Source organism: Hyla sarda, chromosome 2 (assembly GCF_029499605.1).
Source record: "Hyla sarda isolate aHylSar1 chromosome 2, aHylSar1.hap1, whole genome shotgun sequence".
Taxonomy (NCBI): domain Eukaryota; kingdom Metazoa; phylum Chordata; class Amphibia; order Anura; family Hylidae; genus Hyla; species Hyla sarda.
In genome coordinates, this window is record NC_079190.1 from 107,041,669 (window position 1) to 107,185,847 (window position 144,179).

General features: G+C 42.8%; 2 long non-coding RNA genes across 2 annotated transcripts; both read right to left on the reverse strand.

Moving 5' to 3' along the window:
- Positions 1–70,373: 70,373 nt before the first annotated feature.
- Positions 70,374–81,070, reverse strand: LOC130357683 (uncharacterized). Its single transcript, XR_008889222.1, has 3 exons — positions 80,942–81,070; positions 71,606–71,827; positions 70,374–70,540 (listed from the first exon to the last, which is right to left on the reverse strand). It is a non-coding gene; the product is annotated as an uncharacterized LOC130357683 (long non-coding RNA).
- A 10-nt stretch (positions 81,071–81,080) lies between these two features.
- On the reverse strand, positions 81,081–113,518 carry LOC130357682 (uncharacterized). The gene is made up of 3 exons (XR_008889221.1): positions 113,460–113,518; positions 112,270–112,358; positions 81,081–81,275 (listed from the first exon to the last, which is right to left on the reverse strand). It is a non-coding gene; the product is annotated as an uncharacterized LOC130357682 (long non-coding RNA).
- Positions 113,519–144,179: the final 30,661 nt, after the last annotated feature.

The window sequence follows — 144,179 nt, forward strand, 5'->3', positions numbered from 1 at the left end:
TCAAAAATGTAAAATATATATGAACCCATCAGGACCCATGCCCAACCCAATTTTCTTAAAGAGAGAGGGGAAGAACAGAAAAAAATCTGACCAAATATATTAGTAAATAAATTAAATTAGTTTATTTGTTTTTTCAATATAGATATAGGTTAAAGCATTTGGAGTTATCCATAATTTACTAATAGCCAATCTGGTCACAAAAAAAGGCTTTAACAATGACTACCCTGATATTATATGGACCTGGCAATGATTCCCCTAAATAAATATGGATGGAGTTTGCATACCACTTTACCTCATCTGTATGTCATTGAATGTAATTTCAAACTTCTCAGTTATAGTTGGCCAATATGACATTATGTATCCTATTAATGGGACTAATCTGTGTGCCAATCCACTGGCAAAGTTACAGTACATTTTTAGTTTTTACTGCATGGCATTTCTAAGTAAGTGGATCTGATGCCATGATCTTACATCATTGCTACAGACATTACAAAGAATCAGCACATCCAATGTTTTCTGTGATAAAACTTATATTGTCCCAAAGACCCCTTTTACATTTGGGAATAAAGGTGTAATTTTGCACCAGTGACAAATCCACTGCAAAATATGCATGTCATAAACTGGACATAAGCCATTGGTTGAACACTTATTTGGTGAATTATTTCCCCTTATACACATATACGCTTGGCTATGTATGCATGTGCAGTCACCCAGGATGAGTGTTACAGAGGATACAGCCAATGGGATGGCTATGCGCTGTCGTGTCACAGTTAGTCACAGATAAGCTTGGTGAACACAACAGCTTCCATTGCAACTCTGTAATGCCCTACCCCCTGAATCTTAGCAGAAAATTTTATGCCAATTTGTTGTTCTACTTGCTCAGTCATTTTGAATGTGACGGCCACTCTCCGTACCTGCTAGGTTGCATCAATGTTGCACACAGCATTTTCGTAATATTAACAGTGACTGGATACTTTAGGGACTGACTTCACATACTCTTAGGCCATGTCCACATGCCCGGACTTCCACCGGAGATTCCGTAGCAACAGAGTGCAATTGAAACATCTGACATGGAAATTTCCGTGTCCGCAGAAAGAATGAACCTGTCCATGCTTTCTGCGGAATCCACACGGAATGCATTGGCGTCCATGAGATGGCGCATTCCCGTGTTGTCTTAGCGCTGGCATATTAAGCCGGTGCCTGCAGTTTGCAGAATGTCTGCAGAGAGATTTTCCATGCGTATATTCTGTACGTGTGAACATAAAATACTGCATCATGCTCCTACTCTAGGACTTATTCAAATAGTGCAGTAAAATAACAGTAATTGCAGTAGTTTTTGCTAAATTATTGGCAAAAATGCATCTTGGTCAAACAAAGTAAATAAGGCCAAGTTCACATTTTGAGGGTGATGCATTCTTGATGAACTGAGCTGACAGCTGTCAGTTTGGGTCATCAGACCTGTGGTTAAGCCAGGACTTGCGGCCACAATACAGACACAAACAAGTGGCCACAATGTAGCCATGTAAAACTGCCCTAAATTGGGTTTGCATAATGTAAGAACACTGAGTGGTTGAGTGGTTCACTTCTGTTCCTAGTTAACTCCCCCTGAATTTATTGGATCTGACTGCACCATCTACATCCTTCTGCATGGACCAGTTACTGTGTCCTTCAGTTATGATTCAAGTTTCTATGTAATTACACAAATTATGACCAGAACACAGATGACATGAAATACAATGAATCAATGTATAACATTTAATTTCCTAAATGCATTTTAGGAAATGTTCCGTAAAAAAATAAATGCTATACTATGTGGTCATATCTTTCCCTTAAAGGGAATGTAAAACCTTATTTTTACATAGTAAATATCTGTACAAAAAAAATTACATTTGTTTCTAATCTGTTCTTTTGTTTTCTGATTGTATGTTTATTTTATTTTTATTTTCTTGTATAAAAATGGAAACTTTATCAAATTTATCCCAACCTACTTCTTGATATTTTTCAATCATCATTATTCATTTGACATATACTTAAAGTGTACCTTTCATGAGATGAGATAAAAAATATCACCAGCTTACTCTTTAACTGGCACTGATCCAGTCCATGTGCTTAAAACCAGTTTTTTTTATCATTCATATTGGCTCCTAATTCCCTTGTTTATGTAGCTTACACTGCATGCTGTTTACTGAGGAAGAAGGGGAGTTCCCTTGGTTGCCCTCTCTTCTCATGTTGGAACTTCACTCCTCAGAGCTCACAACTGGCTGCTCTGTGCACTGTGGCTTTGTGACATGCTCCTGGCTCACACAGCAGGATAATTGACCAGCCAAGAGCCTGCACAGAACCCTGCTTGTCCTGTCCACACTTCCTGTATTTTGTTTTGGCACTGACAAACACATGCTATAGCTGCAGGGACAAGGCAGTGTTCTGGGCAGTGGAGGGACACCTTGAGGTAAGAAGTATAGAGAATTTTTCACCCAAAAATATAAACATTTTTAACCAAGTTTTAGTAAAAATATACATATAATATTATTATCTACATTATATAAAAAGTTTTATTGTAATTTAAGCACAGATTTTTCGCAATGGAATAGTACATAGGATAATTACTAAGGAAATAAATTGTTTTCGCACCAGTTTTTACAGTTGTGAGACCTATAGTTAACGTGTGTCTTGCTAAACAATGTCTAGTTAACTAAATTTACCACAGCGATCAAGGTGTAAAAAAAAGGTAGCCCCCAGAGCTAAATTTCAAGTGTTATAGCAAAGAATTTGTCCATGCAAACATTTTGTTTTTCATTTTTTTTAAATGTGCAAAAATTTTTATAATTCTATTTCACATTTTCATTATAGGGTATTGAGGGCAGAATAATGGGAAATTATATATATATATATATATATATATATATATATATATATATATATATATTTATTTAGACATAAGATGTGAAAAAAGTAAAAAAATTGTCTGAAAAGTTTCCGAATTCATTGTACAATAAATAAGTCATACTCATGACCCAAACTGACTGCAGCATAAATCCCTAACTGACCTATGTTTACTCAAGAGTCATGAGATATAGTTGTATAATTACAATATCATATCCTAATGTAAAACAATACATAACATTCGTCTGCAAACAGGTAAATCTAATCAAGAGTTAAATTGAATGTCCCCAAATGGGCAATAAAAAAAAAAAAAGTAAACAAAAAGCTAAACATTTTAATGAAGTTATGAAAACATAAAAATTACAATAAACATTTATTCTAAAATTATAAGTACATTTTATTGAATAAACATCACAGAACAGCGAATGAGTCTGGTTTCCCCATAATCATGACAACCTGTATAATAAAGTAAACACACTGGAACATTTTTATAAAGCCACAATGCCAAAAAAAAAAACAAAAAAAAAATAACACAATTTTCTGCACACCATATTCATGCTAGACATCTTATCCCCTAGTCAAAGGATAGGGGAGAAGATGTCTGATTGTGGGAATCCTGCCGCTGGGAACTCCCACTATCTCCAGCACGCCACCCCGGCATTCTGAACTTTTTGATCCGAACGCTTGGTTCGAGGTCATGGTTGTGATGTCATGCCATGCCTCCTTGTGATATCATGTTGCGCCCCCTCCATTGATGTCTATGATAGGGGTCATGGTGGCCGTCCAATGATTTATTGGGACTGGTCTCCCCAACGATTTATTGGGACTGGTATAAGGAGTAAAAAAATACAAGCTAAATTTTGATTTTTTTTTTAATGCATTGTAAAATGAAGAGGCCTTTGGGGTTTAAACACTAGGGGACACGTAAAGTTCATGTATGTTGATGTGCCTGGTACTTAGTGCACAGCAATGCACATGTACATCGCAAAGGGTTTACAGCAGGTTTACATGTACCAGAGCTGTGCTGGGGACCTACTGCTAATGGTGGACATCAGCAATCAATGCTGGTCACGTCATCTAAAGGTTTACCATCAGGTGTCGGAGGGCGCGGAATACTATTCAAAGCCCTGCAGTGGGATCACGGGGGTCCGATTAAAATGAGAAGGAGGTCACCTACCCTGTGAACAAAGCAGGCTGCCAGCTCTGAGTGTTCTCCTTTGTGAACAAAGCAGACTGGCAGCTCATAGTGTTTAGGACTCCAGCATGAGTCTGAAATGCTTGCTGCCAGGACTGGTAGGGAGACCCCTAGTGGTCATTTCTTCAAAGTGGAACATTAAATAGAAAGAAGCATATTTTTTAATAACATGCAATTGTAAAGTTATTCTGCATACATTAATCTATAATATATCAAAAAGTTTTTTTGATGAGAGGTACCCTTTAAATAACAGTGCAGGGGCTGAAAGGGTAGGGGACGTGCGTGCCTCGCACAGACACATCTCCTATGTCATATGACCCCACCTGTGAAGAGAAGTTCCCGCTTGCCTCCCTCTGCCTTCCTGAATTGTTGACACCGGCCCTGGTAATAGTTTTAATTTAGTTTTTTTTCCCTGTTTTTATATCCCAAATGGATGCAAAGGAACAGAGCTCTGCAACAGATTCACTCCAAACCACCAAAGGTAACAGCTCACCCCTTTCTGTAGCTGCATGCTTGTGCACGGAGCCTGCCGGTATCATAGCCTGTCAACCGTGGGATATAGCAAAAGGAGAAGTCCAGCACTGCAGAATGCAATCCAAATGCCTTAACTTTATTTAGATGTGTTTATACAGGATACAAACGGGAGATTAAAACTCTTCTGACGCATTTCGCACTGTCAGCGTTTAGTGATAGAATAATAAATACAGGCAAAAAGTTTCCTAAAAATACTCCAGAAGCCACATCCTACTTCCTATGACGTGACATTTCAAACCAATTATCACCCTCTGAGTAGGTGATCTCTCCAGCTGTTAACTCCTGCACAGCTGAACAAACTGCCACATAAACATGTTACCTCCTTCATGACTGTAGATATGCTTCACTGGCAGCTTGAGTCGAGCAGCAGAATTACAGTTGGCTTATAATAGTACCACATATCAAATAATTCTATTGCATGTAGTTACATTACCATTGCATAAAATAGAAAAAAACAGACCAAACTATTATACTCCAAAAACCACATAGTCTGAACTGAACCCAATTCTTTTAGTATGTGGTAATGAGATCCAATCTGCAATTCAAGCCCGATGTTTTGTACCCAGAATAAACATCCAGTATGTCTTATGATTATATAAATGTTTTCTGAGGTCTCCCCCTCTTTCATTGACATTTACTTTTTCAATACCACATATCCTCAAGAATCTGGTGTCGCCCTCATGCACATCCCTAAAATTCTGTGACAGGGTGGAGATATTAACATAATTGTTCTTGGCATATGACACATGCTTTCTAGTTCTAACTTTTAGGGCATTACTCGTACAGCCCACGTATTGTACACGGCAGGAAATGCACGATGCCAGCTACACTATTGATGACGTGTTACAGTTAAAATAGTTCTTAACACTGTACACCTTATTAGTAGCAAATGATTCAAAGGAATCCCCTACCGCAATATAGGTACTGTGCATGTCCACATCTCCAATTCCCTTTGTATGTCAACCATGTTGGATAAGATTTACCCGTCCTATTACAGACAAACAAGCTCGGAGAGATCGCTGAGCCCAGCGATGGCCCTTTCCTTGACACCATGTTCACACCTTCAAACCCCACAAACCCACTTTTGTAACTACGTACAGTGCACAGTTTAATGCCATTAATAGGATTATTGATAGGTATATTCCTGTTTTGAAAGGATCCCGAGCTGAAAAAAGATTGTGAACATGGTGTCAAGGAAAGGGCCATCACTGGGCTCAGCGATATCTCCGAGCTTGTATGTCAGTAATAGGACGGGTAAATCTTGTCCAACATGGTTGACATACAAAGGGAATTGGAGATGTGGAATGTCACGTCATAGGAAGTAGGATGTGGCTTCCAGAGTATTTTAAAATTTGTGTTTGCATTTATTATTCTATGACTAAGCGCTGACGCGAAACGCGTCAGTAGAGTTTTTATCTCCTGTTTGTATCCTGTATGAACACATCTAAATAAAGTTAAGGCATTTGTATTGCATGCTGCAGTGCTGGACTTTTCCTTTTGCTAAACTTCTACAACAGTTGCAGTGCTTTGTCCCTTTACATACTGGGGGTTGTAGTGCTTTGTCACTTTGCATATTTGAGTCTGTAGTACAGACTTCAATATGCAAAGGGACAAAGCACTACAACCCCCAGTATGAAAAGGGACAAATCACTACAACCCCCCAGTATGTAATGTGACAATGCGTTACAAGCTCACAACCTCCAGCACGGAAAATGAGAAGGCACTACAGACTCTGTAGTGCCTTCTTGCCTTGTGTGCTGGAGGTTATGAGCTTGTAATGCATTGTCACATTACATACTGGGGGTTTACTAACTTTTTTTTAAGAAAGTAAATGCACCCTTTTTTCTTACATGAGCCCCTGCCCTCCAAAATGTCTGTGCACATCCCTGAGATATATATATATATATATATATATATATATATATATATATACTAGCTGAGTACCCGGCGTTGTCCGGTTTTCCTTCCTAATCCTTGTTGGGGAGGAAAATCAACAAAGGAGGAAGCTTTTGACTTCATATCCAGTCCTCATATATTGTTGTCATATCCCAACCCCATATCCCGACCTCCTCTCCCGACCTCCTATACCGTCCTCCTATCCCATCCTCCTATCCCGAACTCCTATCCCAACCTCCTATCCCGACCTCCTATCCCGTCCTCCTATCCTGTCCTTTTATCCCGAACCTCCTATTCCGTCCTCTTATACCGACCCCCTATCCCGACCTCCTATCCCGACCTCCTATCCCGTCCTCCTTTCTCGTCCTCCTTTCTTGTCCACCTTTCCCGTCCTCCTATCTCGACCTCCTATCTCGACCTCCTATCTCGACCTCCTATCCCGATCTCCTATCCTGTCCTCCTATCCCGCCCTCCTATCCTGACCTCCTATCCCGACCTCCTATCCCATCCTCCTTTCCCGTCCTCCTATCTCGACCTCCTATTCCATCCTCCTATCTCGACCTCCTATCTTGACCTCCTATCCCGTCCTCCTATCTCAACCTTCTATACAGACCTCCTATCCCGACTTCATATCCCGTCCTCCTATCCTGACCTCCTCTCTCGACCTCCTATCCAGACCTCATATCCCGACCCGTAATATGTGTACCAGGTATTGAAATATCTCCAGCCGTACAGAAGTTATGTGGGAATATATATTTCACATTGATTTGCATGGGAGTTTAAACAAAAACCCTGACCCTCACAAATGGGGGTAGTTAAGGGTTAAATTAACTATCCTATATTTTAAGTGGACATATAAGTAACATGTGACCAAATATTATCGAAATATCTCCAGCTCTTTTGAAATTATGCAGTAACATATATTTCCCATTGACTTGTATGGGACTTTAAACATAAACCCCGCCCCTGGCAAATGGGGTTGAGTAAGGGTTAAATCACCTATCCTATGTGTGTTGTTGACATATAAGTAACATGTGTGCCAAGTTTCACGTTAATATCTTTAGCCGTTTGGACGTTTTTGTGGAACATACATACATACATACAAACAAACACACACACACACGTTGAGTTTTATATATAGACTAGCTGAGTACCCGGCGTTGCCAGGTTTTTCCTTCCAAATCCTTTTTGGGGAGGAAAATAAACAAAGGAGGAAGCTTTTGGCTTCATATGCAGTCCTCTATATTGTTGTCACATCCCAACCCCACATCCCATCCTCCTATCTCGACCTCATGTCCTGACCTCCTATACCGTCCTCCTATCCCGACCTCCTATCCCGTCCTCCTATCTCGACCTCCTATCCCGTCCTCCTATCCCGACCTCCTTTCCCGTCCTCCTATCCCGACCTCCTTTCCCATCCTCATATCTCGACCTCTTATCTCAACCTCCTATCCCGACCTCCTATCCAGACTTTCTATCCCGTCCTCCTATCCCGACCTCCTTTCCCGTCCTCTTATCTCGACCTCCTATCTTGACCTCGTATCCCACCTTCCTATCTTGACCTCCTATCCCAACCTCCTATCCAGTCCTCCTATCTCGTCCTCCTATCCCGACCTCATATCTCGTCCTCATATCCCGTCCTCCTATCCCGACCTCCTATCCCGTCCGCCTATCCCGTCCTCCTATCTCGACCTCCTATCCCAACCTCCTATCCCGTCCTCCTATCCCAACCTCCTATCCCGACCTCCTATTCTGACCTCCTATCCCGTCCTCCTATCCTGACCTCCTATCCCGTCCTCCTATCTCGACCTCCTTTCTCGACCGACCTCCTATCTCGACCTCCTATCCCTACATCCTATCCCGTCCTCCTATCCTTATCTCGACCTCCTATCTTGACCTCCTATCCGAACCTCCTATCCCGACCTCCTATCTCGACCTCCTATCCAGACCTCCTCTCCCGAACTCCAATCCCGACCTCCTATCCCGTCCTCCTATCCAATCCATCTATCCCAACCTCCTATCTCGACCTCCTATCCTGACCTCCTATCCCATCCTCATATCCCCTGCTCCTATCTCAACCTCCTATTTCGACCTCCTATTCCAATCTCCTATCCCAATCTCCTATCCCATCCTCCTATCCAGTCCATCTATCCCATCCTCATATCTCAACCTCCTATCCCGACCTCCTATCCTGACCTCCAATCACGACCTCCTATCCCGACCTCCTATCCCGACCTCCTATCCTGACCTACTATCCCGACCTACTATCCCGACCTCCTATCCCAACCTCCTATCCCAACCTCCTATCCCGATCTCCTATGCCGACCTCCTATCCCGACCTCCTATCCCATCCTCCTATCCCGACCTCCTATCTTGACCTCCTATCCCGACCTCCTATCCCGACCTCCTATCCTGACCTACTATCCCGACCTACTATCCCGACCTCCTATCCCAACCTCCTATCCCGACCTCCTATCCCGACCTCCTATCCCATCCTCCTATCCCGACCCGTAATATGTGTACCAGGTAGTGAAATATCTCCAGCTGTACAGAAGTTATGTGGGAACATACATTTCCCATTGATTTGCATGGGACTTTAAACAAAAGCCCTGACCCTAACACATGGGGATAGTTAAGGGTTAAATTAACTATCCTATATTTTAAGTAGATATATAAGTAACATGTGACCAAGTATTATGGAAATATCTCCAGCCGTTTGGAAGTTATGCAGTAACATATATTTCCCATTGACTTGTATGGGACTTTAAACATAAACCCCGCCCCTGGCAAATGGGGGTGAGTAAGGGTTAAATCACCTATGTTTGTTGTTGACATATAAGTAACATGTGGGCCAAGTTTCATGTTAATTTCTTTAGCCGTTTGGACGTGATGCTGGAACATACACACGTACATACACACATACTTACACACACACACGTTGAGTTTTGTATATATATATATATATATATATATATATATATGTATATATATATATATATATATATATATATATATATTACACCAGTGTTTCCTGGGGTGCCTCCAGCTGTTGCAAAACTGCAAATGGACATACTGGGAGTTGTAGTTTTGCAACAGCTGGAGGCACCCTGGGAAACACTAATGTGTATGTATCAGTGTTCCCCAACCAGGGTGCCTCTGGCTGTTGCAAAACTACAACTGCCAGCATGCCCAATTGCAGTTTTGCAACAGCTGGAGGCACCCTGATGAAATGATGATATATACACACACACACACCAGTGTTTCCCAGGGTGCCTTCAGCTGTTATAAAACTGCAATTGGGCATGCTGAAGACAACCTTGTTGGGGAATGCTGATATATTTGTGGTGTCCCGGTACCGTATTTCACACTATACCTTTGTAGAGGTCCCCATAGGCAGTGTTATTCAGTTACAGTATGTGTTATTGCAGTGTTAGTCAAGGAATGGCGGTATTGTTGTGTTCTGGTATGGCGCTGTTATTCAGTGACCATAGGGGGGTATTATTGTTCTGGAATGGCTTTGTTATTCAGTCACTGTATGGCGGTATAGTTCGTTTTTGGTATGGCAGTATTATTCAGTCATGGTATGGTGGTATGTTTCTGTTTTGGTATGGCATTTTTATTCAGTCACGGTATGGCGGTATTGTTCTGGTATGGCGTTGTTGTTTAGTCACGGTATGGTGGTATTGTTTGGTTTTAGTATGGCAGTGTTATTCAGTCACGGTATAGTGGTATGTTTCTGTTCTGGTATGGCAGTGTTATTTAGTCACATTATGGTGGTATTGTTCTTTTCTGGTATGGCATTGTCATTCAGACACGGAATGGCGATATTGTTGTGTTCCGGTATGGCGTTGTTATTCAGTCATTGTATGGTGGTATTGTTCTGGCACCATGGGGGCTTCCTAAATGCAACATAACCCCCAAAAACAAAACAGCAAAATCCCCCCTCCAAAATCCCATAGTTGCTCTTTCCCTCTTGAGCCATGTTGTGAGCCTGCAGAGCACTTTACGTCAACATATGAGGTACTGCCACACTCGAGACTGGTTACAAGTTTTGGGGGTCTTTTACTCCTTATACCACTTGTAAAACTGAAAAAAATGGGGCTACATGAACATGTTAGTGTTAATTTAGATTTTGATTTTTCTCCTCCACTTTGCTGCTGTTCCTGTAAAACACCTAAAGGGTTAACACACTTTCTGAATGTCATTTTGGATACTTTGAGGGATGCAGTTTCTATAAAGGGGTCATTTATGGGGGATTTCTCACAGAAATGCCCCTCAAATCCACTTCAAACTTAACCGGTCCCTGAAAAATTCAGATTTCCAATTTTTCGTGAAAATTTTGAAAATTACTGCTATACTTTGAAGCCCTCTAATGTCTTCAAAAAGTAAAAACATGTCAACTATATGATGTGAACATAAAGGAGACATATTGTATATGTGAATCAATATATAATTTATTTGGTATGTCCATTTTCCTTACAAGCAGAGAGTCTCAAAGTTAGAAAAATACAAGTGGAGTGGAAGTACCTTTGGTCTTCCCTTAGGGCATTTGGTCTGGGAGAGACTTTTATCAGCGGGATCCAACTCTTATACCAGGACCCAAGAGCGTGTATCTCATTGGACAGCTCACGTTCGGAGTGGTTTGAAATGCCTCCCCTTTACTCTTCGCTCTGTATTTAAAGCCGCTGGCTACTCTGATTAGAGGATTGGAGGGGATTAGGGGGTTCACCCATGGAGACAGTGAGACTTGAATTTTGTTATACGCGGACAATCTCCTCATGTTTGTACAGGATCCGGTAAAAATCACCCCAATGATTATTCAGTCCTTTTCGGTATATGGTTACCACTCCGGGCTAGAGATAAACTGTAGCAAATCCTATATCCTTCCCCTATGGAACCAGTTGGTTGAGGAGGACACTCCGTTTAAAATGATAGGTGATGAAAAGGGGTTGGATTATCTAGGATTAACTATCACAGCCGACCCAATTAAGTATTTAGAATTTTACCTTAAGCCCCTGATGAGGAGATTGGAAAAAAAAAATAGGAATATGGACGAGGATTAATTTATCGATGGCGGATCGTATGTCACTTATAAAAATGATTGTATTTCCCCAGGTTCTGTTCTATCTTAATGCCTCTCCAGTGTGGATTCCTCTATCATGGTTTGATAGACTACAAGGAGGGATTGCTCTGCCAAACTTTAACCCCTTAACGGGAATGGACGTAAATGTACGTCATGGTGACGTGGTACTTAACGCATCATGACGTACATTTACGCACCGCCATGATCGCAAGCACCGCTCCAGTCATGCCCAGCAGGTTCCGGCTGCTATCAGCACCCAGGGACCCACCGGTAATGGTGGACATCCACGATCATGCGGATGTCCACCATTAACCCCTCAGATGCCATGATCAATACAGATCACGGCATCTGCGGCAGTGCGGTACTTTGAATGGATGATCGGATCGCCCGCAGCACTTCTGCGGGGATCTGATCATCCAGCATGGCGGCCGGAGGTCCCCTTACCTGGCTCTGGCCGTCTCCCGGAGTCTTCTGCTCTGAGATCGAGCAGACCAGAGCAGATGATCACCGATAATACTGATCAGTGCTATGTCCTATACATAGCACTGAACAGTATTAGCAATCAACTAATTGCTATGAATAGTCCCCTATGGGGACATAAAAAGTGTAAAAAAAAAAAAGTAAAAAAATGTAGAATAAAAAAGTTTAAAAAAGTGAAAAATCCCCTCCCCCAATAAAAAAGTAAAACGTCCGTTTTTCCCATTTTACCCCCCAAAAAGCATAAAAAAAATAATAATACACATATTTGGTATTGCCAAAAGTCTGAACTATTAAAATATATTGTTAATTATCCTGTACGGTGAACGGCGTAAACGTAAAAAAAAAAAGTCCAAAATTGCTACTTCCAGCCACAACTCTTCACCATTAAACCTGCAAAACAAATCTATTAGGCTCCACACTTAACCAGCATCAGCCTCCAGATTCCCCTTTTAAAAGTGAAGAGGAATACAGGGACATATAGGTGTAAAGGGCTAACAGAATGGTGTACATGGGAGACAGGTGTGTGTATAGGAGTGTACATGGGTGGCAGAGGGGTGTAGAGGAGTGAACATGGGTGTCAGAGGGGTGTACATGCGTGTACATGGGTTGCAGAGGGGAGTAGAGGAGTGTACATGGGTGGCAGAGGGGTGTAGAGGAGTGTACATGGGTAACAGAAGGGTGTACATGGGTGACAGAGGGGTGTAGAGGAGTGACAGATGGGTGTAGAAGAGTGTACATGGGTGGCAGAGGGGTGTAGAGGAGTGTACAGGAGTGGCAGAGGGTTGTACATGGGTGGCAGAGGGTTGTAGAGGAGTGTACATGGGTGGCAAAGGAGTGTAAAGGGGTGTACATGGGTGACAGGGGTGTACATGGGTGACAGAGGGGTGTCAAGGGGTGAACATAGGTGACAGAGGGGTGTAAAGGGGTGGCAGTGGGGTGTACATAGGTGACAGAGGGTGTAAAGGGGTGGCAGAGGGGTGTAAAGGGTGGCAGAGCGTGTACATGGGTGGCAGAAGGGTTTAGAGGAGTGTACATGGGTGGCAGAGGGGTGTAAAGGGTTTTACATGGGTGACAGAGGGGTGTAAAGGGGTGGCAGAGGGGTGTACATGGGTGATAGAGGGGTGTCCATGGGTGGCAGAGGAGTGTAAAGGAGTGTACGTGGGTGACAGGGGTGTACATGGGTGACAGAGGGGTGTAAAGGGGTGTACATGGGTGACAGAGGGGTGCAAAGGGGTGGCAGAGGGGTGTAAAGGGGTGGCAGAGGGTGTACATGGGTGGCAGAGGCATGTAGAGGAGTGACAGATGGGTGTAGAAGAGTGTACAGGGGTGGCAGAGGGGTGTACATGGGTGGCAGAGGGGTGTAAAGTGGTGTATAAGGGTGACAGAGGGGTGTAAAGGGGTGTACATGGGTGGCAGAGGGGTGTAAAGGGGTGAACATGGGTGACAGAGGGGTGTACATGGGTGAAAGAGGGGTGTAAAGTGGTGTATAAGGGTGACAGAGGGGTGTAAAGGGGTGTACATGGGTGCAGAGGGGTGTAAAGGGGTGAACATGGGTGACAGAGGGGTGTACATGGGTGAAAGAGGGGTGTAAAGGGGTGTACATGGGTGGAAGAGGGGTGTAAAGGGGTGTACATGGGTGACAGGGGTGTACATGGGTGACAGAGGGGCATAAAGGGGTGTACATGGGTGACAGAGGGGTGTAAAGGGGTGGCAGAGGGGTGTACATGGGTGACAGAGGGGTGTAAAGGGGTGACAGAGCGGGTACATGGGTGGCAGAAGGGTTTAGAGGAGTATACATGGGTGGCAGAGGGGTGTAAAGGGTTGTACATGGGTGACAGGGGTGTACATGGGTGACAGAGGGGCATAAAGGGGTGTACATGGGTGACAGAGGGGTGTAAAGGGGTGGCAGAGGGGTGTACATGGGTGACAGAGGGGTGTCCATGGGTGGCAGAGGAGTGTAAAGGGGTGTACATGGGTGACAGGGGTGTACATGGGTGACAGAGGGGTGTAAAGGGGTGTACATGGGTGACAGAGGGGTGCAAAGGGGTGGCAGAGGGGTGTAAAGGGGTGGAAGAGGGTGTACATGGGTGGCAGAGGGTGTAGAGGAGTGACAGATGGGTGTAGAAGAGTGTACATGGGTGGCAGAGGGGTGTAAAGAGGTGTACATGGGTAACAGAGGGATGTACATGGGTGAAAGAGGGGTGTAAAGGGGTGTACATGGGTGGCAGAGGGGTGTACATGGGTGGCAGAGGGGTATAAAGGGGTGTACATGGGTGGCAGAGGGGTGTAAAGGGGTGGCAGAGGCGTGTAGAGGAGTTACAGATGGGTGTAGAAGGGTGGCAGAGGGGTGTAAAGGGGTGGTAGGGGGGTGTACATGGGTAACAGGGGTGGACAGGAGGGACAAGGTGGTAACATGGGTGACAAAGGGACAGAGGGAAGAACATGGGTGACAAGGATGTGGTCAGAGGGGTGGACAATGGGGGGTGAACATGGGAGACACAGGGATGGACAGGGATGACAGAGGGGTGGATAGGGGGATGGCCAAGGTGGACATGGATGACAGGAGGGTGGACAGGGGGTCAGAGGGGTGAAGAAGGGTGACAAGCTGTTAAAAGAGGGGTTGACAGGAGTAACAGAGAGGGACAGACAAAGGGGTGACAAAGGGACAGAGGGGTGAATGGGGGGGTGGGCATAGGTGACCGAGGTGTAGACTGGGGCGTGGTCAGAGGGGTGGAAAGGAGGGGTGAACATTGGTGACAGACGGGTGGACATGGATGACAGAAGGGTGGACACGGGAGATATGGGAGTAAACAGGGATGACAGGAGGGTGGACAAGGATGACAAGGGGCTAAAAGAGGGGGAACAAAGGGACAGAGGGGTGAATAGGGGGTGGACATGGGTGACAGGGTAGACTGGGGGAGGTAGACTGGGGTGTGGACAGGGGGGGTGAACATGGGGGACAGGGATGGACAGGGGTATGGACAAGGTGGACATGGATAACAGGAGGATGGACATGGGTGAGGGGAGGTGGGATGGACATGGTACAGTACCTTAAAGGAGTAGTCCGGCGCGCACTTTTTTCATTTTATCCCGTCCGGGCTGCAAAATAAAAGAAAACACACTTTCTCTTACCTGCCAACAAGCCCCCGGAGCTCCGGTACACTCCGGTACAGGTGTTCAGTCCCCGGGCTGTATTCTTCTTACTTCCTGTTAGCCCGGCACGTCACATGGAGCTTCAGCCTATCACCAGCAGAGGCGGGACATCGCTGCGGCCAGTGATAGGCTGAAGCTCCGTGTGACGTGCTAGGCTAAAAGGAAGTAAGAAGAATACAGCCCGGGGACCGAACATCTGTACCGGAGCTCCGGGGGCTTGTTGGCAGGTAAGAGAAAGTGTGTGCCGTACTACACCTTTAAGCAAGCCATTTTTCTTCCCCGTTCTTCCCCTCTCCGGCAGGGCAGTGACTCAGGGCTCCAGTGGGGCACTCATTCACTGCGCCGCAGGGGGATGCTGGGACACGGGTCACTACACCGGCCAGCTTCCGCATTCTTCCCCTCTCTGGCAGGGAACTCACTGTGCCGCAAGGGGGAGGGGGATGCTGGAGGTTGCACGGACGGACGCACGCACAGCGCTCCCAAACTTCCCCTCTCCCTGCGGAGCTGGGGAGGGAAAATTTAAAAAAAAATATATATATATATTTTTACAGCAAAATCCCAAGGCACCCCGATTGGGAATCACTGGAATAAGGTCTTATTTCTGGCTAGGCTGCTTGTCCTGCGGGTATGGATGTCTGAGGTCTGCCCTAGCATTCAGGAATGGGTAACTTGGTCTTAAAAATTTAAAAATATGAATCCCTGCGTTCTCGCTCATCTTCCAGAAGGTTGAAAGAATTTGATAGTCTCCCCCATATAAGCCCTGTGTGGAGCTAGCTTCTTTCTTTCCGTACAAGTCTGTGCTGAGGTCCAGTGCAGTTGTGCCTAGTGTGTGTGTCCAGAGTGTTGGAGGCTTCAAAGTCAAGTCCTGCAGCCACCATCAATTCAAGTAACAGTTTTATGAGTCAAATCAAGTCAGTCCCTGTCATCTGTCAAGTCAGCGTGGTCTTCATTCAATTGTCCAGTCCTACTACAAGTCCCAGCAAACCATTAAGGTCTCTGCATCACTGGTCACCTCCTTGGTATAGACTTTGCCAACTGTTTACCCTCAGTAAAGCTACCGTTGTCCGTGACTTGGCGTTGGAGTCTTTATTGCCCCCGTGCCTAGTCCAGGATCCAGTGGTATACCTTCGGGTGGTTTTAGACTAAAACACGCCTTGACATCACGAATACAAGGGGTTAATGCCATCTGCCCCTAGGGTAGCAACATCTGCCCTCATCACACCCCACTACCACAAGAATATGTCACGAAAAACAATCTCGGAATCAGAATGAAAAGTAAAAGCATCCCGTAGTTATTAATGCATAACTTGACAGTGGTCAGATTTTCAAAAAAGGGCTTGGTCCTTAAGGTTAAAATGGGCTGAGTCCTTAACCCCTTAAGGACTCAGCATTTTTCCATTTTTGCATTTTCATTTTTTCCTCATCACCTTCTAAAAATCATAACGCTTTCAATTTTGCACATAAAATTCTATATGATGGCTTATTTTTTGCGACACCAATTCTACTTTTTCAGTGACATTAGTCATTTTACCCAAAAATCCACGGCAAAACGTAAATTTTGGGGGCTTCCGTTTCTACACAGTACATTTTTCGGTAAAAATAACACCTTATCTTTATTCTGTAGGTTCATACGGTTACATTTTTTTCACTTTTTTTTTTTTGCCGTGCTATAGCTCCCATAGGATCCTACAGCACTGCACACACTGATCTCTTATACTGATCCCTGCAAAGCCATAGCTTTGCATGGATCAGCGAGATAGGGGCTCGATTGCTCAAGCCTGTAGCTCAGGTTTGGAGCAATCAAACCCGATCGGACGCCGCGGAGACCTCCGCTTGCCTCCTAGCTGATCGGAACATCGCGATTTTATCGCGATGTCCCGATCAGCCCGGCTGAGCTGCCGGGAAGAGTTTACTTTCACTTTCAGACGCGGCGGTCAACTTTGATCGCCGCATCTGAAGGGTTAATAGCACGCGGCACAACGATAGGTGCTGCGCGCTGTTAGCCCAGGGTCCCGGCTATGAATAGCAGCCAGGAACGACCGGGTGTGATGCGTTTTAAGCACCGGGACCGGGCTCAGGGCGTACAGGTACGCCCTGAGTCCTTAAGAGGTTAAGGGGTTGAAAAAGTTAGAATTTTATTGTAAACATGTATATCATTTTAATCGTATATACCCGTAGAATAAAGATGCAGTGTCAGTGTTACCATAAAGTGCGCTGTTGCTATACATTTTATGGTGAATTGAAAGCTCTCATTACAAAGTACTATTGGTTGCCCTCATATGGGTCTGTGGATAGAAAAAATATTTTAGATATGTCTCTTAAAAGGTGAAAAGGAAAAAATTAAAACACAGAAATGAAAATTGATGTCCTCAAGGCCAAAACGGGCTGTGTCCTTATGAGGTTAAACTAGGCTAACAATATGGCCCCCATGCTGATCCCCTGATTGACGAAGCTGATGCACTAGTTTGAACACTGCAGCCATCTTTGAGGCATTGCTCAATACATTTAGTTCCAGTTATATCTATATTGGAGTTTATCCCATCAAACTTAATAAGATCAGCAGCCATACTACGACCAGACACTACTGCCTGTACAGAGCTGTGTCTGGTGAGAAGAAAAGAAGCCTTAGAGCTCACATGACCACAGCAGCCCCTTCAATCAGCTAATCAGCAGGTGTTCCCGGAAACAGACCCCCCAACAGTCTAGTTCCATGCCTCCACCATTAGGAGGAGCAATGTATACAGACTTAGGACATTTTCACACCAACACTTTCTTTGCAAGTCTAATGACTTGAATGGACAGCATCACAGATCACTATGTGTAAGTGACCTTATACACCTCTGCTGAATGTACCCAGTAAGCAACTATAATGAAATTGACACACACACTATAAAAAAAAAGCTTGGAGTTCTCCACTGTCAAATGTTTAACTGCTTAAGGACTCAAAACCCATTATAACAAAATTGTGGGTCCATACGGTTACAAGGATACCCAATTGATGTAGGTTTTATTTATTTTACTACTGTAAAAAAAAATGATAACTACATGCACCAAAATTTGTATATTTAAAATTGTCATCTTCTGACCCCTATAACTTTTTTATTTTTCCGCGTACTGGGCTATATGAGGGTTCCTTTTATGTGCAGTGGTCTGTAGTTTTTATTTTTTGTTTTGATGGTACTTTTTGATCGCTTTTTATTAATATTTTTATGGTATATGAAGTGACCAAAAAAAATCAAAATTTTGGACTTTGGTATTTTTTTTAACGTGTACACCTACGACAGTGCCGCTTAGCTAACCTTATATTTTAATAGTTCAGACATTTACGCACCCGGCGGGCTATACCATGCAATCTTTTGATTGCATACACTAATCAATGCTATGCCATAGCATAGCATTCATCAATGTTGTTGGTGCTCTGCTTCTCCAACCTGCTGAGCAGGCTTGGAACAGTACATCGCCGATCAGATGACTAGGAGGCAGGTGAGGACCCTCCTGTCATCCATTAAGCTGATCGGGACATCGCAATTCTGTTGCGATAGTCCCGATGAGCTCCGCTGAGCTGCCGGGATAGTTTTACTTTCACTTTAGATGGCACAATCAATTTTTATCGCAGTGTCTAAAGGGTTAATGCCAGGCATTGGCCCGATTGGCAGTTCCCAGCATTAACCCTGGGTCCTGGCTGCTGATAGCATTCGGGACCCACGGGGTTTAAAGCATTTTGCGGTTGTGAGAACGGTTTAAATCCTGTTAACAGGACTCAGGACGTACAGGTACGCCCTAAGTCCTTAAGTACCAGGACGTCAGGGCATACTTGTACGCCCTGCCTCCTTAAGGGGTTAAATGGAGAAAATGTTTTGTTAACAGTAAGCTCTTCCCCTTAAAGGAGCACTTCATTGGAAAACTATTTTTTATTAATTAAATCAATTGGTGCCAAAAAGTTAAACAGATTTGTACTTATCAGCTGCTGTATACTACAGAGGAAGTAAGAAACCAAAAGTAAGAAAGTAAGAAACCAAAATAAGGCAAGAAGTGGCACTCCAGCAATCCAGGATACAAAGTGATATTTATTCCCCCATCCATAAGGTGCAATGTTTCAACTCTCTAAATGGGGTCTTTTTCAAGCATACAATAAAGTGTTCACCAACATCATATATAAAGGGTCTTCAATTACAGAGATAAACCCATTTGTGGGTGCTTACAGTGACATCACACATCATAACAATGGGTGAAAAGTGATTATAATCAGAGATCAACACATGATCATATATAAATAGTGATAATAATGATATTAGTGTCATAACACATAGTGTAAAATACAATATGAGGAACGACCCGCACATAAAAATTATCTAGTGAAAATAAACATGATTAGATATCAATGGGAGTTACCTCCTGTACATGACAGCACACATTCACCACCCAGCATGATTCCTCTGCGGCTTGTAAACAATACTTGCGCGCAAGCACGGAAGTGCACGTATCACATGATGCGTCATGTGGTACGGTCATGTTACCTGGGAGCCGATAATAGCCGGGCTTATACAGTAATGTTCTATGACTGCATCGCAGTCCTATTAACTATGGGCAGCCCATAATGGCCAGACTTGCACAGTAGTGTTCTGTGACTGCAGATCTCATAAACTTCAGTAGCGAGGCATAGTTAACATTACTGCGCAAGCCCGGCTATTATCGGATCCCAGGTAACATGACCGTACCACGTCAAAAATCATGTGATACGTGTAGTGATGAGCAGCAGGGCCATATTCGAATTTAAGATATTCTGCGAATATATGGATGAATATTTGTCCTATGATCGCGAAATTCGCATATTCACTATGTTCGTTTTTCTTTTCCATGCAAAAATTCGTAATGAATTTAGCATGGTGCGCACACGCAATTATATATTTCACCTAAAAGAAGGGAGGGATCAGTGTCCAGTCTGGAAGTGCCGAAATTCACATACATTTGCATAAAAATTTGCATAAAAAACGAATATATGTCATTACCAATATATATCACTATATTCTAAATATCCACAAAATCGCACGTCGATATTCACGGTAAAAATTAGCATTTTGAATATTTGCGCACAACATTAGATACGCGCACTTCCATCTTTGTGCACCGGTATTGTTTACAAGCTGCAGAGGAATCATGCTGGCCGGTGAATGTGTGCTGTCATGTACAGGAGGTAACTCCCATTGATTATCTAATTATGTTTATTTTCACTAGATAATTTTTATATGCGGGTCGTTCCTCATATTGTATTTTACACTATGTGTTATGACACTAATATCATTATTATCACTATTTATATATGATCATGTGTTGATCTCTGATTATAATCACTTTTCACCCATTGTTATGATATGTGATGTCACTGTAAGCACCCACAAATGGGTTTGTCTCGGTAATTGAAGACCCTTTATATATGATGTTTGTGAACACTTTATTGTATGCTTGAAAAATTGCTTGTATGCTTGACCCCATTGTGAGGGTTGAAACATTGCACCTTATGGATGGGGGAATAAATATCACTTTGTATCCTGGATTGCTGGAGTGCTGCTTCTTGCCTTATTTTTGGTTTCTTTTGATCTGGATCACTTGTTCAAGGCTTGGGCTGGCTGAGCACCTGCTTTTTTCCTATATGACTGAAAGCCATTTACACTGTGCCACTCTAACCTGTATTTCTTTGAACTACAGACTACAGTTCTTTTCAGTCTGACCACAGTGCTCTCTGCTGCCACCTCTGTCCATGTCAGGAACTTTCCAGAGTAGGAGCAAATTCCATAGCAAACCTCTCGTACTCTGGACAGTTCCTGACACGGACCGAGGTGTCAGCAGAGAGCACTGTGGTCAGACTACAAAGAACTATACTACTTCCTCTGGAGAATACAGCAGCTGATAAGTACTGGAAGGATTAAGATTATGAAGTAGAAGCAATTTACAAATCTGTTTACTTTATAGCACCAGTTGATTAGAAAAAAAATGTTTTCCACTGGAGCACCCCTTTAAAAACAGATGAGAATGTACTACAAATTTGGCAAAAAAACATTGTTCCCTCTTTTAACCTCACAGTCCCTTTCATACGTGACCTACAGCATTTAGTGTAATAGCTATAAGTATACCTTCCCCTGCAGCGTGTCACGGTCTGCTGCCCTGTCTATGAGTCAAAGACTATATAGGAGTTAAATGAGTCAGTACATAGTAGTAAATGAACAAGAGGTCAAAGAAGGAACATTTGGGAGCTGAGGGAAGGGGTGTGCGTATTAGAGGTTGAACTCGCTCCCCACCCTATGACTGTGTCTGGAAACTATTGCTAACTATGAAGCTTTAAAACAGAACATGACTCCCCTGGAGAGAAAGCAGAACATCACACAGGATATGTTTAGGGTTTTAACCCTTCCCACATTGACCTTGAATATGTGCAAAAAGTGACATGAAGGATCAATACTTAAAGGGGTATTCCAAGATTTTTTTTATTTATTTGACTATGCTACAGGGGCTGTAAAATTAGTGTATAATATAGTGTCTGTACCTGTATGTGACAGTTTTCTCACAATTCTTCTGTGATTTTCACCCCAATATTTATTTTTAGCAGCACACAAAATGACTGTTGTCCCAGATTTTTCCCAGGTTGCAATGCGTCCAAGACCTGACATCACTAGTCAGCTGATGACAGGGAGCCTGTCTGGTTCAGTGTGTAGAGCGATTGCTTGGTGGCAGAGAGATCAATCTGCAACTAATGCAACAGCTGTAGGCACCCTGATTGAAAACCACAGGTCTTTTGAATGGATGCAGCTCATTTATGTTTCAATGGGTGGGGTGGCTGATGTGTGGGAGGGAGGAAAATGGAATTATGGGATTTGTAGTAAAAAAAAGAAAACTGAAAGAGGAAATACCAGTTCACAAAAAGCTAGCCACAGTATTATGGTAGCCATTTAGCTCCAAGACAAGCACATAAGCGTGTCCATTACTGTCTGCCAGGTACACACTAAAATCACCTCATGGTGGATAACCCCTTTAATAAGCATGCTGTGCTGTTCCTAAATGTTACAAGAAACAACATTGCCTATGCTGGAAAACAGAAAGTTAGACTGGAATTACTGTACATTGTCAACAGTTATTTCACAGAAACAAATTACTGGTGCACTAGACTTTCAATGTTCTTCCCTCAACTGCTAGAGGATGCTGATGTCTATCTGGACCTCACAGGGACTCTACTTGTGAGCAGCCCACCAGCATACTACAAGCGACCCACATCCACAGCCAGTGCTTCTCTAGCCCCAGGACAATAGAAGTGGTCTTGTCATCAGGTCATCATCAAGCTCTGCTTCACCAAGCAGCACTATCACCATTGCAGTTAGGAATCACACCTTCAGCACAGGTGAATCTCCTGTTAGCTCCACATGAGTCTGCACCAGCACACTAACACCTTTACAGCCTTCACCATCTGTGCCTTTCTGCTTACAATCATAGGCCTATTCTTGTATGCATATTTTCTATTTATCATTTTCTTCATTTTAGAGCAAGACCAAAGCTTGGTTGTTTGCTAGTAGTAAACACAGGACTTCATTTCCCTTACTTTTCTGGCCAATCACTGCACATACAATGCTCTGCTATGTCATGAAATAGATCTGGTACAAGTGCGCTAGAGTGAACAGACTGCATTGTGCTGGAGTACGGTATTATAGATTGCATGTGGAGGGAATGCACTGGGTTTGCAAGGGGACTGCAATGTGAGCAGAAATAAAAGAAACAGCAGAAGCGCAGCAAGGAATAAGTAACCCTAAGCAATTAAGTGCTGACAATGGTGATGACAAGCTAAAAGAGGGGAAATTACATTGCAGCACTGTGGACATACAGCAGTAGTACATTGGTATTTTCAAAAGAGACAGCTGTCTGAGCTTGAAGAGAGATTATAGATAAAAGGGAAGTCTTAATTTACCTTTCAGGAACAGTGTGGATCATTTTCAGCAGGCACATTGCAGGTACAGAGCCCATATGTTTTCTCTCTATCCCTTCTACTGATCAAAGCACATGCTAAGCTCCACCCACATTTCCTGTAATCTGTCTTGCTGAGGCTGTTACCAATGACAGATTTCTCTTTAAAACAGGCAGTGGATAGCAGATTGCAGGGAAAGGTGACACCATGTTGCCAAAATTTTAAATTTTAAAACATTTTTTCTGGCTTAAGAAGTATTTTTTTTTAAATGGAGAGACATTGTTTAAAATGATAGTCTCCATTAATACGGTAGTGCTTAGCTTTTATAAAACACAGTCTTTAATAAAAAAGAAACAACATCACTTAACGGTGTTTTTGAAGAATCCAACATCTTTATTCTAGCTTTAACTTTTAAAGAAGCAGCAGTTCATGATGATTATTGCACTTTGTCCTGAGCTGCTGCTTCTTTTAATGTCTAAAATAGAATAAAGACATGTAGAGAAATGTATCAAAACCTGTGCAGAGCAAAAGTGGAGCAGTTGCCCACAGCAACCAAATTAGATTGCTTTTTATTTTTAGAGGCCTTTTTAAAAAAATATAAGAAGCAATCTGATTGGTTGCTGTGGGCAACTGGTCAACTATTCCGCTACACAGGTCTTGATAAATCTTCCCAATTGGATTCTACAAAAAATACTGGTGAATGCTTCTGTTGTATATATCTTATAAAGAACATATCACTTTGTCTGCACAATACTGTAACTGCTCTTGATGAAGCCATCTCCCTTAAAGGGGTACTCCGCCCACAGACATCTTATCCCCTATCCAAAGGACCCCCGCGATCTCCGTGTAGCATCCAGCATTCTAAGCAGTACGTTAATATCACCCACTCCATGCCCCCATATAGTATTTGACGTGACTGTGCCTACATACAGCAGTTTGGTCTGTTGTGTGCCCCTAATATGCTAGTTAGGCTGCCTCTGTGTCCCTATATACTATTAGCCCCCCATAGTGCCACCATATACTATTTAGCTTTATACTGACCCCATATAGTATTAGCCTTTAAAACAATAGAAGAAACCGGCACTGCAATAAGAGCTTTTAATCCCAAGGTGGGTGCTCTGCTTTACAAGTCCTGGCTCCTGGCCTTATGAACAATAATTTCCAGATAAGTAGAGATGCGGCACTCCAAAGTCCTATTGTTGGACTCAAACGTTGCATTGTACACTGATGGGTGAATACACTGCCTTTTTGATTCACTGAATTGGAGTTCCCCATCTCTACTTATCTGGATATTAGTAGTTGGCTTCTATACTGCTCCCATATAGTAGTAAACCCACATATTGTCCAGATATAATAGTAGTCCCCATATTGCCCCATACAGTAGTTAGGCCCCCATACTGCCCCCATTTAGCAGTATGCCCCCATATAGTATTAGGCCCATATACTTCCCTTCATATAGTAGTTAGGCCCTCATTAAGTGTTAGGCATCCATACTGCCTCCCCCTGTAGTTTATTGATCACATTGATAGCTGGCCATTTTTACTGAAATCTTGCAGTTTTGTGATGATTTTATAGAGGCTACTGGAAAGCGATTAGTGCAGAATTACAGTGAAAGGTGACATCAGTACATAGATAAGACAATAGCAGCTCAGCCTCCCTTTTCCCTGTAGAATGATCTCTGCACAGATCATAGAGGTCACAAGTTTGCCCTGAACAAGGGTCTAGAGATGTTCATAATTATGTCATTGGGGATTGCTGTAAAGCATATCACTAAATGCTGTTAAAAACAGCTCAGGCAAGATGGCTGTCACCATAATATTGTACATAAAACACATTTTTTTTAAATTAGAATCAGAAAATAGAAACAGGTTATGAAAAAATAAAACCTGTTTCTGTATCTGATTCTAATCTAATTCTAATTCTAAATAATATTAAAATTGCCCTGTTATTAGGGCAAATAGTGATTATTATTAAGAATCTAATCTATGACATAGTATTTACTGAATAATACGATTTGTAACATTTCTTACTTTTAAGAACTTTACTATTTTAAAATGGGAAGAAAAAAAAAAAAAGAAAAAGAAATAAGCTTACCGTATTTCCCACCTATAGTAATACATGTTCTAAGAGTCATGCCTAATCCAGTCAAGCCTTCATGTGGCCCTGGTTTTACACAATCATTTATTTTTGCTTACTGGACCTTTTTGAATACAAATATGGTTAATATTTTTTCTTCCATGACAGTGCTGCATAGGGATTATCTGCAATCTGCTTCCTGGACTATTTTCCACAAGGCATATGGATGGCAATGTTATGTCGATAAAGCACATTCAATATCAGATCTCTAAGTTGTAAAATAAATTTCGAGCTGTGATAAACAGAGCGCCCGGAGAGGCCTGTCCACACCATCACACTTCTGTCACTCTCGCACACAGTGTGTGATCGCACAGCAGAGAGGCTGGTGAATTCCAAGTTAGGACATATTTCACTGGACCAACATGAAAGCTCCTCTGTGGATGTTGATTCACACAAGTCTCTGACATCAGAAGAGCCTCTTTGTTGTGGTAAATGACATGTGTGGGGTTATTTCTCAATCCCTTTGTTTATGTTCTGCACATGTCAAGTAGTGTGTGGTTATAGAGGCTTCACTTACTCCGCATTACCGTCCCTCTCTGTGGAAAACGTATTCTCTGCAAGGCAGCGCCTGTCCTTATGAGGGGAGCAGCAAGAAATGTCACATCCCAAAAGAGAAGTTGTTCTCTTCATAGTTAGTTTTTTTTTCCAAAGGAATTATATTATCATGTTAGTCATTAAAATAATATATAACCTTTAACCATTTGGCTTTCATATACACATTTCTGCTGAGAAAATAGGAAAAACTGAGCAGAAAACAAAGAAATGTTACTTACTTCAGCATGAGGATTAGGCTGCGTCTTTATAAAACTTTTACTTTCTTATCGTAGTAACACAAGGTCTACCTGGGCAGATGCCAGTCCCGTCAGTTGACACATATTTGATTAAAACAGTCTAAGGCCCTGTTCACACTATAGAGAAACCATGCAAAATATCCATGAGAAATTCTGTGTGGATAAGGGATAAGTTTATTTTTGATGGATTTAATAGGCTTTAATTGGCTACCCAAATCCAACACCATTCCAGTGTGCAGAATCGAAAGCACCCCCTAAGTGTTCACTGAGCCCCCTGCAAAGCAGGATGGACTTTGCTGCTGGAGACCAAGATTGTGTGTGTGGCGTCAGGTAACAGAAAATCATGATAGACAAACGGCTGCAAACAAACACCTGGGATGGGCAAGAGAGTAGTCAACTAGCCAGGAGCAGAATCAGGAGGCAACAGATAAAACAGCAGGCAGTATACAAGCCATGTGAGCACGGATAACTCAAAATCAACAGGCAAGGGGTAACCAGGGTACAGTCAAGAGTCAGATACAAGAGTTTTCAAAAAGTCCAGGCAGAAGTTAACAGCAACTGGTAAATAATCAGAAAACATAAGAAAATCAAAAGCACTGACAGAACATCAGCACCAGACTTATATATCTACCATTTACGCTCTTCATTGGACACCAGGACCCTGATTGGCTTGGTGTTCCAGATTGCGGAATGGCCGACCAGCCCTATCGTGAATTTGCTTGGTAGGCCCAACGAATATACCCGGCACCGCTAGACAGAATGGAGCGATGGCTGTTGACAGAGGAAGGAAATGCTACAGGAGCATAGGAAGGTATTTCCCTGGCACATACAAATAAAATGCAAATTCAGCAGTTTTTAGCTGAATTTGCAAACACAACATGCCTGTTTTTTCTTTCTGCCAAAATGTATTAAGTTAAGGATGTGATGGTTCTAGTAGAACAGTACATCAGAAGACACACCGCGTCAGTTCATCTGAAGGATGTGTTCCACCTGTCCCCCATGGTACTGATGTCCATTCTCCTCGCTTAGACTGCTTTCCAGCGCTGAAGTGACATAGTGTGAGTTTATGTATAAATCACAATGCTGCAACTTTTTTGTGACTTTCAGAGAAAACTCGCACATCATGAGTCAGTTCCCACTACAGAAAACTAGTCTAAAGCACTGTAAATGGTAGATCAAAAGCAAAAGTCTCACAAAAGTCACATGGGAAGTGACTGAGACTTTTAGTGGGACAATTTTAGACTGAAAAAAGTTTCTAAACAGCTTGATGAATTCCGCTCCATATTCCTAATACATCAAATGTCCACACTAAAACTTACCATAAATCATATCAGTAGCTACTGATTTATATATAAATTCTTCATATAGCTATATACTGTAGACTGTGTTGCTACAAGGACCCAAACTAGCACATTATATGCTGTGTATTGTCTATATAATTATTAGCTTGGTACCCTGGGGCTAGTTTGTGGTTTATAAGGTCTCAGCAGGGATGCTGGAACTTGGAATGCCATTGTATACAAGAAAGTCCTTGTATGGGATAGGTGATTGGTTGATGATTAAAAGAGATTTAGAATGTAGGAATTTTCATCCGGACCTTGAAGCCTTGTCCCATGTATCATTACACTAGGGCCCCTATGGTGCTATTGTCACCCATGTTTTCAGACTCATCCTTTAATCATCATCTGTTGAAAGACAAATCTGTAGTAAGAGTATACTTAGTGGTGCTAGATGGGGTATTGATATCAGTGGACACCCCTCGTTAGACAATGGCCAATGTTTTTCACTTTGTTTACTCATTGAGACTTTCACTTGTAAACCACGAAACAACATGGGCCAAACATGATGTACTAAAAGCTTGAATAATTTAAGCCCATGAAAATTAGTTTGACCCAAACTGTCTTGTACTCATCTATATACAGTATGTCCAATGTAAAAAAAAAATCCAATGGCTGCTTTTTACCGTGTATGTAAATTCTGTTGTATTCATATACACATAAGAAAACTGCCTGGAAAAAGCTATGTTGACTGCTACTTACCACTATTGAGACTGGATGACTAAGTTGGCTTTCCCATAGTCATCTAAATTTTAATGGAATCATTAACATCAATGGCCCAGATTTACTATTGTTGTAGGCTTTTCCCCTACTTTCCCTACTTATTTGACACACCGATAAAAAGTGGTTCATTATTGGAAAAATTATAATAACTACCACTCTGGACCACTGTATATGGTTGACTTTGCTCCAAATTTATGGTAGAAAATCTTCCAGACTATGGGAACAAAAAGGCAAAATGTATCTAGCCAATGTATGCATTATGATAATGTATCCAAGATAAGAAAGTAAGATAAAGCTTTAGATTTACTGGCATTCCAGTGCAGAAGCACTAATAAGGTTTGCTTTATAAGCTCTGAGCTATACGAAGTGGAAATAGACCACCAATAGTAATACGGGTGATACCTGCAGGCGCACTGCAATGCTCAGAAGAGAAGGAGCGCCATTGGGCTTTTGAAGAGAAAATTTGTCCGGAATTGAAGGCCACGTGTGTTTACAAAGCCTCCATGGTGCCACAACAAAGGACCCCCCCCACATGTGACCCCATTTTGGAAACTACACCCCTCACGTAATGTACTAAGGTGTACAGTGAGCATTTACACCCCACAGGTGTCTGACAAATTTTTGTAACAATGGTCCGTGAAAAGGAAAAATGTGATTTTGTCTACTGTTCCAAACATCTGTCAAACGCCAGTGGGGTGTAAATGCTCACCTCACCCCTTATTCAATTCTGTGAGGGGTGTTGTTTCCAAAATGGGGTCACATGTGGGGGGGTCCACTGTTGTGGCACCATGGGGGCTTTGTAAACGAACATGGCCCCCGACTTCCATTCCAAACAAATTCTCTCTCCAAAAGCTTAATGGCGCTCCTTCTCTTCTGAGCATTGTAGTTCTTCCACAGAGCACTTTACATCCACATGTGGGGTATTTCCACTACAAGAAATGGTGTTACAAATTTTGGGGGGCATTTTCTCCTATTACCCTTTGTAAAAATTTAAAATTTGGGGAAGAACCAGCATTTTAGGGAATTTTTTCCATCTACACATCCATTTTCCTTACAAGCAAAAAGTTTTAAAGTTAGAAAAATGCAAAATTTTTAAAATTTTCATGAAATTTTGGGATTTTTGACCAAGAAAAGATGCAAGTAATGACACAATTTTACCATTATGTTAAAGTAGAATATGTCACGAAAAAATAATCTCGGAATCAGAATAAAAGCTAAAAGCATCTCAGAGTTATTAATGCATTAATTGACAGTGGTCAGAATTGCAAAAAAAGGCTGAGTCCTTAAAGTGAAAATGGGCTGAGTCCCTAAGGGGTTAAAGGGGAAACTAATATATGAGAGAGACTTATCACATGCAAAGCAAGATAGTTCAAGCCGTGATTTTTCAATACTGTGATGATTGTGGCTTACAGCTCATGCAAATCCCAAATCCACAATCTTAAATTAGAATATTACATGCAATCAAGAAAACAATGATTGTACCTAGAACAATATTGGACCTCTGAAAAGTATAAGCATGCATATGTACTCAGTACTTGGTTTGGGCCCATTTTGCAGCAATTACTGCCTCAATGCGGCGTGGCATGGAAGCTATCAGTCTGTGGCACTGCTGAGGTGTTATGGAGACCAGGATGCTTCAATAGGGGCCTTCGGCTCTTCTGTTTGGTCACATGTCTCTCATCTTTCTCTATGGGGTTCAGGTCAGGCGAGTTTGCTGGCCAATCAAGCACAGTAATCCCATGATAATTGAACCAGGTGTTGGTGCTTTTAGGAGTGTGGGCAGGTCCAGTGTGGGCCAAGTCCTGCTGGAAAATGAAGTCAGAATCCCCATAAAGCTCGTTTGCGGAAGGAATTATGAAGTGCTACAAAATCTCCTGGTAGATGGATGCATTGACCGTGGACTTAATGAAGTGGACCAACACTAGCAGATGACATGGCTCCCCAAATCAACACAGACTGTGGAAACTTAACACTGGACTTCAAGCATCTTGCAGTTAGTGCCTCTGTATTCTTCCTCCATTCTCTGGGTCCTTGGTTTCCAAATGAGATGCAAAACTTGCTCTCTTCAGAAAAGAGGACTTTGAACCACTGGGCAACAAACCAGGTCTGTTTTTCTTTAGCCCAGGTAAAACGCTTCTGACGTTGTTTGTTGCTCAGGATCGGCTTCACAAGAGGAATACGAGAGCCCATGTCCAGGATCCGTCTGTGTGTGGTGGCTCTTGATGCACTGACTCCAGCCTCAGTCCACTCCTTGTGAAAGTCCCCAATACCCTTGAATGGCCTTTTCCTGACAATCCTTTCCAGGCTGCAGTCATCCCTGCTGCTTGTGCACCTTTTTCTTCCACACTTTTCCCTTCCACATAACTTTCTATGAATGTGCCTTGATACTGCCTACTTCGCTTGCAGTTACCTTTTGAGGCTTTCCCTCCTTACGGAGGGTGTCAATGATGGTTCTCTGCACAACTGCCAGGTCAGCAGTCTTTCCCATAATTGTGATTGCTACTGAACCAGACGGAGAGACCATTTATGGCTTAAAGGGGTAGTCCAGTGGTGAAAAACTTATCCCCTATCCTAAGGATAGGGGATAAGTTTGAGATCGCGGGGGGTCCGACCGCTGGGGCCCCCTGCGATCTCTCTGTACGGGGCCCCGGCTCTCCGCCGAGATAGCGGGTGTCGACCCCCGCACGAGGCGGCGGCCGACACGCCCCCTCAATACATCTCAATGGCAGAGCCGGAGATTGCCGAAGGCAGCGCTTCGGCTCTGCCATAGAGTTGTATTGAGGGGGCGTGTCGGCCGCCGCCTCGTGCGGAGGTCGACACGCCCCCTTCCAGCGGGCTGTCGGGGCTCCGTACAGGAGATCGCGGGGGGCCCCAGCGGTCGGACCCCCCGCGATCTGCAACTTATCCCCTATCCTTAGGATAGGGGATAAGTTGCTCACCACTGAATCACCACTGGACTACTCCTTTAATTAGCTTATTAGAGTGGGACACTTTGAGCCTGGAATATTGCACCTTTTAGCACTATTCTAATATTCTGAGATTGTGGATTTGGGGTTTTCATGAGCTATAAGCCATAATCATCACGGCTTGAACTATCTAGCTTTGCATGTAATGAGTCTCTCTCATATATTAGTTTAACCTTTTAAGTTGCATTACTGAAATAAATGAACTTTTGCACAATATTCAAATTTTTCGAGTATCACCTGTGTAGACCTTACTATTCTTCTGTATATCTCACATTTCATATTTAGGCATGCAGAGGCTTTTGTTGTCAGATTCCTTATAGCGTTGACAGTAAAATTATTGGGCCATGGTCCATTGAATACTGTATTTCAGGGGAGGATTTTTGCTAATCGTTATAATAATTATAATAGCTATAGATTCACATGGGAGGCTCTGTTGCAGATTCCTTTCTGCAGTGGAAACCAGAGCCAGCTAGTCCATAGCACGACAGACACCAAAGAAGTCCATTGGATTTCCTGCTGATGTTCATCATTTGTTGGTTTTTAACAGACCTGCATACTTTCTAGAGGCAGTGGGTTTATCCCCAGTCCTTGGAAAAGTCACATCCTACAGCAATTACTCTGCAGTACATACTTCTGTATGGAGAATGCATGCACAATGAATGTTCAATTGAGCAAACGCACATCTACAACATATGGCATTTGCTGAGTAACCTGGCAACCACAGTGATACTGTAACCAAACAGAATATGCCCGGCATAGTATCCTAGGTAAAATAAGAAATTTGATCATGGCAATGTCAGACAGCCATTCTTCTGTAATTGAAAGTAATTAAATAGACTGAAGGCATTTCAGGGCAATTTTTTACCTTAGATGAACTGTAGCAGGAACGTGTAAGGATCAAGAGGAGAATGCTGCTTTATTTAGCTATGGTTGGTTCTGTCATCCTGTAATACCACAAATCACAGCTGCATGGAATAGTTGGGGTATATATTGTTACCTTCATGCACCTTAAATATGTATAATAGTAAATTCAACTGTTCGGCCTTAGACTCTTAGACTCTTCTGTCTTAGAACATGTTTTAATAATATGTTCGAATTATAATTCCTGAATGTTCATCCTCTTATCCCTATTGTATTGTATTATGAGTATAATCTAATATACCAAGAGTATCAGCCATAGTACATACAGTACACTATGTAAAGTTGTAAGCATCCATCACATGGTTATAGCAACTTCAGGAATCGCTATCATCAATAGGCAGTGTAACACATATAGCAACATAGGATATGTCATAGTGGTGGGGGCCAACTTTTGTCTTTTTAGTTTATGTTGTGTGATTCCTTTATAAACTTGCAGAAAATCTCTTTAAAGGTAAAGCTCAGGTTAGGAGCTCCTTTAAAAGCTTCTCTAAAATCCAGGCAACAAGGTGTCTCTATTTCCTGCATTCTGCAGTTCACTGCCTGTTGCCAGGGAAAATCTGTCTCTAGTAACAGCTAGATCAGGACAAATAACAGGAAGTGGGGCAGAGCTTAACAAACTGAGCCTGCCAGCCTCTTGAAGAAGATCCAGACTGTGCCTAAAAGGTAAATCCATGTTTCACCATCTCTTACGACCCATAAAGCTCTGGGCAGCTGTCCCTTGTGTAAATACCATTGTACCTGATGCTGAATCTACAAAGTGCTGCAGTGTTACCTCCCCCTCCCTACAGCTTCTTAAGATCAGCAAAAACAACTACAGTAGCAGCTCAGTGCTTCGTGTATCCCCTTCCTTGCTCTGATCCTGCTGTTTCTTTAATTTATTCTCCCACATGTCATCTAGTACTGTACTACAGTGCCTGTTTTTTCAGTCCAGTGCATTTTCTCCAGCACTGTGCCATGGTATTGCAGAGAGGAGTTTGTGCTGTGCTGTCCTGTGATTTGTCAGATGAGTGAGGGGAAGGAAGTCCAGGTGTGAGTACTACTGCCAAACACCCAAGATATGGTCCTGCCTCCTGAAATGTAGAAAAAAAGCCAAGAAATCCAAGCGTGCAAAACATACCTTAGCTGTCACCTTGAAGCCAATATGTGTCTCCTTAAGAAATTTCTTATTTTTCATCTTTACATCTGTATCAAGAATTGTTGTATGCAAGAAAATGAGAAACTTCTTAAAGGGACAATGTACATATTGTCTTCAATGTGACATCTGAGATATGTTTTAAAGTATTTTTCTATATTTAGCAATACCTATTTTTTGAAACAACAGGTACCCTTTATCTAATGATTCCTTTATGCTGGAAGCATCCTCAGATCCATTTGAACTTTCTAGATAGCATTCTAACAATGTTTCAGATGAGCATTACAACAGCGTGCCACACTGTCACAGGCCAATCACGGAAGGTAGGGGTATCTATATACCTCTATATTAGTTAAAGGGGTACTCCGGTGGAAGTTTTTTAATCAACTGGCACCAGAAAGTTAAACAGATTTGTAAATGACTTCAATTAAAAATCTTAATCTTTCCATTACATAGCTGCTGTATGCTCCAGAGAAAGTTGAGTTGTTCTTTCCAGTCTGACCACAGTGCTCTCTGCTGACACCTCTGTCTGTGTCAGGAACTGTCCAGAGCAGGAGAGGTTTGCTATGGGGACTTGCTTTTACTTTGGACAGTTCCTGACATGAACAGAGGTGTCAGCAGAGAGCACTGTGGTCAGATAGAAAGAACAACTCAACTTCCCCTGTAGTATACAGCAACTGATAAGTACTGGAAGGTTTAAGATTTTTTAATAGAAGAAATTTACAAATCTGTTTAACTTTCTGAAGCACGTCAATTAGCATTGTTTGCTAACCTTTTACTAGTCCTCCCTTCTGGTACTAAACATAGCTGTTCTTTTGCATTTTGAACTATTCAGCTATTCCCCGGTGAGCACTGAATCACAGAATCCATGTTTCCACATGTGTCTGGACAGATGCTGACTTATTCTGCAGCCTCTGCTTGTTTTCCCACTCCCCTATAATGCCTGCATTGGTCACATGGGAGGTGGTGGCAATTGTGAGGAGAGAGGAAGTAACTGAAGGTTCACTATCCTTCTTTTTTTGGCCTGGACCACACAGACATATCATTTACACCATGTCATAGTGTGATAAGGAGGTTTAGTAATGCTTGGTTAGTGTTTCCCGCTGTCTTCACCTAACCCAGGATGTGGTCATTTTACAAGGCTTATCGTACAAAAATGTATCCAGCTTCTCAGAAATGGATTTGTGAGAACTATGGTGCAGATTTGCTCAACAGTCTAATTTTTGGACAGTGTAGACTTCTAATAGAAGGTCTACAGAGGTGCCAGATCTATCATGGTAGCTTATACGGTTTGTTGAATCTGCCTCATCTTTACACTGCCTAAGCTGAGTTTAGTATACTTTAAGCCAAAATTGTATGCCTAAATTTTTGTGTATTTATTCAACATAGTATAACATTTTAGCCATACCCCTTTCAGATGATGCTACGTGCCTTTTCCAATAAGCCCTTCAAACAAGGTGCATTTTACTGTTCTTTTTGATACACTGTGCATATAAAATGCGCCTCAATAGCTGTGAGCCACAAGTTTGACGTAGTTAGAGCCAAAATTCTGGCGCAGCAGCCGTAAGTAAACCTAGGCCAATATTCTTAAAGAACATATGGCACATGGGCAGACATATTTAGATTAGAATCACTTTAAAATACCCTTATAAAGAGAAACACAACCTACTAAAAATGTGGTTTGAGGGACAGGAAGACAAGTTACATTTAGAGGAGCATAATTCCACATACACATTTACCTCTTCAATACCTTTTATACGAGTTCTGAAGCCTCCTTAGCTTTTATTGACTACCAATATTGGTGACCATACTAGGCACAACATCTACGGTCACTGGCTGTTGGGGTATTTTCTATGCAAAGTTTAAGGGGCTCATGACAGCACAGCTTTTTTGTCATCGCCGACTTAAAGAGATACTTTAGTTATGTAAAACTAAAAGGCCATTAAAGGCATTGTCCGGTTATATAAAACATATCCCAGGGGTCAAGTCCTGGGGAAAAAAATGGGAACTCACCCAAGATTTCCACTCAAGTGCTAGTCCTGCGACACTCCTGCTAATGGGAACAGAGTTCCTGCTGGGGGAAAAGTGCAGGAACTCTGTTCCTATGCGATCCTGCACGACTTGAGCCCTGACATATCCCCTATCCACAGAATAGGGCATAAGTGTCTGATCGCAGGGAGTCTGACCTCTGGGACCCCCCCCCCCCATTGATCTCCATGACAGGGCCCATCTCTTACATCGAAGTACTCTGACTTCACCTTCCAAGAACAACTTGGAGAACAGTGGTCTCCAATCTGTGCCCTTCTAAATGTTGCAAAACTACAACTCTCATCATGTCCAGACAGTCCAGACATGCTGGGAGTTGTAGTTCTGTAACATGTTGCCCTTCAGAACTACAACTCCCAGCATGCCTGGACTGTCTCGGAATGCTGGGAGATGTAGTTTTGCAATATCTGGAGTGCTACAGTTTGGAGACTACTATACATTGGTGTCCAAACTGTAGCCCTTCAGATGTTGCAAAATTACAATTCAAAGCATGCTGAGACTGTCCAGGCATGCTGGAAGTTGTAATTTGGCAACATCTGGCCCATTAGATGTTGCCAAACTACAACTCCCATTATGTCTGGGCAGTCTGAGCATGCTTGGAGTTGTAGTTTTGCAACATCTGGAGGGCTACAGTTTGGACACAACTATGAAGTGGTCTCCAAACTGATTTCCTCCAGTTGTTGCATAACTACAACTGCCAACATGCCCTTCGACTGTCTGGGCATGCTGGGAGTTGTAGTTTTGCAACAACTGGGGGCACATTGGTTGGGAAACATTGTCTGTTACCTAAATCAGTGTTTCGCAACCAGTGTGCCTCCCGCTGTTGCAAACCACAACTCCCAGTATGCACTGACAGACTGTACATGCTGGGAGTTGTAGTATTGCAACAGCTGGAGGCACACTGGTCGCGGAACACACCGTTAAGTAACAAACTCTCAGTGTTTTGCAACCAGTGCTTCTCCAGCTGTTGCCTAACTACAACCGCCAGCATGCACAGACAGTCAAAGGGCATGCTGGGAGTTGTAGTTTTGCAACTGCTGGAGGTTTGCCCCCCCCCCCCATGGGAATGTACAGGGTACATTCACACGGGCAGGGATTTATAGTGAGTTTACTGCTGCAGCTTAAACTCCCAGTGGGAAACTCGCTGTAAACCCCCGCCTGTGTGAATGTACCCTAAAAACACTACACTATGCTAATACATAATAAAAAGTGAAAAGAACACTACATATACACATACCCCTACACAGGTCCCCCCGCAGGTACTCCAGCAGGTAAAAGGAGAAAAAGACCCCCCAAATTTGTAACGCAATTTCTCCTGAGTATGGAAATACCCCATATGTGGACGTAAAATGCTCTGGGGGCGCACAACAAGGCTCAGGAGTGAGAGTACCATGTACATTTCAGGGGATTTGCACAGGGGTGGCTGATCGCTACAGCGGTTCTGAGATAAACACACAAAAAAAAACACCACGTGACCTCATTTTGGCATCTCCACCCCTCATGGATCATAACAAGGGTTATAGTGAGCATTAACACCCCACAGATGTTTGAAGAATTTTCCTTAAAGTTAGACGTGAAAATGAAATTTTTTTATTTTTTCACTAAAATGCCAGTGTTGTCCCATATTTTTCATTTTCACAAGGGGTAATAGGAAAAAAGCTCCCCATAATTTGTAACACCATTTCTTCTGAGTATATGTATACCCAATATGTGGATGTAAACTGCTCTGCGGGTGAACTACAATGTTCCAATTTTTCTACTATTACCCCTTGTGAAAATGAAAAATTTGGGGTAACACCAGCATTTTAGTGAAAAAATAAATTTTCATTTACACATCCGACTTTAACAAAAAGTCGTCAAACACCTGTGGGATGTTAAGTTTCACTGTAGCCCTTATTACGTTCCTTAAGTGGTGTAGTTTCCAAAATAGTGTTGTTTTTTTGCTGTTCTGGCACCATAGGGGCTTCCTAATTGTGGCATGCCCCCAGAAACCATTTCAGCAAAATTTGCTTTCCAAAAGCCAAATGTGACTCCTTCACTTCTGAGCATTGTAGTACGCCCGCAGTGCACTTGACATCCACACATGGGGTATTTCCATACTCAGAAGAGATGGGGTTACAAATTTTGGGGGGCATTTTCTCCTATTACCCCTTGTAAAATTGTAAATCTTTGGGGAAAAAATGCATTTTTGTGAAAAATAAAAGTCATTTACACATTCAACTTTAACAAAAAGTCGTCAAACACCTGTGGGGTGTTAAGGCTCACTGTACCCCTTGTTACATTCCTTTAGGGGTGTAGTTTCCAAAATAGTATGCCATTTTTTTTTTTTTTTTTTTTGCTGTTCTGGCACCATAGTGGCTTCCTAAATGGGACATGCCCACCAAAAACCATTTCAGAAAAACTCGCTCTCCAAAATCCCATTGTCGCTCCTTCCCTTCTGAGTCCTCTAGTGCACCCACAGAGCACTTTACGTACACATATGAGGTATTTCCTTATTCAAGAGAAATTGGGTTACAAATTTTAGGGAGACTTCTCTCCTTTTACCCCTTGCAAAAAATTCGAAAACTGGGTCTACAAGAACCACGCGAGTGTAAAAATTTTTTAAACTTCATAGAAGATATGAGAAAGTAGAGGGAACTCACCCAAGGTCTGATGAATCACATAGATTTATTCATAGCAAAAATGTGCAGCGTGGACAAACAAAGACAGGACGGATGGGTTCAGCAGGTGAACTCAGACAGGCAATAGTGCCATTTCGCGCCGGAGCGCTTCAACGGGCTCCGGCGCGAAATGGTACTATTGCCTGTCTGAGTTCACCTGCTGAACCCGTCCGTCCTGTCTTTGTTTGTCCATGTTGCACATTTTTGCTATGAATAAATCTATGTGATTCATCAGACCTTGGGTGAGTGCCCTTTACTTTCTCATATCTTCTATGAAGTTTACTACATGAACTGTTACCTACAAGAGTGAGCACTACACGCTGATAGTGGTTTCGTTGGAAGGAACGGTGTAGCGCAAGCTGCTCTGTAGAGTGGGACTAATTGCAGGAGGCTACAGCTGTTGCCCAATCTCGCTCTACTATTTTGTAAAAATGTTTTACTTTTCTCCTTCACTTAGCTGCTATTCCTGTGAAACACCTTAAGGGTTAACACACTTTCTGAATGTCATTTAGAATATTCTGAGGGGTTAATTTTTTATAATGGGGTCATTCATGGGGTATTTATAATAAGAAAGCCCTTCAAATCCACTTCAAATAGAACTGGTCCCAGAAAAATTCTGATTTTGAAAATTTTGTGAAAATTTGGAAAATTGCTGCTGAACTTTGAAGCCCTCTAATGTCTTCCAAAAGTAAAAATATGTCAACTTTATGATGCAAACATAAAGTAGACATATGGTATATGTGAATCAATATATAATTTATTTGGGATGTCCATTTTCCTTACAAGCAGAGAGTTTTAAAAAAAAATGCAAAATTTTCTAATTTTTCATAAAATTTTTGAATTTTTTACCAAGAAATGATGCAAGCATTGACGAAAATTTATCACTAACATAAAGTAGAATATGTCATGAAAAAACTTTCTCGGAATCAGAATGAAAAGTAAAAGCATCCCAGAGTTATTAATGCTTAAAGTGACAGTGGTCAAATGTGCAAATAATGCTCTGGTCCTCAAAGGGGTACTCCGGTGGAACCCCTTTTTTTTTTTTTAAATCAACTGGTGCCAGAAAGTTAAACAGAATTGTAAATTACTTCTTTTAAAAAATCTTAATCCTTCCAGTACTTATTAGCTGCTGAATACTACAGAGGAAATTATTTTCTTTTTGGAACACAGAGCTCTCTGCTGACATCACTAGCACAGTGCTCTCTGCTGACATCTCTGTTCATTTTAAGAACTGTCCAGAGTAGGAGAAAATCCCTATAGCAAACATATGCTGCTCTGGACAGTTCCTAAAATAAGCAGAGATGTCAGCAGAGAGCACTGTGCTCGTGATGTCAGCAGAGAGCTCTCCAAGAAAATAATTTCCTCTGTAGTATTCAGCAGCTAATAAGTACTGGAAGGATTAAGATTTTTTAATAGAAGTAATTTACAAATCTGTTTAACTTTCTGGCACCAGTTGATTTAAGAAAAAAAAGTTTTCCACCGGAGTACCCCTGAAAATGGGCTTGGTCCTTAAGGGGTTAATCTAAATAACTCAATAATCATTGTATTCAGAAAAATAGATGCAGCACATAAAAATATTGTTGAGTGTAGGAAACTAGATTGTGATCAAAATTATACAAGTACCATACATAAATTCCACCTATCGAGGGAGTGATGTATATACCCTCGCAGATAAATTAATGTGAATGCCCTTAAATGATAATTAATATTATACATACACTATCATAATCATTAATTAGGCCTAGATGTATAAAACTAAACTTTATTTAAATCACAGATAAATTTAGACATAAAGACATACCGTATTTATCGGCGTATAACACGCACTTTTTAGGCTAAAATTTTTAGCCTAAAGTCTGTGTGCGTGTTATACGCCGATACACCCCCAGGAAAGGCAGGGGGAGAGAGGCCGTCGCTGCCCGCTTCTCTCCCCCTGCCTTTCCTGGGGTCTAGAGCGCTGCTGTCGGCCCTTTTCACCCCCTGGTTATCGGCGCCACTGCCCGTTCTGTCCCCCTGACTATCGGTGCCGGCGCCGATAGCCAGGGAGAGAGAAGCGGCGGCGACAGCCAGGGGGAGAGAAGGGGCAGCGGCACCCATTGCCGGCGCCGCTGCCCCGTTGCCTCCCCCCATCCCCGGTGGCATAATTACCTGAGTCGGGTCCGCGCTGCTCCAGGCCTCCGTCGTGCGTCCCCAGCGTCGTTGCTATGCACGGCGCGGCGCTCTGACGTCATGCGCCGCGCCGTTCAGCACATAGCAATGACGCCGGGGACGAATGACGGAGGCCTGGAGCAGCTCGGACCCGACTCAGGTAATTATGCCACCGGGGATGGGGGGAGGCAACGGGGCAGCGGCGCCGGCAATGGGTGCCGCTGCCCCTTCTCTCCCCCTGGCTGTCGGCGCCGCTTCTATCTCCCTGGCTATCGGCGCCGGCACCGATAGTCAGGGGGACAGAACGGGCAGCGGCGCTGATAACCAGGGGGTGAAAAGGGCCGACAGCAGCGCTCTAGACCCCAGGAAAGGCAGGGGGAGAGAAGCGGGCAGCGACGGCCTCTCTCCCCCTGCCTTTCCTGGGGGTATATCGGGGTATACACGCGCACACACGCACCCTCATTTTATCATGGATATTTGGGTAAAAAACTTTTTTTACCCAAATATCCTTGGTAAAATGAGGGTGCGTGTTATAGGCCGGTGCGTGGTATACCCCGATAAATACGGTATATAAATATAGAAAACATAAATATATCTCAGAAACAGTACAACATTGTGTCTTTCGACCTAATGGAAGTCACAGATCACAGATGTGGTAGGGGAGGGGTAAAGGGTACAGGTGAACCCCTACTCAATAGAGAGCCCTACCTAGTCTATACCCTTGCCCTCACTAATCAATAAGTGTGGACAGGGACCAGGTGATGTAAACATTCCTTTAAGATAGGTCATAAACGAAACAGATTTATATGGCATCTCGTGCTCCCTTCCAACGCGTTTCTCCCTTAGCAAATGACTAGGGTTCATCAGGGAATGGAGGAGAAAAATATATCATATAAATATATAAAGTATTGCAGATAGTGTACTGCAGTAGAGTAAAATCACATGATACTAGGGCACAGTTGAGGGAGTCAAGACTGTAAAAAATAATGACAGTCAGACGTACGAGCTGAGTTCATTCAATAAGTGTACATAGGTAGGTCCATTATATTATGTATGAGAACGGCCAATTCCAGGATGGTACCAACTCAAGGCAGGTAAAAGCTCTATATCAGTCTCACAGTGAAACAGTAAAATAGCAAGATGATCCCAGTGTAGTTCTGATAGGGCTATATTGATAGGGTTTAGATGACCCCAGAGGCAAGTTCAGTTCAAGACCTGGACACACACTTGGAAAATGATACAATCCTGTAAGTTAAGCGTTGTTGGCCCATCCTGGTAAAAACCGAGGCACTTCCCTTTCATATAGTAGTTACCTGGTGATAAAGTCAGATAGATGAAACCGATGCGAGAAAGTGAGACTGTGCTTCCCTGTTTTTCAACCCAATGGTCTTTCCAGACCAGATAGCTCAGATGCGTGGACTCACAAGATGTACGTCACGGAATTGGCCGTTCTCATACATAATATAATGGACCTACCTATGTGCACTTATTGAATGAACTCAGCTCATACGTCTGACTGTCATTATTTTTTACAGTCTTGACTCACTCAACTGTGCCCTAGTATCATGTGATTTTAGTCTACTGCAGTACACCATCTGCAATACTTTATATATTTATATGATATATTTTTCTCCTCCATTCCCTGATGAACCCTAGTCATTTGCTAAGGGAGAACGCGTTGGAAAGGGAGCACGAGATGCCATATAAATCTGTTTAGTTTATGACCTATCTGTAAAGGAATGTTTACATCACCTGGGCCCTGTCCACACTTATTGGTTAGTGAGGGCAAGGGTATAGACTAGGTAGGGCTCTCTATTGAGTAGGGGTTCACCTGTACCCTTTACCCCTCCCCTACCACATCTGTGATCTGTGACTTCCATTAGGTCGAAAGACACAATGTTGTACTGTTTCTGAGATATATTTATGTTTTCTATATTTATATATGTCTTTATGTCTAAATTTATCTGTGATTGAAATAAAGTTTAGTTTTATACATCTAGGCCTAATTAATGATTATGATAGTGTAAGTACCGTACATAGCTGAAAAAATGGTGCAGCTCTCCAACAGTTGTAAAAGAAGGATATCTTCAGACTAGTAGCAATATTTCAGACCCACATTGGGCCTTTTTTAAAGCTAACTAAATAGTTTCCTCAAATTTGGCTGTATAATTTATGTTTGTTTCTATTTTCTGTTTTATTGGTTTGGAAGAATGCTAAAATAGGAGGTGTTATGGAGAGATGAGGAGTTCCACTTCATCTAGCTGCAGAACTCTGGAATTCAGAGCTCGTATGACATCTCTATTGAACAATCTGGAAATATCAGTTGTTAAAATGTGACTTATTAGGTACAGTCCAGTAGACCATGAAGTAGCCCTCCAGGAGTCATCGTGAGACTTTAACTATTTTCTTTTCAAATTACTGTAGATGTGTTTTAATATGCCTAACACTGATAAAAAAAAAAAAAAAAAATACAAAAAATACAATATACTTACTTTAATTCTGAGCATTTCCTATACCTGTATCATTGTCGGCCCCTGTGCATCTTCTTGTCTGCTTATAGGATGGCATGAAACCCATGATCACAGCCAGTCAAGGCTATTATAATGTGCCATCCTTAATACATCATTTCATACCATTATGATTGGCTGCTGTAATCACATGACATCATGTCAGTGTGTACATGGAGGATTGAGGACCAGGGATTGAATATGCTGGAATAGCAAATTAGACAACAGCTTTTACTTTATCGATTCTGTGCAGTATTCACACCAACATTCATCGGCGGTCTTACTTCATCCCACCACTGTAAACCTATATTGATGTCATACAGCAAGGTCCCTCTGCATTGTTTACCGTATTTAGATACAGGTCTAAGGCAGTAAACTGACTTTTTACCCCAGATAAAGGAAAGTTCAGCTATGCACAGACATGCAAAAAACATCTACCAAGACATATTTTAGGCAACAAATATTACAAGATGCTAGAAAATGAAATTGTAGAGAGGATACATAACTAAATGAGATTATGAGAAGGTTAAAAACCTTTAGCATACTAAAGAAGACAGACACAGTTAATTGTAACTATATTAGTCAGACTCCAATGACCCCTTGGTTTGCTATGTTCATTATAACAGGTTTTATATTTCCTGAACACAGATTATGGACAGCACGCACAATAGTCTACAGCCTCTCTGTTATATATCTTTCCACCAACATGAACCAACCTTTTCACTACTTCTTCTATTCAAGACGTTAATAGCAGCATCAAGTTATTAAAGGGGTACTCTGGTGGAAAACTCTTTTTTTTTTTTTTTTTTATCAAATGGTGCCAGAAAGTTAAACAGATTTGTAAATTTCTTCTATTTAAAAATCTTAATCCTTCCAGTATTTATCAGCTGTTGTATACTAAAGAGGAATTTCTTTTATTTTTGAATTTCTATTCTGTCTGACCACAGTGCTCTCTGCTGACATCTCTGTCCATGTCAGGAACTGTCCAGAGCAGGATAGATTTGCTATGGGGATTTGCTCCTAGTCTGGACAGTTCCTGAAATGGACAGAGGTGTCAGCAGAGAGCACTGTGGTCAGACAGAAAGGAAATTAAAAAGGAAAAGAACTTCCTGTGGAGCATATAGCAGCTGATAAGTACTAAAAGGATCAGGATTTTTAAATAGAAGTCATTTACAAATCTGCTTAACTTTCTGGCACCAGTTTATTAGAAAAAAATTTGTTTTCCACCGGAGTACCCCTTCAAAGGAGAACTCCAGCAAAGATGAACAGGATAGGGGATACATAGCTGATCGTGGAGGGGTCTGACCGCTGGGACCCCCCCCTACCTCCTGGAGGGAACCCGACACTCAGTGAGGAGCTGCAGATGGCACGCACTCCATTAATTTCAATAAGAGTGACGAAAAGACCTGAGTACAGCTCTCGAGCATCATCAGCACACACATAGAAATGAATAAAGTGCGTTCTGTCTACCGGTAGACGACGTGCGCTCCTCACTGAGAGAGCTGGGGTCCCATCCGGGAGATCATGGGGGGGTCTAAAGGATAGGGGATAAGTTAATTTTCGCTGGAGTTCTGCTTTAACTTCTGGTGCTGAGCAGAAGCGGATGTTTCCTTATCAATATAAATGAGAATACTGTGAACAGTATGTTTCACTATTGGGCTGGGTTATGTATCAGTGCCCTTATACAGTTTTAATATTGGAAACGTTACTTTTGACTACAGTAGTGATGTGACATTAAGATGTAGGCTGGCAGACAACTTTAAGTGGTGTAAAGGTTTCAGTTGCACTTGGGTCCTGGGTCCTGTGGGGTCCAAGGGCTAGTTTGACACAATGGGGAGTATTTATTTGCTAAATTATGACATTTCTGTGACATAAATGTATACGTTATATTTAAACTGTGTCCCCTTATTATCCCTATGCTCTGACATCACTGGATTATTTATCCTTGCAATGCGATATCACAGTGTTCATTATTTCTGCATGGTGATATTGCTGTGTGCATCACCAATAGTATAAAAAATCTAATGTCCATTTATTGTTGGTAGGGATGAGCGAATTGAATCTGACTAATCTGAATTTGTTACAAATTTCAGGAAAAATTTGATCCGCAACGAATGCGAATACCGCAGCAATTCGATCACGCAAATCGCAACATTAACCTCCATTTAGTGCGGTCCAGGCTCCATGGCATCTAAAATGGCAGATCCACATGTGAGGGCATGGTGCAAGTAATCCTGGGAAGGCGGGAATAAGGGTAAGCAGGATGATCCTGAATCACATGCAGCATGCAGCCTATCAGCAGCCAGCCACCCCTGTGATGTCACAACCCTATATAATTGGCAGCCATTTTGCGGCCAATCACCTCAGCCTTTAATTACATAGAGAGAGAGAGAGGGACAGAGAGCAGTGTGTGTTGCTCAGAAAAGCTTTTTTACAGCAGCGATTCACCTAAAGCCCAAATCCAACCTCGAAGCACTGATAGGGAAGAGAGTAAGATTGAGAGAGACATTTTGGGTGTAGTACACAGAGACTGTGTGCTGCAGCATTGATGTGTACTGCTGGTGTTTTAAGCGTACTGGAGTACATTGTCCTCCCCTCATAAGTGCATACCACATACGTACATCTCGGTGGTGTGCTCTTTTGTTTCTGTTAAAGTCTTAAGGGCCTAAATACTGTAAATGCCAGACAAAAGTAAACACCGGCTGGTGTTGTACATAAATACTGTTTTAAGCATACTGGAGCGCATTGTTCTCCCCTCATAAGTGCATACCACATACATCTAAGTGGTGTACTATTTTGTTCCTGTTAAAGTCTTAAGGGCCTAGATACTGTGAAAGGCCAGGCAAAAGTACACACCGGCTGGTGTTGTAGGCAAATTCTGTTTTAAAGAGGTATTCCAGGAATTTGTTTTATTTGACTATGCTACAGGGGTGTACAGTTAGTGTAGTTCATAATATAGTGTCTGTACTTGTGTGTGATGGTTTTCTCACAATTCTTCTGTGATTTTCACCCTAATATTTATTTTTGACTGCATACAAAATGACGGTTGTCTCAGATTTTTCCTAGGTTGCAATGCGGCCTGACATCACTAGTCAGCTGATGACAGGGAGCCTGTCTGCTTCAATGGGTAGAGCGATCGCTTGGTGGGAGAGAGATCAATCTGCAACTAATTCAACAGCTGTAGGCACCCTGATTGAAAACCACATGTCTTTTGAATGGATGCAGCTCCTTTATGTTTCAATGGGTGGGGTGGCTGATGTGTGGGAGTGGAAAATGGAATTATGGCATTTGTAGGCAAAGAAGAAAACTCAAAAAGGAAATACCAGTTTACAAAAAGCTAGCCACAGTGTTATGGTAATCTCACAACATAGCCATTTAACCCCAAGACAAGCACAAATCCTTCCTAAGCATGTCCATTACTGTCTGCCATACTAAAATCACCTTATGGTGGATAACCCTTTTAAACATACTGGAGTGCATTGTCCTCAGAGTTCCCTTCACTCAGGTTTATGGAACGAACTGCTGCACACATTTCTACAACTTCAACTGCCCCCCTTTTAAATCCACCCTTGATGATCTAACATATAATACTACCTCTTTTTTGATAGAACTTTTTTTTACAGGTTTTTGTGTTGTTTTTTTTTTGCACTTGTATGTTCTGTAATCAGGGCTGTAGCTCTGATGAGGCGAGTGAGGCAATTGCCTCAGGTGCGCTGTTGCAAGGGGGAGCAAGGGCGGTCCGGCACACATTATACTTAGGCATTGATTCCCAACCAGGGTGCCAGGACACTCTGGTGGGAAATACGGCGCTAACATTTTTTAATTTTTCTGCTCAGGCCTGCACACCTGTGAGTCACAGGCATGCAGGCCAGGCGGGAGGAAAGTCTGTGTGCAGTGCTGTGACGGGTGATGCTGCAGCTCCAATCCTTGTGTATCCTCCCTCTCCTGTGGAGCAGCTCTGGACTCTGGATTCTCCCTGGTCCCTCAGCAGAATGATTTGGATGGAGGGAAGGAGCAGCAGAGCAGCGCTGACAGAGGCCTACTCAGCTTCAAGTAGTGCACCCCCACCCTTCTTTCACTCCTCTACACCTCTCTGTCACCCCTCGTAACCTCTCTGTCACCCCTGTACACCCCACAGTTACCCCGTACACCAATCTACACCTGTCACCCCTGTATGCCCCTCTGTCACCCATGTACACCCCTCTACACCCCTGTCTCATGCAGGAGGCATTATGTGTGCATTGGGGGGGGGGGGGGGGCTGGAGGCATTTGAGTGAGGCTGGAAACATTGGGGGAGATTTATCAAAATATGTGCAAAGGAAAAGTTGCCCATAGCAACCAATCCGATTTCTTATTTCATTTTGCAAAGGCCTTGCTAAAAATGAGAGAAGCAAGCTGATTGGTTGCTATGGGCAACTGGGCAACTTTTCCTCTGCACAGGTTTCAATAAATCTCCCCCCTTGTGCGTTTTGGGAAGGCTGGTAGCATTGTATTTGGAGGAGACTGGAGTCATTTGTAGGGAAAAGGGGAGGATAATGCTGGAGAAGTGAAGAGCCTAATACTAATATTTTTGTGTTGCAGGTTCTGCCCAAGAGTTTTGGCTGGAACAGATTATCATGATGTCCTGTGCCAGATGGGGAAGTAAAAAAAAAAAAAGAGAATGACTCTAATTATTCGGTAAGGGTGTCCCACAATTTTTTTTCCAAGGGGTGCCCCAATTTGTGCCCCAAGGGGCACAATTTTCTGTTCTCATGCACATCATGTAACAATGTTTACCACTTAGCTGATCGCTGTTATTTTCTATTCTCGCCTCAGGAGCAAAAAGAGCTAGCTACAGCTCTGTCTGTAATTCACATCATGTAACAATGTTTAGAACTTATCTGATCACTGTTAAAAGACATTGGATATAGATATTTTATAATTTATGAAAAGTGACTTGTAAATTTCATAAATAATCATAATTTAAACATTCTAATAGGCTATAGATAAAATAACATTCTAATAGGCTATACATAAATAAATACTTATTTACATAAATAAAAAGCTACACAGCTGTCTGCATTGGAGTGTGAATGTGGGAGATTCATAGGATAGCCTGGATATGAAGAGTGCTGTAGAAGTGACACTAATGTGAAGAAATTCTTACAAAAACATCATAGTTTATATCCATTAAATCATTTAATTTAAGTGCTGATTTGACTCTAAGTAAGGTTTGTGTTTATATTGTGAAAATATGCAAAATAATTTGTAGTTTGCATACTTTGTTCAAAGATGTTTTATAATTTATGAAAAGTGACTTGTAAATGTTTAAATAATATTCAATATAATTTAAATAAATAATTGCTATACATAAAAGTCAGATAAGAAGTCCAGAATAAAAGGTAACTCTTGTCACTACATTCTCATGGCATGAAGGACATTTCCAAAAGAATTTGCATGTCATACTGAATAACAGTATTATTTCAGTAACCCAACACACTTGCGTTTTACGGCAAGGCAAAGTGTTCTACACCCCCATTGAGGCTCTCTGTAGCCAGGAAATAGCCATTTTTAATAGTGATTCACCGCAAATAAATTTGGATCAAATCAAATTTTTCTGGAAAATTCGGCAAATCGGCCGAATCAAATTTTTCTAAAATTCGCTCATCTCTAATTGTGGGCATAACAGAGCACACACACTTTTTTAAATATTATTTTTTTTATTCAACATTATTTTAATTTATAATCACAATCACATTACAAAATTTGACAATAAAACTTTATATACAGAAAAATCATATAATTAAAACTGTGCCCCAATACTAATATTAACCTTACGTAGGATTTCTTTCCAAAAGTTACCAATTACAGAGTAGCCCCAAATTTTATGCAAAAAACTAGCTCCCTCCACATGACACCTGGGGCACCTGGAGTCCCTCCAATAACCAAAAGATACTAACTGTTTGGGAGAAAGGTATACATTATGTATAATCTTCAACTGCGTCAATCTGTACGTACTATTCGCTGAAACATTACCCACATTTCTCACAATCTGTTCCCATTGAGCCTCCGTGATGTCCCCTACCTCTTTAGCCCAAGACCTTCTAGCTTTCAGACTGGAAACACTAACACATGCCTGCCCTAATAATTGCCTTATATATTTTAACCATCACCTATCTCCCCACCCTGACTTTAAGGAAATATTCCATTAATTGGTTATTTTGTGTAGAAAATAAACTCTTATCCTGTGTAGATTCAAAAGCATGCCTTACTTGTTACCTAAAAAAGTCAACTTGTTTTACTCCGTATCTATTTTGTGTTTCTTCAAAACTTAGGAGATTCCCCCCTTCCACCAATTGTGCAATATATTTAATTCCATATTTAAGTTAAAGAGCTGAATCAGGAATAGTCACAAATTCTTTCAAATTCTTTCAAATAATCCAACATTATCCCAAACAGGTGTAAAAACCATGCTCCCCTGAATATTACATACCCTCTTAAATAATTTCAACCCCTTACCTAACATTCTATGAAAAGGAGTACACACACTTCTTAAAGGAGTAATCCAGTAGTGAACAACTTATCCCCTATCCTAAGGATAGTGGATAAGTTGAAGATCACGGGGGGTCCAACCGCTGGGGCCCCCCGTGATCTCCTGTACGGGGCCCCGACAGCCCGCGGGAAGGGAGCGTGTCGACCTCCGCACGAAGCGGCAGCCGACACGCCCCCTCAATACAACTCTATGGCAGAGCCGGAGCGCTGCCTTCGGCAATCTCCGGCTCTGCCATAGAGATGTATTGAGGGGGCGTGTCTGCCGTCGCTTCGTGCGGTGGTCGACACCCGCTATCTGGCCTGAGAGCCTGGCCACCGTACAGAGAGATAGCAGGGGGCCCCAGCGGTCGGACCCCTCGGGATCTCAAACTTATGTGTGTACGGATTTTGGATTTTTACTTCTATCAGTGAGTGCCGCTTTCCATTGTCTCCTTTGCTTGACAATACAATCCTTACTATACTATCACAGTGTTTCACCTTAGTCATTACCCTAGGACTGTGACATCACTGTCTTTATAATTCCTGTGCAAAGACACCACTGCTTATTATCTCTCTATTGTGATATCACTGTATCTGTTAGGCTAGGTTCACACTGTGGAATCTCTAGACAGAAAATTTCCACCCGGAGATTCTGAGTGGGGCCAGCACCGACTGAATCAGTCAGCGCTAGGACCGCGCGGACACTGCAGTCTCCAATAGACTGTAATGTGTTCTGCGAGTATTTCCTCCTGAACAATGAGCAACGCCATTCCTCAGGCGGAAATTTCCAAGCAGATTTGCCGTTCACAAATTCCGCTCCACAAATTCCGAAGTGTGAATTTGTGAACAGAAACCCATTCACTACACTATACATTTTAGCAAGCAGAATTGCAGGTGGAAATTCCGTACTGTGTTTTCCATGGTGGGAATATGATTGTGTGCATCTGGCTTGGGCTCTACCACAACTTGTGACCACACAACATCAGATTGTAATGTCACACTGCACAATTGCAACTTATGATACTGAATGTGGTCATGTTGTAACCTGCAACTTACAGCGACCGTGACAAACCAGTTGGCAAAAATGCAATCCAATTCTCCATTATGGTGCCATTTGGAATAGAAACACATTTGTTGGGACCCAGCAAGCTTATTATGTACCCCTGTTTTTAATAGCCTAAAATTTTATTCAGATGCTGGACTTTGATTTCTCCCAGACTGTGAACTGCCCGAACCAATGGCCGCTGACATGTCCGTGCATCAAACCAATCAACACAGGGTTGGTGAATTCAAACAATTTGTTTGATGGTGGTACTTATCTGTGTTTCCTTAATGTCAATGCTTTCATTGAACTATACAAACAAAGTTTCTCTACCCATTTAAGTATAACATTTCCTTTTTTTTTTTTATTATAATTCACACTTTTGGACACATTTTATGCCAGATTAAAGGAGTTTAACTTGACTGAGATGAAAGCACAACATGCTTGAGCGTGGTACAACAGAGACTAATAACAGTGTTTAAGTCAATACTGCCTAAAATAGAGGTTTCTGTTGTCCTGACAGCTCCATGCACGGGTGGGTTAATGGAATTCCTATTAAGCATAGAAGCTTAAAACAGCCCCTCACATTATTAGGATGTAAAGTAATGCTGTGACATCATAACATTCCTCCTCCGATACATCACTGGTGGAAGGGGAGAGGGGTCTCCCGTGAAATCAGGGGGGGGGGAGGGATCTCCTTGCTTGGGAACATTGCCAACTGTTAAAAAACGTCTGGACTCTGTCCACCCCTCCATTGCCAGAATCATGTGAAGTTCAAAAATAGCTTGTTGGGACTCACTGCACTAAAAGAATATAAAAAGACCAAATGAATGATTATTGCACTTTCGTCATACTTAATTAATTCCAGATTTTGATCTCCGAGGCTTATAGGCAGCAGAAAGTACACCCCCTTCCCCTTACATATGTGATGTCATGAAATAATAAACTTCAGGGATCAGAGGAGCAGCCATTCAGGTACAGTAGTTGGAAAGTTGCCCAAAAGGCTTCAGACAGGCACGGTTTACTAATGGAATGTACAAATGTGTCTGGGGTGCTTCAGCATCAAACAACTGATCTCACTAATCCAGGTCAGAGCCTGCTGGATTTAACAAGATAAAAGAAGAGCTGCACAGGCAATCATTTCCTTTCCATCCTCTTTAATTATGTAAATGCAAACCCATTTGTTTCACAATTTACCAATAGCATTAATCTAGATAAAAACTGGTGACTTTTACTGATGCAATATATTACTTATAGGGTTATTCTTTTGTCATAAGGAATATGCCATTAATCTGTGATTATGATGGATGGTCTGATCTCTTCAGGTTGCAGCATTCATTTAGTACGTTGTCTGCTTTTCTGGCACACTGGCATTTCCAGCCACTAGCTTTGCAGGGAATTATGGCCCTGGGCTTCTGCATTTGTTAATGTCGCAGAGCTGGCCCAGAGATCACCGGGTTCAACATCCGTACCCCTAGCGATCAGACATGTTATCTCCTATCCAATGGATAGGGAGTAACATGTCTAGGGGCAGAGTACCCCTTTAAATGGAGCTGTGCTGCAGTTCCTGTCTCAATCGTGGTAGAAACCATTTGTGGTGTCCCGGTACAGGACATCTCCTGTCCCTTTTGTCTGGATTCCCCTCAGCCAGAGTCCCTCCATGATAATGGGCTCTCCTGAAGGGCTAACCCCTAGTCACCTCTTAATATGTAACATTCAATGTATATAATTATATATGTAATTACTCTAGGATACCTATTTATAGGACCTTAGAGGACACGTGCCTTTAATTTATGTTATGCTATGGTTTAACGACCTTTGGGTCATGTGATATACCCAGAGATCCAGAGTTCATAACTGACAGGTTCTGCTGACCAATGAGCTTTGTCCCGCCCTCTTAATATATAAGGGGCTACTGCCACTAGATTTGCTCTTTTAGTTCCAGACTATCAGAGAAAGCACATCTCAACACATTCATCAATTCAAGCTAGGGCTGAAGCCTTATCTTCCACAGCCGTTAAACCATGCGTCATCCAACTCAAAACTACTAAAATTCTGTGTTACTACTGCAACTCAATTATCTTCAAATCAGTAGCACAGTGGCTAGCAAACCAAAGCTCATTGCACTCAGAAGTCCCAGCAAACCTGTGAGGAACCTGAACTACGGTCCTCTATGCAAAGACTGTTTTATTAACTGCAGTTGCATAAAATATGCAGTAAAGTTTATTCCGGTTTCATCAAATATCTGCTGTGAACGTTCAATTATTTCTCCCTACCGATTCTGGGACAGTTGGCGGTAGGACTATTACTCTAAGGAAACTCCATCCTGGTGTCACGACAGTTAAGGGTTAAATACCAACATACCCTACACTATCACCAGCACCACCTAGACACTACACATTTCTGTGTACAGAAAAATAGGAGTTATAGTGCTAGACCAGTGCTTCATACCCTTTATTCTTAGGATGAGGGAGGTCGCAGAGGTTGCCTCCCCTTGAATCACAAAGTAATAGCATGATCTAGCGGTATATCATAATTCTTTGACATCACAGTTTAACCTGGAATGATCACTTCCAGGATTGCATTCACAATTTTCCTAGCTTTAGAGCTGAAATCTCCAAGGTTGAGCATTTACATAGAACTTGAACTGATGGCTTGTATTCGGGCAAGTTATATTAAATTTGTATCTCACCATAGAAGGATAAGGGTGCATTCACACCACGTTTTGTACATACGGGTGTCGGATGCGGCGGGGGGAGGGGCAAACCGGGCGCTCCCGTACCCCAGCCGGATCAGCCCGTGACTCCATTTACTTTAATGATCCGACCGGAGTCAAACGGTGACTCTGGTCGGCTCAGTTTTGACCCATATGCGGTTTCCCGACCGGACCTAAAACCGTAGTATACTACGGTTTTAGGTCCGGTCCAAAACCGCATAAGGGTCAAAACTGAGCCGACCGGAGTCACCGTTTGACTCCGGTCGGATCATTAAAGTAAATGGAGTCACGGGCTGATCCGGCTGGGGTACGGGAGCGCCCGGTTTGCCCCTCCCCCCCCGCCGCATCCGACACCCGTATGTACAAAACGTGGTGTGAATGCAGCCTAACATGGCACCTGGAATACTGTTGTAAAAACTTGCTGCTTTATAGCCATGTCTAGATGAGATTCAGTGAAGGAGCCTTTATCCTGTTTTTTTGTACTGGTTTCTGAGACCCTTATTGAATTCAGTATTGTAGATATGTAATTACCAGTCCTCTAAAGTGCTAAAAGTGTAGATTATAGAATAATGAAAAATAGAGAAAAAAGGTTAGGAGATGATGATATAAGTATATAATGTTTATTATATAAACGTCAAATATCTATCATTAAAATAAGACAATAAAAAGAAATCTAAAATAGGCTTGTTGCACTTAATCTGTTGGTGATATAGTTCGTATATCTATGGATTGTAATTGTCCGTAGGTGATATAGGTGCACTTATTGCACTTAGTTTAAAATTATTGCAGAAACAGTTCTTGCAAAAACAGTTCTTTATAACTTGTGTAAATAAGTCTTAGTATATCGCGCTGTATTAGAAGAGCGCTGTAATGATTATCGGTGCACAGCACCACTCACCACCCGCAGGATACACTTATGTTCGGGGCTAGTACGGCTATCACGGCTTTGTCCTGTGCTGTCAGCGGCCGCGTCCTGGGTTGTAGAGGGTGCCCGTGTGGGGGGTGAGTGGCAGGCGTCCGGCATAATAATATTTTATGCAGTTTGCACAATAATCCAAAATGTTCATCTTGCCATTTGAAACAGCTGGATGCCCCTCATTTGGAGACCACCACAACACGCGCGCGCATAGCGCCTAGGTCAGACACGAGGAACGCCTTCTCCGATCCAGCTGCATCCACCATCCACAGCCCCGGCTTCTCTACGTGAGCCCCAGACATAGATGCAAAAGGCCGGACGCCTGCCGTGCCAGTTTGGGACCCACAGACTGCCGGAGTGCCACTCACCCCCCACACAGACGGGCACCCTCTACAACCCAGGACGCGGCCGCTGACAGCACAGGACAAAGCCGTGATAGCCGTACTAGCCCCGACATAAGTGTATCCTGCGGGTGGTGAGTGGTGCTCTGCACCGATAATCATTACAGCGCTCTTCTAATACAGCGCGATATACTAAGACTTATTTTCACAAGTTATAAAGAACTGTTATAATTTTAAACTAAGTGCAATAAGTGCACCTATATCACCTACGGACAATTACAATCCATAGATATACGAACTATATCACCAACAGATTAAGTGCAACAAGCCTATTTTAGATTTCTTTTTATTGTCTTATTTTAAAGATAGATATTTGAAGTTTTTTAACAACTATACTATAACAATTTTACTGCCACAATTTACAAAGTGTTTTATATTGCCGTTCACCTTATGCAAGGGCCCTGCTGAGGTGAAGGCAGATTACATATAATAAACATTATATACTTATATCATCATCTCCTAACCTTTTTCTCTATTTTTCATTATTCTATAATCTACACTTTTAGTACTTTAGAGGACTGGTAATTACATATCTACAATACTACATAGCTTTAGGCCTTTTAGGGTGAAGGTAACACCATTAACCTCGAGTACTATATCTTATATCCTAGGTGAGCTACACAATTTTTTTTTACCTTATTGAATTCAGTTCCCTCTTATTTAGCAGATACAAAAGCATTATTTCAGTATTGACTGCAGGGAGATTGTAGCCTAGCTTCTATTGATGAAGTAGGACTCTCTATCAGCATACACTATGATGATGCAATTAAGGCTGTAAAAATACTGCTGGACAGGGCTGGAAAAGATGAGTGTGCATGAGCTTTATTTGGTGGTTAGATTTGTATTAGAGCATAATGTCTTTAAGTTCGGGGAACAGTGGTATACCCAGACGAAAGGCACGGCCTTGGGTACGCCCATGGCACCTACTCTTTTAATTTTCTTCCTTGCCAAGTGGGAGGAGTTCATCATCTATGGCTGAGGTAACCAGTTTGATAAATATATACGGCACTGGACTAAGTTCATAGATGACATGCTCATAGTGTGGACTGGTAAAGAAGCCCAGTTGGCTACCTTTGTGGAGTATAAAATATTATTGACATCAATATGTAATTTACAGCAAATTTTGGTGGGAGAAATGTTCAATTTTTGGATGTAGAACTATCGTTAGTTCAGGAAGGTATCACTTTCAAGGGATGAAAATAACCCACAGCAACAAATTCCCCTTTAGAATTTACATATTTTCATCCCCCACATGTTACAAGGGCTTTACCATATTGCCAATTCTTCCATTTAAAAATGAATAATTCTGACTATGCAGTTTTTTGTTTTTTTTAGAACAATCTTGTATGCCTATGGACAAGTTACGGGCCAGAGGATATACTGAATCATCAATCCAGACAGCTTTTAACAGGGCAAGGAAACAGGAACGGAGAGATTTAAATTTTGGGAGTAGGAAACGAGAAAAAATAAAAATCTGATAAAATGTGTATTTTTTTCCTTTGAACATAGCCCAGTGGCTAACTTGCTAAAATGAGCTATTAATAAAAACTGGCATATTTTGCAGACTGATGGTGATTAGAGATGAGCGAAGTTACAGTACTTTGATTCTGCACAAACCTCGAGGTTCGGCAGTTGCTAACTTCAGCCTGTATAAATTAGTTCAGCTTTCAGATGCTCCGGTGGGCTGGAAAAGGTGGATACAGTCCTAGGAGAGACTTGCATAGGCATACGCCCTGCATCCCTAGTCCTTAAGGACGTAGGGCGTATGGATACGCCCGTGGGAATTCTGGTCCCCGCCGCTAGGCGGTTGGGGACCGGACCAGGATGCCTGCTGATGCCCCCATGTCGGCGATCGCAGGAAATCGCATGTCAATTCAGACATGCAATTTTCTGCTATTCTGGGCTGATCGAGTCTCTGGTGACCCGATCGCCCGGAAAATAGGGATGATGGGAGCTGTCAGTGACAGCCCCGATCATCCTGAGGGATAGGAGCGAGGTTGCAGTGCTGCGACCTCCTCCTATCCCCTGCCATTAGTCAGCAATGAGTGCTGACCAAAGGCAGTTGAAGACAGGGGGGTTGCCATGGAAACCCCCCCCGCTCTGCCCACCCCTGGATGTCGGGCAGAACGGGGGGAGAAGATGGCGGCCAGTACCTGAGAAGAAGATGCGGTGGGGACCGGCGATCATTGGTGGCATCAGCGGAGATCAGCGGCGCAGGTAGGGAGGCGACGGCGTGGAACATCAAGGGAGGTGGCAGTAAAGTGATCTTTACTGCTGCCTTCCTAGTGGTTGCCAAACTGCAACTCCCAGCATGTCCAGACAGCCAAAGGCTGTCTGGGCATGCTGGGAGTTGTAGTTTTGCAACATCTGGAGGGTCACAGTTTGGAGACCACTATTAAAGTGGTGCCCAAACGGTAGCCCTCCAGATGTTGCAAAACTGCAACTCTCAACATGCCTAGACTGCCCAGGCATGCTGGGAGTTGTAGTTCTGTAACATCTGTCACTTCAGATTTTGCAATTTTCGTGAAAATTTAGAAAATAGCTACTATACTTTGAAGCCCTCGAATTTTTTCAAAAAGTAAAAATATGTCCATTTTATGATGCCAACATAAAGTAGACATATTGTATTTGTGAATCAATATAAAATGTATTTGGAATATCAATTTTCCTTACAATCAGAGAGTTTCAAAATTAGAAAAATGCTAAATTTTCAACATTTTCATGAAATTTTGGGATTTTTCAGATGAAAATTTTGGGGATTTTTGGGATGAAAAATTACCACTAAAATAAAGTAGATATGTCACGAAAAAACTATCTCAGAATCGGAATAATCGGTAAAAGCATCTTAGAGTTATTAATGCTTAAAGTGACAGTGGTCAGAATTGCAACAAATGGCTCCGTCCTTAAGGTGAAAATGAGCTGCGTCCTTAAGGGGTTAAAGCATGTTTCTTTGCTTCAATGAGCCCCTGTCCCGACACTTGCTGAAACTTTCTAGTGTTGTTTTGTTATGTTTGTGCACCAGGCAGCCCCTGTTGTAAATTTACTCACCCCACTATGCTGTATAGCATACACATGTGAGAGTCCTCTGCACCACCATGGAATATTACTAGGCCACCTTTTTCTTGAGTTCAACTTAAAATTAATTAATGATATTCTCTGGACCGTATACATTTCTCGCTCCAAAAATTAGGGCAAAATAGAGAGGTTGAAAAGTTGGAAACAATGTCATCAATGACCCGTCTCCTCTGAATTTTCTCTTTGCTGGATTTATTGGAGTAGCTCCAGAGTTGGATGATTTTAACTATCTGCATTTCAGAGACATAAAATACATAAAAAAAATTAATTCATAACATGATTCCTACAGGACAGAACATAAAGTTTTTTTTTCCCGCATGCACATTGTATGTTGGGGTTTTCCTTTGAGAACTCCAGTTTACTTTCAGATTCTAAAAACAAACTAATAGGTTGTTAAGAAATTAGACCAAGTGTGTTTGTGAATCATTACATTGTGATCTTCACTAGTTTAGCTCTTATGGGAGTGAAAAGGCTCTGTGCACAGCTGTGCAAAATATGTCAGGAGTCAGCACCATAAATCTACAGGGCTTCATTGGGACACTAGTGTGCACCGCAGCTTGGAACAGTGTAGCAAAGCTGCATGTGGTTTATTGCAAATGACTACAGTATTTGTCAGATTTCAGGTGAAGCATAAAACCACACTAGGAAAACATCAGAATGGGCCCATCCATTATTTTGACTGGTTATTTTTGTACTCTGTACAGAAAGACATGGTATTGTCTATTATCCCTCCACAAAAACCTTGGGCCCATCCAACATGCTTTCATGCTAACAATGCATATCGAATGGTAAGGAGAAAAATCCTGAAGCGTTCTGGTCACCCAGTTGCAAAGCTGATGGTACCTCTCTTTAAAGCCACACAGTCTACCTCTATGGCATTTAGGCCCAAGATTATAACTTCATTTTGATAGAAGTTATGTCTACTAGTAGGTAAAGATCAGCGAGCCATATAGTATTTCTACCTGGGTATAAACATAAATACACATTTAGAATCATTGAGAGTGTACACGGAATAGCCATCTAAGGCCAAGTTACATATATTTTCTGGGTTTTATTAAACATATAGCATTTCTACCTGGGTTTAACATTAATCTACATTGAAAGCCTGGAGAGTGAACATGAAATTGCTATCTAAGGCCAAGTTGCCCGTATTTTCTGGGTCTATTCAAACATTCGGTATTTCTACCTGTATTTAACATACATATGCATTAAAAGCATTGAAAGTGAATGCAGAATACAAATTTTAAGTTGTCTGTATTTTCTGGGTTTTATCAGACAAACAGTATTTCTACCTGTGTTTAACATAAATATGCATTAGAAGCATTGAGGGTGAACATGAAATAGATATATCTCAGGTCAAATGACATGTGTTTTCTTGGTTTAACATAAATACACATTAAATGTGTGAGAGTGAAAGTTGACTAATGGGTGACAAGTCACAACAAAAACCTAAAAATATACAAAAACATGTCTGGTAAAGGAATTTATGGATGGGGCACAGGATAGAGCACCCCTGCCATGTCCTCTGCCAGTAAGAATGTTGGTGGCAGTACCAGCACCAGTACAGGTAGCTAAAGCAGCCAGGTGCCTGGTGGTAGTAGTAGAAGCCACATCAGCATGTAAAAATATTGTTTATTGATAATTACTAAGAAATAGCAAATAATTAATACCAGAACAATGTTCCATATCATAAGAGACAACAAATTAAATAGTTATATATGTGGTATAGTATAGGTGATGTAATGTTACCTATATAGTAGAAGGAAGGTGTAGACAGTGCCCTCTAACGGTCAGACGAGCGGATGCGTTTTACGTAAGCAAGGACATGACAGATGATGGTATACGCAATATTGATGGTATACCTCCTATTGACACTAGATAGCGGGCGCAGCCAGGACTGGATGTACGGAGACTGCAAAAGAGAAATAAAAGGAAAAAATATATTTATGAAGATACGAAAAAGGAGAGGAATGGTAAGTAATATACTATCCATTTCTTTAGCATCATATTGCTGATTGTTAACCCCTTCACGACCACGGACGTAAATGTACGTCCTGGCTTGGCGGGACTTCCCGCACCAGGACATACATTTACGTCCTGTGTATTACCGCGAGCATCGGAACGGTGCTCGCATCATACACGGCAGGTTACGGCTGCTAGCAGCAGCCGGGGACCCGCCCGTAATGGCCGACATCCGCGATCGCGTGGATGTCTGCCATTAACCCCTCAGATGCCGTGATCAGTACAGATCACTTCATCTGCGGCAGTGCGGTACTTTGATTGGATGATCTGATCGCCTGCAGCGGCGATCCAATCATCCAGCATGGCGGCCGGAGGTCCCCTCACCTGGCTCCGGCCGTCTCCCAGGGTCTTCTGCTCTGGTCTGAGATCGAGCAAACCAGAGCAGAAGATAGGCGATAATACTGAGCAGCGCTGTGTCCTATACATAGCACTGCACAGTATTAGCAATCAAATGATTGCTATAGATAGTCCCCTATGGGGACATAAAAGTGTAAATAAAAAAGTTGAAAAATGTAAAAATAAAAAGTTAAAAAAAAAGTGAAAAATCCCCTCCCCCAATAAAAATGAAATTTGTCAGTTTTTCCCATTTTACCCCCAAAAAGCGTAAAATATATTTTTTTCATAAACATATTTGGTATCACCGCATGCTTAAATGTATGAACTATCAAAATATAATGTTAATGATCCTGTACGGTGAATGGCGTAAACGTAAAAAATAAAAACAAGTCCAAAAATGCAGCTTTTTTGTCACATTTTATTTAAAAAAAAATTATAAAAAATTATCTAAAAGTTTTATATATGCAAATGTGGTATCTAAAAAAAAGTACAGATGACGACGCAAAAAATGAGCCCTCATACCGCCCTATATACGGAAAAATGAAAAAGTTATAGGTGGTCAAAATAGGGCAATTTTAGATTACTGAATTTGTACAAAAAGTTTTAGATTTTTTTTAAGCGGTACAAAAATATAAAAGTATCTAGCCATGGGTATCATTTTAATCGTATTGACCCACAAAATAAAGAACACAGGTCATTTTTACCGTAAAAGTGTACAGTGTGAAAACGAAATTTCCTCCCTAAAAAAATTTTTTTTGGGGTTCGCTGTACATTTTATGGTAAAATGAGAGGTTTCATTACAAAGTAAAATTGGTCACGCAAAAAACAGGCCCTTATATAGTTCTGTAGATGGAAACATGAAAGAGTTATGGATTATAGAAGGCGAGGAGGAAAAAACGAAAACGCAAAAATAAAATTGGAATGGTCCTTAAGGTGAAAATGGGCTTGGACATTAAGGGGTTAAGGAACACCTATGACCAGTAAGGAGACTTTATGTTGCAGAGGCTGTGGTTAAACAGATTAGATGATAACTTCACTTATCTCATTCAATCCTTTCGGAACTATAATGGACATTTTGTAGATCCAGTATGTTTCAAGACATGTCAACTGTTCAAACCTGTTATTAACGTCACAAGGGACAAAGTCAATAGGTGTGATACAAATTGGATCGGGATGTTCAGGATGATGGAACGTACAATGTTTGGAAAGTCCATTCAGGAGGAACTTTTTTCTTATATTCAAACGGTGTTGGTTTAGCCTCAGATGTAATGGTTGAGTACTGTGAGAGGAAAATTCTGTTTGTCCATGAGGAATTTGAGTGCAACAAAGACATCAGGGTTTGAAACATTTATAGCTTCCTTTGGGAAGAGGTTGACCAAAGGCATCCAGCTGAGTTTTTTTCTGTAACACTCACAGTTAGAAGACAGGAACACTGGAGGTAGTGGATCCGCTGGACCTGTGTGGCAGATGATGCGGGCCATACCAGGGAGCGGAGTCTAAGGCGCTGATAGTTTTCACCAGAGCCCAGCTGCAAAGCAAGGCAAGGCAAGACTCAGTAACGCTTTCTCAATGGGACAAGGCAAAAAAGATCCGGCAAGAACGTGTGGGAGGAGCAGGAATTTATAAGTGAGGCACAGGGGTAGACTTAATTATGGGCTTACTGGCCCTTTAAATCTTATAGCTCCAGCGTACGCACGCCCCAGGAGATGGGGACACGCTTGCCGGAGCTGAGAGGCAGGGAAGGAGGCATTAGAGGACCAAGGTGAGTGACTGGCTGGGATTCGCATGCGGGCACGTCCCGCGATACGAATTCCAGCCCCACCAGCTGGAGGAGAGAGTTGGGCAATGCACTCATGGCCAGCGCGTGTGGCAGGAGCGCAAACCATAACATTTTCTTCTGTTCCTGTTTTCTGATTTGGCTGGGTGCTATTAGCTTTTTTCAATGATGGGGCTCTGCGATAAATCAATCTTGGGAATTAAGGAAGGGTGTTTTTAAGAAAAGTATCCTCTTTCTGAATGTGCCAGTGTTTTTCAATTATTTTCTGGGAACAAGTACTGAATGTGGAGATGAAATTAGCGGAGAAGTCAGTAGTCAATGTTTATTTCTTTTTTTTTTTGAGACAATCAATTTGTGTTTGTATTTTGGCACGATTATAATCATTTAGAATGATCTCCGGATAGTGTTTTTGCCTGAAACGGTCACGTAGAACTTGAGATTTGAATGTAGACTGATTGGTATAATCTTTCCGTATCCTTTTTTACTGTGAGTATGGAATATTAGTGATCCATTTTCTGAAGCGGGCACTGTTAAAATCCAGATACCTATTTGCGTCAACTTTTTTTATGTAGGTGGAAGTAGTAAATGAAGAGTCATTGTGAGAAATACAGATATCCAGAAAATTTATGTTAACTGTACTGTGTTCCAGAGTGAAATTAAGGCCCCATGAGTTGTGATTTAACTGTCAGAGGAGTGTGGTGATGGTAAAAACAAAAGGAAAAATAGCCAGCACAACAACCTAATACACAGGTGCCCACTGCTGTGGCAAATACAAAATGTACAAAAAAGAAAGTTACAACAGCACTCTAGGTCAAAAAATGGAGGCTCTTAGCGCACTTTTTGATCAAAATGTGTCCCCGCATCCACCACGGGTCTCCCCGGTGGATGTGTAACGGATTTATGAACTTTGGGAAGATAGCAAAAGTAGGGTTTATTATAGCTGGTAGAGGTGAGGAATTTCTGTTATTCTTTGGTGAGGATACCCTGTTCTACTGCATCTTTGGTCATGATGGTAAGGTCATTCTGGATCTTTTTAAAGGTGATCTGATAGGATGCGTGTGGCTTCGCTATGGTATTGTTCATAGCCGAGGACCACCAATCCTACTCCTTTGTCCGCTGGCAGGAGAACAATTTCTTCATTCTTCTGAAGATTTTATAAAGCTTTTCTTTCATCTTTTCTGGGGTCAGGGTAGGAGATGTTTTGTTTTGTCTTATTGTTGGTGAGTTTGTTTAATTCTTCAGATACTATCTGTTGAAAAACTTCAATATTGGTAAGAGGCAATTCTTTCCTTTATACCATATTATAAGAATATTTGGCGATCTTTACTAGGTGCGCACCACCTTTTTTTCCCTTATCTTTCACAGTTTCCATACAGGATCACCGTCTTTTGTGTATCCCGGTTGAGAGGTTCATAATCTTTGGTTGCTGCACCCACTCAAGATCACCATAGATTATTATGCTAACAGGCTGACCCAAAGACAACAGCGGGTTGTCAACTTGATCTCATGTACGCTCACATAAGCTGAGCACTCACAAGAGAATGAACATTCAGATGAACAGAATACGGAGTTAATGTTATCTCTTTTTCATGACTTTGAGGATTGTCTTAAAGATGAACTGCAACATCATTTGGACATTATTTTTCTAAGATTATATCAGCAAGAAAAAATCACCCCTAGGGGTCTCAGGTTGTCGTTCGACTCCACTTTTAGAGATGATGCCACATATACTTAACAGTGGCATTGTCTGATGGATGATTGTACTTTTAAAATGGTGTCTACATTATGTGGTAAAAGAAAAATGTTATGCGATGTTCTTAATGATCAAATGAAGGTATTATTACAAAAACTTGTTTTACATAAACACCACCCTTACTTTTCTCACATTAATAACAATATTACACACAGACTACATAAACTTTAAATGGAACTAATAGACAAAAATGTAAAAAAAAATGTTCTCCGAGACAAAGCTGACTATAACACGTCAGACCCTTGGTCATGGAATACTATACAATACAATAAACAAGGTCCAATTTCCTCAAAGCAATTTAACAATGAACACCAACAATACAAGTAAGAAGATTATGGATCGCATACACTCAAATAGGAGCTTGATAAACTCCAAATACAAACGTGATGCCCCGACCAACAACGACAAGCATCCTGGACCTCCTCTGCTGAAGCCTACTACGACGAATCCACAGGACAAACAAGTGTTCCGATGTCCACTATCACTAATAATATACTCAGTTGCAACTCATCAATATCTAAACACAATTGTCTGTCATCAGCTTCAGATACCACCACTACTACAATCACCAGAACTTCCAGAACTACCCGAACATACAAAACGCTAATAGCACCCAGCCAAATCAGAAAACAGAAACAGAAGAAAAAAATCTCAGCTGGATGCCTTTGGTCAACCTCTTCCCAAAGGAAGCTATAAATGATTCAAACCCCTCAGATTACACATGGACAAACAGAATTTTCCTCTCACAGTACTAGTGAACAATTCCAGATTAAACAGCGCCTAACGTGTCAAAACAACTATGTAATATCTATGATTTAGTGCAATGTCCGCTCAATACATAGGCCGGTCTACTCAACCATTACACCTTAGGCTAAACCAACACCGTTTGAATATAAGAAAAAAGTTCCTCCTGCATGAGCTTTCCAAACATTGCACGTTGCATCATCCTCAACATCCAGATCCAATTTGTATCACACATATTGACTTCGTCCCATGTGACGTTAATAATAGGTTTGAACAGTTGAAACGTCTTGAAACATACTGGATCTATAAAACGTCCACTACAGTCCCGAAAGGATTGAATGAGATAAGTGAAGTCATCATTTAATCTTTTGAACCACAGCCTCCGCAAGATAAAGTCTCCTTACTGGTCATAGGTGTTCCTTAACAACCAGCAATATGATGCTAAAGAAATGGATAATATATTACTTACTGTTCCTTTCCTTTTCGTATCTTCATAAATATATTTTTTCCTTTTATTTTTCTTTTGCAGTCTCCGTACATCCAGTCCTGGCTCCGCCTACTTCTAGCCTTGACTCCGCCCACTATCTAGTGTCAATATGACGTATACCGTCATCTGTTATGTCCTTGCTAACGGCAAACACATCCGCTCGTGTGACCGTTAGAGGGCAGTAGTGTTGAGCGGCATAGGCCATATTCGAATTCGCGAATATTCGCGAATATATGGATGAATATTCGTCATATATTCGCGAATATTCGCATATTCGTTATATTCTCGTCTAATTTTCGCATATGCGAAACTTCGCATATGCGAAAATTAACATATGTGAATATTAGCATATACAAAATTAGCATACGCGACAATTCGCATATGCGAAAATTCGCATATGCTAATTTTCGCATATGCGATTTTTCGCACGCCAGTCTCACACAGTAGTATTACAGCCTTCTTTACACCACACAAGCTGGAAGCAGAGAGGGGTGATCACTGTGATGTGTACTGTGAAGAAAAAAAAAAAAAAAAAAAAAAACGAATATTCGTAATTACGAATATATAGCGCTATATTCGCGAAATTCGCGAATTCACGAATATGCGATATTCGCGAATAATATTCGAATTGCGAATATTCGCGAGCAACACTACTGTCTACACCTTCCTTCCACTATATAGGTAACATTACATCACATATACTATTCCACATATGTAAATATTTAATTTGTTGTCTCTTATGATATGGAACATTGTTCTGGTATTAATTATTCGCTATTTCTTATCAATCTATGGGTTTTATTAATTTTAATGTTCTACCGGTATTGTACATTAACTGTTGACCATCCGATGTTACGACCTGGACCGATTTTATGTTGTCTAATATATATGTAACTTTTGCACCAGTATTTGTATGAGAAGCGTTGTTTTTATACCATTTAAACACTAAACCACCTGCAATTGTAACCCCGACTCTGCATTCTTGATGGTCTAGCCCTCCATAGGATGTCCTTTGATGACCTTTGCTGTCCTATTCTCTGGATGATCAGACATCAGATATTCATAGTGAGAGGAATGGTGGGGACGATGAAGTAGAGTTTGATAATGATATTGATGGTCAGCAGGCCTGCTGGTCTGATAAGCTGAAGAGCAGATCAAGGTGACTCTGCAGCACCTGTAGGCTTGAGGAAAAAGTTTCCAAGGAAAGGGCACGGTCTGGTCGTGGTGTACCTATCTTTTTAGGCTATGTTTACACGGGAGAATGTCCACACGGAAAATCTGAAGGGGAGTGCCGGTAAAACATAGATGGTAATGCATTTCCGTGCGGAATCCCCAGAAAGAATAGACATGTCTATTCTTTCTGCGGACACCGGAACTTGGATTTCCGTGCCATATTTTTTCAGCTCAGCAGAATTCCTTTAAAATGAATGGGAATCTCCATGTGGAACCGCATATGTGAACATAGCCTTAAAGTATGCCATGTGTAAATTATTTTTATCTTACCAGATGCAGAAAACCAGACATAGCGCTGTCTCTGCAGAAAGAAGTTAAGGCCTAGCCCTGGAATTACAGCTTTACATAAGCACATATGCCCAAATTTATTCAACTGTGTGAGAGAAAAAGTGGAGAGATTTTTCCACAGCAGCCAATCACAGCTCCGCTAACGAGCTCTGGTAAAGTGAAAGCTGAACTGTGATTGGTTGCTGTGGGAAAATCTCTCCACTTTTTCTCTCACACAGTTTGATAAATCTGGGCCATAGAGTGGCATCACAAGGCCTGTTAGACGTTTTACTGGTTTACTGGTGCCTGCTGTCCGCTGGCTAGTACTAGTACTAGTCCACCACTGTCTGCTTTACGCTAGCTACTACATCTACCACCAGACCACCACTGTCTGCTGGCTACTGCTAGAACAAGTCCATGGCTACTTTTGATATTATGTAGGTAATACCATTTATATGTATATTTTTAATATACATTGTTTAAAAAATTTGTAGACTTTTGGGTGAAAAAATGCTGTCCCTGCAGCTATTGCATGTGTAACTCTGTGAGGAGACCAAATACAGGAAGTGATAGTGGACAAGTAGGAGGAGTTTCTGGAACTAAATTAGGAAGGGACTAAAAGACCGACCTCAGTTATAGAGCTTTATGCTTCATCTTTAATGGGACAAAAAGGCCTAAAATATTTTTCTGTAGAACATAGAATCTCCATAAGAAAATTATATTCTGAAAAACCATTGGTCAAAATGTAATGAAAATGAAACAATGGGTATATTGTGTTCTTACTAAGATCCCATTGAGGATTTCTGGTAAGATTCAGCCATTTGCCTGTGATCTCAGTTACAATATATGTAATAGATTTGGCTCGCTAGTCATTTTTAATTGTGGTGGTGAAGGTCTCAGTTACATATAGATAAAGATGAAATCCCCTTTGCTGTTTACGGATATTGTAGCGAGAATCAGCATGATACACTGGCAATGCTTTGTGATGACAGATAGGGTAGTTTCCCCTCCCTCTTAGGCCAGCTGAAACACTGTAAGATATTTTGAGGATTTTTTTTCATGGGAAGCTTCATAAAGAAGACAGCTGCAAGGCTTCCAATACACGAATGTCCTGAGCCGGGGTATATCCATTTCCCAACTTTCTAATCAAGATCTTCCAGACGGCTGGTGGTAAAGTGGCTGCTGATATGTGGACATTGAGGCTGACACTTGTGCATATAATTGGCACGGTAGCAAGGGCAAGGCACGCAGTTTTTTTTTAGTGTAAGTCTAGACTCTTTGTCAAGGTGAATGCACTTTAGACTTTAGCCTAGAATATACATTCTAGGGGTCATATAAATGTTTTTAAATATTTGTTTTCCTTATTAGTGTTGAGCGGCATAGGCCATATTCGAATTCGCGAATATTCGCGAATATATGGACGAATATTCGTCATATATTTGCGAATATTCGCATATTCGTAATATCCCAGTTTTATTTTCGCATATGCGAATATTCACACATGCGAAAATTAGCATAAGAGAACATTCGCATATGTGAAAATTTGCATTTGCAGATTTTCACATATGCGAAAATTCGTGCGCCAGTCTCACAGTAGTATTAGAGCCTTCTTTACACCACATAAGCTGGAAGCAGAGAGGGATGATCACTGTGAAAAAAAAATTAAAAATAAAAAAACAATATTCGTAATTACGAATATATAGTGCTATATTCGCGAATATTCGCGAATTCGCGAATATGCGATATTCGCGAATAAAATTCGCATTGCGAATATTCGTGAGCAACACTATTCCTTATTTCTATACAGTCTTTACTTTTTAAGGCAAATTCTGAAATATTTTAAACGCAGAAAATATGGGCAATGCAAGTGACAGTGCAGTGCTATCTATCTATCTATCTATCTATCTATCTATCTAACTATCAACTGTATCTATCTCTCTATCATCCGTCTATTGTGACATACCAGGGCTAAGTTATCTGCAAGGATCATCATCTCTAAAGTAAGATAGTTGGCACATGAAGAAGTTCTCACTCCAACACAAAATCAAAGTAAATATTTTCCAAGGCTCCTCATTCTGTACAATAGGCAGCTTCTTTATCTGAGAAACATCACTGTCAGAAACTCAATGAGGGGCATTTATTAAACCTCTGCTACGTATGTTAGTTTTTCCTCGGTTTTTTTTTTACCTGTTTTTCGCATACGTGCGACAAATTTATTATCTTGTCGGGAGGGTTTTGTAAATTTGTCGCACGTAAGCGAATTCAGGATTGTCGCTAAGTATAGCGATTTTTTTTTTTTTTTAGTCAGAAAATTTCTACACATTGGAAAAGGTCATTTCGTGTTTTTTATTATCCGGTGTTTGAGTATATTGGGTAAAATTGTGTCAAATGTCTCTTTGCCCTTCCCTTTTAGTTTTGAAGCTTTTTAAAGAATCCTAACATGTCAGGAGTTGGGGGAAAACGGCAAGGAAAAAAATTAATAAAAAAAATCTTTCTCAGCCTACTCCTGCAGAGGAGATTCTCAACAATATGTCAGCAGCTATTGCTACCTCACACCACTCTCAAACCTCCCTCTCAAGAGGATTCAAACTGTGGGGATACAGTTGTTCCTCACAAGCGGCGTTTGGTTTCTGTGAAGAAAAAAAAATTACACCGACCCTGAAATTGAGATGCTTGTGGACGAGGTATTTTCTATTAAAGATTAGTTTGTAAACTTTTCATAGTTTTAATTAAATGTTAATTTGACATGCTTCTTGTTACCACAGTGGACCTCATTTGACACCCTGATATCATGGTACTGAAAGAGGTAATACCGGACCATTTTTCCCAAAATATGTTTGCTAAATCCGATTTGGTCCTGCTTTGCCCCCTCCAAGCAAGCCAATGTCAGCCAAAGGCTCTCTAGACATGCTGGCAGTTGGCTTTTTGCAACGGCTGAAGCCACCTGGGTTGGCAGACACTGGCCAAGTGGCTCACCCAGTGTTTCCCAACCTGGCAGCCTCCAGCTGTTGCAAATCTACAACTGCCAGCATGCCCATGCAGCCTTTGGCTGTCTGGTTATGCTGACAGATGTATGTTTTCCAACAACTGTAAGCACCTGGGTTGGTCAACATTGCCCTACGGCTAAATCCATTGTTTTCCAACCAGGGCGACTACAGCTGTTGCAAAACTAAATCTCCCAGCATGCATGGTCTTTTAGTGCATGCTGGGAGATATAGTATTGCTACAGCTAGAGGCACCCGGTTTTGGAAACACAGAGTTAAGAATCAAACAGTGTTTCCCAAGTAGTGTGCCTCCAGCTGTTGCAAAAATCTAGCTCCCAGCATGCTCTGCCAGCTACGGCATGCTGGAAGTTGTAGTTTTGCAAAGTTGGAAGGGTCAGAGGTTGCCGAAGTACAACTCCCACCATGCTTGGGCAGCCATGATTTGCTATAATACACCTATTGAATTAATCTTTGCTTCACATAAATCTTTGATGGGGGGTTAACCACCATGGCCGATGGCCTTTGATGGCTCCGTTTATAAATCCGCAGTCTACACCTTCCGCTCCCCACCCTGATCGCGGCAGTGAAAGCAAAGTCCCGATGACGGTGGTGAACGTTATTGTTCATTAAAGAACCCAAAATCAAGAAATTCTCTCTTTTTTCGCTGGCGTGGGATTTTTTTCAAGATTTTGCACACCACATTTAAAATTTGTCCAATTTAGTTTTAAAAATTACCCAAAAGATTACACAGCTAGACTAGTTGGGAAAGTATCAAACTATACCAAAATATTGCTATCCGTTTGTTTGCTAACAGACTTCTCTGAAAATGAGTAAAATGTACAGGTTTGTAAGCCTAGCTTGACCTGGAGTAAATTTAGCAGGGTTTTCAAGCCATTGCAACTTTTATGCGAAAGTCGCGGTTAATAAATGTTTGACTATGTCAAGTCAGATTTTCAAAACAGCATAAATTACCCGGGAAAACAAAAACTGCTCTTCTCGCTTTCTTGGTAAAATGTCGCACAAATTTACATAAAAAAAAAAAAACGTTAAACAGTTTGATAAATGTCCATCAATGTGCTCACCAAGAACATTTCCCTGCAACCAGAGAAAATGTAAAACCAAGATAAAATATTCTCAGCACACACAATTACACAATCCCAGACACCTTCACCGGTATCACACCAAAGGTGGTCTACTGAATTGTATGACCCTACCAGGGATCGCTATGTAGGTGAAGCATGGCCAAAGTTGAGAACAAGAATGAACTTTCATCATTACACAATAACAAGGAGATTTATCAAGCTCCGTAGTAGATTTTTTTTGCATAAAAAAAGTTGTATGTACTTGCGCACGTGCAACTTTTCTATACATGCTGCGACTTTTTGATTTTTGCTTATTCCAAAGCACATTTATGAAATTTGCTCCTGTAGTAAATTTTTTTTTTTTACTTTGCAGTGGTCATGTATTTATCAAATGCGAAAGTCACTATTTATGAAGAAAAAAAGTTGCATCTCTATTTAAAAGTCAGATTATCCATAGATAAGGAAAGAAAGAAGCGGATCACTCACCGATGCTGTGCACTTTATTAAAAACGTGATTACAATGGCTACATATGGATAGATGGTATGGCAGGGCAGGAGGTGTTACAGAGCCCCATCCAAACCGTCTGCGCCGTTTCACGCCCTCTGGGCGTTTCTTCAGGCCCGGAATTGACCATATGTATTCCATGTCCATACCTCTGCAGAAAAGGACATTAACACCCACTTTAATAACTGTTATTGTTATGCATCATGAAACAAAGCTACTACATTAATGTTAATGTTACTTATAGAAAAAAATTATTATATAACTAACAACTCCTTTAAAAGAAAATAAACATTCATAGTAATACAGCTTCATGCACATTTTGGGGTGGGTAACTTACCGAGCTGTTTTTATTTTTTTGTGGCTTCTCTATTGTTTATGTGTCTGTTGGTGCTGCGCTGTATTCCTTCCTGACATATACTCCCGCCCCAGTGCAGCTACGCAAGACTCCGTCCACCAATGTCACAAAATGCGGGCTCAAAATTAAACATTAACATTAAACGGATATGCATGGTGCGGCATAGTATGTTTTTAGTATTTTTTAATTTCTGAGGAGGGTGGATGGAGTGTTGCGGGATAGTTTGAGTGCAGCCATTTAGTGCCAGGCAGGCCAGTCAGGGTGTCAGCCGATGCCGTACGTCCTCCCTCCCCGTCACTCTAGCAACGCTACTGGTAGTAAAGGGTAGATAAAGAACTTTGGCTATTAATATAAGGAAAAACTTTTTTGCTTTAAAAAATGCTTTTGCAAGTGGGTTTCCCGGGTTTTGCTTACATGTGATTTATTTATCAAGGTCATGCGACTATTTGATAAAAAGGTCGCATGTATGCAATAGTAAATTAAACAAAAAATTGCTATATAAAAACCATACGTTTGAAAATAATGATAACTCTCCTTCTAAAAGAAAACTGGAGAGATCAACCTGTAGAGAAATTTTTTTTAGTCCTGAACACAACATCACAGACATGACAGTATTGGTATTTTAAGAAAATGACAATTGCCAGAGAGAGACAGGAGAGTCTGAATACAAGCTTATGACAAACTAGAACACATTCAGATTAGGAATGAATGGGGTGCAGGGATGTATGTTATTTTACACTATAAATGGAACATGTCCCTCAAGCCTCAAGGCGACATCACAACCATTGACCAGGCCTCAATCAAGGACAATAAATTTCCAAATACTTATCTAAAAAACTGCTCCAATTGTTGGTTGCTCACCAGTGTAGGGCAGAAACCACCTGGTCTGTGTTTCTAAGGAGGGTGGGGCTGCTTTCAGAGAGGGATTTGGACAGAGACAGAGTGGATGACTGGATGATGTCATTGTCTCAGGTGTGAATGGGGAGCAGGTGTCTTAAGTTTGGTGTTATCACTCTCACACTCTCTTATACTGGTCACTGGGAATTCAAAATGGCACTTAATGGCAAAGAATTTTCTGAGGATCTGGAAAAAATAAACAGTTGTTCTACATGAAAATGACATAGGCTATAAGGAGATTGCAAAGACCCTAAAACTGAGATGCAGCATGGTGGATCAAACAGCAATTTCACAGGTCAGGCTCCACTTAGAACAGGCATCTCTATGGTTTACCAAAGGGGCTGAGTACACATGCTCAGCGTCATATCCAGAGGTTGCCAAGGCATAGATATTAATGGCTGTGTGCTGAGCTATTTTGAGCTATTTTCACAACATTGAACACAGTTATACAGGCTGTGCATGCATTACTTTACATTATAGCAGGGTGTCATTTCTTCAGTGTTGTCACATGAAAAGATGTAATAACATATTTACAAAAATGTGACTGGTGAGTACTTATAAACATAGAATAATATGGTCTTTATGCAGCCTCATAAGTACCATACAATATACGGTATCAAGTTAATTCATGTTGGAGAGGGGCAGATTACTAATTGGGACCTATACATCTTCAAGTATATGAAATACTGGGCACCATTTTGCAAACCAGGTTTGCTTGTGAAACATATCCTGACTGTTTCAAAGTGGATGGTATGGTCGGTATGGTTGGTCATTTGCAGGTGGGTTTAAGCCCAATTATTTTCCAGTATCGCCTGGCTATCATAACACAACCAAGCAAATACAGATGCCTTGTACCGTATATACTCGAGTATAGGCCGAGTTTTTCAGCACGATTTTTCGTGCTGAAAACACCCCCCTCGGCTTATACTCGAGTGAACTCCCCCACCCGCAGTGGTCTTCAACCTGCGGACCTCCAGAGGTTTCAAAACTACAACTCCCAGCAAGCCCGGGCAGCCATCGGCTGTCCGGGCTTGCTGGGAGTTGTAGTTTTGAAACCTCCGGAGGTCCGCAGGTTGAAGACCACTGCGGCCTTCAACATCATCCAGCCCCCTCTCACCCCCTTTAGTTCTGAGTACTCACCTCCGCTCGGCGCTGGTCCGGTCCTGCAGGACTGTCCGGTAAGGAGGTGGTCCGGTGAGGAGGTGGTCCGGGCTGCTATCTTCACCGGGGAGGCCTCTTCTAAGCGCTTCGGGCCCGGCCTCAGAATAGTCACGTTGCCTTGACAACGACGCAGATACGTCGTTGTTAAGGCAACGGCTCTATTCCGGGCCGGAAGCGCGGAGAAGAGGCGCCCCCGGTGAAGATAGCAGCCCGGACCACCTCCTCACCGGACCACCTCCTTACCGGACAGCCCTGCAGGACCGGACCAGCGCCGAGCGGAGGTGAGTACTCAGAACTAAAGGGGGTGAGAGGGGGCTGGATGATGTTGAAGGCCGCAGTGGTCTTCAACCTGCGGACCTCCGGAGGTTTCAAAACTACAACTCCCAGCAAGCCCGGACAGCCGATGGCTGCCCGGGCTTGCTGGGAGTTGTAGTTTTGAAACCTCTGGAGGTCCGCATGTTGAAGGCCGCAGTGGTCTTCAACCTGCGGACCTCCGGAGGTTTCAAAACTACAACTCCCAGCAAGCCCGGACAGCCGATGGCTGCCCGGGCTTGCTGGGAGTTGTAGTTTTGAAACCTCTGGAGGTCCGCAGGTTGAAGGCCGCAGTGGTCTTCAACCTGCGGACCTCCGGAGGTTTCAAAACTACAACTCCCAGCAAGCCCGGACAGACGATGGCTGCCCGGGCTTGCTGGGAGTTGTAGTTTTGAAACCTCTGGAGGTCCGCAGGTTGAAGACCACTGAGGGCGAATGATGAGAAGAGGATGATGAAGGGGGGTGGGGATGATGAAGGGGGGGTGTGGGATGATTACAAGGGGATGATAAGGGGATGTGTGGGATGATGACAAGGGGATGATGAAGGGGGGATGTGTGGGATGATGACAAGGGGATGATGAAGGGGGGATGTGTGGGATGATAAGGGGATGTGTGGGATGATGACAAGGGGATGATGAAGGGGGGATGTGTGGGATGATGACAAGGGGATGATGAGGATGTTAATGACGGGTCTGGATGATGACAGGGGGGGATGAGGTATTTCCCACCCTAGGCTTATACTCGAGTCAATAACTTTTCCTGGGATTTTGGGTTGAAATTAGGGGTCTCGGCTTATACTCGGGTCGGCTTATACTCGAGTATATACGGTAAATTGGAAACATCAGGCGTCTCTGTAGTTGTTGCTTTATTAATCATTTCCTGTTATTAAAGTTAGTGACACAGGAAGTATATGATCCTCCATAGTCTTTTGTGTCTATATTTTCTGAAACTTTATTTGTCATCAACAACTGATTAAAACTTCTGAGTAATAGTGATGCAATAGTTACACTATTTCTTCCATAACAATGAATGTTTAACAGCTGGATCCATTCTCACATTTATCTATCAGTATGGAAAAATGTAGCAAAGCTATCTCTGCAGCAAATGTGATTATGTCACTGGCAAATTGAAAAAAATTGTTTCCCATTATACTGACAGATCTGAGACAAAAACAGATACGGCTGGATTTTTCTGCTACAACTTTATGAAATTTGAATTATGGAATATTTTGTGATAATTAATGGTCACAGACTGACACTAGAAAAGAGTCAGCCATCATATTACAAGGGGCTAACACAGACACCAGTTTCCATATGACTTGGCTACTATAGGGCCCACTTATGATGGTATAGTATATATGTATATACATTTTTTAACCTGATCATGTTTATTAAAAGATTATGCATTTTGTTGCACAACATATAAACCAGACAAAGAAAACTATATAAAAACAAGAATTAAAAGGAACTGTACTTGAGTCAATTCAGCTTGGCAGTGAACTTTACAGGTGTCACAAAGGCAAACCACATATTAAAGGGGTACTCCGGCGCTAAACATCTTATCCCCCATCAAAAGGATAGGGGATAAGATGTTAGATCGTGGAGACCTTGCTGCTGGTGACCCCCGCGATCTCTCCTGCAGCACCTTTGTTTTTCAGCTGCACAGAGTGAGGATCACTCTGTGGCTGATGATGGGCAGTGCAGGGGATGGAGTATTGTGATGTCATGGCCCTGCCCCCTCAGAGTTGTGCATGAAACTCCGGCCCCGTAGTCATGACCCTTCAGACATGGAGTGAACATCGCTCTGTGCAGCTGCCACAGGTGGGTGTCTGCATGAGAGATTGCTGGGGTCCCCAGCGGCAGGACCCCTGTGATCAGACATCTTATCCCCTATCCTTTGGATAGGGGATAAGATGTCTTAGGGCCGGAGTACCCCTTTAAAGAAGCATACATGTCATGCAAAAATTATACCAGACATTCTGGGGGCAGTCTTTTTGAAGAGGTGGTCTTCTGGAGAGGTTTTACCCTACAGCAGGCCTTTGGGTCTGCTGTACCAAAACTCATTCTATTCGTACCCATTCTGTGACCAAATGTAAATATATATCCCTTTCTTGCATCCTGCTTGGTGAGTGCTGGGATCTTTTTTATATTGTTACTTTAACTTATTGACTTATGTAGAAGTGAAGACCTTGATATGAGTCCACTAGCTAAGATAAGCATCAATGAGGGGACATGTATGATATGAAGTTTTGTGATTCCATGGCGGACTAATAGGATTTATTACTACCTGAAGTAAAATGTTGAACTGGCAGTGAATGTTCTGAAGCAGAATTGTTAAAGGGGTTCTCTAAAGTAATTTACAAAACTGCTGCGTGCTAAATAACAAAGTGCACTGTACTCATCTTGACCACTCCAGTGCCGATGCTTCTGTCTGCCCTGGTCCCTCTCTTTTACTTACCCTGTTAATAGGCTCTCCTGAATCTCCTGATGATCAGGAATATTCCAAGGTAGCCTTGTTTCATTTATTTGCAGCTCAGGCTTCTGCCCTTTTTCATCTCCTTGCTTTAAACCGCAGCTCTGCTTATTTTTATTGTCCATAATGTCAAAGTGTCAAGGATGCCTTAAGGTGAGGCCTGAAACTGTGAGTGACTACCGCTGTGCTATTTTGCTGAGTGTTGCCATAAACAAATTCACACCAGACAATGTTGGTATAAATTCCCTTCTCAGCAATTCCTCCCAAGGAGTTCTGTCTTTATTAGAAAATCACATTAGTTTTTACAATTGACAAAAAGGGGAGGGTAAAACTATCGTATCATATCATCGTTTTATATGCTGATTGGTCATTCGAGCATGGCGTAGCATAGGTCACTTATGTGTCAACTTCTCTATCTTGAGATTTTTTCCATCCTTCCACATAAGCCCAATGTTTAGACTTCAACTCCTAACTTCTTGTATCTTCAGGCTCATCCCAAGGTTCTCATCTTAATTACAGGCAAAGAGCATCTGAAATGTTTTGAATTAAGGAAAACAAAGTTCTTCTGCAATATTTTAGCAATAGCATATAGGATTTAGCAAAGGCATATGAGTATAGATATAGCGATCAATATATCATAATATTATAGACCCAACAATTGCACAGCCTACAAGGAAGTCAAGAAAAAACAACCAACATACAGTAATACGTAATGTAATGTAAGCTCAGTGAAAGAGCCTTGATTTCCCTTAATTCGATTTTTATCCGATCTGATAATATTAAGATTTGCAGACAGGGGAGTATATGTTAAAGGGATATTAAAGGATTTAAGCATGTCTATATGTTGCTTTGGGCTGTAAAAAATATGCAATACTTATCCACCCTGATTCCCTCTAGCTTTTGATCTGGTGACTACCAGTCCCCACAGCCCCTCACTTGTAGCTTTTTCTGAGATGAAGAGTCAGAGCAGGTGCTCCCCACTAAGCTAGTCACAAGCTGCAGCAGTATCCCCTCTTCTGAAATACTGTGTGCTGCATGCATTTTCTTTTTGTTTGAATTTGTCCACTTCTGGTTAGTAATACTCAAAATACACATGGCAAATATCATTTGAATATAAAAATGTCACTTTAATTTGGTAGATTGATTTTTCAGTTTCTAAGCAAACATAAGTCTGCAGACTGTAAAATCTTTCTTATTAAATATAACCTTTCTAACCCAGTCTGGCAGGAAATTCTTGCTGCATGGCTACAGCTAAATCTACAGTTTGTTATAAAGCCATTTCCTCATCTCTTTTCCTTTCAGATAAGATTTTCAGTTTGAATAGTCTTTTCTGCCAATATAATTGTCATATCACATCTCCATATATGCATGTGCAAAATATAAACCCCTAATGTATGCAGCAAAATGTTATGTAGAGAATATATAATATGCATTGGCTGACACATTAAAAATGTATACTGTGCAGTCTAGACTTTTATTTTTGCAGTGATAGACGATACAGGAAACCTTAGCAAGTCATCATTCGCATACAGAAGGGTGTGCACATGGGGACATCTACATGTGATGCCGGAACAGGACTTTGTGGATATCTGTAATGGGTTGATGATGAGGGTTGTGGTTCTTGATATGTTACATGGCTTGAGTGTTGCATTCCTGAGTCCCTTCTGTGGACCCACAATTTTTTTTTAAAGAAGCTGTTCCCCTTACACAAAACCCAGGCAAAAACGACTTCTGTAGTCAGGGTTTCAGAAAACAACGGTAAACTTTACTTCACTTCTGAGACAGACCAATACAACGCAAGTGCTTTATAATGTCACCTGCACTAACCTGTTGTGGTACCCCAGTACGGAATACCATCTCCTGCCCATCCTGTCAGGCAGATATTGCCTTCAGTGTCTGTCTTGGGCCCACTACTCAGGACTCAATATATTATATTGTTATGCCATTGTCGTTATTCTAGAATTTTCTATATTACTGTTTCTTTAAGCCTGTTAGCAGAGAAGGTGCAGAGTGGATCAGATGACCTGTCTTCCCAAATGGGAATCCTCTAAATTGCCCTGTATATAGTGTAGGGGAGGAGGAGATGCCCTGAGTAGTTTCAGTTTCTGCTGTGTGCAGAGCTCTCCCGAGGTACAGTGTGGAGAAGAGAGAAGTGTGAGATGATTTGAGGAGGTCTCAAGCTTGTCAGAAGTCTAATGCTGCAACCACGCATCTTCTAAGGAAATCCCCTATGCTCAGGTGAACGTCAAAGCCTAGCAGTAAGCACTAAACTCTGGGGAAGAAAGTCAATAGTCTTCAGTAAGTCTGCAGCACCAAAGTCAGCGTGAGTTGCCATTCATCACAAGTCAGTCAATATACAGCACAGCACAAACAACTACAAGTCCCAGCAAGGCGATAGACTTCAAAGGTTTACTATGCACCTCCCTTTGCACCAATCTATGCTGTAAAGGAATTACCATCTAAACTGCCTCAGTAAAGACAGTTATCCTTAACCTTGTATCTGAATATTTATTGCCCATTGCCGGGCCCAGGAGAAGCTGTCTCAATCCTCGGACCGTGTATTGGCTAATGGTGCCCTGGTGTCCCCCTGGTACAGACAGGTAGTGCAGGTGACACTGATGACAAACGATACTGGTCTGTTCCGGGCCCAACTTGTAATGTCACCGCTGCTGTTTTCTGCTGGGTCCTGCTGCTAGCATACAGCTGCAGTGATGTCACAGAGCTGCGTCCATGCTCCAAGTCAGCCCCGGAACAGAAGATAAGGTGGAATATAGAAGAAGATCCAGAGCATGGAACGGGATAAGGTACATATAGTTGTCATCAGTGTCACCTGCACTACCTGTCTGTACCAACAGGTTAGTGCAGGTGAAACTGATGACAGATTTCCTTTAATATATAGACCTCAGAACTCTAAGGGTAGGGTTACACATAATGGATCTGTAGCGTATTTTATGCTACGGATCCGCCGATGACCTGACAGATAGTGTGCCTCAGGCTGCTGCCACCCCCAGCCCCGCCTCGCAATGCCCCCTGGCCTGCTCGCAGCAGCAATCCGCCGCTCCAAACAGCCACACAGAGGCCTGCCAGTCGACGAGTGCACTGCAGTGTACTCGGACATTGCGGAGCCGCCGCGATGTCTGAGTACAGTGCACATGCGCCCGGAGGCTCGCAGGCCCTTGTGTGGCTGCTCGGAGCAGCAGATTGCCACTGCGAGCAGGCCAGGGGCAGGGCCAGGCGGAGCAGGAGATGGCAACAACTGGAGGCACACTATGGGTTGTGTCACCGTATTTTACGCTGCGGATCCTACGTATTTCCCTACCCCAAACATACATTTAACTGTCCAGCAGACCCTGTAACCCTACAACCACCCAAACTGCATTGAGCATAGCAGGTGGTACAGCTGTGCTGGGCCATGACAAGTACAAACAAATGCATGGCAATGAAGTTCCATAGAACTTTATTGATCTGTGTGATCTGCCATCATTTGGTAGAGCCTGGTGCAGAGAAAGGAGAGGTAAGCCCTGCAGCTATTGGGATGGTTAAAAGCTCCCTTTAGACGCCGCTCAAATCGATCTAAAGGGTTAACAGCCGGCTCACTGCATGCTGGCCATTAGCGGCGGCCCGCCGACCCCCAGCTAATGAAAACAGATGGGAGTCACCAGGTATGGAGCATGCTAGAGTCAGGAGCCCACTCCATACTCCCTGAGTGGCACCATGATGAACTAGGTCCATCATGGGTCACGGAAGGGTCAAAAATCTTCTCAGGGCAGCAATTTGCAGACCTTGTGAAGGTGCTGCCTGGTTGAATGGACCCAGCGGGACCCATTGTAGGGCCAGCCCTGGCAGCAGGTCTGGATCGGGAACTGGCAGGAGGGGGGGGTGGGGGGGAGTGAGCAGGGTGGGAAGGCTGTAGTGAAATGCTGAGGGAACCTATTACATTCTGGGAATTGTAGTACTGAGCATCTGATCAACCAGGAAGCACAGTGATTATCTGACATAGGAAAATAAATCACAGAGCAACAAAAGAAATGGTCCTGGTGTTTTCAACAATGAGACAGGTATGTAATGCTATATGCTCCTGTAGCATTTATTTATTTGTATCTGATTTTAGAATGCCCCTTTAACAAACTCCATTCAGGAAGATTATGGACATTTTCTAAATTTTAAACCAGCAGCATGCTTTATCTGCTGTGGAAATGCTTTGGATTGCAATGGAATGGGTGAAATCTGCATGAAACATACACATCTTTCATGACCAGTCATAGTAAGAGTGCGACATAACTTTAAACGGGACATAATCTCAATGGGGGAAAAAGTTGTGCAACAATCACAAGGATTCTGACATCAGAAAACACTGAGATCTTTATGAGCTTACAGACCTAATATCTCATATCTTGATAGATATATGAGACATATGAATCCCAGATCTAGCTGGGGAAAGGAAGCTTCATCAATCACTGTGTCTGTAGGCGACAACTAGTCTCTTGCGTTTTTGTATATCTTTGCCTACAGCCGGCCATTGTTCTGTAGTCAGTATAAAGTTCCTAATTTGGAAAGATTTTGATAATCACAGAGGACTCTGTGTTACTTGGCAAGTTATTCTATACTTCTGTGGCCCAGCAATAGTCACTAAGGAAGTGATTCATTGTGTTCAAATTGTTTTACTTATGATGCCATTTGTATACAACAGCAGTACAGATAGCAATACAGATATCAATCATTTCTATAGATGTATGGATAACTGCTCTCATCATCCTTCATCAGCCATTACTTCCAGGACAGACCAGGAGATTGCAGTTGAACACAGCATGTACGGCCAGACCAACTTAGTGGGTTCTGTTAGGTGGATGCAACAAGGGCAAAATGCAACAAATTAAGCACTTGAGGAATTAGTAAACACACACACATACATATATATATATATATATATATATATATATATATATATATATTCCAATGGAAAGGACCCAGCACAGGATGTTCACCAGTGTGGCGCACGTACTCCACCTACTTGTCAAGCGTGGGGTTAAATACAGAGCGTCACTTCAAGGAAACAGCGCCAATCACCAGATCCGGTTAAAGTGCAGGCTTTTTATTGCATCAGAGCAAAAAACAATGCGACGTTTCGGCTAACAAGCCTTTCTCAAGCATAGTACAAACATCAATGAACCATACCTATATACCGTAGGTAGCAAATACATGTGATAGGTGGAAATACAGGTGCAATCAATACTATTATCAGTTCAGACCACCCTCTGAATTTCATAGGTTGAGCCATGAACCATGTGCTTTAAGAACTGTCAAGCAGTATAATACAATCTAATATGTAATAAATACAATATAAAACATAAAAACCTTTGGAAGTGCGGCATGCAGGGGACTCCACATTGCTTCTCTGACTTGCTGATCTTTCATACGATTTGTCATATGTCCATAAACTGTGTTCCACTCACGTTCTATGGTCCGTTTGTAAACAATAGCACTGCAGCTTGCATGACCTCCCGTCGGTGATTCTGTCAAAATTTCCATGCTTATGCGCATATTCGTAACGTAAGAATTTTTGCGTGCGCATATCCATAGCGCAACTAGCGCCGCTTGCTGCAGTGAGTACACGGTGATATTCAGGACTGTGGAGTCCCCCATGCGTTTTTATTCTCCCTCTGGTTGTGACAAGTAATGTGAACAGTGCCTTAAATAAAAAACAGTAAAAACAGTATTAAAATCAACACCTCTCATCTGCTGGTTGCATATGACAAATACATTAACATATTCCTACAGAAAAAGTCAAAAAAGGCGACCTAGAGGGAAAAGGAAAAAAGAGGAAAAGAGGCAGAGGAAAGGATAAATAAGAAAGGGGAAAAAGAAGGGGGGGGGGGGGGAGGGAAGAAAAAGGGAAAAAAAAAAAAAAGGAGAAACCAAAGAATTATAATTTACTATGGTAAGCTCAACCAAATCACTCCAATTTCTAGACACAACAGTGTGGCTATGTGCAATAAGGAAATGTGCAATAAATAAAAAAATAGGGGTTATCCACAGATATTGCTGCGACAATACAAGATGAGACTCGTCAACACAACCTGGGAAGAGCTGTTACACGCGACATAGAGGGAAAAGGAAAAAAGAGGAAAAGAAGCAGAGGAAAGAAAAAATAAGAAAAAAAGGGGGAAAAGAAGGGGGGGGGAGAATAGGAAAAAAAAAAAAAAATAAGAAGAAACCAAAGAATAGGGGAAGGGGGAATAAAATGAAAGAGCTAAAAGAGAAAACTGAAGGAGACTAGGATTCTGATTAAAAGTAAGGTTTAAGACTAAAATCTATATTCAGGCCATGAGGATGTAAAGTATTTAATTTGTGTATCCATCTTAGTCCCTTTTGTTTCAGGATTTTCTCCTTATTTCCTCCACGTCTGAGAGGGGGGACATGGTCAATTATTCGAAAGCGCAGCTGACTGATGTTATGGCCCAGTTCTTTAAAATGCCTCGGGATGGGGAGATCTACCTTTCCTGTCTGTATAGAAGACTTATGACTGTTGAGCCGAATACAACATTCATTCAAAGTTTCCCCTACGTAATACAGCCCACAGGGGCATTGTAACAGATAAATTAGGAATGATGACCTACAAGTATATCTATCACATATGGAAAATTTTTGTCCTATTTGGGGGTGAAAAAAAGTCTCCCCTTTAATGATACTATTGCAGTGGCTGCATCCCAGGCATGGAAAATTGCCTTTCCTGGAACCCAACCACGTGTCTATTCCAATTTTGTTCTGTCTAGAACTACCTATATCTGACTTCACCAGAATATCTTTGAAATTGTGCCCCCTACGATAAGCCATAACCGGGGGGCTAGTTAAATCTGTGGTGTGTTGTACAATTCTCCAATTTTGTCTTAAGATATTAGCAATCTTATTGCTGAGAGTGGTGTATGTGGATACAAAAGGGATTCTATTTTTTCTTTCTGTCTGGTGTTTAACAGCTCTTCCCTAGTTGTGTTGACTAGTCTCATCTTGTATTGTCGCAGCAATATCTGTGGATAACCCCTATTTTTGAATAACTGACTCCAGGGCAAAGATTTTATCATAGGCCTAGGATGAAAACTATCAAAAGATAATACATTGGTCCTATCAGTCTCCTTTATGTATAAGTCTGTTAATCTATTATCACGTAACCACACTGTTGTGTCTAGAAATTGGAGTGATTTGGTTGAGCTTACCATAGTAAATTTTAATTCTTTGGTTTTGCCTTTTTTTTATTTTCCTTTTCTTCCCTCCCCCCCCCCATCCTTTTTTTCCCCTTTCTTATTTTTTCTTTCCTCTGCCTCTTTTCCTCTTTTATCCTTTTCCCTCTAGGTCCCTTTTTTTGACTTTTTCTGTAGGAATATTTAAATGTGTTTTTCATATGCAACCAGCACCAGTAAAGTTGATTTTAATACTGTTTTTACCCCGCTGTCATTACTGCACAGAGCAAGTTCGCTCTGCATGTAATGACGGGCAGCACAGGGGCCAGAGCATCGTTACGTCATGGCTCCGCCCCTCGTGATGTCACGTCCCGCCCCCTCAATACGAGTCTATGGGAGGGGGCGTGGTGTTCGTCACGCCCCTGCCATAGACTTGTATTAAGGGGGCGGGCCGTGATGCCACGAGGGGCGGAGCCATGACGTCACGCTGCTTCGTCCCATGTATCGCTCGTCATTACGCACAGAGCGAACTCGCTCTGTGCAGTAATGACAGCGGGGTCCGCAGCGGGGATCCCGGGGATCCCAAGCAGCGGGACCGCGGCGATCTGACATCTTATCCCCTATCCTTTGGATAGGGGATAAGATGTCTAGGGGCGGAGTACCCCTTTAAATAAAGTAAATAGAGTCGAGATGTAATACCACACTCAACCTAAGGACAGGTACAATGTTGTTCTTAAAAGAGATTAGCTATGTTTTCAAGCTACTCTTCCATGTATTTCGTGGATATTCTGGTGGAAAAAAAAATTTCAAATCAAAAATTCTCAAACAGATTTGTAAATTAGAGTTCTTATCAGCTGCTGTATGCTCCACAGGAAGTTGTGTAGTTCTTTCCAGTCTGACTACAGTGCTCTCTGTGTCAGGAACTGTCCAGAGCAGGAGAGGTTCACTATGGGGATTTGATTGTGCATTGACAGAGGTGTCAGTAGAGAGCACTGTAGTAAAGCTGGAAACAACTACACAATTTCCTCTGAGGTACACAGCAGCTGATAATTACTGGAGGTATTAAAGGAAAACTCTGGGATACAAAACTTATGCCCTATCCTCAATGCAGCTCTATGGGAGAGCCAGAGGGCTGCACTCGCTAATCTCCTGCTCTTCCATAGAGCTGCACTGAGGGGGCGCGTCGGCTGCTGCTAGGTGCGGTGGTCGACACGCCACATTCAGGAGGAGAGCCGGGCCCCATACAGGAGATCGTGGGGAGTCATAACCGTCATTAACCCCGAAGCCCCACCCCACCCCGTACGATCTGACACTTATCCCCTAACCTTTGGATAGGGGATACGTTTTGTAAGGCATTTTTTCATCCTGGCCAAATTTTGGCCCATAAAAGGTCAAACAAAAGTTGTATCTGTTCCTAGCCTCATGTCTATCTGAAACGAGCCTGAACAATATCATGTATCTTTTCATTCTTTGCAAGTAACAAGAAACCTGTAAATGGATTTTCATTACAGATAAAGATCATCTGAAACCATTTCAAGGACAAGTTCACGCTGTTGACCCAACTCCCAGCTATAACAGCATGCTAGACTCTAACATGCTGGTGTGCTGCGCTGCTTGGAAGTCATCGGCTCAGGCTATATATGGTTACTGTTTAGTGGTTTGTAACACGCAGCAGCGTCAGCACATAGATGCCCATTATTTTTATGGCCCTATAACAAGACGTTTTTCTTTTAATCAGGTCAGCGCGGACATATAAATGTTACCATGCTCCAATCTATCATGGTTTGCTTTATCACCCAAATCTGTTTTAACAGCTGTTATGCTGAGAAAGGTTTATATATGTCTGTCTGGGTGAGAACTAGAACACACACTCTACTATAGCTGCCTTTCATATATCAACAGCTCTGAATGAGTCCTAGATCACCAGCAACTATAGGCAACTATCATTAAAGCGTATATAGACTGTAAGCTCTTGTGATCATGCCTTTTACTCCATTTGTCTGCATTGATAGAGTGTGTCTGTTATGTCCTTTTTCTGTCTGTAAATGTACCCTCAGTATTATAAAGTGCTGCAAAATATGTTAGTGCTGAAAACAAGATGCTGACATATTTATATATATATATATATATATATATATATATGTATATATAACTCAATGGGGGAGATTTATTAAAGGATTTAGACAGTTTTTTCCTGTCTAAATTTGTCGCACAAGAAGTCGCAGTCTAAAAATGCATGCAATAGATGCATTCCAGTCTATTTTAGATGAAAAAATGCATTGTTGCTCAATTTATCAAAAGCGACTTTTCAGCGACAAGTCGTATCGGCTGAAAGTATGCTGAAATGTCAGACCATACTGGAGCAGGTTTAAATATAGACTAAAGTATAGATCAAAAGGTCTGTGCACAGAATTTATCAAGAGACGTGCGCTAACCCTCTGTGGTTTGGTCTATATTGATGCGGGACAAAGACAGCTTTGATAAATCTCCCCCAATGTGTGTATGTATGTATGTATGTGTGTATGTATGTGTGTATGTATGTGTGTATGTTCCATCATCACGTCCAAACAGCTAAAGATATTAACGTGAAACTTGGCACAGATGTTACTTATATGTCAACAACAAACATTGGATAGGTAATTTAACCCGTAACTACCCCCATTTGTGAGGGTCTGGGTTTTTGTCCCATGCAAATCAATGGAAAATGTATGTTCCCAGATAACTTCTGCGGAATCTGTAGGCGCTATATAAATAAATAAAAATAAAATAAAAATAAACTTCCGTACGGCTGGAGATATTTCAATACCTGGTACACATATTACGGGTTGGGATATGAGGACGGGATATGAGGTCGGGATATGAGGACGCCATATGAGATCGAGATAGGAGGTTGAGATAGGAGGATGGAATATGAGGATGGGATATGAGGTCGGGATAGGAGGTTGAGATAAGAGGACAGGAAAGGAGGACGGGATAGGAGGTCAGGACAGGAGGTCGAGATAGGAGGATGGGATAGGAGGTCAGGATAGGAGGACGGGATAGGAGGGCAGGATAGGAGGAGGAGATAGGAGGACGGGATAGGAGGAGGGGATAGGATGCTGTGTAAACCTAGCCTAGCTGAACTCCAATACCAGAAGAAGACTAAGCCCAAGAGTGTCACTGGTTATGAAAAAAAAGTAAAACATTTTCCAATGCTTTAGGGTACATCCACATACTGCGGAATTTGTGGCCACATGCATCTGATTTGCTCTTTAGATTATTTAAATTGTATACAAAAATGAGTTACAACTATTATGCAGCAAAATTCACAACGCATGCCAATTTATTGTCACTTCCCCACTGAAGTCAATGGAGAAAATTCACAATAAATCCTCACCAGATTGAAATCCTCACACAGGTTCATTTCTGCTTAGATATAGAGGACCTGTGTATGGTCAATAAATATCTTGTGGCACCCTGATCCCACACCGTTTTACAGTTTCTTAATACAGCCTCCTGTTTCTAAGATATGTAGGTTTATCGTTTGTCTGACAATTAAGGGAATCAGTCAGATGGGAGGGAACTTAATTTTAATAATGGAGGTGAATATCAGGTGATTATACAGTCAGGCGAGATTATACAGTCAGGCCTAATACATACACCCTGACTATATAATCCAACCCATCACCTCATATTTATTTCCATTATTTAAATTAAGTTTCCGCCCATCTGACTGAGTCCCTGAATTGTCAGAAAAATATAATCCCTTATATCTCAGGAACATATCAAGAAACCGTAAAAAGTGTGTGATCAGGGCACCCCAAGCTATTTAGTGATAATACAATGTCATTTTTGTGAGGTTTGCCACAATAGCATTCTGCTATGTGACACTACCTTTAACCTATAGTATAGGGGCTGGTGTCCCAGTTTTTTTTTTTTTTTTTTAAATGCTGATGCTTTTTTTTTTTTAACAGTTTTTCATTAATTTTTGATCTCAAGCCAAATGCTAAAAAAAAAAAAAAAAGGAAAATGTAAAGGGAGGACTTACACTTCTCCTTCCTGCTGGATCTACTGCAGTGATAGCTTTCCAACAAACACTGTGTATCACACCAGACTAATCTATATATTAGTACATTGTAGAAAGAGCACTCATTGCTACTGATGGTCAACCTATTGATGTAACATGCATGTCAAAGCTACACTTAGTATATAATTACGTGGTATATCATAGATGCAATTAACTTAATTAATAATAAAAAAAAAAAAGGCCATATTTAGAAGGATCCAATGACAAAGTGATGGATTGTTATTTTGCCTAATGAGTATGTAGTCTATTTATTTCCTTAAAGTCGGAATGGTATTGTTGCCATATGTGACCATATCATTATCAGGGTCAAGCTGTGGGGTAAATGACGAGCCGGACCACTCATCAGATCATTCTGATCTTTAAGTTATTGATCTGGTCACCACTTGCAAGACTCAGTGGAGTATACAGTATACTATGAATTTAAACAAATTGTCTATTCATTCGTAAGCTGCATTTTTTTTTAAATAATATTGTAAAAATACTAAATTAGCACAACCTGCCAAGTTCTTCATGACACCTGAATACAAGCATAGTGAGAGACCTGTCAATCCCATATAGTGGGCTGGTGCCTGACTCACAGGTCTCTCTCTATAAACCATTAAGGGGAGCTCTGTCACTCAAGTCCAGCAAGGCAGGAAGAAGTGACCTAATGCTGCCTTCTTGTCTGTTTCTACCTATCCCAGCTGTTGTTGAAGCAGTGTTTTACAGTAAATCATCACTCATTGCAATGAGGGAGCGTCTTCTTTTATCATACTCATAGAAACAAACCAGTTCCCCTAGTAGCAAACATGGACTTGGCCCTAGCAAGGCTTTAATAAACAAAAAGGCTGTAGCCAGGGCCTTTAAAAAACATTGATCCCCATACACACACACAGAGCAAATACAGCAATTTCTAATCAATATTGAGCTCTTTCTCAAGGTAGCTGAGTAGACCCCATGTATAAGAGAGCTATATGTGCTCAAATGGTGTAGGATTTACTGTGTGTGTCTAGTTTGATGTTTTTCTTGCTTTCCCCTTTTTGGGGTAGCATGAAGAGCCTGACAGGTTCCCTTTAAAGAATAGAATGAAGAACAACAATCAAAAAGACTTATGGGATCACTTTCACTACTCACCAGGCATCTCTTAGTGTCATTGTCACTTTTCACTAAAGTTAGAATAGCATCAATGACACCTGACCTTGGGGTCAGCACTGTACAACCAGCACCAGACATTGAGGCGTATCAGTGACCTTTCACCAGGACTACTGCCTCTCTGACCAGTTGCTTCATTCCAAAAGCTAGGTGAGAAATATGGCACCCCACACGAAATTGTGTGGCTAGATGGTTAATAGGGTATTTAGCCACTAAGCTCTTCACAATGCTACATCTCTTTATATCTTATCGTGTCATTCATTTCTGTCCACCACTCGAAACCACTGGCCTTACATTTCAAAGAATTGTCGGTCCAACTTCCCATACACATTATGTTAGATATAATAAAACATTCCTGTGTTCTCTATGTATAGGGGAGGGGTAAGCAACAGCCAGACTGCTCTGGCTTCTTCCTCCAAGAAAAGATTTTCAGGCAGAGAAAATCCAACACAATCTGCTATCCGTGAGTCGGAAGGCCTCCATACACCTTAGACAGTCAGCCAAACCCACCATGAATGGGCACCTCAACTATACATTGTGCTAATCCTCAATGATAACCTCCTCCATAATCCGAACATCCTGCTTTCATCTCTATGACCTTTCTCATGATACACCACTGCTGCAATATGCCATATCCCAGACAATTAGATCAATTCCCAACATCAAACATTTTAAGCATACGCTAAAAACACATTTTTGCAGACCTATCACATTACCTTCTCTTATTCAATAGTACCCCTTATATTAAAGCATGGAGGTACTCTATCTAACACACAAAAATCTGACCGAGAATTTAGCCAAGGAGTGATACCCTCTCAGCACTCCAGAAAATGGTAGAAATAGACAATCAGTGGTTTGGCTTCTTCTCCAGGCCTAGATATGCTACGAGTGTGTTGGGCTGTATTGGGTGGGTATATGTATTTATGAGTATGTCAATGTGTATGTATATAAATGTGTGAATGAGTGAGAAGAGAATGAATGAGAGTGACAATATAGTTAATCTGCTTGTGGTTTAGAGGATGGTGGTTGAAAATGTATTGTGGGATAGTTAGAATGTGACTATGTAGAGGTGTGAAACTATGTAGGTGAAAGATGTGATGTGACTCTGTATCAAATAAATCAATGTCTATGTCCAAGATATGAAAAATAATAATTTTATTGAGCTACAGTATAAAATTACATAAAATGGGAGTGCAGGATCCTTGCACTCACTAAGGCAATTACACTAATCAGATACAGTAAGTTGCCTAAGTTAGAATTAATAAAACATATGCGGCAAGTGTGATATATGTCCAGATAATAATTAGTACCAGTGGAGTGTGGTAAGAGCACCTGCAGTGCACTTGCAGGCGCTGGAGGCCCCCTATTTGGAGCCCACTGTTCGTGCAAAGAGCAACTCAGTTCAATAGACAAGTATAGTCAATAGGTTTAGCTGAATCCACCGGCCCTCTGGGTCACAACAGCGAGGTGAATATAGGCAGCACGGCAGCTGTCAATGACAAATCACAGCACGGCGGCTGTCATGAGAATGAAGTCCGGCCGGTACACAGTACCGCTTACCCTTAGATGGAGGATGTGGCGGTCCTCAGTGTTGGAGTCGGGTACATCGGTGCAGAGTCAGGTTCACGCGGTCCTGGAGCCGGGCAGTAGTGGAGTCGGAGGATATGGCAGTCCTCGGTGGTAATGTCGAGCCGAGCGGCGCAGGGTCCGGGTGCAAGGGAGCACGGTCCGGAGTCCAGATGTAGGTCTTAAGTGGGAACGCCCGCTCCTAGGTCTGGTGCCTATGTGGAGGAGCGATGCGTGTGGTGGAAATACAGCTGTGATGCCGGTCTGGGTCCCAGTGCAGAAGGGTGAGTTGCATGGTGCTTCGCTGATGGTGCTAATATTATCTGTGTATGGATCAGACGCGTTTCGGTCCGCATAGGACCTTCCTCAGTGATCACTGAGCAAGGTCCTAGGCGGACCGAAACGCGTCTGCTCCTCCACATAGGCACCAGACCTAGGAGCGGGCGTTCCCACTTAAGACCTACATCTGGACTCCGGACCATGCTCCCTTGCACCCGGACCCTGCGCCGCTGGGCTCGACATTACCACCGAGGACTGCCATATCCTCTGACTCCAGCAGCGCTGCAACCGGACTCTGCATCGTTGCGCCCGACACCATCTTTGAGGACTGCCATATCCTCCGACTCCACTACTGCCCGGCTCCAGGACCGCTGGAACCTGACCCTGCACCGATGTACCCGACTCCAACACTGAGGACCGCCACATCCTCCATCTAAGGGTAAGCGGTACTGTGTACCGGCCGGACTTCATCTCATGACAGCCGCCGTGCTGTGATTTGTCATTGACAGCTGCCGTGCTGCCTATATTCACCTTATCATACAGCCGCCGCGCTGTTGTGACCCAGAGGGCCGGTGGATTCAGCTAAACCTATTGACTATACTTGTCTATTGAACTGAGTTGCTCTTTGCACGAACAGTGGGCTCCAAATAGGGGGCCTCCAGCGCCTGCAAGTACACTGCAGGCGCTCTTACCACACTCCACTGGTACTAATTATTATCTGGACATATATCACACTTGCCGCATATGTTTTATTAATTCTAACTTAGGCAACTTACTGTATCTGATTAGTGTAATTGCCTTAGTGAGTGCAAGGATCCTGCACTCCCATTTTATGTAATTTTATACTGTAGCTCAATAAAATTATTATTTTTCATATCTTGGACATAGACATTGATTTATTTGATACAGTGTCACATCACATCTTTCACCCCTTATATTGCCTGCACTCATATGCACTATTAGATAGTGGTTGGTGACTGGCTCATCCACCTTGACATGTACTATGTACTAACTTCCCTATTTAACCCCTACAGGACCCATGATGTAACGGTACGTCCCGACACCCTGGGTCTTAAGGACCAAGGACGTACATTTACGTCATGGGCAGTTCTGGTCCCCGCCGTGCGCCGGGCGGGGATCGGACCGGGATGCCTGCTGAAATCATTCAGCAGGCATCCCGTGCAAATGCCCAGGGGGGTCATTAGACCCCCCCCCATGTCGGCGAATTCACACATGCGATTTGCGGCTATTCTGGCGATGCGGGTCACGTGCGACCCGCTGACCCGGAGATACAAGGTGATCGGGGGTGTATGATACACCCCCTATCACCCACTGTATCTATGGGGAGGTGGCGATTTCGCCACCCCCCCAGGATCGCTGCTATTGGCTGGACGATCGTCCATCCAATAGCAGCCGGCAGGGGAGGGGTTAACAGCATCTTCCCGCAGCTCCCGCCGCTGACTGAGTTCAGTCAGTGGTCAGAGCTGCTGGAGAAAGACCGGGACCCCCCCTCTGCCAAGATCGGAGCCCCCAGAGAAGAAAAGAAGCCCCCCATAGATCAGGGAAAGCATACAGCCCAGGGAAAGGTAGGGTAAATAGTAAAAAATAAAGTTAAAAAAAGTTTTAAAAAAATTCTCCCCCCCCGACCCCCTAATAGGTCCCCAAGGGTCTTCTGCAGTTTTTCAGTGTGACCCGGGCCCTATTAGGGGTTCAGGGCGCTGCATTAGCGCCCCCCCCCCCCCCATTTTTTGGGGGGCTGCAGCATTTTTTCCCCCCATATAACGGTGTGTGATTTCTAATCACACACCGTTATATATAGTGTACACCAAGCAAACACACAGTACATAACCCCCCCCACACACACACTACCCTCCCCCCCCGCCACCGCCCCCCCCCACCACCACCAAAAAAGGCGATGGCTCGCCGGGCATTTTCGGTAGCGGAGGCATACGCTTTTCTTGCCTCCGACTCCGAATCTGTCAGTGAGGACGATGAAGATCCAACATTTCTGTGTTCTTCATCGTCCTCCTCATCATCTAGTACTGATGATGAGCCCCCTGCACGGCGGCGGAGACGCCGCCAGGCGAGGCCTTGCACCCCCCATGATAGTGGCCCAGTGGCCGGCACTAGTGCGAGTGGTGATGCCGCTCGTACTAGGAGTCCGACCCCCCAGACAAGTTTACCGGAGCCCCCTTCCGGTGAACCTGTCTGGAGACCCCCAGAGGGTTATCAGCCACGGGTTCTGGAGTTTGTTGGCGACTCCAGAATCCGGATTGACAATTCTGGATTCACTGAAATTGACTATTTCAGTTATTTTTTCAGTGACAGTTTTGTCAATCACATGGTGGAGCAGACGAATCTGTACGCCAGGCAGTTCATCGCCCACCACCCTGATTCTTTTTTGGCCAGGTCCAATGAATGGTGCGCCATTGATGCAGCAGAAATGAGGACATTTTGGGGCCTCTTGCTGCATATGGGCCTGGTCAAAAAGCCAAGTGTCAGACAGTACTGGAGCGGGGACGTCCTCTACCAGACCCCGCTTTACAGTATGGTCATGGCACGGAGGCGGTTCGAGGCCATTTGGAAATGCCTGCATTATGCAGATAATGCGGCATGTCCACCCCGAGGTGATCCCGCTTATGACCGGCTTTAAAAGTGAGGCCGGTCATCGATCACTTAGGGGCCAAATTTTTGGAGGCCTATGTACCCCTCAGGGAGCTCTCGGTTGATGAGTCTCTTATCAGTTTTAAGGGGAGACTCATCTTCCGCCAGTATATTCCCTCGAAGCGGGCGTGGTATGGCGTGAAGCTCTATAAACTTTGTGAGAGTACCTCCGGGTACACTCTCAAGTTTAGAGTGTATGAGGGATGAGATTCCCGTATTGAACCCCCAGATTGTTCCCCCACTCTGGGTGTTAGCGGGAAAATCGTTTGGGAGCTTGTGCACCCATTGCTGGATAAGGGTTACCACGTGTACGTGGACAACTTTTATACCAGCATCCCTCTCTTCACATCCCTTGCCGCCAGATCCACGTCCGCTTGTGGGACCGTGCGGAAAAACCAGAGAGGCCTCCCTCTAAATTTTGTTAAGACACCTATTCCCAAGGGTGAGTCCCATGCCCTTGCCCATGAAAACCTGTTGCTGGTCAAGTATAAGGATAAGAGGGATGTCCTTATGCTGACCACTATTCATGGCAACGGCAGCTCACCTGTCCCTGTGCGAGGTACCACAACACCGGCCCTCAAGCCCGATTGTATTCTGGACTACAATCGGTATATGGGGGGAGTTCATCTTTCTGATCAAGTCCTCAAGCCATATAACGCCATGCGGAAAACATGGGTATGGTACAAGAAAGTTGCGGTCTACATGGTACAGGTTGCCATGTACAACTCTTTTGTACGATCCCAGTACGCTGGCAACACAGGGACATTCCTCCAGTTCCAAGAAGAAGTCCTAAAGGTCCTGATTTTTGGTGACCGGGAAAGAGCAGGCCGGACTTCCCAAGGAACTGAAGTAATAGGTGCCAGGATCGTCCCAGGTCAACACTTTCCAGGTGAGGTCCCCCACACTGGAAAGAAGGGACGAGCCCAGAAAAGATGCAGAGTGTGTTACAAGAGGGGGATACGGAAGGACACCACCACTCAATGTGACACTTGCCTAGATAATCCGGGCCTCTGCATTAAGGATTGCTTCAGGGAGTATCACACTTCCATGGAGTTCTAAATTTTCCCTCTTCATTTTAATTTTCCACAATTTGACCCAAATGTACCAAGTCCAGAGTACATTCCAAGTTTTAACCCCATAAAACCACTAAATTGCCCCAAAAAATATTTAATCCAAAAAAAAAAAAAAACTGATTGGACCTCTGGGGGTATTTTTTTTATTAAAAAAATGGGTAATGGGTCACTGAGTCACTATCATCGGGGACTTTTTATGTTGCCTCAAATGCGCAGCGCTCTCTCCACCTGAGCGGGGTGCACATTTGAGGCAACAAGTTAGGGAGGGCCACACATATCACATTCCAGAATGATGATTCAGAGTATAGGGTTTGGGGCGGGCATATTTTTTTGTTTTGGCTGTGCTCTGGGTCATCATTCTGGGAACATAATCTGTTTTATAATTTTATGTCCCACTGTACCCCATTTTAGTTACTTAGTGTACCCCAGTTATTTACCCCATGTAATGCCCCTTGAGGGGGGGTCCCACTGTTCTGGCTCCATAGGAGAAAGCCAAAGCTCAAGGACCCTGACTGATCTCCGGCACCTCTGAGACCGGTGTGCACGCTGTTTACGCCCAGACTTGAGGTATGTACTTACTCCAAAGAAATGTATTTACACATTTATAATGACATTTTCTCCTTTTACCACTTGTAAAAATGAAAAATTTGGGGTAACCCCAGCATTTTAGTGTAAAAAAAAATCAAATTTTTCATTTTCACATCCCACCTTATGAATATTTATCAAACACCTGTGGGGTGTTAAGGCTCTCTGTACCCCTTGTTATGTTCCTTGAGGGGTGCAGTTTCCAAAATAGTATGCCATGTGTTTATTTTTTTTGCTGTCCTGGCACCATAGGGGCTTCCTAAATGCGACCTGTCCCCCCCATTTCAGCAACATTTGCAAATGTGACTCCTTCTCTTCTGAGCATTGTAGCGCTCATGTAGTGCATTTGACGTCCACTTATGGGGTACTTCCATACTCAGAAGAGATGGGGTTATACATTTTGGGGTGTATTTTCTGCTATTAACCCTTACAAAAATGTGAAATTTGGGGGGAAACACACATTTTAGTGAAATTTGTTTTATTATTTTTTACATATGCAAAAGTCATGAAACCCCTGTGGGGCATTAAGGCTCACTTTATTCCTTGTTACGTTCCTCAAGGGGTCTAGTTTCCAAAATGGTAGCCATGTGTTTTGTTTTTTTTTGCTGTTCTGGCACCATAGGGGCTCCCTAAATGCGACATGCCCCCCGAGCAAAATTTGCTCTCAAAAAGCCAAATATGACTCCTTCTCTTCTGAGCATTGTAGTTCGCCCATAGTGCACTTCAGGTCAACTTATGGGGTACCTCCATACTCAGAAGAGATGGGGTTACAAATTTTGGGGGGTATTTTCTGCTATTAACCCTTGCAAAAATGTGAAATTTGGGGGGAAACACATATTTTAGTGAAAAATTATTATTATTTTTTTACATATGCAAAAGTCGTGAAACCCCAGTGGGGCATTAAGGCTCACTTTATTCCTTGTTACGTTCCTCAAGGGGTCTAGTTTCCAAAATGGTATGCCATGTGTTTTTTTTTTTTGCTGTTCTGGCCCCATAGGGGCTTCCTAAATGCGACATGCCCCCCAAAAACCATTTCAGAAAAACATACTCTCCAAAATCCCCTTGTCGCTCCTTCGCTTCTAAGCCCTCTAATGCGCCCGCCGAACACTTTACATAGACATATGAGGTATGTGCTTACTCGGGAGAAATTGGGCTACAAAGATAAGTATACATTTTCTCCTTTTACCCCTTGTAAAAATTCAAAAATTGGGTCTACAAGAACATGCGAGTGTAAAAAATGAAGATTGTGAATTTTCTCCTTCACTTTGCTGCTATTCCTGTGAAACACTTAAAGGGTTAAAATGCTGACTGAATGTCATTTTGAATACTTTGGGGGTGCAGTTTTCATAATGGGGTAATTTGTGGGGTATTTCTAATATGAAGACCCTTCAAATCCACTTCAAATCTGAACTGGTCCCTGAAAAATAGTGAGTTTTAAAATTTTGTGAAAAATTGGAAAATTGCTGCTGAACTTTGAAGCCCACTGGTGTCTTCCAAAAGTAAAAACACGCCAATTTTATGATGCAAACATAAAGTAGACATATTGGAAATGTGAATAAAAATTTTTTTTATTTGGAATATCCATTCACCTTACAAGCAGAGAGCTTCAAAGTTAGAAATATACAAAATTTTCAATTTTTTCATCAAATTTGGGGATTTTTCACCAAGAAAGGATGCAAGTTACCATAAAATTTTATCACTATGTTAAAGTAGAATATGTCACGAAAAAACTATCTCGGAATCAGAATGATAACTAAAAGCATTCCAGAGTTATTAATGTTTAAAGTGACAGTGGTCAGATGTGCAAAAAACGCTCTGGTCCTGATGTGTAAAATGGCCTGGTCCTTAAGGGGTTAATATGAAAAAATGGCTAGACCAAGTAAAGCACTTTTTACTGTGAATCATCCAACATGTTTGAATTGTATTTAGGGGAGTTCAACATTATATATATCTACATATATAAAACTCAATGTGTGTGTATGTGTGTATGTATGTGTGTATGTTCCCGCATCACGTCCAAACGGCTAAAGATATTAACATGAAACTTGGCCACATGTTACTTATATGTCAACAACAAACATTGGATAGGTAATTTAACCCTTACTCACTCCCATTTGCCAGGGTCGAGGTTTTTGTTTAAAGTCCCATACAAGTCTATGGGAAATATATGTTACTGCATAACTTCCAAACGGCTGGAGATATTTCGATAATACTTGGTCACATGTTATTTATATATCCACTTAAAATATAGAATAGTTAATTTTACCCTTAACTACCCCCATTTGTGAGGGTCGGGGCTTTTGTTTAAAGTCCCATGCAAATCAATGGGAAATGCATGTTCCCACATAACTTCCGTACGGCTGGACATATTTCAATACCTGTTACACATATTACGGGTCAGGATAGGAGGTCGGGATAGAAGGTCAAGATAGGAGGTTGAGATAGGAGGACGGGATAGGAGGTCGGGATAGGAGGTTGAGATAGGAGGTCGAGATAGGAGGACGGGATAGGAGGACGGGATATGGGGACGGGATATGGGGTTGGGATATGACAACAATATATGAGGACAAGATATGAAGTCAAAAGTTTCCTCCTTTGTTTATTTTCCTCCCCAACAAGGATTAGGAAGGTAAAACCGGACAACGCTACTTAGCTAGTAATATATATATAGTGGTTTGATAACCTCTGTGAGAACACTGCACACTCGCATGCATAACTGACTCCGTAAAGGTCAATGTTTTTGTTAATGTTGTGCTAAAAAGGAATTTGTCAATGTTTTATAAATAATTCTTTGAAAAAAGTGAATAACAAGTGAATAAACAGAACCAAGTCATGTTGGTTATTGATGTGTTTTAATGGTGTGAGACATTAACTAGAACATAATAATTCCATGGCATGTAGTTTTGGGTAATTTGGGACCATGTTATCTGCTGACCACTTGTGATCATTATGGAGGAATGCTGTTGTTTTGTTTTTTCAAATGTAGTGGTGGGTACAGTCTGCTCTTTATAAAATGTAATAATAGTAATACAACAACTCATTATTGTTAAAGTCCTTACTGCTTATGAAGTCATGCCAAAGATGGCAAAACTCAGATTCTTGTATTTCCTGGCTATGTTGAAAGTGCCTCTATTACATCTTTAAGCAAAACTGACAACCAGTTCACCCACACTAAGCTCAATACACTGGGTTATAAAGTAGGAGAACTGGATTAAAATAAGGTATACCCTACCCAAATCCATGGTCTGGTACTGAAGATAGACCCGTTATTAACCGACATTGTCAATATGTTAATCACCAGTTTTGCACAATGGAAGCGGGACCTGGCATATCCAGCATCTCTGCTTTCATGTCGGGTCCTCTGTCCATTGCACAAAGCCAGCTAATAATAATAGGTCTATCTCCAGAACCGAACTGCGGATCAGGTAAGTTATACCTTATTTTAATCTGGTTCACCCACGCTATAAGCCTATGCATTGTTAAGCCGAGCGCTCCGGGTCCCTGCTCCTCCCCGGAGCGCTCGTGGCGTTCCTCTCTCTGCAGCGCCCCGGTCAGACCCGCTGACCAGGAGCGCTGCACTGACATTGCCGGCGGGGATGCGATTCGCATAGCGGGATGCGCCCGCTCACGAATCGCATCCCAAGTCACTCACCTGTCCCGGTCCCCGGCTGTCACGTCCTGGCGCGCGCGGCTCCGCTCCTTAGGGCGCGTGCACGCGCCAGCTCTCTAAGGTTTAAAGGGCCAGTGCCTCACTTCCCCTGCACTTCCTTGCCGGATCTTGTTGCCTTGTGCCAGTGAAAGCGTTTAGTGTTGTCCAAAGCCTGTGTTTCCAGATCTCCTGCTATCCTCTTTGACTACGAACCTTGCCGCCTGCCCCGACCTTCTGCTACGTCTGACCTTGCCTCTGCCTAGTCCTTCTGTTCCACGCCTTCTCAGCAGTCAGCGAGGTTGAGCCGTTGCCGGTGGATACGACCTATTTGCTACCGCCACAGCAAGACCATCCCGCTTTGCGGCGGGCTCTGGTGAAAACCAGTAGCAACCCTAGAACCGGTCCAATGACACGGTCCACGGTAGGTGCCGCTGCCAAGTCTCGCTGACCTACCCACGGTGGTCGCCCAGCAATCGCAGCAAATTGCCCAACAAGGACAGCAGCTGTCGCATTTGACCGCCACGTTACAGCAACTTCTGCCACTGCTACAGCAGCAACCATCTCCTCCGCCAGCTCCTGCACCTCCTCCGCAGCGAGTGGCCGCTCCTAGCCTCCACTTGTCCCTGCCGGACAAATTTGATGGGGACTCCCGACTCTGTCGTGGCTTCTTGTCTCAATGTTCCCTACATATGGAGATGTTGTCAGACCAATTTCCTACAGAACGGTATAAGGTGGCGTTCGTAGTGAGTCTTCTATCTGGAAAGGCTTTGTCTTGGGCCACACCGCTCTGGGACCGCAATGATCCTGCCACAGCCACTGTCCAGTCCTTCTTCGCTGAAGTCCGCAGTGTCTTCGAGGAACCAGCCCGAGCTTCTTCTGCCGAGACTGCCCTGCTGAACCTGGTCCAGGGTAATTCTTCAGTAGGCGAGTACGCCATCCAATTTCGTACTCTCGCTTCCGAATTATCTTGGAATAACGAGGCTCTCTGCGCGACCTTTAAAAAAGGCCTATCCAGTAACATCAAGGATGTGCTGGCCGCACGAGAGATTCCTGCCAACCTGCAAGAACTTATCCATTTGGCCACCCGCATTGACATGCGTTTTTCTGAGAGACACCAAGAGCTCCGCCAGGAAAAAGACCTTGATCTCTGGGCACCTTTCAAAGTATCCTTTGCAATCTACCCCTGTGCCTCCCGCCGAGGAGGCTATGCAAGTGGATCGGTCTCGCCTGACCCATGAAGAGAGGACTCGCCGTAGGGATAACAATTTATGTCTGTACTGCGCTAGTACCGAACACTTCTTGGTGGATTGCCCTATTCGCCTTCCACGTCTGGGAAATGCACGCACGCACCCAGCTCACGTGGGTGTGGCGTCTCTTGGTACAAAGTCTGCTTCTCCACGTCTCACTGTGCCCGTGCGGATTTCTCCTTCTGCCAACTCCTCCTTCTCAGCCATGGCCTTCTTGGACTCTGGTTCTTCTGGAAATTTTATTCTGGCCTCTTTGGTGAATAAGTTCTGCATCCCGGTGACCCGTCTCGTCAAGCCTCTCTACATTTCCTCGGTCAACGGAGTTAAATTGGACTGCACCGTGCGTTACCGCACAGGACCCCTGCTCATGAGTATTGGACGGCATCACGAAAAAATTGAACTTTTTGTTTTGCCCAACTGCACCTCTGAAGTCCTCCTTGGTCTGCCATGGCTCCAACACCACTCTCCTACCCTTGATTGGACCACCGGGGAGATCAAGAGCTGGGGGGCTTCTTGCCATAAAAAGTGCCTCACGTCTGCTCTCAGTCCCGTCAGTCAAACCTCAGTGTCTCCTCCTTTACCTGGTCTCCCCAAGGTCTATCAGGACTATGCTGTGTCTCCTCCTCATAGCCCCCTTCCTGGTAACACTTTGCCCTGTGCCCAGCTTCACCCTCTTCCCCCCCTCACCACTCCCACGCCTTCTGGTTTACCCGCTGTTGATGAGGTTTACCGGGACTTCTCCACCATCTGGAAAGAGACTCAAAAATCCCTCATACAGGCCTCATCCCGGATGAAGAAACATCCCGACAAAAAGAGGGGGAGACCTAAGGGGGGGGGTACTGTTACGCCGAGCGCTATGGGTCCCTGCTCCTCCCCGGAGCGCTCGCGGCGTTCCTCTCTCCGCAGTGCCCCGGTCAGACCCGCTGACCGGGAGCGCTGCACTGACATTGCCGTCGGGATGCGATTCGCATAGCGGGACGCGCCCGCTCGCGAATCGCATCCCAAGTCACTCACCTGTCCCGGTCCCCGGCTGTCACGTCCTGGCGTGCGCGGCTCCGCTCCTTAGGGCGCGCGCGCGCCAGCTCTCTAAGATTTAAAGGGCCAGTGCACCAGTGATTGGTGCCTGGCCCAATCAGCCTAATTAGCTTCCACCTTCTCCCTGTCCATATTATCTCACTTCCCCTGCACTTCCTTGCCGGGTCTTGTTGCCTTGTGCCAGTGAAAGCGTTTAGTGTTGTCCAAAGCCTGTGTTCCAGATCTCCTGCTATCCTCTTTGACTACGAACCTTGCCGCCTGCCCCGACCTTCTGCTACGTCTGACCTTGCCTCTGCCTAGTCCTTCTGTCCCACGCCTTCTCAGCAGTCAGCGAGGTTGAGCCGTTGCCGGTGGATACGACCTATTTGCTACCGCGGCAGCAAGACCATCCTGCTTTGCGGGGGGCTCTGGTGAAAACCAGTAGCAACCCTAGAACCGGTCCAACGACACGGTCCACGCCAATCCCTCGCTGACACAGAGGATCCACATCCAGCCTGCCGAATCGTAACATGCATCGAGTTTAATGCGGGGGTACCGGCTATCAGTTTTCTTTTAATGTGCATGTGGCTGGTTATGTATAACATTAACAGCTATGCCAGAAGTTATGATTCTGTGATGCTTCATTCCACTTGCCATTGCAGACGTTGTGACATGGATATTCGCTGCTCCTATGTTGATGCAGCAAAGCCCAAGAAGAATAGCAGTTATGGAGACAGAACCAAAATATAGTCTAGTCCTAGTAGGACCTCATAGGGGTACAATAAATCCCACATGCTCTGCCCACAATGGCACAATATTCTTGGGGGTCACACTGGTAGTGAAGAGGTGCCCCAGTACACTAGCCAGTGTAGGTTCCTGGTGTGGTGGTAGTTGGGGCACCTTGACAAAGTTCAGGAAGTGCAGGTGGGACTAGCAATCCTTTGTGCTCACTCCTATCCTATCAGACTGCAGAATGGGAAAAAAGAGGTTAAAGAGCAGCCTGCATTGATTGGATGAAGAGACCCAACACTGAACAGCAGACTCAGGGAGGAAGATGAGTCATGCAGAGTGAGGACATGCCTCCTCCAGAGCATAGAATGACAAATCAAGTGAGCAACAGTAAAAATGATATGTACTTGATCAGGATTAAAGCATACTGCTCAGATCCCACAAAAAAAAAAAAAAAATATGTATATGTTACTCAGTACCTCATCCTGATCGTGCACATGTAGTTTTTATGTCTCTATTGCCCATATTTCACAAAAAAATTGCATATTACAGCTGCTCAATGTCTTTTCTATCTGGTCAAAGGGAGGGGGCATGTCCATCTCTTGCCTGCATCATGACTCCTCCCCCTCTCTCACTCTGCCTACAGCTTTTGCAAAACTATAACTCCCAGCATGCCAAGACATCCTTTGGCTGTTCAGGCATGCTTGGAGTTGAAGTTCTGCAACAGCTGGAGGCACATGTTTGGTTTGGTCTGCAGGCTGTGTTCCTCCTGTAGGCATGTCAATCAGCCATCTCGTGTCCAAGTCCCTTGGACACACTCATGCTGCTGTGGGACTCATCAGTGTCCCAAGAAGCTTGGAGATCCTAGTGGTGAGATTTTTAAAGGCAGTTTTCTTCAATAAAATTAGATTTTCTTTTAAAGAAGTATATTCGAAAAACTATTGTTCTGCCAAGATGTACAACATATAAAAAGTTTTTATATCTGACAGTGCCCATTTAAGTACTGAGTAACATATATCTTTTTTGTAGGATATGACAGATCCTCTTTAATCCTATATCCATATGTGTGTGTGTGTGTGTGTGTGTGTAGGAGGGTGATAACACAGGACATGTATTTCTGTCTTATAGCAGTATTTTGTCTTCTGAGCATTAGTAAAGACATTCTGTTGGAAAAAAAATCCTGATGAAAGCTTTTCACAAATAGTAATGTCCACATAACCACCGGAATGTGATAAAGGCTATAAAAATACTACACCCATCCTGTCTAAAAGTGACACTTCCTTGATTTTAGTTTAGAAGGAAGATAGTTAATGCATTTGAAAAATAGGTGTATTTCTCTTTAAATATTTAGCAGCATACTTTATCTAAGAGACATTTCAGGACATAAACCCAATTAAATAGAAATACATTTTCCCTTTAACAAGTGTCCTGCATTGAACTACAGGCAAAGAACATGGAATCATTGAGGAATGATGGGGGAGATTTATAAAAACCTGTGCAAAGGAAAAATTGCTGAGTTGCCCATAGCAACCAATCAGATCGCTTCTTTCATTTTGCAGAGGCCTTGTTAAAAATGAAAAAGGCGATCTGATTGGTTGCTATGGGCAACTGGGCAACTTTTCCTCTGGACAGGTTTTGATAAATCTCCCCAGATGTGTTTACATGTTGAATTACTGCTGTATATTCTGTTCAGGCATCAGCTTTGTTCTAGGATCTTTTTAAGAAACATCTGAGCAGTTCCTTGTCTGTCTGGTGCTTCTAATAGAATACAGTAGTCCCTCAAGTTACAATATTAATTGGTTCCAGGACAACCATCGTATGTTGAGACCATAACTCTATGGAAACCTGGTAATTGGTTCTGAAGCCTCCAAAATGTCATCCAAAAAATAGGAAAAAGTGAGGATTAAAGAAAAATAAGTAGATAACTAATAAAGATAAAGCAAATAATTAGATATAAAGATCTGCTGGGAGCTGTAAATCACTGTCTATGTAAGTGTTTCCAAACCAGGGTGCCTCCAGCTGTTGCAAAACTACAACTCCCAGCATGCCTGGACAGCCTTTGGCTGTCTGGGCATGCTGGGAGTTGTAGTTTTGCAACAGCTGGATGCACCCACTTTGGGAAACACTGGTCTATGTAGAGGACAGGAGCTTCTTCAGGTAAAGAGTACAGAACATGTAATACCTCCCTGTACTGTAGGGGGCGCTACCAGACACCAATCAGTGCATGTACTTCAATAATATAGGTAAAGAGTTGTACAGAACATGTAGTACCTCCATGTACTGTAGGGGGCGCTACCAGACACCAGTCAATGCATACACTTCAGTAATACAGGTAAAGAGTACAGAACATGTAATACCTCCGTGTACTGTGGGGAGGCGCTACCAGACACCAGTCAGTGCATACACTTTAGGACTACAGGGGTTTTACCAGTGAAATGTCCATTCTGATTGGTCGGTTCTTCCAGCCATTGACACGTTTTGCAGATTTCATAGCATTGTATATTGAGTCTGGTTTCAAGTTACAATGGTCCAGAAAAGACCATTGTGTGTTGAAACTATTGTATGTTGAGGCCATTGTAAGGTGAGGGATCACTGTATTGGAAGAGCTGTATACATCTCAATGACAGATCCCAGACATAAGCACGTGCTGCAGTCCTGACTGAACATTTACCAGCAGCGCCCCCCCCCTGTCCCACTGTCCTTCACTGGCTCATGACTGTCTATCACTGCTGTATTGGCTATAGAATGGTGCTGCTGGTTCTCAGCCATATTACAAGCTGTAGTGTGCAGGACTGAGGATTGTCCTTGTTTGACCGGCTGCTTAATACATAACACTGTTATGGCTGCCAACATAGCACTGAATTTTTGTGAATTTTCCCTTATCAAAATGATCTTGTCAGTAAGGATAAAAGAATAGTAGCAGTAATACTAAAAATACATTCAAATTCAATATTACTGCTCAAGTTCATTCAGTGATGTCAGTTAATTGGTAGTCATAAGGAGTACTTCTTGTCTGCTGTCCTAAATAGACCCCACAATAATGGCATCTAGCCTATATATAAATATCAAGTCAACCTTCGATGTAGGATTTGACTGGAGACAGACTCTCTTAAAGGGGCACTCTGTTGGAAAACTTTATATATATATTTTTTTTAAATTATCTGGTGCCAGAAAGTTAAACAGATTTATAAATTACTTCTATTTGAAAATCTCAATCCTTTCAGTACTTATTAGCAGCTGTATGCTACAGAGGAAATTCTTTTCTTTTTGAATTTCTTTTTTGTCTTGTCCACAGTGCTCTCTGCTGACACCTCTGTCCGTGTCAAGAACTGTCCAGAACAGCATAGGTTTGCTATGGGGATTTTCTCCTGCTCTGGACAGTTCCTGATAGGGGCATCAGGTATCAGCAGAGAGCACTGTGGACAAGACAATAAAGAAATTCAAAAAGAAAAGAATTTCCTCTCTAGCATACAGCTGAAAGTACTGGAAGGGTAAATATTTTTTAACCCCTTAACGACGCAGGACGTATATTTACGTCCTGCGCCGGCTCCCGCGATATGAAGCGGGATCGTGCCGCGATCCCGCATCATATCGCGTCGGTCCCAGCGCTAATCAACGGCCGGGACCCGCGGCTAATACCACACATCGCCGATCGCGGCGATGTGCGGTATAAACCCTTTAGAAGCGGCGGTCAAAGCTGACCGCCGCTTCTAAAGTGAAACTGAAAGTATCCCGGCTGCTCAGTCGGGCTGTTCGGGACCGCCGCGGTGAAATCGCGGCATCCCGAACAGCTGATCGGACACCGGGAGGGCTCTTACCTGCCTCCTCGGTGTCCGATCGACGAATGACTGCTCCGTGCCTGAGATCCAGGCAGGAGCAGTCAAGCGCCGATAATGCTGATCAAACCGTGTTAATACACGCCTGTGATCAGGATGAGAGATCAGTGTGTGCAGTGTTATAGGTCCCTATGGGACCTATAACACTGCAAAAAAAAAGTAAAAAAAAAGTGTTAATAAAGGTCATTTAACCCCTTCCCTAATAAAAGTTTGAATCACCCCCCTTTTCCCATAAAAAAAATAAAACAGTGTAAAAAAATAAATAAATAATATATGTGGTATCGCCGCGTGCGTAAATGTCCGAACTATAAAAATATATCATTAATTAAGCCGTACGGTCAATGGCGTATGCACAAAAAAATTCCAAAGTCCAAAAAAGCGTATTTTGGTCACTTTTTATAACATTAAAAAATGAATAAAAAGTGATCAAAAAGTCCGATCAACACAAAAATCATACCGATAAAAACTTCAGATCACGGCGCAAAAAATGAGTCCTCACACCGCCCCGTACGTGGAAAAATAAAAAAGTTATAGGGGTCAGAAGATGACATTTTTAAACGTATAAATTTTCCTTCATGTAGTTATGATTTTTTCCAGAAGTGCGACAAAATCAAACCTATATAAGTAGGGTATCATTTTAACTGTATGGACCTACAGAATAATGATAAGGTGTAATTTTTACCGAAATATGCACTGCGTAGAAACGGAAGCCCCCAAAAGTTACAAAATGGCGTTTTTTTTCCGATTTTGTCGCACAATGATTTTTTTTTCCATTTCGCCGTGCATCTTTGGGTAAAATGACTAATGTCACTGCAAAGTAGAATTGGCGACACAAAAAATAAGCCATAATATGGATTTTTAGGTGGAAAATTGAAAGGGTTATGATTTTTAAAAGGTAAGGAGGAAAAAACGAAAGTGCAAAAACGGAAAAACCCTGAGTCCTTAAGGGGTTAATAGAAGTCATTTACAAATCTGTTTAACTTTCTGGCACCAGTTAATTTAAAAAAAATGTTTTCCACTGGAGTACCCCTTTAAAGATTTCGAGGCAAAATATATTGATGGCCTATCCACAAAATTCAGTATTAAGCAAATTAATCCACAGTGGCAAATCCTTATGATAGTGTACAGATTTTGGTCTGCCTCAGAAACTGGTTACAGCTAAAATAGTTAAAGGTTTCAAAACCAAACTAAACATTCAACAAAATAACATTAATAGGTATGTAGAAACATATTAATACATCCCTCCTTCTTAATTTTGTATCACAAACAAACACATGCGGGAAAGCGAACAGGAGCAGTGGGGTGGGGGAGTGGTTGGGCAATGGCCCATATTGCACAATGAACACTCTGGGGCCTGACGAATCGTTCATTGTACAATACGGACCGTCGCCCAACCACTCCCCCACCCCTCTGCTCCTGTCCGAGCTCTAGCATGTGTTTGTTTGTGATACAAAATAAAGAAGATCGCAACTGAAACTTAACCTCTTAAGGACCAATGACGTTGTGGAACGTCATGGCACCCTGGGCTTTAAGGACCAATGACATCCCACAACGTCATGGTGTTTTCCGGTCCCTGCCGCTCACCGGGCAGAGATCGGAAGCGGATGCCTGCTGAAATGCTTCAGCAGGCATCCAGGGCAAACGCCGAGGGGGGCCATGTAGGGAAATCGCCCTTGCGATCTGCGGCGATACCGGGCTGATCGGGTCTCTGGGACCCGACCGCCCGGTAATTTTGCATGATCCCGGTTGTCACAGACAGCCAGGACCATGCTGGAGGCTAGGAGCGAGGTGGCAAGCTTGCCACCTCCTCCTATCCCCTGTGATCCGTCGGTTAGCTAACCGATCGATCGCAGGGGGGGCGGTCACTTCCTCCCGCCCTGCCCGGCCCCTGGAAGTCCGGAGAGGACGGGAGGAAGACCGGAGGACGCGGCGGGGGATGGGGGAGTGCTGGGGCCCGGCCCTGGTACTTACCTCGTCCCTTAAGACCTGGATCCCGGCGATGAAGATGGAGGCGGCGGCGGCGACAGGTGAGTTCCTCTTCAGCCGCGGTCGGGCCCTTTACAGCAATGCACGTCGCCGTAAAGCGACATGCATTGCTGTATTGGGACCCTGTATACTACAACTCCCAGCATGCCCAGACAGCCCTTGGCGTCTGGGCATGCTGGGAGTTGCAGTTTTGCAACATCTGAAGGTCCGCAGTTTTGGGACCACTGTGCCCTTCCAGATGTTGCAAAACTACACATCCTCAGCATGCCCTTACTGTCCAGGCATGCTGGGAGTTGTAGTTCTGTAACATCTGGCCCTTCAGATGTTGCAGAACTACAACTCCCAGCATGCCTGGACAGTTTTGGCATACTGAGAGTTGTAGTTTTGCAACATCTGGAAGGGCACAGATTGGGAACCACTTTATTAGTGGTCTGCAAACTGTAGTCCTCCAGATGTTGCAAAACTACAACTCCAAGCATGCTGGGAGTTTATAGTTTGGCAACATCTGGCTCTAAAGATGTCGCCGAACTACTACTTCCAGCATGCCTGAGAATGTTAGGGAGTAGTGGTTTTGCAACAACTGGAGGCACACTGGTTGAGAAACATTGTCTGTTTCCTAATTCAGTGTTTCCCAACCCGTGTGCCTCCAGCTGTTGCAAAATGATAACTGCCAGCATGCACTGATAGACTGTGCATGCTGGGAGTTGTAGTTTTGCAACAGCTGGATGTTACCCCCCCCTCCCCTGTGAATGTACAGGGTACATTCACATGGGCAGGGGGCTTACAGTGAGTATCAGGCTGCAAGTTTGCGATGCAGCAAATTTTGCACGGCAGCTCAAACTCGTAGCGGGAAACTCGCTGTAATCCCCCGCCCGTGTGACTGTACCCTAAAAACACTACACTACACTAACACAAAATAAAATAAAAAGTAAAAAACACTACATATACACATACCCCTACACAGCCCCCTCCCCTCGCCAATAAAAATGAAAAACGTCTGGTACGCCACTGTTTTCAAAATGGAGCCTCCAGCTGTTGCAAAACAACAACTCCCAGTATTGCCGGACAGCCATTGACTGTCCAAGCATGCTGGGAGTTTTGCAACAGCTGGAGGCACCCTGTTTGGGAATCACTGGCGTAGAATACCCCTATGTCCATCCCTATGCAAATCCCTAATTCAGGCCTCAATTGCCCAAGGCGCTCTCACTTTGGAGCCCTGTCGTGTTTCAAGGCAACAGTTTAGGGTCACATATGGGGTATCGCCGTACTCAGGAGAAATTGTGTTACAAATTTTGTGGGGCTTTTTCTCCTTTAACCCCTTATGAAAAGGTGAAGTTGGGGTCTACAACAGCATGTTAGTGTAAAAAAATAAATTTTTTACACTAACACGCTGGTGTTGCCCTATACTGTTCATTTTGAGGTAAAGGGGAAAAAAGAGGTAAAAGGGGAAAAAAGCCCCCCAAAATTTGTAATGCAATTTCTCCCGAAGACAGACATACCCCATATGTGGGCGCAAAGTGCTCTGGGGGTGCACAACAAGGCCCAGAAGGGAGAGTGCACCATGTACATTTGAGGTGATTTGCACAGGAGTGGCTGATTGTTACAGCGATTTTGACAAACGCAAAAAAAAAAAAACACATGTGACCCCATTTTGGAAACTACACCCCTCATGGAATGTAATGAGGCGTACAGTGATAATTTACACCCCACTGGTGTCTGACAGATCTTTGGAACAGTGGGCTGTGCAAATAAAACATTTTGTACAGCTCACTGTTCCAAAGATCTGACAGACACCAGTGGGGGGGTAAATGCTCACTGTACCCCTTGTTACGTTCCTCAAGGGGTCTAGTTTCCAAAATGGTATGCCATGTGGGGGTTATTTTGCTGTCCTGGCACCATAGGGGCTTCCTAAATGCGACATGCCCCCCGAGCAAAATTTGCTCTCCAAAAGCCAAATATGACTCCTTCTCTTCTGAGGATTGTAGTTCGCCCGTAGTGCGCTTCAGGTCCACTTATGGGGTACCTCCATACTCAGAAGAGATGGGGTTACAAATTTTATGGGGTATTTTCTGCTATTAACCCTTGCAAAAATATGAAATTTGGGGGGAAACACACATTTTAGTGAAAAAAAAATATTTTTTTTACATATGCAAAAGTCGTGAAACACCTGTTGGGTATTAACCCGATAACGACCACCGACGAGTATAGACGTCCAGGTTGGCGGCCGTTCCCGCACCTGGACGTCTATACTCGTCCATTATTCTCGTGGGTGCTGCCCAGTGCACCCACGAGATCGCGGCAGGGGCTCGGCTGTATCACACAGCCGGGACCCTGCTGCACTGCCAGGACCGAAGTAAACTTCGGTCCCGGCAGTTTTAACCCTTACAGCCGCGGTCGGAAGTGACCGCGGGCTGTAAGTGTTATGACAGAGGGACGGGGCTCCCTCTGTCACTCCTGCAGCACCCCGCATCGCGATCGTGGGGTGCTGTGTGTGGCCGCGGCTGGCCGGGACCTGCCGCACTGCCGGGAGTGAAGTTCACTTCACTCCCGACAGTTTAACCCCTACAGCCGCGGTCAGAAGTGACCGCGCGCTGTAAGGAGTTCTGACAGAGGGAGGGGGCTCCCTCTGTCTCTCCTGCAGCACCCCGGAGCATCGCAGGGTGCTGCTGCATACCTGGGCAGCTGGGGGTCCTACAAAGACCCCCAGGTCTGCCCTGGGTATTGCCTGTAGGACGTGCCAGAGGCACGTCCTGATATGCTGCCTGCTAGTGAAAACTGGCAGGCAGCATATAACTGCAATGTTTTGGAATACTAATATATATATTAAAAATACATTTATTAAATGAATCTAATTAAAAAAAATGCATAATGTGTAGGATCGCATTGGCGAACATCCCCAGCATGTAATATGCTGCGGATGTCCACCATGTGATCCTACACATTATGCAGCAGTCACGGTAATGAGCTCGCTGCTGCGGCTGGGTAGCTTTGTGTGTCCACTCATAGCGGCGGATTTCCCGCTAGCAGTCATGAGCGGACACACTGAGCTACCCAGCCGCAACAGTGATGGATATATTCGCCATGAGCGGGTGCTTATTCCCACAACATGGCGGATATATCCATCAGGAGCCTTAACTGTCACAGACAGACGCGTTATACTGCCAGCCGACCAAGGACCAATCAGAGTGGTCCCTGGTGCAGCCAATAACTTGTTGGGGTGTGGTATATAAATGGGGTCACTTGTGGGGGTGGGGGTACTGTTCTGCCCTGAAAGCCAAATGGCGCTCCTCTCCTTCTGAGTCCTACCACGCGGCCAAGGAACCATATATGGCCAAAGCGGGGGTAATTCCGAACATGGGACAAGCAGCTAAATAAAATATAGGGTGCAGTTCTTTCAATATCAGAAGTGATGTACAAAAAATATGCCCCCCAAATGATGCATTTGTGGAAAATTGCAAATTTCGAATTTTTAACACTGACTTTGTAATAATTCCTGCCAAAAAACTATGGTGTTAAAATACTCACTGTACCCCCTAGCGAATACCTTGAGGGGTCTAGTTTTTACAATGGGGTCATTTGGGGGGGGTGTTCTTATGTTCTACTACCTTTTAATTTCTGCAAACATTGCATAGCACACAAAAAAAGATGTACTTTTCAAATTTTCTAAATTTTCAAAATTTCAAGTTAAATTGTTAGGCTTCTAACTAATTTAAAATGTTAATTAAAAACAAAAAAATGACGTCAAAATAAAGTAGACATCTGAAAGTATAAGTTTTATAAACTATTTGGTCAGTATGTATAAATATATGCAACCTATTAGTGTTAAAATAGCAAAAAATCGTAATTTTTTGTAAAAATTTCATGATTTTTTGCATTGTAAAAAAAACTACTTTTACTATGTACATGAAGGACAACTTGTGACAAAAAACAATGTCAGAATTATCGTGATTGGCAAAACGTTACCACAGTTATTCTCTAATAAAGACAGACATCCCCGATTTGAAAAAACAGGCCTGGTCTTTCAGGGGCGTACAGGTTTATTTGTATTGGTCCTTAAGGGGTTAAGGTTCACTTTACCCCTTGTTACGTTCCCCAAGGGGTCTAGTTTCCAAAATGGTATGCCATGTGGGGATTTCTTGCTCTTCTGGCACCATAGGGGCTTCCCAAATGCAACATGCCGCCCAAAAACCATTTCAGAAAAACGTACTCTCCAAAATCCCCTTGTTGCTCCTTCGCTTCTGAGCCCTCTACGGCGCCCGCCGAACAATTTATATAGGCATATGAGGTATGTGCTTACTCGAGAGAAATTGGGCTACAAATAAAAGTATACATTTTCTCCTTCTACCCCTTGTAAAAATAAAAAAATTGGGTCTACAAGAACATGCGAGTGTAAAAAATGAAGATTGTGAATTTTCTCCTTCACTTTGCTGCTATTCCTGTGAAACACCTTAAGGGTTAAAACGCTGACTGAATGTCATTTTGAATACTTTGGGGGGTGCAGTTTTTATAATGTGGTCATTTGTTGGGTATTTCTAATATGAAGACCCTTCAAATCCACTTCAAACCTGAACTGGTCCCTGAAAAATAGTGAGTTTGAAAATTTTGTGAAAAATAGTAAAAACATGTCAATTTTATGATGCAAACATAAAGTAGACATATTGTATATGTGAATGAAAAAAAATTTTTATTTGGAATATCTATTTTCCTTACAAGCAGAGAGCTTCAAAGTTAGAAAAATGCTAAATTTTCAATTTTTTCATCAAATTTTGGAATTTTTCACTGAGAAACTATGCAAGTATCGACAAAATTTTACCAGTAACATAAAGTAGAATATGTCACGAAAAAACATTCTCAGGATCAGAATGAGAAGTAAAAGCATCCCAGAGTTATTAATGTTTAAAGTGACAGTGGTCAAATGTTCAAAAAACGCTCTTGTCCTAAGGTGTAAAATGGCCTGGTCCTTAAGGGGGTAAGGTAAAAACTGGTGGCGTCCTTAAATGGGTACTCCGCCCCTGGCATCTTATCCCCTATCCAAAGGATAGGGGATAAGATGTTAGATCGCCACGGTCCCGCTGCTGGGGACCACGGGGATCGCCGCTGCGGCACCCCGCCATCATTACTGCACAGAGCGGGCCGTGACGTCACGAGGGGCGGAGCCGTGACGTAATGATGCTCTGGCCCCTGTATTGCCCGTCAATATGTGCAGAGCGATCTCGCTATGCGCAGTAATTATAGTGGGGTGCTGCAGCAGCGATCCCCGGGGTCCCCAGCAGCGGGACCCTGGCGATCTGACATCTTATCCCCTATCCTTTGGATAGGGGATAAGATGTCTAGGGGCGGAGTACCCCTTTAAGGGGTTCAGGAGCCGTGCCTGCGCAACACATTGCACACTGCTAAAGCCTTCCTTAGACATGGCCTCACTGTTCCTAAAGTGGCAATCGGGGCTCTGAAAGCAGTTACCATGCTTATCGCGATCCATGGCTCCTCGGTGTTAATGGCAGACGGCCGGCCCGGCCCATGCCCTATGGCCAGTCCAGTAGGCCTGCAAACTGTGTCCCATTATTTACTATAGAAGCTAGTGGCTTAATTCATGTAGCACAGATTTTTTTTGTTGTCATACATTTACCAATACTGATCGGTGTATTTATTGTAACATGCCTCTTACAGCAACATTTACACTTACTGTATATAAGGGACTGCTGCCTAGCATATGGTTCCTGCATGGGGTGGACTACAATGACACTTCTCCTATAGTGAGGTGGAGTTTCCTTCCTGCCAATAGAAAATATCCTTTAGATCCTTCTTTAAAACAAACAAAAAAATAAATCATTTAAGTTTTTGTTTGGAAGTTGAAACCAACAATTTCTTAAAGGGGTACTCCGGCGCTAAGACATTTTATCCCCTATCCAAAGGATAGGGGATAAGATGCCTGATCGCGGGGGTCCCGCCGCTGGGGACCCCCATGATCTTCCACGCCGCACCCCGTTAGAATCAGTCCCCGTAGCGTGTTCGCTCCGGGTCTGATTACTGGCGATCACGGGGACGGAGCATAGTGATGTCACGGTCCTGCCCCCGTTTAACGTGACGCTCCGCCCCCTCAATGCAAGCCTATGTGAGGGGGCGTGACAGCTGTCACGCCCCTCCAGTAGACTTGCATTGAGGGGCGGAGCATCACGTCACAGGGGGGGCGGAACCCTGACATCACTATGCTCCGTCCTCGTGGTCGAGATGGACTCAGCCTGAGGACCTCCAGCGGTTCTGGAAGCCACTAAAGGTGGGTGCTTCATGGTGGATCCCGGGGGTCCCCAGCGGCGGGATTCCTACTATCTGACATCTTATCCCCTATCCTTTGGATAGGAGATAAGATGTCTAGGGGCAGGGTACCCCTTTAAGACCGCTTTGCTTTCTATGGTATTTGTATGCTTTCTTACAGCATAATAGACTTTTCTAGGGAAACTTATACTTTGCATATGTGTTAACCTGATCCCTCCTTTAATCTATGTGGCCTCACTTTTACATATTCTCATGTGTTAAAGACCTTTTTACATGGAGTTTACTTTAGTTTCAACAAAAACAAAATGTCACTCATAGAAGTTGGATTTGACAGCTCTGAGATTATTGTGTTTACATGGGGAAAATATGACAAATAATGACTGTACCATAATTCTGCTGAGGATTCATTATTAGGGTTTCCTCTGCCCTTACATCCAAGGTTCTGTTTTTTCTTTGTAATGCAGGGTTCAAAGTTCAAGTATTTTGTCTGTTTTTGTAAAAATTTCAAGAGGACTTCTAAAGCCATTAACCAATCATTCTTATCTTATGTCTGCCTTTAGTACTGCCTTGGACCCCAGAAAAATGTGTCTAATAGTGTACCTGCAATTATATAGAGGAACAAGTATAGTGTAGACCAGTCGTCTCAAACTGTGGCCCTCTAGATGTTGCAAAACTTCAACTCCCAGCATGCCCGGACAGCCGTTGGCTGTCCGGGCATGCTGGGAGTTGAAGTTTTGCAACATTTGGAGGGCCACAGTTTGAGACGACTGGTGTAGACCACTGTGGGGGAGATTTATCAAAACCTGTCGAGAGGAAAAGTTTCCCAGTTACCCATGGCAACCAATCAGCTCGCTTCTTTCATTTTTAACAAGGCCTCTTCAAAATGAAAGAAGCGATCTGATTGGTTGCTATGGGCAACTTTTCCTTTGCCCAGGTTTTCATAAATCTCCCGTCGCTCTCAATAGCAATGCTACAAGCTGCCCATAGTTGTGTACTAGGATAGAGAGCATCCTTCCTTGTCTTCTAAGCTCCCATAGAAATAACATAGTCAACATTTACAATTGTGGAAACAATAAAAATACTGCAATATAATATAATGGATACAACTGACTTGTCAGCTGTGTTATTCCTGTGAATTGACAGTCCACCGGTGGGAAACCTGATATTGTAAAGGGGCTACAAAAAGGGAATTCCCATACAAGAAAGACCATAGCTCCTACAAGAGGTTAAGGGTGAAGAGCCTGAATTCCTCGCACTATATGTATGCAGCAGTCTAGTTTGCAGATGGTGGTCCACTATCCAGATTCATAACAGTGTTGAGAAACAAGTAAAAGTATTTAGGCTACAGGCTCTAGGCCTAGACACAATGCAAGAATGATGTAGGTTTTGACACTGTGAATATTATTTGTTAGTTTTAAAGTCTAAAACCAAGTCTTCCAGCTAGTACAGGTGCCTCAAGAAAGATTGGGGTAAGAAGTTGTTATTAAAGGGGTGCTCTGCCCCTAGACATCTTATCCTCTTATCCCCTATCCAAAGAATAGGGGATAAGATGTTTGATCACGGGGGGGGGGGGGGGGGGGGTCAGGGCGAGGGGACCCTCCCCGATCCCATGGCCGACACCCTGGCATTCTATTGGAGGGGACATTGACGTCAACACAGAAGCCCGAAGCCGGCGTTCTGAACATAAATGTTCAGAACGCTGGGGTGCCATCTTGAAGATCCCCTGGAGAAAGAATAAGACGACCCTATAAAGCACTTTTTTGGCCACATCATGTATCGCTAATCATAATCACTAATCATATGGTGCCATTTGATTTATTCCAGTGCAGCTGCATTTTTACATCATGTGATCACAAGTCTGACTATTCAGATCTCCAAGTGCTTAATGGTCGGAACAGGAGGTCAGTTCATACATAAGGTTTTTGCTGTTATACTCTGTGTGGTGTCAGATGGGGTAATGTGTAATTTACATAATCGTGATGCCAGGATGTGGTCGACCTATACACCACCCGAGGTATGCCAGCTTCACCTGTGCAAGGCACGGGCAAATAATCACTCAGATGCAAGGTTACGGTTAACTGGCTTGTTTTGCTGTAATTTTCCCTCCCAAAATTTTAGCAACAAATTGTGATATTTTATCATTTGTCATTTTTACTATGATTTTGGATGAAAGCAGCATAAACAGCCAAATTGCGGTAAAAAAATTAATAAAAAATGCAATGTGCAAACACCTCCTAAAGACTTTAAATCTTCATGAAACATCTCAATTGTGATTATAAGTCAAAGCATTTTTGCCTTATGGCATTATTTCCCAGAAAACGCTGAGTAATACAATGCACTCAAACTGCACATAGTGTTAACTGACCCCAACCTTATGAATCAAATGAGTTCAACTGGGTAAACTCCATGACTAGCAGCTTAATTAGACAAACAGCTGCAGTAATCAAACACCACACTCAAAGCCAGAGACTTCATGAGCAATCCAGGCTGCATTACAGAATCAAAATAAAAGTAAAGGTAATTGCAAATTGCCTGCGGCATCAGCTACAGCAGGTAAGCAGAAGGCAGACTCAAGAACATAGACATTATTCTCTAATATTAACCTACGCTGCAATATATAAACGAAATAAAAAGGTGCTTATTTAAAAGGACTAAAAAGTGTCATTAGTTCATTGGTGGACCACGTCAATGGGGGTATTCTGGCATAATCTATGGAGGCACACTGCCATTGTTTATAAGTACTCTGCCTGTTGTGGTGGAGTGACTTGTCTTGGGTGCAAGTTTGTGGGGACCCAGCGGGGACTCAAGCCCCATCGCATTCATTTAAATGAGCCGGCTGGAGTCAGAGTGACTCCGGTCGCCTAATTGTTGCACCATATCAGTTTTATTGCCAGACTAAAAATCCCGGCATACCACGGGTTTCAGTCCGGTGAGAAAATCGGATATGGTGCAAAAATGAGTGGACCATAGTGCCAATCTGACTCTGGCCAGCTCATTTAAATGAAGGGGATGCGGCACGGGTCTGGCGGAAATACAGCAGCGGCAGCTTTTAAATTTCCCTGCTCGATCCAGTAGACATATGGGTAAAACGTGGTATGAACCCAGCCTTAGAAGGTGAGGCTTATGTGCAAAAAATTTTGCACAATATGTAAAGCAGATCCAATCTAAAATCATACGGATAACAATGCTTTAGGAATAACAACTGTGTAGTAGTAAGAGCTGAAAGAAGAGGAATTGGAAGGTGCTGAATTGTGGGTTGAGGAAGACATAGAAGTGTGAGCAATAACTAACAGCAGAGGCAATAGTAGCTATAGATATATATCAATATCCAAATGCACAGTAATTCATGTGACTGTGACCTAAACATACTATGAGGTAATGCATTAAATTAATTATGATCTGATTCTTAATGAATTCTTATGGACATCATTGACATATACTTGGGCTGTCAGAGTGAATTTATTTTGTTTACTGAACAGAATTCGGCCTCATACCACGCTATTCTGTCAAAGAGTAATGAGATCCTGATAGAAAATAACTAGAGGAAGGGTAAACAGACAGTCAATGAATACTGTCAGATACCAGGGACATTGTCATGGACAAAGACTTCCCCTCACAAATCATAGAAACCTACAACTGTCCTGGACATGAAGCTGTCCTTGGAAATACACAAAACATGATCAAATAGAAACATGAGCTCAGAGTTCTCAGAATTGAATGTGTAGACATGGGACTTATATATATGACTTACGGGGATTCACAGTCTCTACTGTACATATGTATGCCTCAGGTTTCATACATAAGGTTTTTGCGGTTATACTCTGTGTGGTGTCAGATGGGGTAATGTGTAATTAATGTGCAATTTTACATTAACCACAGTTGTGAAACCACATTGTGATCCATAGGTGCAGGTCCTCCACTCCAACGTAGGTGCACAACTGCACTTGGAGTGGAGCACTTTGTATCACCTTAGATCACATCAATGTAAGTGTTAATGTGTAATTAACCTTATCGTGATGCCAGGGCGGGGTTGACCTATACACCACCCGAGGTAGGCCAGCTTCACCTGTGCCAGGCATGGGCAAATAATCACTCCGACGCAAGGTTAAGGTTAAATGGCTTGTTTTACTGAGGTTAGAATGATGTTACAATCAGTTACAGCTCATATTAGCATGAAGGAGTTGATGGGTGAACTTAGGGAAGCTTATCGGCTTGCTGGGTCTTATAGTTTCACTCCTCACCAAACTATACCTCAGAACAATCACAAGAGAGTGAGCTGAACTCTGACCTTACTATATATGGGAGGAATTTAGAGAGATCCCATTGGGCAGATAAGTTACATATTCACCACTGCATACTCCCCTTAACAACAAGGTTCTTGACAACAAGTTTCATAAAGGGGTAATCCGGTGCTTAGAAATCTTATCCACTATCCAAACGATAGGGAATAAGATGCCTGATCGTGGGGGTCCCGCCGCTGGGGACCCCCGTGATCTTGCACGCCGCACCCCATTAACATCGGTCCCTGGAGTGTGTTCGCTCCGGGTCTGATTACTGTCGATCACGGGGCAGAGCATTGCGACGTCATGGCTCCGCCCCTGTGTGACGTCACGCTCGGCCCCCGTGTGATGTCACGCTCCGCCCTCTCAATGCAAGCCTATGGGAGGGGGCGTGACAGCTGTCACGCCCCCTCCCATAGGCTTGCATTGAGGGGCGGAGCAATACGTCACACAGGGGCGGAGCAGTGACGTCACAATGCTCCGTCCCCGTGAACGACAGTAATCAGACCCGGAGCAAACACGCTCCGGGGACTGATTTTAACGGGGTGCGGCGTGCAAGATCACGGGGGTCCCCAGTGGCAGGACCCCCACGATCAGGCATCTTATCCCCTATCCTTTGGATAGGGGATAAGATGTCTAAGCGCTGAAGTACCTCATTAAGGTAACAAGTGCATAGCAAATACAATACATTAACCCTTATGTAACATTACATAATTTTGTGCATTATGGAGGGTTCTAAGGAGACTGGGCCCAAGATTGACATTGAAGCAGCATCTGCTACACAGGATGGGCAGGAATATAGAAGAACACGTGATCTGTACAACCCTGTCAGAAAAAGGGCATGGTCCATTTCAGACCGTATCTAATAAGAAAATGCTTATATGGCACATATCCAAACCTATGGCACGTGACAGAGCCTGAATAGAAGCACAAGGGGGCTGCACAGTTCTGTACTATGGGCTCTGTGTATTGCACATAAGCGTTAAAACTAAATTAATATTGCATCATTACATATGACACATACATACAGGCATCCAATACAAAATGGGCTTTTCTAAAGTTTAATTTATATAGTCATTGAAGGAAAAAATTGAGAATTTGGATAAAAATTAAGGAGACCTGAAATGATATTGCTGTTCTTTCTAGATGAAATCTAACCTTATAGGGTGATAATTTTTATTATAATTAGTTTTGGGTATTTGCGGGAAATTTATCAAAACCTGTCCAGAGGAAAAGTTGCTGAGTTGCCCATAGCAACCAATCAGATCGCTTCTTTCATTTTTGAAAAGGCCTCTGAAAATGTAATAAGAGATCTGATTGGTTGCTATGGGCAACTCAGCAACTTTTCCTCTGAACAGGTTTTGATAAATCCCCCCTTTGTGTTTATTTTTCTCTATAATAAATATATGAACTTGAGTTATTTTCTTCTGTCCCATTGTTATAGGTTACATGTGGTGTCTTCCTAGTTATATTTCTTCCAGTGAGAGCTGGCTCTTAATATCAGCATGAAGGTTATATTTTCTTCCTGTGTTTTTGTGATAATTGGGAATTAAAATTTGAAGTCCCCATGGGAAAAGGGACCAATCTCTGTACAGCACGGCATAATATGTTGGAGCTATATAAATGAATAAATAAAAAAATGATAAACAGTATGCAGAGCCAATTGGTGTTACATGGTGGTGGGAGATGATGTGGCATTCACTACAGATCCTATATGGGTTGTCACTTTTTTCTTAGACATCTGTAATATGAATTTCCTGGCTATACAGTGATATGAGTCAGGAATGTATTATTTCATGAGGAGGTTTGGGAAAAGTGAGTAAGAATTCCTATGAAAATTGTAATGGTGACAATATGTTCTCCTTCACATACTGGAACATATATAACTAAGAAATAATTGAATATCTTTAATATCAGCTTGACTGTTCTTTTTTTCAGGAAGAAGTTACTTTCAAACATTTGAGATGATATGTGTATGTTCTGTTGACCCAAAGCTCTTTTCTGTTGATTCTGATAAACCATTTGGTGATGGATATGATACAATATATCTTCTTTAAAGAATGTAGCATTATGTAGCATTAGCCTTTGACCCACTTTACTCTGTGTTAATTGATGAACCAAGAGAATGCATTTGCTCCCACACTCGTATGAATTAATGATATCTCAGGCCACCTGCATACTCTGTTTCCATGTTTTCATCATGGTGTTATTACATATGAAATACATGAATATATATCCAAAATAGATTGTTTTTGGCAAACCTATAAACATAAAATATCTATTGTTTTAACTAGGATAAAGGGTGTGGACACCTCTTCCGACATGTGATTCAAAATGTGTAGAGGACAAAACTGGTGCAGTAGACTGGGGGGAGCATATTGACTGAAGGCTCATTGGGGTGATTCTCTGAAGAGGGTTGTAATATTCTAGAGATCTCAATTTGGTCATGGGTTAGTTTACAATGGTTATGGTGGCTAAAGTCTTCTACCAGACCCCCCTGGAGTACATCCTATGTGTGCATGTCTCCTGGGTGTTAATGGGTGGGTGGACCTGCAATAAGAGCCAGAGATAAGGGATAACTTAAAAAATGGTAATCTAGTTATCTTTACTTGATGTTACAGGTAACACTTCGGCTGGATTCACTTCACATTTTCAGCAATGAAGGACCGTATATGGCTGGGGGGGAGCAAAAACCGGGCGCTCACATATCCCAGCCGTATGTGGCTCGTATGTAATTAGTTTCAATAAGCCGACCCGAGGGAAACGCTGACTCCGGTCGGCTCACTTTTGTCCCGTATGCGGTTTTCCCACTGGACCTAAAACAGCGGTACACTATGGTTTTAGGTCCAGTGGGAAAACCGCATATGGGGCAAAAATGAGACGACCAGAGTCAGCGTTTCACTCTGGTCTGCTCTTTGAAATTAATTACATACGGGCTGCCTATGGCTGGGATACGGGAGTGCCCGTTTTTTTGCTCCCCCAGCCGTATACGGTCCCATATTGCTGAAAATGTAATTTGAACCCTGGGAGGCAAAAATCTTTCATACTGGTTTAGGCAGGCTCTACTTAGGTTGGAACAGGGTCTCTGAAAGTATTTTCTTTCTGTAGTTCTTTTAGCCATTTGATTGGTCAATTAGGCAATTTGCCACCCCCCTACAATTTTTTTTTTTTTAAATAAATAAATAAATTTGCCCTGTTATGTTCCATCAACTTACTCCATGGATATAGAAGTGCATCACCCAGTGGCACGCAGCTCCATGTTTCAGCCAGCCAAGGCTCCACCACCTCAGCTGAAGGGAGCTGTGTGTCATACCCTCCTTCTTTCGCTCCAGATGCTCCTCCTACTTTGAGTTAGTCATTCTGCCATCAATCCATAGGCGAAGCCATGTCCAAGAGACAACAGTATGCGCCCATTCATCCAGCGTCGCAGAAGCTGAACATGCTCCTGTCGAAGTTGCTGGTGCTGCAGTCTTTCCCTTTTCAAGTGGTGGACTCTGCACCTTTCAGAGAACTGATGGCTTGTGCTGAGCCGGGGTGGAGAGTCCCAAGCCGTCATTTCTTTGCGAAGAAGGCAGTATCAGCCCTTCACAATTTTGTGGAAGAGAGGGTGGGCCAGTCCTTGAGCCTGTGAATCAAAGTGCACAGCAGCGCCGATGTCTGGAGCTGTAACTATGGTCAGGGACAAGACATGTCCTTTCCGGCCCACTGGGTGAATGTGGTCCCTGCACAGTCACAACAGCAACATAGACGGGTCATGCCGCTTCCTCCTCCATGCTTTTAGGTCGTTAGTCCTGTGACAGTGTGCGACTCCGCCTCCTCATCCTCCACTGTGTCCTCAGCCTCCACTCCACGGACAAGTCTCAGTGCCCCTTCAGCATACTGTGTGTGCAGGGGATGGAGGTGTCACGCTGTTCTTCACATGGTTTGCCTTGGTGAGCAGAGTCACACAGGGAAGGAACTGCTAAAAGTAATTCATAAAGAAATCGGAGCATGGCTTACTCCACGAAAACTGGAAATGGAAACCATGGTGACTGTCACAAATTAAGCAACTAATATTGTGCTCAAACGTAAAGGTGTGCCTAATACTTAACTTTTATTCATAAGTATTTAAATGTAACCAAAATATGTGCCTGTGTATCAATCACTAATTAAAACGCAATGGTCACCAGGTCATCACTAATAGCAACCGCACAGGTAGAGCTCTGCTGGGCCCTTCCAGCTCACCTGTGCTTGAAAGAAACCGCTGACGCGTTTCTACTGCTATTTCCTGAGCGGCATCTTCAGGGAGGTAAGTATATCAGTTCAAATAACAATGTGACCAAAATCATACAGATAGAATTGCACATACATTGGCCATGTGTGGCAGCTCTATACAGGTTATATATTACTAAAATGGAACTCTGCTCTAAAGGAAAAGCTATCCCTAACATTCCTGTAAGGAAAGAAAAAGTGGTCCCATCTGATATCCTGTGGAATAGAAATGTTGTCCCTTTAAAAGGTCCAATGTCAAGTGATGCATAATACAAAAAAAAAGGCAAAAGAGCCCGTTCAGTATATATTCCTGCAAGGCAAAAACAGGTAGAGGTTTATTCCCTGTGAGTACGGTTAGGAGTGCTGAAGGTTGGACTCAGTAAGACCTGCTGGTGCGCAGGGAGCCGGAGACTGCTCAGCCTCAACTCGCCTGGTGCGGTGAGGTGCCGGCATCTGACACCACTACCGGGGATGAGCGGAAGTTTTATGCACGGCAGCACCGTCCCACTCTATGATGCACTCCAAACAGAGCGGGCGGTATTCGCTGCCGCGCATGCATTTAGACCTCACTCTGACAGGTAGAAGAACTTAACGCAGAATAGATTGAACGTAGTTTTGATACATACCAGGGAAACAATTGTCCCTATAATAAGCAATCTGCCATCTTTAATAAAAATAAAGAGATATTAGAATGGGCCATTAGTTCACACTGAGTGAAGGGTATTAGGTACATCATTAGGGGGTACCCAAATGCTGTCCAGTCCCTTCTCTACAATTCAAAAACCAAGAAATTAATGTTTTTAAGAGGATTCATTAGAGTTCAAACAATTAAGTAGAATTTATAGAAGGGGCAAAAATGACCTAGATGACTTATAGGGAGAGGGGTTAAAGAGGAGGGACAGGGGCGGCAGAGATTAGTGGGGCACTCCCTAGGGGATGGTGGCAGGGGTAAATAATGGCTCTATGGGCAACTACTCTGTCCCTATTACACCTTGAAGATTAGTTCCCTAATCCTAGGCGGCGGGGCCGCCCTAAAAAGGGCGGTCCCGCTTTGGAACCTTCTATTAATTCCAATTGTCCCTAGATAAGGTAGCCAGGGTGACTGACAACGGGAAGAACATCTGGTCTGCGATGCGACAAGGAAGCCTGAGCCATGCGCCCTGCATGGTACACGTGTTCAATCTGGTTGTCAAGCGGTTCATGAAGTGTTCCCCCCCATTTGCAAGACATCCTCACAATGGAAAGGAAACTTTGCATGCACTACAGCCACTCGTACACCGCAAGGCACACCCTCCTTGAGCTGCATCCCCCAACATAGTCTGATTTTCGACGTTCCCACACGTTGGAATTCCACCCTCCATATGTTGGACCGACTATACGAACAGAGAAAAGCCATCACAGATTTCTTGATTATCCAAGTGGATAGGGGGACTCCCCTGTGTAACTTCAATGTCAACCAGTGGTAGCTCATACGCGACACCTGCTGTTTGCTCAGGCCCTTTGAGGAAGCCACATTATTAGTCAGGCACCAGGATTACGGGATGAACAAAATCATTCCACTGCTTCTTTTACTACAACATGTGTTGGAAACAATGGCTGGTAAGGGCACTGGAGACGTGGTGCCTACATCTCACGGCCACATGAGCCCTGTGGGGGATGAACTGGAGGAGGAGGGGGAGGGGAACAGTGGAGCACAGTTTAGGTTTCACGAAATGGGCAGTTTTTCTAGTCATCTGACAGGAGAGGAGGAGCAGGAGCAGCCAGAGGAGCTAGAGGGTTATGAGGAAGGCAAGACAGAGGACCCAGACACACCGTGGCAGTATGCAGTGGAGATGGAGGCAGGGAGTCCCCCAGAGTCACTTGCACAAATGCATGCTCAGTTGCTTGCGTAGTGACCACCGAATTGTCACCATTCGGCAGCGGGATGACTTCTGGCTCTCCCCCTTATAGGACCCTCGTTTTCGGCACACAATGGTGGCCTTTTTTACACCCACTGAGAGGGAAGACAAATTGACCTACTACAGAGACATCCTACGTGGTTAGTTGGCTGATGCCTATCTGTGCCATTGTCCATCCTCTCACAGGCTTTCCACCTTATTGGACCCTCACTTCTGGCACAAAATGGTGGCCTTTTTTTACACCCACCTTCATCACTGGGTACTGGTATTGCCACCCACCGCACCACTCTGTCACTGGGTCACTTTCAGGACTCCTGATGCTGCTGCTGACATCTCCAGGCTGTCTCATTCTGCCACCATATGTTCTCCTCATGCTGCCGCTACCTCCAGGTTGTGTCATTCAGCCTCCATATGGCCTTCTCATGCTGCCGCCACCTCCAGGCTGTATCATTCAGCCACCATATGTTCTCCCCATGCTGCCGCAATCTCCGGGCCGTATCATTCAGCCACCATATGGTCTCCTCATGCTGCCACAAACTCCAGGCTGTGTCATTTAGCCACCATATGGTCTTCTCAAGCTGCCTCCACCTCAAGGCTGTATCATTCAGCCACCATATATTCTCCTCATGCTGCCACAAACTCCAGGCTGTGTCATTCAGCCATCCTATGGTCTCCTCATGCTGCCAAAATCTCCAGGCTGTGTCATTCAGCAACCATATGGTCTCCTCATGCTGCTGCCAACTCCAGGATGTGTCATTAAGCCACCATATGGTCTCCTCATGCTGCCGCCACCTCCAGGCTGTGTCATTCAGCCACTATATGTTCTCTTCATGCTGCCGCATACTCCAGGCTGTGTTATTCAGCCACTATATGGTCTCCTCATACTGCCGCAAACTCCAGGCTGTGTCATTCTGCAACTATATCGTCTCCTCATGCTTCTGCCACCTCCAGGCTTTGTCATTCAGCAACTATATGATCTCCTCATGCTGATTGTACAGTACATTACTTAAAAAATTTTAAGGTGGCACTAGCCACCATAAATCTTCAATTTAAATTTGAAAATTCATCTTTTAATCTTAGGGATTGTGAAGCCCTATTGTCTCCTCCTGCTGTTGCCACCTCCAGGCTGTGTTATTCAGCCACTATAGGGTCTCTACATGCTGCAATCAGCTCTACATGCTGCAATTCAGCCACTATATGGTCTCCTCATGCTGCCGCCAATTCCAGGCTGTGTCATTCAGACAGATTATGGTCTCCTCGTGCTGCAGCCACCTCTAGGCTCTGTCATTGTGCTGCCATGTGACATGTGACTACTTGTTGGATGTGGTCTTTTGTAACCACACATTTTTTTTTTTAAATCTTAAATTTAAATAAAAATAAAAAAAACGATAGAGCGATAACAATGAACCATAACTGATTAAATGAAAGATTCGTACTTCCACAGTCAGGTGGAGTGGCAGGGGCTGGTAAAGGTGTTATCTCACGTGGCGTAGGACCACCAGCTCGATGCTCACCAGAATGGGTACTGAAAATGTAAGTAAATTCAAATAAAATTAAACAAAAATTATTTTCTTAAATTTTGACGCCATATGGTCTCCCTGCTGCCACATCCAGACGCTCTGCGGTAGTGATGCCTGTAATCTGCATGTCATACTGAAGAACAGTTATTTCACTAACACAGCACACTCCCTATGCGTGTTAGGACAAGGCAAAGTGTTCTACACATCCTACTGAGGCTATATGGTCTCCTCCTGCTTCCGGCACCTCCACGCTGTGTCATTCAGCCACTATGTGTTCTCCTCATACTGATACCACCTCCAGGCTCATTGTGCCACTCTGCGACAGTGATTCGAATAGCAACACCTCTAATCTGCATGTCATACTGAATAACAGTATTATTTCACTTCCCCAGCACACTCCATATGCGTGTTAAAGAAAGGCAAAGTGTTCTACACCCCTATTGAGGCTCTCTGTAGGCCAGAAATAGCTGTTCTTAATAGTGATTTGCCACAAATAAATTTGTACCGAACCAATTTTTTTTCGGAAAATTCGACAGATCGGCCGAATCGAATTTTTCCAAAATTCGCTCATCTCTTGACATAATATTAATGAATTGAGATGGCAGATTTTGTAAAGTATAGAAGGAGATAATTAAGAACAGATTACAACAAAACTAGTGAGGTGTGCTGGATTGAAAAACTGTGCACTTTACAGCCCCCTGGGATCAACAAAATTTGTAACTTTAATGTGTTCCTTTGAAAATTGTTGCTGCTTCTATCTAAATCAATATACATTGAAATTATTTTATCTATTGTAACATGTTTTTGTATGCTTTTACCTTAGAATTGAAATCTCGCGAGAGTTTATGATCTATGTATTATGGTGATGGGAATGTGTACCATGCTTAACAAAGGAGGCGTTGCCTCTGAAATGTTGCAGTCATTCTTACCAGACCTGCCGTGAATGGAGACAGCTGAATAAGAGAGTGCTGGTGCAGTTGCACATGGAAGCCTGAGAAGCCTTATATGTCTCCTGCCAACATCTTGCAGATGATTTGACACACTTTGGTTTAATACTTATTGTAAGATTTTTGTAACATTGATTAAATATATGACTTTTGACATAAGTCTAAGAGATATGCATTAGCTTAGATTAATGTACAGAGTTGCTTATTAGGCTATTTAAAAAAGTGTGCAATGCACACACTATACATTTTGTTTTCTACAATGGAATCATATATGTGACATATACCAAAATAGTACATGTCTGAGATTTCCTCCAGAGGCATTTGTGGAGAAATACTAATGATATTTACTTCTGATGGAAGGTTCTGATGGGAAGATCATGTAAAAGAGCTTTGGATACACAAAAATATTCTGTAAAGTAGTACAGTATCTACTGGACTGAGTAAAACATTGTCTGATTCCTGTACTAGCACCTGAAAAAATACACACAAAAACATGGTGTATAATCGTTGTCTTTTATGTGGAGAGAAATACCACTCATATTGGGAGTTTACATTAGACTGCAAGGTACACATCTACATGAGCCATTGCCAACATATTTTACCCAAAGCTGTGAGGTTAATGACTTGCAAATACATGTGCATTCCATCCACATTCAGTCTATGGCTCATAAAGATGTAGGGTAATGTGAAGAGGAAGGTATTAACTAGATATTTCAGGCACACTCACTTTGGGATGAGCAGAGAACACGAGCAGCACAAACTGGAAGTGCAGTTGGAGCGATGACAGGAATTTTATGGAACTCATCTCAGGACCTTCACATGCCAAGTTTGACAAGGTTGTGTATAACTATAAGCACATTGTAATCTACAAGCTACACAGAGGTCACGCTGCTTTTAGGAGCAGCAATGTCTTATTTTCAACTGTGACATTCAAGAATCACGAAAGAAAAGTCTTCAACATCAGATTCAAATTTTGAATTATTGAAATCCGTTGGCCATTAAAGGGCTTTCCAAGTTAAGATTCATCTTCCTTGCTAAGTATAGAATGAATATAAGTCTATGAGACATTCATAAAGTCTGCACATTAAACGTGTTGCTTTCCAAGGAGAGCTGAGCAGAAACACAGGGGCATAGAGCTCACTTGGATCCCCACCAATTCAAACTTCTGACATGTCTCTATGACATGTAAGAAGTTTGCAAAAAAGTTTAGGCACACTATAGATCATAAATTTTATTACAAACGCTGGTGCACGTGTATTCTGTATATTTTGTAGTTCCATGCACAATACATTAACAAATGTATAAAGGGTTATATTCATATATAAAGAGAAATTTCAACATTTCCTGTGATTATTTAGAAATGTTAGAAGCTGGCAGAGATGATGGCCTGTGTGGTCCATTTCATTTACCAAAAATTACTTGTTATTTCTGAAAAAGCTCTTGGCTACTAGGTGTTTAACTTCCCTACAAACTGCTGCCCCCATAAAAAAAAAAAATTGTACTAGTACGAACGTTTGAGCATGAAGCGATTTGCCCTAGAGCTCTTCTCCTTAGGTGCCCTGAACTTTTTCTCTCTATTGAGAGCTTCCCAAGCCCCTCCTCTCAGTTATGCTTTATAACTCTAATGGTCTTCTGATTGGATGCTAGAGATGTCAATTATACTTGAGAGGAGGGCCAGACTCATTACAGTGAGCTTCTGGACACTTGCCATGCACATTGCATCAAGAAACACCAGGTACTCCCCTCCTTGACCTCTGTATAGGGTTAACAGCAGGTTTGATGCCTTAATACTGCTGACAAACTCATTTTAACACTACCTTGACATACATGAATGTCATGGGGTGTTAAGGGATCAACATGATTGCTGATGGATTTTATCTGAGTGCATGCCCACTTATATCTGCTTCATCTGTTCATAGGCCTGTGCAAGGCTCAGTACAGACTCACAGAAAAGTCCTTAGACAATAGGGTTCTCCCTGTACTCAGGGTGACCGTCAAGGCAGTCTGGGAGGGAGTGGTGAACCTGACTAAAAGTTGCACCTTCACAACTATAAGGTACTGTGGGAGGGGGATCAGGGACCTGATAAGGTCCCTTTGAATAGAAATACTATTTCATACTTAGTTAACATTAGACCCTCTGCTCCTCTATTTACATATGTGCAGGCAGAAAATAGTTTAATCAAATCCATATTTTTGTGAGAGTAAACAGGAAACCACAAATTAATATTTCTAATGTACATTTTTTATAATGTGAAAAACTGCCAACGTTCTACAACTTAAGGTCACTTATGGCAGTATATTTGTCAGTATTTAACATCGGTATTTGTAAGCAACAACTAGGAGTGGGTCCAAGACACAGAATTTCCATTAGACTAGAATCCAACATGCCAGTTTTTAGTAAAAACCTTTAAAAAAAACAACAAAGAATTTCACTGCATTGTGCCATTTTTTCTCATGTGATGTCCCAGTACAGGTACACGGTACCCCTTTTGTTTCCCTGCAGGGTCTCCCCCTGTTGTTTCCCTGTTCTTTCAAATGGTGTGAATGTCACTTTAATGCTTAGACAGGATCCCTATGTGAAGATAGAATCAAGGACCTGTGAGTAAGCCTGTCACATGTTATGTTATACAGTCACATGATTTATTGTCACATGTACTCCCAGAGAGCACCAGCTTAACCTATGACCCACATCTTGACCAATGGGCTTTAGTCCAGCCCCCCACTATATAAAGGGGCGGCCATTACAATTCTGTCTCTTTGCTACCAGCTCTTCTGCTGCAAGCAGCTCTTATCTCTTAGCTCTTCCATCTAAGTCTTTGCTGAGGCAGCAACCACCAGAGATCTCAGGACAAGTGATCAGCATCTGGAAGGCCCAAAAGCTTCAGTCTCTCCAGTAAGTCTCAAGTCTATGCCTGCTTTCACTGAAACTAGTCAAGTTCTGCACATAGTCAAGTCAAGTCTAATTACAAGTCAAGTTTATTACAAGTATTGGTCCAGCAAGCTGCAAGGTCCTCTGGGTCCTGGCCACCTGTCTGGGAAATCTGGCCTTAGCTGTGAAGATATTTACACCTGTCATCTACTCAGTAAAGCCTCCGTTTAACCATAACTGGTTGTGGACTCTTTATTCACTACTAACTCGTGAGATAACGGAGAATCCGGGCGTATGGTGTTCCGGGACCCGAAAACCACACTGGCATCACAAACACATAGGGGTTAATACCATCCAACTCCTGGGGTTAATAAAATCAGATCACACCAACCTACACCGCCACACCAGTGGTCCTGCCATTCACCCGGTGGTGCAACACATTCACCTTTAGTGACTTTTGGCTCAGTGACAGTTTTTAAAATGGCAGCATACTCTTGCATTTTTTTTTTCCCTTATTTTGTTCTTTTTTTTCTCCTACAGATCTTTATAGGTAAAAAAAAAATACCAGAAAAAAGGCATGTGTACATATATACATATTACATACATATATACATATTTTCTGGTGTTTTGTTCCTCCAAATTTGTTAAAGAAATCCTTGAAATCAAGGATGCAAGAAGAAGAAAATGCTACATTAAAAAACACTTTTACTATAACATATTATTTTGGGGAACAAAACTGCATCATGGATGGAAAAAAAAGTGGCAGTTTTTTTAATCATTTTTTTGTCAGAATACATTTTGTCTGAAGGAAGCTTTAAGGTAGATTTACATATAGCAGATTTTGTTGCAGAAACTTCTAAGACAAAAATCAGTTCTGAATGGAGTATTTTCAGTGGTGAGCAAACAGATTTTTTCAAGTTCTATTCAGATGAATGAGACAGTCTTAGAAATGTCACAAGCAAAATCTGTGCCTGCTGTCATTTGTTACAGAAAAGTCAACAAATAATACAGCTTTGTAGGGTTATACTTGAGTTTTAAAGCATCCTCTGGGTCCCGAGTCTATGAGGCTGTCCAGTAAAGCAGAAATTAGATCACTGTGAGGGTCAGAGAGGAGCCCTATCGTGTGCTGGTGGGGGTCTTAAAGAGTGGAATCTGTTATAAATGGGGCCTAGAGAGGAGCGAATTTTTAAAAATTAAATTTTTTTGAAAAAATGTGGCTCAATCCAAATTTATTTGCGGCGAATCTATATTAAAAATGGCAGTTTCTGGACTACAGAGAGCCTCAATAGGGGTGTAAAACACTTTGCTTTGTTCTAACACGCATCTGAAGTGTGCTGGGGTAGTGAAGTAATACTGTTATTCAGTATGACATGCAGATTACAGGCATCATTTTTAGAATTACATTAACAGAGCCTGGAGGTGGCACCAGTATTAGGAGACCACATAGTGGCTGAATGTCACAGCGTGGAGGTGTTGGCAGCATGAGGAGACCATATAGGGGCTAAATGACAGCGTGGAGGTGGCAGCAGCATGAGGAGACCATATAGTGGCTGAATGACACAGCGTGGAGGTGGCGGCAGCAAGAGGAGAAAATATAGTGGCTGAATGACACAGCCTGGAGCTGGCATCACAATCCCTAAGATTAAAAGATGAATTTTGAAATTGAAATTTAAGATTTATATTAGCTAGTGCTACCATAACATTTTTTTAGGCCCAGGCCCAGCAGCATCAGTAAACCATATATTGGCTGAAGAACACAGCCTGGAGGTGGTTGAAGCACGAGGAGACCATATAGTGGCTGAATGACACAGCATGGAGTTGGTTGAAGCCTGAGGAGACCATAAAGTGTCTGATTGGCACAGCCTTGAGTTGGCAGAAGCATGAGGAGACCATTGAAATTTAAGATTTTTAAATTGAAATTGAGGATTTTGAAACTGAAATTTTAACTCCCAAGTTTTAGTGCCCCGGGCCCCAACGTGTGGGTACAAAGGACCAAATTTAACAAGGAGTCACATATCGGCACAAGGACAGAGCCTGGACATGGCATCAATATGAGGAGACCATATAGTGGCTGAATGGCTGCCTGGAGTTTGTGGCAGCATGAAGAGACCATATAGTGGCTGAATGGCACAGCCTGGAGTTGGCTGAAGCATGAGAAGAGACCATATGGTGGCTGAATGAGACAGCCTGGAGGTGGCAGCAGCAGCATCAGGAGTGGTGTGGTGGGTGGCAATAATAGTACCAGGTGACAAAGGTGGGTGAAAAAACTTCTGATGTGGAGGAATATTTGTAACTGGGAGCAGCGCCTTAAATCTGTTTGGCACTATCCATATTTGTGAAGTGTTGGTGTGGCACCATGCTCAATCTACTCTGATGCATCAGACATTGGTGGTTGGAAATCCTGGCTGATCCATGCCTGATTAATCTTCACAAAGGTCAGTCTCTCTCACATTTCCAACACGTTTTAATAAATGAAGCAGTGGAATGACGTTTTTCATCCCATAATCCTGGCGACTTACTAATAATGTGGCTTCCTCAAAGGGCTTTTCTATCTTCGTTCAGCATATGGAGGGAGGATATTCCAACATGTGGCAACATCACAAATTATACTATGTTGGGGGATACCGTTCTGATGCTGCAGCTCAAGGAGTGTGTGCTTTGCGGTGTACGAGTGGCTGAAGTGCATGCAAAGTTTCCTTCCGTGCCACTAGGTGATGCAACAGGCTAGACCACTACATCGGAGCCACGGTTCTCCCAGACTGCTTTATGGTGGCGAAGCATATGTTGACGCAGGGCCGTGGTGCCAACATTGGGACCCTGGCCACGCTTCACCTTCTGCCGACATATCTTGCATGTGGCTGTGTGATCCTCCAGAATTTCCACTTGACACCATACTGACTACCAACCATGCTACCACCTTGCTGGCTCAGCTGCTCTCTTCTACTGATGATAACGAATCCCCTTCTGCACCCGTCTCCCAATTACGATTGGCTTCATCATCATCAACAAGTGTCTGCACGTCACTGATGTCCTCCTCAGGTTCCTCAACAGTGTCTGCTTCAGGACCCTGAACCCTGGCAACACCGCCTCCCATGTCACTCTCCTCATCAATACTTGCCCGCCTAGTGGGGGAAGCGACAGATGTCTCATCCACTTCTTAACTGGGCAGTAGCTGCTGACTGTCCTCTGTAAGATCGTCCTCACTGAATAGTGGAGCTGAACCCACAGCATAAGATACTTCTGTAGGGGAGAGAACAGAATAGGACAGAGGCAATGGGAGAACAGGGACTGCTCCCGGGCCATGCCAACTGACGGTTGTGTCTGAGGAACCCACGACTGTTGACTGGGGGTATCAGATGTCACTTGTGATTAAGTGGATGACCATGTTAACCAATCGATGACAGCAGATGGGTTGCTGGTTGAGACACGACCGCTAGCTGATACTGGGAGCTCAGGCCTCTCGCTGCGACTCCTGCTGCCAGTCACTCGTAGTCTGCTGCGACCTCTGTCTGATGAATTTATGCCTCTGCCACTCCTCTGTGCACGTCCTAGCACTTCTCTGCCTGACATACTTAGTGCATATATGAGGGGAGTACAATAGGCTTCACTACACTTAAAACAGTATTTGTCTAGAACAGCAGCAGGTGTGTACTTTTGACTGTCCTTTCACAGTATCTAGTCCCTTGACAGATTAACAGGTTTAAAATAGTACACTTCTTAGATGTAGGTATGTGGTATGCACTTATGAGGGTAGAAAAATGCGCTACAGTACACTTAATAAAGGTATTGGAGTAAAACACCAGCCGGTGATTACTTTTGGCTGTCGTTTCACAGTATGTAGGCCCTTGACAGATTAACAGGTACAAAATATTACACTACTTAGATGTACCTATGTGGTATGCACTTATGAGGGCAGAAAAATGCGCTACAGTACACTTAAAAAAGTATCTGAGTAAAAACACCAGCCGGTGAGTACTTTTGCCTGGACTATTACGGTATTTAGGCCCTTGACAGATTACCAGGTTTATCATCTAAACTGTACATACAGCTTATCATAGCGTTCTTTGTTATCAGAACTGGATCGCTTCACACATAAAGAGGAGGGGGTAGGAATCTTCCAACTTTGGTTCCTAAAGTTTGAAAATATGTAGTTATGTGATATGCACTTATGAGGGCACAAAAGTGCGCTACAGTACGCTTAATAAACATATTGGAGTAAAACACCAGCCGGTGATTACTTTTCGCTGTCTTTTCACAGAATGTAGGCCCTTGACAGATTAACAGGTACAAAATAGCACACTACTTAGATGTAGGTATGTGGTATGCACTTATGAGGGCAGAAAAATGTGCTACAGTACACTAAAAACCCCAAATGGCCAAAACACTCTCTCTCAAATACTAATAGGAATGGACTGCTGGGTATGGATTATACAGTCTACAGACTAGTATAACCAGCCATCCAGTTATTGTGGTACAAAGACACAGATTTGCCCTGAAAAAATTATTTCTCACCCCTGGGAAAATGTTTCTGCAGATAAGGCAACACACAGGTCTCTGCCCCTCTGTAATATAATGCTGTTCACAGCGACTATGGAGTTAATCGCTGCAGTAAGAATTAATTTCTGTGCAAATACGCTGTGCTCTGTGTCCTACAAAAGGCTGAGGTGACTAAGAGATGAAACGCTGCTGCAACAAGCTTTTCTGTGTAACACACACACAGCGAGGTCCGTCCTTTCTCTATGCAGTGTAATGATATGACGAGCCGCAAAATGGCTGCCGAATATGTATTGCAGGGGTGACTGGCTGCTCATAGGCTGCAACCTGCATGTGATTAAGGGTCATCCCACCTACTTCCCGCCTTGCCTTCCCAGCATTCCTTGCCCCATGTACTGACATGTGGATCCGCTATTTAGATGCCCTGGAGCCTAGACCGCAGTAAATGGAGTTTAATAAAGCAATTTGCGCAGTAGAATCATGGAGATATTCGCATTGGTTGCAAATCGAATATTTCATGAAATTAGTAACGAATTTGGGTTCGTCAGCTTTGATTCACTCATTTCTAATAGGGCCCTATAATAAAAAGGACTTAAAGGGGTATTCTGGCTTTATACATCTTATCCCCTATCCAAAGGATAGGGGGTAAGATGTATGATCAAAGGGGTCCCGCCGCTGGGGATCCCCACGATCCTGGTGCAGCCCCTGGCATTCTGTGCCGGGCGCTGCCTCCGAGACGGGGACGTCCCCGTCTCGGAGGACGTCACCATTCATGTCTATAAGAAGGGGCTCCATTCAGCAAACTGTTTTTGGACATTCTTTTAACACCAAATTAGAGACACCTGTCTTCCAGTCACACCTGATATTTTGTAACATGACACTGGGAGGGAAAATGGCTAGTTGAGCCCGTTTGGACATTTCCATTGTATGTTGAGACCATAACTCTATGGAAACTTGGTAATTGGTTCTAAAGCCACCAAAATGTCATCCACAATTAGGAAAAAGTGAGGATTAAAGAAAAATAAGTAGATATCTAATACAGATAAAGCAAGTCCTTACACATAAAAGTAAGAAAAGATCTGCTGGGAGCTGTAAATCACTGTCTATGTTAAAGACAGGAGATTCTTCAAGGTCCTGTACTGTACACACACTACATCCCAGAAAGGCAAAATAGCCGCCCCTACCTGGTGTCCAAAGGAGCAGCTTTCCCTGGTACAGGTAAACAGTAGTACAGAACATGTAATACCTCCCTGTACTATAGGAAAGTGCTACCACACAGACAGTCAGTGCATGCACTTCGGGAATGCAGGGGTTCTACCAGTGAAATGTCCATTCTGATTGGTCAATTCTTCCAGGTATTGACACGTTTTGCAGATCTGGACTGTCCATAGCATTGCATGTTGAGTCTGGTTTCAAGTTACAATGGTCCAGATAAGACCATCGTATTTTGAAAATATTGTAGGTTGAGGCCATTGTAAGTTGAGGGATCACCTGTACAGGCTGTGTAGTCACTACTTTACATTTTAGCAGAGAGTAATTTCTTCAGTGTTGTCACGTGAAAAGATACAATAAAATATTAACAAAAAAATGAGGGGTGATCTCATTCACTTTGCATATGGTGTTTTAATACAGCTGCTGCTGCTGAACAGTTGGAGAGGCGGGCTCTCGGCCCCAACTCTCTAATGGGCTTGTGCTGGGCCCCACCTCCCACCAATCATTGACAGCTGTAGCATCCAGTCAGAAAACCTGTCAATCCTCAGAGAGCCTGGGAGAAGAGCTTACTTTTCTACTGTTCTGGAGCTACTGCCAGAACTTTAAAAAGCTGTTTTCTTGGTCATAAAAAGGTGCATGACCGAGAACAATAGTATGTGGACTTTACCTTTCCCGGTGGCTACCGCAGAACTGTTTACAGATTCACTTTAAAGAAGTGTGAAACTAGCCTAACACTGAAATAAAATAAAAAAAGAGGAATAAAAGAAGATGCAAAAATGAAAAGACACAGGAGCTCCAGCTCGGTTTCAGATCCACATGATAGATTTCATTCACATGCTTCTACATGAATGACTGGTACGTGGCAGGAAGTGATGCATTTCGGTCAGGACTAAGGCCAACACCTGGCCGAAACATGTCACTTCCTGCCACGTACCTGTCATTCATGTAGAAGCATGTGAATAAAATTTATCATGTGGATTTGAAACCGAGCTGGAGCTCCCGTGTCTTTTCATACTGCTTTCAGGTGCAGTCGGCACCTTCTCCATACTCGGTGTCTGGGAAACTAGGTGATCTGAATCTACATCCTTTTAGCAAAATTATGTGAACAGGTCCTAACAGTATGTCTGCTTTTTTTGTCTTAAAAAATTCCTTTTAAAATATTAAACTCATATGTAACCAATCATATGTAACAATCTTAGTAATGTTATTGTTTCCTATGTGAACGTCTCGTTGCTGCATCCGTCAGCTATTGGCCAAAGTTATTGGATATTGCTTATCCATTCAACAGTTGTGTCGGTTTAGCATATTTTGATCCAAAATAATGGAAAAGGGCAACAAGTGACACTGTTGTGTGAAACTGTCTATTGAGGTTGCCACAATGTAGTGCTATGAATGTGTTAACAGTGAAGTATGTGAAAAACTACTTAAGGTGCTATAAATACACTAAGAAATGTGTGCAATAGTCAGGAACAAATTATATACCGTATTTCTTTGGAAGAAAAACGTTTTCTGTTTGTCATTAAAAGGGTAAAGGCCAAAAATACATCTTTATCCACATTTCTATGTTCAAACCAAGAATATTCCCCAAATACACCTTATAAGCAGAGAATTTATTAGGCAATACTGTTTCAGAACAAAACACACCTTATACAGAGGGTTATTACTTATGATACCCCTACATAATGAGTGCTATCATTACTTTAGACTATATAAATGGTTACAGTGCATTTTCCTCTAGTGACTCACAGTGGCATTTTTTCTGATCAGAGTCGTTTTCTATTATTGTCTATCTGGCTCATGACAACTTCTTCCAGCCACAACCACTCTCTACAGTAAAAACAGAAAAACACACTTACCTTCACACGGCGCCTTGCCAATAGTATGAAGCTGTGGACTCTATGGCCTCCTAAAAATCTCTGTGCATACAGCTAGGCCATGTATAGCTAGGTCTTATCCCGGGGATTTTGCAACAATTTCACCTATATTTTTGAACTTTCTGATATTGTATCGAGAGTCCTACAAAAAATGGATGGACCAAGGGCATGAAGCTTCTGGAACCCAATGGAAAATTTCTAACAGGGCTCTGCAATAACAATGTGTTATTTGCTTTTGGGCCACTCAGGCACCAGGGCCCAGGTATGCATCACTATACCAGTAAGTTATCCTCTTGACCTTTAAAGGGACACTATCCAAATGATAGGGCATAGGATGTCTGATTGCAGGGGTACCACCGATGGGACCCCCCTGCGATCTCTGTGCAGCACACGACATTCTTAAACAGTATATTTCATTTGCCGGGTTCCCACGGCGCCAGATGTAATGTCACACCATGCCCCCTTGTGACGTCACGCCAAGACATAGAATGGAGGTGGCATGGCACGTCTCTCGCCAAAGGAGCCCAGCAATCTAAATGCTTGCAAAGGCCTATGCTGAAACATTGCCCTTTATTAAGATGCACTATGCACCTTTTTTGACTCAATAAATGTGTGTTCTTTTTGCACTCATTTTTGATGTGTTTTTTTTTTTTTTGGGATGTCATTGCCAGGATTTCATATAACTGGTTTAAGTGACTGCATCATATTGTCTCATGTTTGAGGTTTGGAAACCCTTTTTTGTGCTGTTATGTCTGCATGATATGTCAAAAGTTTAATGAAAGTACAGGTACACTTTAACAATGATTAAATGCATAGAGCATCAGTATCACTAAATGTGCTCCAGTTATTTCAGAAACCCCAGGTGACCAGCAATACATTAAAAACACCCCTGAACAATGCATATGAGTTCATCTAACAGACTGAGCCAATAAGAGGCCGAAATCACGGTCTACTGGATGTACTTATAAAGAAAGTCTTATGGAAGGAATATTATTACTGGAACACATTAGTGTTTGAAATAATGGAAATTTATGCACCATAATTCTACGTACAATGGAGCGCTTGTAAATCCGGCCTCTGTTTTGTATTTGGCTCAGTATATAAAGAGAAAACATGCAACTGTAAAAATAAATTTTGCACAGTTTAGACTAGCCTTTATTTATACATATGGACATTTTTCCTAGTGGAAACCTTTCATAAAATCACATGTGGCTTGCTAGCATCTACAGCTTGGACAGCAAGGGTTAACTCAGTCCTATCAATGCCTCTGTGAACTCTTCCGTAATGGGCTGTGGAGCGGCACGCTGCTGTTTAGTTCAGGGGGGCGGTGGGGGGTGTAGGCGTGATCCTGTGCACTACAGTTCAATGACACTAAATTGCAGGCGTTTTAGCCTGAAGTTTACATTTTTAGTTTTACGTGCATAATCTGTGGTGTATGGATAAACAGTTTTGCCTTTTGTAATCAACCTTTATTTTTACTGATGATGTGCTTATAAACAAAGGAAACATTTAAAGTCCCTTTAGAAGCTATCATCCAGCTTTCCCATAAGCCTGAATGGAAAATCTGTTGACAGTATGATGGAGGGAATCCAACTACTAGGCTCCCCTCCGTGCAAAATCAAGAATGGGAATTCCAAAAATCTTATCTGAATGGAATGCAGTGTCTACATTCAACTTTTTCTTCATTCACTGTCTACGGCAGTTCCAAAGCTAGCTGAGGGATATACTTGAGTGTCTAAAGATAGCCAAGTGCTGTACTCGAGTGCTGAAGATAGTGAGTGCTGCACTGAGATGACTTAGACAGCGAGTACTGTACTCAAGTCCCAAAAATAGTGAGAGCTGGTCTTGAGTACCAAAGATAGCCGAGCACTGTACTCATGTGCTGCAGATAGCCGAGCACTGTACTCAAAGTACTGAAGATAGTGAGTACTGTACTCAAATGCCAAAGTGCAATACTTGAGACCCGAAGATAGCAAGCACTTTTCTTAAGTACTAAAAATTGATGAGCACAATACTAGAGTGGCAAAAATAGCTGAACCCTGTATTTGAGTGCCGAAGATAGTCGAGTGCAGTAGTCCAGTGCATAAGATAGCAAGCAGTGTACTTGCATGATGAAGATAGTTGAGAATTTTACTTGCCACTCTGTGACAGTCCTATAGACAGTGAGCTTCTTGGGATTGTAGGGGTCTCAGCAGTTTGATCCCCTTGTGGACAAGTAAAAAGTGTCCATGGTTGCAAATCCCCATTAAGGCAGATTTCACAATGTCCCCACCCTGTCCAATAAAAACTGTAACTAATCTTCCTTGCTACCTTGTAGCCTCCATGTTTTAGGGCACCCTATCTGAACTGACAGTGCCAGCAGAGACCAGCAGCAAACTGGGCACCCTGATACCGGAGGCTATGAGGGAGAGAGGAAGATAAGTTACAGGTTTTTATTTACTTTCTGGCACCAGTTGTTTAACTTTCTGGCACCAGTTGATTAAAAATAAAAAGTTTTCCATGGGAGTACCCCTTTAAGGGCTTGCTGGGACTTGTAGTAGAGGTGGACAATTTAGTGCAGGCCACGTTGACTTGACAAATGATGACTTGACTTGTGACTGATGACTGACAAGACTGTGACTGTGGCTTACTTGCAGGTTTGTAGCTTGTGGCTGCAGACTGGACTTGAGGCCTCCTATGACTCTGGACACACACTTAGGCTCGACTTGACTGGACCTCAGCAGGAAGCAAGAGAGCTAATAAAGAGAGTGAGCTAGCTCCTCCCAGGGCTTATATGGGGGAGACTAGCAGGGAGCCCATAGGCCACCCTTTGGTCATCTGGTCACAGATACCTCCTGGGTAACAATCACATGACAAATCACATGTTAACCTTTTTAAACTTATAACACCTCTTTACATATTTTATAATACAACAATTAGTGAAACATATGTACATGGGGGAACAAGTGCAAGGGAGGCCCAGGGGACACTACAGGAGGCTGCATGACAGGGCAGCAAGGGTACGGGGTAACATCTCCCGTAATGGGCCACCACATAACCATAACACATCATACTCCTCCTATATTGCTTGGACAACTAGTATATGTGTTATTCAGGAAGAAAAAAAACAACCATTTTACCAGTCACCCAGCATTCCCAGAAACAGATTTAACAACGTGACTGACTAAATTATTTACTGGTAACTATTTTAGGGGAAAATGTTCTTTAAATTCTTTCATTTGACATAAAATACAGCTTCCTGGTCCTATTCTGGAGGATTGATTCATCTCCCAGTGTCTGTGAATACTCGCTGGCTGGTGAATCATCCCGCATAGTCAGAGCAGCAGTTCTGTCTCATGTGGGGTCATTCTCTTCTCCAGACAGAGACTATAGGGTAGCTAGACAGCTCTTATGACGTTCTCACATGACGTTCTCCGTCTCACTGGGACATTCCAGGTGATTTTAATTAAAGCACAAGCCATTAATGGAACTACATAGGGCGGTGTAACTGGATGCCCTGTAGGCGGTTTTAGTACTTGGGGGGAAGGACACAACTAAGTAGTTCTTTAGTTAAATGAGGGGGGTTTATTCTGTATTCAAAGCAACAATGCCAAGATCTGTACCCAAACACACTTAGTGCTGGCTTTTAGCTGTAAAAAAAAAAAGAAAAAGAGCAACAGAAACCAGCAAAGTCTCATCAGAGTGGCAGGCGCCGCTCAATAATGATACACTAGTAAACTTTATCTGGATTCCTAATATAGCAGCTCTTAGAATGTATTAGTTGAATCAAATTGCTTTTGGTAAATAATATGTTTTTGTTGACTCTTTCAAGTAGTCCTGCAAAATGTCTATCTATCTCTAGCATGGGTATGGTTGTGTTCACAGGATGAAAACTACAAGAATAGCCCACAATAACCCCACTATCACCCATTATTACATATAAAAAAAAGACAAACAACCTATAGAACCATTCTCAGGTATTGACCCCCTATGCCAGTTTGGGGTCTGCACAAGGAGACACACTACCCCCTCAGGTATTCACATACAGGGTTCTGGTAGCAATTTGCTCATCCAGTGTATATACAGTGTTATCTTACTAGCCACTTCCAGAAAGCTTCACTATCTCTGACATCTACACTCCTTTTTTATCTTGGGCAAAGGCCAGCATCCTAACAATCTTGGTCATGCATCAATCTGACATCAGCGTGATAGCTGAGGGGGGCTGGCTGTCCCTCTCTCCACATGCACAAAGTGTCTGAAAGCTATTACTCCATTCATTCCCCCTCTTCAGAACAATGAAGCACTATGTGCATAAAGCCTAATGTCACCAAGACTTTTTTTTCTGGATACAGTAAACGTCTCTGCAGGGATGCTGGCTTCTTATTCTGTCCGTAAGCGAAAGCGTGATAGTAAAAGTTTACAGACGGGGTTTTATTTTCCTTTATTTTATTACAGTGGATACTTGGTGAAGCCCTATTTGAATTCTGAGTTCCCCTACAACCTAGTTGATCACACATTGTCTGTTGGCTAAGAACCCCTAGATCTTATTAAATCTCTTGGTTGCATTAAATTAAGAATTACACAACATTCACTGACCTGGCCTGTGACTGCAGGAGAACCTTCTTGTATCAGCTGAATAATGGTAATAGTGGTTATATGTCTAAGCAGCCCATAAATATTTTTTTCTTCTAATATGACTTGATATGAACATGCAGCATATGCCAAGGTTTCTTAGTTAGAGCCAAATAACAGCTCTGTATAAGTTTGGATCTGAACAGAGCCAGAACACAGTACTTTTACACTTCTGTGAATCCCTACCATACGCCTCAAACAAATTATTATTAGCTTTTTTCCTTATGAATCACATAAAAATTGTGCTCTGTTCCAATTTATACCATTCTAGGAAATTACTTCAACATACACTGGCTCATAACTATTAGTTTAAAAAAAAGTTTTGACATATCATGAGGACATATCAAAAGTTTTGATTGGTGGGGGTCCAGGTGCTAAGATCCCTACTGAATGCTAACACGAAGGGGCAGAAACTCTAACACGTGAGCATGTCCAGTAAACTGTGTTGTCATATGTGATGGATCACATGTAATGTTGCACTGTTGGGTCTCAAGATGTTGCAGTTGTACATGTAACATCATGTGTCTTTTTGTGTTGGGCTTCTTACAATTATCAATTCGATTGAGGACTCTCTTCTTACTTCGAATAATTACAGCCAGTATACCAGGAGATTACAGCACTACACATTGGAAGAGCAAACAAGGTGAAACCAGCTCACCCCGCCTCGGACAGCAGAGCACGGATCCAGGTGCTGGACGGCACCAGCCAATGACAGAAAAACAAGGAAGGACGGATCCAGCTCAATGCAGGTAAAATCAATTTTAATCCATAGGACAAGGAAGGAACAAGTAACGCGTTTCAAGCGCTATGCACGCTCTTAGTCCACTACACATAGCACTACACATTGTATGGTATATGTCACTATGGAGTCTAAACATTAGACCACATTTACACATGCATGAGGCTATGTACACACCGTCCCCTCCTTTCTTCCTGTAAACACCTTTTTTGGTGCATGCTTTGGGCATGTGCACCAGGAAAGCTCCCAACACATAAGCCAAATGTAGCCCTTGGCCAACCATTTTTCCAATAAAGGCCAAAAGAACGCCCTCTTGTTCACCCTCGGGTGGTATATAACAGCATACCTTTTGCAGGCAATGGCTGATGTATGCCACCATATAACCTGTATCTTCTCTTTAGTTCAACCACAAATCCTGGCCTAACTGCTGCCTGGTCGGCTGAACAAACAGCATCATATGGACCTGCAATGGTGTTTAGGTCAGTCCTTGACAGATCTGTTATAAATCTAAGAGCCACCAAAATAAGAAGGCTGCCACGATGCCACGTGTCACAAAACATGACGTCATATGTTCAGTCATTACTGTCCCCTCATTTCTTCCTGTATCACAGTCATTAGTGTCTCTTTATTTCTCTGTGTCACAGTCATTATAAGGCTATGTTCACATAATTATATTTCAGTGCAAAATTCTGCTTTAGAATACTGCGCAGAGATTCTGCAGCAGCAGAGTCCCATTGATTTCAATTCACATAAAAGAATTTCTGCTCCGGAAACACCGGAAAGTTCCAAATCCAGTGTCCGCATTCCTGAGCAGTCCTAGCATTGGCATGTTATGCTGGCGCTCTTCTATCAGGGGCAATGTCCGCACTGAGATTTTTCCGTCCTAATACCATTAGGGCGTATTCACACATACAGTATACTGCACTTAATTGAAACTGCAGATTTTAACCTCTTGGGGACGCCCTGCATCCCCAATACTTAAGGACCCAGGGTGTACCTGTATGCCCCTGGGAATTACGGTCCCTGCAGCTCTCCAGGCGGGGACCAGATCAGGATGCCTGCTGAAATCATTCAGCAGGCATCGCGCGCCAACGTCTGGCATGGCGATTAGGGGTCATACGGGTTTCTGGTGACCTGGAAACCCGTCGGTCAATGGAGGGGGTCCATTTTTCTGGCACCATGGGGGCTTTGTAAACACACGTGGCCTTCAATTCTGTACAAATTATCTCTCCTAAAGCATTGTAGTTCGCACGCAGAGCACTTTACATCCACTTATGGGGTATTTGCATACTCAGAAGAGATGGGATAAACAATTTTGGGGGGCCTTTTCTCCTATTACCCCTTGTAAAATGTAAAATTTGGGGAAAAACCAGTATGTTAGTGAATTTTTTTTTTCCATTTACACATCTGACTTTAACGAAAATTCCTCAAACACCTGGGGGTGTTAAGGCTCACTGTACCCCTTGTTAAGTTTCTTGAGGGGTGCAATTTCCAAAATAGTATGCCATGTGTTTTTTTTTCTGTTCTGGCACCATAGGGGCTTCCTAAATGCGACATGCCCCCCAAAAAAACATTTCAGCAAACTTTGCTTTCCAAAAGCCAAATGTGGCTTCTTCTCTTTTGAGCATTGTAGTGCGCCAGCAGAGCACTTGATGTCCACACATGGGGTATTTCCATACGAAGAAATGGAGTTACAAATTTTGGGGGGCTTTTTCTCCTATTACCCCTCGTAAAAAAAGAAAAAAAAATCATTTACACATTTGACTAACAAAAAGTCATAAAACACCTGTGGGACGTTAAGGCTCACTGTACCCCTTATTACATTCCTTTAGGTGTGTAGTTTCCAAAATAGTATGCCATGTGTTTTTTTTTTTATTTTTTTTTTATTTTTTTTGCTGTTCTGGAACCATTGGGGCTTCCTAAATGCAACATGCCCCCCCAATAACCATTTCAGCAAAATTCACTCTCCAAAATCTCAGTGTCGCTCCTTCCCTTCTGAGCCCTCTATTGCGCCCGCCGAACACTTTACATACACATGAGGTATTTCCTTACTTGAGAGAAATTGGGTTATTTCTCTCCTTTTACCCCTTGTAAACATTAAAAAAAATGGCCCTACAAGAACATGAGAGTGTAAAAAAAATGAAGATTTTGAATTTTCTCCGTCACTTTGCTGCTATTCCTGTAAAACATCTAAAGGGTTAACAAACTTTCTGAATGTCATTTTGGATACTTTGAGGGGTGTAGTTTCTATACGGGGGTCATTTATGGGGTATTTCTCACAGAAAGGCCCCTCAAATCCACTTCAAACTTAAAGGGGTTATCCAAGAAAAAACTTTTTTTTATATATCAACTGGCTCCAGAACGTTAAACAGATTTGTAAATTACTTCTATTAAAAAATCTTAATACTTTCAGTACTCATGAGCTTCTGAAGTTAAGGTTGTTGTTTTCTGTCTAAGTGCTCTCTGATGACATGTGTCTCGGGAACCGCCCAGTTTAGAACAGGTTTGCTATGGGGATTTGCTTCTAAACTGGGTGGTTCCCAAGACACGTCTCAACTTTATGATGTCAACACAAAGTATACATATTGTATATGTGAATCAAATAACTCTAAGGTAAAAGCATCC